General features: G+C 41.9%; 1 protein-coding gene and 1 non-coding gene across 2 annotated transcripts; one reads left to right on the top strand and one right to left on the bottom strand.

The window, feature by feature from the left end:
• The first annotated feature begins 70,120 nt into the window (after window positions 1-70,120).
• On the top strand, window positions 70,121-143,535 carry LOC126100589 (farnesol dehydrogenase-like). Its single transcript, XM_049911215.1, has 6 exons — window positions 70,121-70,308; window positions 89,847-90,009; window positions 110,260-110,389; window positions 113,495-113,624; window positions 129,917-130,075; window positions 143,396-143,535. The coding sequence occupies exons 1-6, from the start codon at window positions 70,171-70,173 to the stop codon at window positions 143,435-143,437; spliced, it is 762 nt and encodes a 253-aa protein (XP_049767172.1). The 5' UTR covers window positions 70,121-70,170; the 3' UTR covers window positions 143,438-143,535.
• Trnat-agu (transfer RNA threonine (anticodon AGU)) lies at window positions 126,652-126,723 on the bottom strand. Its single transcript has one exon. It is a non-coding gene; the product is annotated as a tRNA-Thr (tRNA).
• Window positions 143,536-144,179: the final 644 nt, after the last annotated feature.

The raw sequence follows: 144,179 nt of genomic DNA, 5'->3' as shown, positions 1-144,179 counted from the left end.
ATCAAATTAATAAATGTGTCGTCCCTCTGAATCTGAAGTTGAGCCCACCGGCAGAATTCAAAGCGACGCATACAATCCGTTCCAGTTAATTCTTGGTGGAGACAGATATCGTAAGGATGATATTTGTGGCGATACAGAACGCGAGTAACACTACTCTGATTCATGCCAGATTCCCTTGCGATTTGACGCGAACTAACACAAGGATCTCAAACAGCGGTGCCAAGAGAACCAATTTCCGTTTCCTCGTTAGTAACTTTCCTATGCCGGATACGTTTCCGACGCGTTACAGATCCAGTTGTTCTCAATTTATCATACACATATTTAAATGTACGACGTGTAGTGTGAGTACGTTGAGGATGTTTTTCAGCGTATAAGTGTTAAGCTCTCACTGAGTTTCGTTTGCGTTCTCCGAAAATGAGAAGCAAATCGACTCGTTCTTGGAAGGAATACATCATTCACATTCGCTTGATTCGACGATAATAGTCTTACCGTTCCTATTAGTGTTATATTGCGAAACCGTCGAATGGTGTTTACATGTCAATGGCACGTTAGATGGATATGCCGTATTCGGCGAATATTTACTATTTGCACGATATACTCCTCGGGAATATGAGATGAAGGGCTCTTTGTTTCCGTAGCGCTTTTCTAACACGGCTGTTAAACCATGGTGGATCTTTCCCATCCCTTAAAAGCTTACTCGGAACATACTTGTCTATGGCGTATTGAACGATGTCTTTGAATTTTTTTTTCCATTTGTTCTCCACATCTTCGTCGTCGTCACCGAATATTTGATACTGACTGTTGAGATATTCTGAAATTTGTATCCTATCAGCCTTGTTGGGCAAATATATCTTCCTACCTTTTTTAACATTCCTTGTAGGACCTGTCGTCTTAGATGCTGTCACAGCCTTATGATCACTGATACCTTCCACTACGCTAACTGATTCGATAAGTTCAGTCTGTTTGTTACCAGGAGGTCTAAGACGTTACCCTCACGAGTTGGTTCTCTAACTATCTGCTCAAGATAATTTTCGGACAAGACATCCAAAACAATGCCACACGAATCCCTTCTCCGGCACCAGTTTTGATGGCATAATACTCCCAATCTATACCTGGCGAGTTGAAGTCACTCATTATTACAACGGCATCATCAGGAAAATTAACTAATGATGACGCATAAGGCAAGACAGTACGTTACGGCATCGAGAGTTTTGCACAAAAGCAAGCAGTAAGTATATGCTGTGTTCACCTGCAGTCACATTTTGGGCACCTCTTCAAGAACTTAAGCATTTTAGCTCCACATTCACAAAAACATACATTCGCTAATGAAATTCGTCATAAATGATCATCCATTACAATTTAAAAGAATAGTGATATCTATACCTACAACAATAGAAGAAAATATGTTCATTATTGAGGAGCCACTGATGGTAGCCTCTTGGTTCATCTGGGTGGACAGTTGCTCAACAGTCGCACGTCTGTTAGTACATACACCTCTTCGCAGCCATCGTTCACTCTTGCCATCTATGGCCCATGGAGCACCGCAATTGCCTCGGCTCCAGTTTTGGATAGTGGCATTTTGCCATGTACGATATACGGTAGCACGCAAGCAATTTACAAACGCAGCCATTTCGGAAATGCTTCTACTCTTGGCCGGAAAGCGAATGATCATGCCCATTTGGACGTCAGATCAATGGCTCCGTTTCTACATTGCGACAACGACAGCACTGTTCTCTGCGTCCACCGACCAGCTTTATATACTCTCCACTGCCAGTGCTGTCGCCTGCCGTCTGTGAGTGGTTACTGCTCGTTGACGCCGAACACATGCGGTGGTCACATTAATGTGACTGGATCGTGTATTAAGATAATTGCGTAACTGTACTGTGACACAACCGTTCCACTTGTAACACGAAATATGTGAGATAGGAAGTGAAACTTCGACGATAAATAGTTCAGACAAAAAGATAATAGAAGCTTTTGAAATGTGGTGCAACAGAAGAATGCTGAAGACTGGGTAGGGAAAGCAGATAACTAATGAAGAGATTCTGAATCGCTTTGGGGAGAAAATAAATTTATAGCACAACTAGAGTAAAAGAAGAGGTCCCTCTCCACTGGATTTTACCCCGACCTGTGGAAGACTTCCCGTGTCCTGCTGTTACCTAAACTCAACAACCCCCTCCCCCCCCCCCCTCTGATACCTCTTCCTATCGTCCCATCTGCTTCACCTCCGTGTTCAGTAAGGTCTTCAAGACCATCCTCTCTCACCATATTCACCGCCACCTTAACCAGCACCACCTCCTTCCCCTTACCCAATGTGGCTTCCGGCCTTCCTTCTCCGCCAACGACCAGCTCCTTAACCTTACCAATCTTCTTTCCCTCCAACTTAACTCCCGTCGCTCCGCTATCTTTGTTTCCCTTAGCCTCCAGAACGCCTATGACCATGTCTGGCATCCCAGGCTCCTCTTCAAACTCCAGACTACGCTCTCCCCATCAACTTCGTCCTTTTGGTTGCTTCCTTCCTCTCCCATCGTCCCTCCTATGTGACTATCCACAATTCCAACTCCCATACTTTCTATCCCTCTGCCACTGTGCCCTAAGGCTCTGTCCTTTCCCCTCTCCTCTATCTCCTGTACACTGCTGATATGCCCAAACCTCCCCTGCCTGTTGATCTCCTCCAGTTTGCAGATGACACCGCCTTCCTAACCCTTTATCCTACCCTTCAACGGTCCAAACGTACCCTCCAAACCCACCATGACCAATTCACCGCTTGGTGCAGCCAGTGGTTCCTCTGTATCAACCCCTCAAACGCCCAGGCGATCATTCTAGGCCGCACCACTTGCTCCTTCCATCTCCATGATTTCTACCTCACCATTTATGGCCATCCTATCCACCTCACTCCTAGCCTCAAATACCTTGCCTCATCCTCGACCACCACCTAACCTGGACTCCCCATCTCCTTACCATCCAACACAAAGCTCACAACAGACTCCACCTCCTGAAGCTCCTGTCCGGCCAGACATGGGGTCTGCATCCTTCCAACATCCTTCACACCTACAAATCCTTGATCTGCCCCATCCTCTGTTATGCCAACGTGGCTTGGATTTCCACCACTCCCAGGTTCTATAAATCCCTCCATATCGTCGAATGCCATGCGCTCTGCCTCGCCTTCCGCATCCACCTTGTGTCTCCCACGCGCATCCTCTATGACCTCATCCCCTTCCCCCACCTTCTCCTTTTCCTTTAACACCTCTGCACACTATATATTGTCCATCGCATTGATCCCCCTCACCCCCTGGTATCTCCCTTCCTCTCTACCCCCAGCCAGTTGTCGCGCCTTTACCATTGTGTTCCACCTTCTCTCCATCTCCACACCCTCCGCCTCCTTTCCCAATGCAACTTCCATCATCTACCCCTCCTGGATGATGAGCTTCGCGCTGATATCTACCCCTCCTACCAACTCTAACCCCATCTTCCTCCTGCCTCCTCCTCAGGGCTCCCTCTCCTCCTCCTCCACTCTCTCGAGTGTCTTTCTCCTCCTACTCCTCCTCCCTCTCTTGTGCTCCCCTTCAAGTGTCTCTGCACTCCCTCCTGCCTTGTCTTCCCTCTTCATCTCCTGCCCCACCAGTCTCCTGCCTCTTGGTGTACCCACTGACGCCCCTACTCTTTTCATCCTGGTCCCTCCCCTGCTGCACCTTGCTCTCCCCTCCTTTTCCATCCTCTCCGGCCTCTCCTTTGGCAGGTCCCACCTGGCAGTTTTATTCTTCATCGTGTGTGCTCCAAGTGGGTTTAAAGTGTGTTGTTCTGGAGTGTTTTTAATACTGTGGCCGACTTTTAACCTGTGTGTGTGCCTTCAGTGCTTCCTTTGTGTTTTAAGAATCGCCAACTGTGTTTTTTAATTTTATCTCGACTTTTTTAATTCCATTATCTCCCCTTACTCTGTTTTATGCCCCCCTTTTTTATAGCCTTATATGTAACATTTTATTCTCGTATTAGTTGTCATGTCACTCGGCTGAAGAGCGGCGGATTGTGCTGCTGACAGCTCTCCCCTGCCCTTATGGGACAGGGGAATGAAATTACAATAAAGAGAAAAATAAATAAAAGAAGAAGCCGGTTGATAAGACACTTCCTGAGACATGAGAAAGTCGTCAGTTTGGTAATGGAGGGTAAAAACTGCAGAGAGGGACAAAAAGCTTGACTGCAGGAAGTAGGTTCAAATGGATGTAGATGGCAGAAGTTATGCAGAGGGTCGACTAGCGGCGAAACCAGTACGAAACCAGTCTTCTGACTGAAGGCTACAACAGCTTCAACACAGGAATACTTTTTGTTTCGGTAACGTGTCTCATGCAGCTGTCTTTGACTTAATAGGAGTCCAAAAAAGTCCATCGGAGAATTACACAGGCGTCCTACAAAATGCCATCCTGAAGACTTACCCGTATGCATGCTTAGCATTTATCTTCTAGATGTTAAATCAGTAAAAGCGTTGTGTTGCTTCATTTGAGAGAGAGTATGTATTTGACACTTTTAGCAGCAGCTTTTGCTCATGGCCAAATACATGTTGGCATCCAAAAGATTCCACAATTTTTTAAAACCGTTACATCTGTAAGCTTTCTTTCTAATTCACCTATGTGTGTAATACTGAATATTATTTTTTTCAAAAACTTTCTCCTTGTATAACTTGAGCTTTAGATATCTTATTCAACTGCTGAGCAAAACTGACAGTTGGTTGGCCCTGTGATGAAGAAACAAAACTTAAATCTTAACGAAATTCTGATTTAAAATTAGGAAACTTAATCTAATTAAATTCCACAAAACTAATTATATCCTCAGTGAAAACTATTTAACTGACACACAATACCGAAGTACATTATGAAAGTTATGTAACATAAAGTGCAAGGTCTGACTTAAATAGCCATGAAATGAAATTCTGGGCAGTATGCAAGAAAATAACTGTAGTGGATGAGACAGGAGGTAGAATTTGCCGTATTTAAACTCGGCGAGAACTTTGCTTTTTAGCTACAGTGTCCTCATTGCTCTTGGTATGCATCACAGGGCCCCATAATGCTGAGGAAGCACCTCAGCGGCCTGTGTGATGCAACACTGTGTCGAGCCCGCTTTGTACATCCTGCTAAGTTCCAATGATGTCAAGATGGCTGCGCCAGCAGCTGACTCAGAGGCCACCATTCTCGTTGTCTATGTGCTGCTCCAATGGGAGCCATAGGTCATAGGTCAGCCCCGCTGCTGCTTCTTCCTTGCTGGCATAGCTGAGATCACGGCGACAACAAGCGCCAGCGATCCGGCGTCCGAATCTGCGGCCCTCGCATTGGGATGTCTCCGGCGTTTGTCGGAACTCGAGACGACTGCCAGCAGTAGTGAGCCAAAGAGTGGCCTGCCACTGCCTGGCTGCGGATCCCGCGTCGGCCTCAGAGTGTCGAACCAACGACCCGCCGTGGACTGGGACGCTGGCGCCCCATCTGTTGCTGTGTGTAGCCTGGTGGTGTGATACGCCCCACCGTCCAGGAGAGCTGCCACACTTGAACGAATCTCGTTAGAAAACGGCACCTATTTATACTCGGCTGTGTGCCTCTGATTTGCCAACGCACCACTCTACGTCACATATGCACAACATGCTAAGTTTGCCAGTGGCCCCCTTCTGCCTGTGACTTGCGCCATGAAAACTGCTGTATGTACCCTCTCCAGCAGTTCTACGGTCCTGTGGCCTCTATTTGCCTTCTCAACTGCAGAACCCACTGCAATCCAGCTCGCACCTGGCTGTAACTTGTGCTCAGAATATAGCAGAAAACTGACTTTCCCTATCCCAAATGGTGGTGATGCTCCATTGTCTTCAATGTTCGCTGTAAATAAATCTGCTTACTTAGTACTAAATCTGAAAACGCTGACAACGTACTGTTTGCACATAAGAATGCAAAGTGACCCTCTTGGAAAAATTTAACTTTCCTCCTTCTCAGCATGCTGTTCTGTGTTTGGGGTACTGACATTCTCGAAAGCAAACTGAAATCATGAAATGCAGCAGCTAAATAAATGAAATCTACTCTAAATTTTTCTTTGCTTGTCAGAAACAATCTGTGGCTGCTGTGATGTAAGTAAGATGCAATGCGCACATAAAATATTTTGAACTTTCCTAAGAATAATGGAGGAGGGTTTTACTTTAAAGAAAATTAAAGATTCTAACATTACTAAACTCTCTCATTATAAAAATTACAGACATTTCAAACAATTGCGCAATTTGTGGCATTATGAAAACAAAGTGATATATTGACACAGACCATGAATATTATTTATCCACGGGACAGTTTCCTTCAATCGATAGTTCTGAGGAACAAACATTCCATTCTTGCTCGTGCATTGGTTACCTTTAAATATTCCCCCAAAAATCATCTCCATCAATACAATCAATAAAATAGCTGTGTAAACAAGTTTTCATCTCCAAAATAAAGTATTCCAAATAATTTCTCCCAGATTCACTAATATCAGACCTCCTTCTCTAAAACTCAACTGCTCGCTACAATGCTCCAGTGGTGCACAGCTGACTGGCTACCAGGCGCACCATGGATTACATTAAACACAGAGTCAGGGATCTTATCCACTACTCATGCAGCGCACTCATACATCTTTGTCCCACTACAGTAAAGGTGAATTATTTACAGCGGCAAAAACATGTGAAAACCTTACACGTCTTAACTACATCATATTCTCCACCGACAGCTTCAAAGTAGTTCCTCCGGGAACGAATTCAGCCCATCCCAATATTTCTACCAGTTTTGAAATACATCCCAGAAGTCTTTCTTTGTTATGGTGTTACCATCCCCTGGGATTGTGTTTGAATCTCCTTCTGTGTATTAAATCTCCGTCCCCTTCGACTTGATTTTCATCTTGGGGAAGGGGAAGAAGTCACCATCCCCTGCGATTGTGTTTGAATCTCCTTCTGTGTATTAAATCTCCGTCCCCTTCGACTTGATTTTCATCTTGGGGAAGGGGAAGAAGGCATGGGGAGCTGTGTGGTGAGTGTTGCAGGTGAAGAAAAGCTGTCATATTGGGTTGTATGAATTCGTTGATTGTCATGATGAAGTTCTCGCCTGTACGTAACACTACTTCTCTGGACGTTTTCTCATCATGTCCTCCCTCACACGTCTTACATTAAATAATGGTCCATTAAGGACTCAAACTTGCTCTTGGCTTGTAGAGCTTCTCTGGCCAAGGTGATGAAGGACTCTTCCATTGCGACGATTCCTGCTTTGCTTCAGGACCATAGCCATAAACCCATCTTTGGTCATCAACGAGAGCCATTGAAAGAAAGTGAGAATCTCTTGAAAAAATTGTTTCAGTTTCCTTTAGACTTCAACGCGATGTTGCTACCGGTGGTATTCAAGTAGCTGTAGCACAAATTTCGCCACAATCTTTCTCATGTTATATTCGTCTGACAAAATACCTTCGTACGTACCGGAACCCATTCCCGAGTTGTTGCAGAGGTCTCGGATGATCTGTCACATTCTGAACATTTTTTGGTGCGATGGCAGTTGACATGCGAACGGAACGGACCTCGTCATCAGTCAGTGTTAGCCAGCTTTTGAGATGTTTACACCAGTCGTAAATTTGTGTCTGACATAAAGCGAACTCTCAAAAAGCTTGCTTCATCACTTGTGCTCCTCTGCAGCTGCTTTTCATAGTTTCAAACAGAACTTTTTACAGACACGCTCAGTTCTGGTGCCAGTGTTAGCTTCTGGAGAGGACTGCAGTTTGTTACTTCCCTCCGTTCCTCCCAAATTTAACTTGCGTCATCCTCACTTTTAACGTCCTACAGATGCCTCTCATTTTAACAATAATAGGAATGAAATGCTGAGTGAGCACAAAAGATTCTTAAACATTCAAAAGTTCATACAAAGGAAGTGACATGACTTATTTGCTTCAAACCTTAAACTAAAAATAGAGTACCTCTGAAAGATTTTTTCTGCATACTGCCGAAATATTTTTATTATTCTTTTATTGCAGGCTGCTAGAAAATGCTAGTGTAATAAATGTCAGCTGGTGTGTCTTCAGTTAGCAAAACGGGAGTCGATAACTGCTGTTCAAGGAGCATTGTGTATTCAGTTTTGCTTGGTACAAACTGTTCGTCTACATCCGCTTCTACATCTACATCACACTCCGCAAGCCACCTAATGGTGTGTGGCGGAGGGTACTTTCGGTACCACTATCAGATCCATCCAACCCTGTTCCACTCGTGAATAGTGCGTGGGAAGATGATTGTCAGTAAGCCTCTGTATTGGCTCTAATTTCTCGAATTTTCTCCTCGTGACCAATACTCGAGACATATATGGGAGGAAGTAATGTGCTGTCTGACTCCTCTTCAGAAGTGCTGTCCCAAAGTTTCAACAGTAACTCTCACTGTGATGCACAATGCCTCTCTTGTAACGTCTGCCAGTGGAGTTTGTTTAGCTCCTCTGTAATGCATTCTCACCAGCTAAATGATCCCATGACGAAACGCGCTACTCTTCATTGGATCTTCTCTATCTCCTCTTTCAGTCTGAAACGTCCCCTTAGAAAAATTAGTGAATTACTGTGCTGGTAAATGTCTTACGTTATTTGATTTTCAAACAGCTGAGCAGAACTGAACGCACTCAGACTTTTCGCTCTTTTCCCATTCTGGTCAACACTAAACTGACAGCCAATATTTTTTAGCGCAACGCAATCTGACTTTTAATAATCCCTACAAAAGAATGGTCCTGACTAACATTAACCTATACTTTTCACAGATCACTTACCTCACAAAAATCTTGGTTACTCGAACTACTGCAATACGGCGAGCGCCACTACTGCCAGCTAGATAAAAGATTCAAACTACTGAAGGTACTAACTATTGATAAGCATAGTTAGCAAATGAAAGATTTTGATAGAGAACAAACAATGTATTTACCTTAATAGTGTTCAAAAGTCATAATATATATAGCAGTTCATGACATCCAGTCTTACAAATTTCAAAACTCCGCCATTTCTCTCCCCACATCCACCACTGCTGGCGGCTCACCTCCAACTGCGCAACGCTACGCGCTATTATCATCCAGCTGCCCAACACTACAATGGCCAACAACCATGCAAACCAGCCACAGACTGCACACAGCACAGCCAGTGATTTTCATACAGCGCGCTACGTGGCGTTACCAATAAGAAAACCTAAACAGCCTACTTACATAGCCCCCATGCACCCCACAAAAAAATTTACTAATTGTTTTTGGCACTGGCCAATACATATTTGTTAAAATTTTTTCACAATTACAATAACAAAGAAATCAAATGTACACACCTATCGATACAATGTTGGTCAAAAGCTAAAATTTTCTCACAGTCCATAAAGACAATCCTGATCATTAATCACAGTAAAATTGCAGTGTTTTTTTTTCTCAAAGTCTGTGCAGTAAAAGAAAATGCACACGGAAGTAGTGGATTTCCATGCAGTCTTGAAGAAGTAGTGTTGTCCTTCCAACGGAAAGACAATACTGACTCTTGACATGCAGACAGGTAATGGTCCACAACAGAGCAAACCCACAGCAGAGTCAGTCGAAGTTTTGAAGAATATTGGTATGTAGGTCATCACAGAGTAGACCCACCGTAGTCCTAGTAAAGAGTATGGTATTGGTGGGCCATCAGAGGTGCAGACCTACTGCAGTCCTTGTAGAAATAATGGTATTGGTGGGTCATCAAAGGTGCAGACCCACTGCAATCCTTGTACAGACCGCCAGCAGCCATCTGTTGCGACTGTGCAGGTGCACAATCACCGTCGAAGAGTCTTGCAGAGAATATAGGAAGTCCATAAACCACCACTTGTGCACTCACAAAGTTTTTGGAATTGTCCTTAGAACCAGCAATGCTGTTAACCAGTCCCTTGCTGAATTATCAACACACGTCCAAACACTAACAGTCCTCTTTTTTTCACATATTGTGTATATACTATGACCAACAGAAATATGTGCAGTGAAATGAATGCTTACAAGTTACTTAATTTGATGAACTGGTGTCAATTACAATTTTATAACATGAGAATACAATAACAAAGGTACAAAATACATCATTAAAGAACATAACAATACAGATAACATTTGTAGTAATACAGGCTTTACAAAAGAATAGAAATAAACAGATACATCAGTGTTACAGGAATTATGACATAAGTAAATACGTAAAAGATCAGAATAACTTTTGAAACATCAACTTCACACATGAGCATTAAAACAAAACAGAATAAATAATGTCTAAGCATCTTTACAAGGTAAATAACATATTATCAGAAAAATTCTACAACATAAATCTTATTAGCTAAACACATACAGACAGAAAAACACAAACTCACATAGTGTAATAACACAAAAATACAGGACAGGGTTTGTTTTCAGTGTGACATTTGGTACTGCAGTCCAACCCAAAACTTCATTCCATAGATCTTTCGTCTTATTTCAACATTTGTTTCCACCAAAAAAACCCTATCCAAGCATGCTTTCTGTATTTATATGTTCACACATTTCTTACCTCATTATTTATTTTCCATTATCTTACCTCATCATTTATTTCCAAGAAAATCCTACGCAAAACTGTTGTCCCTAAACCCTACTTTTTTGTTCATATCCTCTTTCAAAATACTTTTCTGGCCAAACCATTTTCTTATAGCTTCTCAATGCATTTCTTTCCACTCATCACAACTTGTTCTCTTATATAGCCTACCCCATCTTAAGCTAACTTAAATCTACCGAGTTCAGATGCTAAACTAAGGGATGAGGTAATGCAGCAGCGCAAAACAATTAACACAAACAGCAATGATAAAAAATGCAAATTGGCAAAGCAAGCAGCATAAATTAGCAAAGCAAATGCAATATTACAACTAATATAAGGCAATGCGCAGCAAACAAGAAAAATAAATCCGTAGTAAAACTGGCTTAACAGAGTAATACAAAGTCAAATTCAGTAACATTATGCCTGGCAAACAGCAGCAGCAAATGCAATAACTTATACCTAAACATGACAAAGCTCAAGCAGAAAAAATATTACAGTAAAAATGGCCATGTTTAATACCTATGTCACATCTTAACACTAGAGTGATGCATCACTGTAACTTACTCTAGCAGACAAGTTACTAAGTCACTGACAAAAATTGTGTATGCAATTCCTGTGAAGTGGAAATGTCGTTTTGCGCTCCCTCGTTTTTTTTTTTTTTTTTTTTTTTGGAAGTAGATCATAAAATTATTCTTTACTGGGTCTGTAGACACAAAATAGTGATATTAGCACATCTATTAAATTTTATTTTAACCAATGCTGCAGTGCAGCTAGAAACTAGATATTAAACAAAATGAGCAATCTCTCAACTAGAACGACAATAGATGTAAAATGTTTCTCATCATTTCATTAGGCATTTTAGTAAATATCATAAATTAAGAGCTCCACAGTATGATCATATGTTTTCAAGTTTGAGCGTATCATATTTGTGATGCTTTCTACAAAGAAATGTCAATAGTGAGGACAATAGCCTCCTTTTTTCTCCACCTGTGCCTCTGAAAGGCACACACTAATGGCTTTTTTTTTCCAGGCAACTGTCGCGCAGCTGGGTGCCCACGACGCATTACGTGAAGAACACTTAACTTTCTTACCGAAATATTTACGACACCAGTTTGCACTACAGTGACAGTCTCATATAAAAAATTTCACAGATCGAGAATTTGCATTGCAAATGTGTAGAAACAAAATTCTATGAATATAACAGTGTGCAAAAAATTTTCGCCTGCACTGTGATACATTCACGCATTTACACACATTTCATAACTCTTAAAGTACGATTCTCAGCTTATTGATCACAAACATACCTTAACAGCATAATACACATCGTCATTGTAATAATAACATCATAACAGATCAATAATATCTCAGAATCGTCGCAGCTTCTTTCAGTAATTTCAAGACCTTCAATAAAGTCATCTACCTCAAACGTACTTCAAAAATCATGATCCCTTACCAAATACATCATTCAAAGCTCTCATAGTATCACAATGGTTCCGAAAAAATATGAACAGTTCACAAAGTACAGACAAAATACAATTTCGTAAATGTGAAGTTATCCAACCATGTAATTGCGTAAACATCTGTCACTGATGTAGTAAAAAAAAAAGTTTGTCTCTCTCAGTTAAATGATCAGATAGCTGTGTAATTTATGTGTTAGAGAAATATGGTGCCGATGTGTAAAATTGTAAAAGCAAATACCATATTAGCTAGGGCTCTTTGTGTTTGCCACACACATAGTACACAATGTAGGCATGTACCCCCCGAGGATTAATGTAATTATACCCTCAGGTGTTACAGATTACAGCAAAGGAATGAAATGTATCACGGAAAACCTTTGTATCCTTGTACTTCAAATATCTTTAAAAAGAAATGTTTTAAGTACAAAATTAATCACTCAAATACGTGTACTGTAGTGCTAAACTGTGCGTCTTGTTGTAAGATAATCTCTGTGGAAGTGTCGTAGTTATCATCCTCCAAAAGCTAAGTTCTGCAGAAGTCAATGTACTTACCTCATGATAAACAAAAGTGAAATGCTTTGCATATAGATATCTTAGTTATTACGCTTATTGCCGTGATGAAGAAAGTACTGTGCTGTAACGTATTGTTGTGCTATGAAAAAGGCTGTCTCATTGTAGCTATACCACAAAAGTTACTACTAAAACATGTTTTACTTTCCAGAATAATACAGAAAAACTGTGCAGATACAAAACAGAACCACCGCACAAGCAACATTGTAAATTGTCACTCATTAGTAGCGTCGTGATAAAATCATGTAGCTGTCACATAAACTAACCACTGTGTCATCTGGTATCTCTCAGAAAGTACTTTAAATCCAGAATGTATTTTCAAGTAAACCAGAATGTTGCATTAAAATCTCATTAGGAGTACCAGTACATGTTCTAAGTATGTGAGCCTTATATTCGTTACGTAATTGTGCAACTAACAAGCAGGAATGTACACACACAATAACACTGTATCATCTGTTCACTATAACAATGCACTGGTAAATACTGTCCAAATATGTTCCCTAGGTTCTGGACTGGATAGTTAACTTCAAATCATTGTCGCATGTTAACAGATTCTCAGTGTGACAAATTATACTAGTAGCGTGAAGTGAAAAAATTTTATGGCAAAGACTAAGTTAAAAAGCAGATTATCTCTCAATAAACGGTTTTACATGTGAAATGTGGTGCAAGCCATTACTCTTCCTACTATGCAGAGCTCCAGCTTCAACGGAATTATCATGTGGTATATGGTATATCGGTAAAGAATGCTCAAATTTTTCTCGAGGTTAGCGTCTATGTTATTTTTCTTTGAGTCAGCCGGCACACGTGGCTGCCTACGGCCTGAGTCATTGTCTGCTATCTCTTTGTTGGCGTGCGTCGTTATTGGGATTAGGAGAACTAACTTCTACAAATTCACATTGCCGAGAGGGCCCAGCCCTGTTTAAATCCCGCCAGTTCTGATGAAATTCAGGTCTGTCGTCACGATCATGTCGTCTGTCGTCATGTCGGTAGATTCCATAGTTTCTTTCTTGTCGGTCACATGGTGGAGAATTTCTCCCTGAATCGTAACTGCGCGCTGGACCGTTGAGTCTAAAGTTATTCTGTCTCCCTTGATAATAATTATTTTGGTTCCCATATTGTCTGTTTCTCTGATTGTCTCTGTGATAGTCACTACTGCAGAGAGGTGATCTTTCCCAGTAATTATTACTACTCTGCCAACAGTTGTCATACAGGTGGTGTCTGTTTTGGTCACGATTTGTGTTGTGAGAATAGCCTTGTCGTGTCCAGTTACTATTTCTTTCATCGCGGAATTGTGACAGATGTGACCTGTAATTGTTGTGTTCCTGTTTTCGCGTTCCGCTATTGTCAGTGTCAATTTCTAATTCTTGTAAGAGTCCCTGAAAAGCTTCAATGTCGTCTTTGCAACGTCCTGCCAAAATAATATGTTGTAAATGTTCAGATAGTTTGATTAAGCAAATGCAGATGAGTTCTAAGGGGCTGTATGGGTTTGACAGGTACCGATTCTTGTGCAACATGTCTTCAAAATATTTCACAAGACTGGAAAATTCAGATTGTTCGAAATGTTTCATCATTATGATGCTATGTTTTACTCGGTCTTGTGTAGCTTGAGACCAATATGCTGAGAGGAAGGCATGATAAAATTCTCCTTCACTGTGGCAAGCGTGAATGACTGATCGCATTCTTACAGCTGGTTCATTCTTTAAATAGTCACACATAAATTCTAATCTGTGCTCTAAAGACCAGTTGGGAGGAAAACAATGATAAAATTGATGAAGCCACGCTTGTGGATGAATGTCGTTGCCGAAATTCTTAAATGTTTTGAATTTACGTGTAGTAATAAACAGCTTATAGTCAAAATCATCATGTCGGCGAGTCGCATATCGGTCATTGTTACTTCGTGTCGGCGGTTCCATCTCAAAATTCAGTGCACCTTGCCAATTTCTTTCATAATTTCCGAAATGCCCTGTGTTATTATTTTGCGGCTTTTCCGTATTTCTAAGTTCCTCTTCCCGTGTTGGAGCGCGAGTGTCCTCTGAAATATGTAATTTTGGTATTACTTGTGCCAACTGATCTTGTACTTCCCCGATTTTTCTTTTGTGTTGGGTATTAACTTGATTCTGATTTTGTTTGAATTTCTTAATTTGTTCATACTCTTTTGTGTCAGTGATGGCTACAGGTCTTGTGTCATTCAGATCATCATCTACCTTTGTAGATAAGTTAGTGAACTGAACCGATAGTTTGGCTACATTCTCCGATAGTGTACTTATTTCCTCAGGGTGTTTTTCTGAACCAAGTTTCAGAGTGTCCATTTGTGTTGAAATCGTATCTACTGTGTCCTTTAAGTTTTCCTGAGTTTTTGCAAGTTGTGTAACCGAATCGGTAGATGCAACTGAGTCAATTTTAGCTTGCAAGGTCTCATGATTTTCATGAACAATGGTTTGCAGTTCTTTTATGGCTGCTTCATGATTCTGTAATGCATTTTCATGCCGTGAAAAAATAGGTTGAAAATGCTCACAAATTTCTGTTTATACGTTATTACAGACTTTTGACATTTCGATTCAATGTTATGTAACTCAGTAGTTAAATCTTCACGTGTTTGTTCAAGTGTGGTGTCTAACTTTTGAAGCTTTTGCTCTGTTTGTCTCTGATTTTGTTCCATTGTGTCTAACTGTTGCTGTGTTTGTCACTGATTTTGTTTCATTTGTTGCATTAATTGCAATAATTATGTATTAGTGTCTGGAATCTGTTCCTCTATGCTTTTCGGCAGTGCATTTGCACCAGAAACATTCACATTTTGACAAGCAGAAAATGTGTCTTGACTTATTTGAGAAAACGGTGAGGACGCAAAACCTGAATCTACAGTATTTGCAAGATTGTGTCCTGTCATTTCGGATTCCTGAGGCGAGCTGTTGCCGACCGACCGATCGATAATGCTTCCCTGTTTACTAATTGTTTCACTGCCTACACCATTTCCCCATGCACAGTTACCGAATTGCTACTTTGAACATTAGTTAATTCATTATTCGGCGGCGCTAACACACTGATTTCGTCTTCCCTGTCATTTCTCAGTTTACTTTGGAGCCTAGTATTACGTTTTTCACACGCCATAATTGTCACAATATTTCACACGACAACACAGAAAAGCACAATTTGAAGAGAAAAATAAGAAAACACGTTAACATAGCATTGAAAATAATATCTCGTTAATTGTAGGCGCAGCTGCGAAATACTTGGTGCAAATCTACATGCATGCCACAACTGTTTTACTGTACAACAATGAAAAACTACAACTACAAAGGAAATTCTTTCTACAATTACGCGCTAGCAATAAACAAAGGCTGCACTAATTACAGAAACTACAAGAAAAAACCAGAAGATTCCAGTGAGGTATACTCGGCTAAGGGTCGACATATGTAACGTCCCCTTAGAAAAATTATTGAATTACTGCCCTGGTAAATGCCTTACGTTATTTGATTTTCAAACAGCTGAGCAGAACTGAACGTACTCAGACATTTCGCTCTTTACCTATTATTATCAACACTAAACTGACAACCAATATTTTTTAGCGCAACGCAATCTGACTTTTAATAATCCCTACAAAAGAATGGCCCTGACTAACATTAACCTATACTTTTCACAAATCACTTACCTCACAAAAATCTTCGTTACTCGAACTACTGCAATACGGCGAGCGCCACTACTGCCAGCTAAATAAAAGACTCAAACTACTGAATGCACTAACTACTGATAGGAATAGTTAGCAAATGAAAGATTTTGATAGAGAACAAACAATGTACTTGCCTTAATAGTGTTCAAAAGTCATAATATATATAGCAGTTCATGACATCCAGTCTTACAAATTTCAAAACTCCGCCATTTCTCTCCCCACATCCACCATTGCTGGCGGCTCACCTCCAACTGCGCAACGCTACGCGCTATTAACATCCAGCTGCCCAACACTACAATGGCCAACAACAATGCAAACCAGCCACAGACTGCACACAGCACAGCCAGTGATTTTCATACAGCGCGCTACGTGGCGTTACCAATAACAAAATCTAAATAGCCTACTTACAAGTCCTACCCGATAGGGATATCCAGATAGATGAACAATACTAAAAATCGGCGAACGAGTGCCTTGTAAGCCACTGCTTTCATGGCTGAGTTACATTTCCTTACGATTCTTCCAATGAATCCGAGTCTGGTGTCTGCTTTTCCGACTGTCTGTTTCTGTCTTAGTTGAAGATCAGGATTCGGAAAAAATTCCCAAATCTGTGATCAGTACCTTAGAAATCCGGTTTCAGCCAAACGGGTTGAACTAAACATATCCAGGACCCACATGATGCACTTCAAAACCAAGCAGTCAAAATGTGAGCAGATTAAGATTGTACACAACAACCAAGATATAGAAGACGTTGACTCAGTCAAACTCCCAGGTTCAAATGTAGACAAAAATTTGAGCCGGCAGGTACACACTGAATACCCAGCAAACAAACTGAGCAGCTCCGCATTCGCAGTGCAAATATTATCAACTGCAACCGACATGGACTCATGAAAAGTAGCATATACAAGCTACTCCGGATCCATCACTGGGTATGGTATTGTTTTTTGGGGTAACTCGACAAACATAGTGCGAATACTAAAAATACAGAAAAAAAATCACTGGAAACATATGCACCGCAAATCACAAAGAAACATGACGACCATTATTTAGAAAACTTAAAATATTAACTCTGCCATTCTTATACATATATGAGATTATTATATTTATGTACTCCAGATATGAAGTATTTGAGGGAAACCATTTTGTCCATTCACATGATACCAGAAACAAAGAAAATCTGAAGCTCCTCACCCACCGTCTCAGTGTTTGCGGGGAAGCGCTGCGCTTGCAATGACAAAATGTTGATCGCCTTCGAGCAGTATCCCAGCGAAGCCCACAGAAATCATCACGTCGAGCAAGTCCTAGCTGCACATCCCACAAACAACCGTTTCCAACGCTAGAGCATGAAATGGTACAGACTGCAATTGGTCCAGGCACTCACTCAATGAGATTATGCTGCATGATCACATTTCTCACTTCTGCACCGAGATGTTGGCAGGGATGGACAATGACAATAACACGGCAAATAGGTTAATTTGTCGTGTCCTGACACAGGATAGAGGGAAGTAAGGGGATTCGAGGTCAATCTGCAGTTTCCGAGCTTTGAGGAGCAAATGCAGAAAGACAAATTCCAGTGAAAACAGGAAGAAGACTTGGACCAGCGCCCAAACACTGTCTCAGGACATCTAAGAGAGACGCGGATTTTGGGTCTCGACAGGATGCTTGCTGCAGGGGATATAGCGTCCCCAGTGAAATAATAAGAGAAGACTTAAAAAACAGTATTTATAAAGAAGAGACATTTAAAAATTGAATAATAAGTGGACACCAGCCGCTCAGGGGAACACACGTTTTTCTTATGTATCTGTATTATAATAATTTCTCTGTGCAAGTTTCGAGGGCAAATAAATATAACGAAATGATCTAAAGAGACGAAAAGATACGCTCTTTTGTTACCTTTTTTGTCGTCCTCACTTCTTCTCTTGTCTTCGTTGCGTGTAGACGGACATCTTGCGAGTGCTGGCAAATGTAAGCATATTTGTACTAATTAAGCAGATAATATATTGATTTAATATTATTGTTCACTTGTAATTTGTAAGAGATGATCCCGGTTTCATGTCCGCCTTCCTTGAATTAACCTGCATTCGAGTAATTTACAGTGTAACAATCGCAGCGGGCGATGCAGTCAACGACGCCGTTACGTGGCGATATTAACTTATAAAACTTAGCGGAAGCGAAAACTCGCCCGCTATTAACATAACATAAATTTTTCTCCACAGCCGCCCGACGTTGCAGAAAATACGTAGCTTTAAGACTTTTATTTTCAGTACAACAGCCGAGAGCCAGAGCCAAGACTCCGACTACAATGCAATGATTAACGGAGGTAAGAAAAAATACTCTCGCGCGTGTGTGGGCCGCAATTGTAATTAATAACTACAGATTTTTTGCTTTAAAGTGAACTGACTATCCGAGGAAATTAATATGAAAAGCTTATTCCATTGTTCAACTTATATCCTCAAGTTTTAAGATTCGGCGAGTCTAACGTTCATTAACGTAACAAATAATTTCCACTGAAGATTAATATTGTTAAAAAATAGAACTTCACAAAAGCATTTAATTGTAAATCAAAATTGAATGAAATATCATTTTGATTAAGGCCCACCACGTAAGTCGACAACAATCACGATTAACAATCAATTTCTGTAGTAAATAACAAATTAAATTACGACGGCCGACTGACGCGAGAGGGACTCATGGAATTGGGTCTGATATACTTATTTGTGATCAGACTAACTACTATACTGAAGGCTAATTCTAAACATTAGTAAAAGCAAAGGAGGCAATTGGTTGCACAACAGAAGTCGGTGTCTGAAGCCACGGTGGCAGGTGTTAACAGAAGTAGCGAACACTAGCAGCACCGTACCTACAAACTTGAGAGGAGCACTCCAAGTGAGAAAAACAGGCATGTCGGAGCTAACCGAGGCTGGCCACGAGCAACACGGAGTCGGCGCCCAGCAACGTGACTGAGAACCCCCTCTGAATACAAAGACATGGGGCTTTAAAGAATCGTGGCGGTGCAACATTTCTCCCTTCCTATAGTCGATTCACCAATCCACCGACACTTAAAAAGCTTTGGCCAATATGGCGAGTCGTTTTGCATCTCCAGGCCGCCTCTGGCCAACCACATTTAGATTCCTCCCCTGCTCCTACTCGGGAGGTAAGGATGTTTCTGGGTCTTACATTAACAAACTCCAAGTTTGGCATCAACAGCGTTCAGCTGAAAGCTAAACGTCATTTCCACTCCTATTATGGCCAGAAACAACAGTGTTTCACATCACTTGGCTCCACCCTCCTATGGGCGAGGACTGCTGCCGTATCACTCTAACCTGTGTAAACCCTCTGACGTTGCAGTTCTTAGGAGCAAGTATCAAGCTTGCTGCCTGTGCGAAGACATGACTTTTAGTGGCCATCTTCCTACAGTGACGCTTTACGACAGCCTCTAGGCGGTGGATGCAGTTACCAGTTAATTCTCTGAAGTGTAACTTCTCCCCTGGGACCTTTGCACATCGCGTCTGCAATTTGCACGGCTCCAGTGTTACTGTTCATCTCCGGTAACTTCAATGCTACCACTTTTGCCTGCTCTCTGGATTATGTCTCTTATTTCCTACCTTGGAGTGTCCTTGATGGCTCCAAATAGCCTTAAGTGTAACAACGAGTAAGTCATTATGTCGTCAATTTATGACAAATTGTTATTGATGTTTCACACTAACAGTAAAGTTAATCGACACAATGTTCGATTTTGGAGAACAGAAAACCACTTCTCCAACGAAAATGAACAAGATTCGCTGAAGTCCAATGTTTCCTGTGCAGTGTCGAGAGAGAAGATTTGCAGCCCCTTCTTTTTCATGGAGAAAATCGTGACAGGCATTTGCTACATCGATATGCTTTCTTGTCGCTTCTGCCTCGATTGTAAAAAGACTCCAACAGCATCATCCTGCAACAAGGCGGAGCATTTTCTACTCCCACTTAGCTGTGCTGGAACACCTAAACACATGTCCGCCTGGACGAAGGCTGAGCCGCGTAGATGATGTGATGACGTGTGGTACAGATGGCCACACTGTCTCCAGACTCACCCCTTGTGATTTTTTACGGGGCTACGTGAAAGAATGTGTCCCACCCCTGCCGCAATCTTTGCCGCACCCACGGCAGCAATCTCAGCTGCAGTAGAACCTCCCTGACATGTGACGTAAGGTTTGGGAAGAATAGGCCTATTTACATCATCTCGACGTTTGGCGTGTGACTCGAAGTGGACATATCGGGTCCCTGTAACCCGTGAAAAAGCTTACACAGGTACGAAAAGGAAAAAGTATAAAAAAGAATAGGTCTGAAGCGAACAAGTTGTACCATAACGTACGGCTGAATTTTTGAAAATTTATAGCTCATTTGTGCTCACCCTGGACATTTATAGTACAATAAAACCCAGTTTTTACGTTCCCACATATTACTCTTTCCCGCTTTTTACACTCATTTTTGTCGGTCCAAAATATGTCCTATTCTCTTAATCTAATGAACTCCTGCCATTAATGATTCCGTGTTACAGCATTTCCCGCATTTTATGTTTTCTTTGACGTTGTCACGACCATTACCATTGATTTTCATACAGATTTCTGCAGACGTGCATCGTATTTCTGCTCAGCGTCAGCCTTGGATAAAAGCAGAAAACGCAAACTACACGCAAATCATGTAACGTGGCGTTAGCGCGGTAAGAAAGATTTTCGTCATTGGCGTCTTGGGTGAAGGCCGCTTGTGTTACACGCTCGCAGTGTCTGAAACAGTAGGAAAGTATGCTGAGCCACTGCCTTAATGATAATCACACTCTGACGATAGTGACTGTAGTAGAAACGTCCCTTCTGCTTATTTACACAAATAAACACAGCTTTCCAAGACGACCTTCTCTATAATGGGCTTTGACGAATCGTTGTTACTTCCGCGTGAAATAGGCTAATGCGTACTAGGCGCACAGTTTTAAGTTTCACGACTTAATGTCAAACGTAAACATTCCTTCTCAAGATGTACCGTAACTTAACGATAATTTCCGCTTTCTGTCTCACCCAGGACGTTCCTAAACCGACGGAGCTCCTTGTCGGTAGCAATCTGTAAAAAAATGGCTCTGAACACTATGGGACTTAAAATCTGAGGTCATCAGTCACCTAGAACGTAGAACTACGTAAACCTAACTAACCTAAGGACATCACACGCATTCATGCCCGAGGTAGGATTCGAACCTGCGACCGTATCGGTCGCGCGGTTCCAGACTGAAGTGCCTAGAACCGCTCGGTCACATCAGCCGACAGCAATCTATAGATTTCGTGCATGTTATTCTCTTTTTACGAAGACTGCCAAGAGTTTTTACGTAATTTTATAATAATTGTCAGTAAGTCTCACGTTAGAACACGAATATCTGTTTAATGTGGTTTCATGGAGGACTTTTGCTTCCGTGTTTTATTTACACCATTGGACATGATCGGAACGAAGAAGGAAATCCGCGCCTACGTTTGTGTGTGTCACCATTCATTTGCTGCCTTTGTAACTGATTGTATGCTGTGGGAAGACACGCAGAGGTAACTCCTGTTAGAAAGAATTTCGTATTTTGGACTACATAAATAGAATGACACTAAGAGTAAATAATTCATTTTCATCTGTTGTGTTTCCTATGCTTTCCAGTATTTTACAATTTCCTGCATTTTACACTCCTTTGTGTCAGTCCACTGAAAACTATAAAAAGGAGGTTTTCTGTCTGTTACTACAGTAATAATAACTTCAGTACTAATGAGTTGCAATTGTAACCAGTCCAATGTGTGTGAATCCTTAAGGGACCAAACTGCTGAGGTCAACGGTCCCTTGACTTACACACTACTTAAACTAACTTACGCTAAGAAGAACACACGTACCCATTCCCGAGGGAGGATCGAACCTCCGGCGGGAGAAGCCGCGGAATCCGTCACATGGCGCCTCAAATCGCGCGGCCACGCCGGGCGGCTGTAACCAGTCTGCTTAGACAGCTATCCGGGAGTAATAGTTTGCAGGGATGTGAAATGGGATGATCACATAGACTCGGTCTCAGGTGTTGCAGGTGACAGACTCCGGACTCATTAGTAAGATACTGGGGAAGTGCAATTAGTCTGCAAAGCAGACTGTTTACAAGACACTCACGCAACCCACCCTAGTTTAAATAATTTCTTTATTTATAAAACGGTTTCGGCTACTACTATCATCAGGTATGTGATTAAAATCAAAGGAACGAAAGAATAACAGACACCTATCGTCTTATATTCTTTTAATCTTAAATACAGATCTGTTGAGGGTAGTGCCCACAACGACATTATAAATAAGGAAATATTTTAAGCGATCTTGACTGATTTAACGAATAAGTATAGTGAAACTTTCTGGTACGTTGAAACCGTACGCCGGATCGGGGCTCAAACCCGGGACCTTTTGACTTTCACAGGCAATTGATCTACCAGCTGAGCTACCTGAGCGCAATCCTTCCTCACAACTTTACTGCCATCAGAACCTCATCTCCCACTTCCCAAACTTCACAAAAAGTTTTACTACATATCGGCACTCATCGAAGAAAGGATATTGCAGAGACATATCGCAACCAGAGCGTGGGGGATTGTTTCCGGAATGAATTGTCACTCCGAAGCAGTGTGAGGGCCGGCATGAAACTTTCTTGACGATGAAAACCATGTGCCGGCCCGCGACTCAAACCCGGACCTTTGCTTTCGTGGGCAAGTGCTCTATCAGCTGAGCTAATTGAGCACGACTCAGAATCCATCCTCACAGCTTTATCTCCTCCAGTGCGTCTTCTCCTACCTTACAAACTTAACAGAAGTGCTACTGCGTAGCTCGCAGCCGGCACGCTAGCCCAGCCTGATCGGCCAGATGACTGGCCACCCTCTGCAGCAATAAAACTGAATCAAGTTTCTCATCGATAGAATTTTAAATGTGTCATGTGACGTCCGCAAGGAACCGCTGATGAAGTAGCGACAAAGGAACAGATACAAAGAAGACAAGAAAAGAAGCTGGTAGAGCACTGCGTGCGAAATGCGAAGGTCTGGGCTCTGATCCCATTCCAGCACATAGTTTCAGTCTCGAAAGAATTTTCATATCCGCGCACACTCCGCTGCAGAGTGACTATTCATTCCAATAAAGCCTAGTATTTTCTTCCCCGAAACGTTTGATAACCATACGTTGCAACACTATGAATGACAATAAACAATGAAATTTTACTTACTGTACGTATACAGTATACAGTACCGTAGGAAGACAACACAATTAAAATTTTTGTGCTTGGAGGTATATATGGTGCGAAATTTAGTGCACAGAGGTGCCACGTATGGCAGCAGCATTGGCTCTAACGCGGCTGGGTATCGAGTCGAACTGAGCTTCGATGACGGATGCGGCTACGTCATCTTAGTGGCTGACGTGTGGTGGTGTACCAGTCTCTCAGCTACCCACGATCAGATGTTTTCAGTGGGTGAAGGATTAGGTGAATGTGCTGGCCAAGGCAACTGCCAGACATCATCTGTATCGAGTTAGGTCAGGATAGCACAACTAACATGCGGTCTTGCATTATCTTCTTGATAGGTAATGCCATGGAGACTCGAGGACAGAGCACGGCCATCGTTGTTCAAATGTCAACAGTGTAACGCCTTTTATACAAATTTCAGTATATGCAAACCAAAGGTGATGTGTTGCATACCCAGTGACTCCCTATGTCATCATGCTAGATGCAGGGCCCAGCAGATGATGACGAACGGAATCTGACACCATTCGTTCTCCTCTGAGCCTTCATTGTCGAATGTGTCTATCATGATGCAGTACGCAGAAATGGGAGACACCTGCAAAGACGACATGGTGTCACTCCCGTGTCCACCGCTGCAGTTGGGTGCATCAGTGTCGTGGCCTCTCTCGGCTGCCACGTCAAGGGTAGCCGTATGGTATTATTGGCCAGAAGACACAGTCTGGAGCCGGGAAAGACAAAGTCGAATTTGATCTGATGACGGCATATGCCACCTGGGGGATAGAGGATGTACTGATAATGGTTTCAACGTCGTCCACAAACAGATAGCGCAGTGGCATAGCTACTAGAGCACCATCTGTGTCTACCCTTCAATAGAGATTGCTCACAGCCACGTGAAGAAAGCAGGCAACCATGTCACGGACATGCACTCATACTTTCTACAGCCAACTGAGCGAGTTTGAAAGGGGTCAAATTGTGGCCTTCCGATCAGGGGGATGGCCCTTTCGGAGGATTGCCACACAAGTTGCTGATATCGGTGGTCATGTCGACATTCACACACTTGTACATCTACATCTACATTTATACTCCGCAAGCCACCCAACGGTGTGTGGCGGAGGGAACTTAACGTGCCACTGTCATTACCTCCCTTTCCTGTTCCAGTCGCGTATGGTTCGCGGGAAGAACGACTGCCAGAAAGCCTCCGTGCGCCCTCAAATCTCCCTAATTTTATATTCGTGATCTCCTCGGGAGGTATAAGTAGGGGGAAGCAATATATTCGATACCTCATCCAGAAACGCACCCTCTCGAAACCTGGCGAGCAAGCTACACCGGATTGCAGAGCGCCTCTCTTGCAGAGTCTGCCACTTGAATTTGCTAAACATCTCCGTAACGCTATCACGCTTAACAAATAACCCTGTGACGAAACGCGCCGCTCTTCTTTGGATCTTCTCTACCTCCTCCGTCAACCTAACCTGGTACGGATCCCACACTGATGAGCAATACTCAAGTATAGGTCGAACGAGTGTTTTGTAAGCCACCTCCTTTGTTGATGGACTACATTTTCTAAGGACTCTCCCAATGAATCTCAACCTGGCACCCGCATTACCAACAATTAATTTTATATGATCATTCCACTTCAAATCGTTCCGTACGCATACTCCCAGATATTTTACAGAAGTAACTGCCACCAGTGTTTGTTCCGCTATCATATAATCATACAATAAAGGATCCTTCTTTCTATGTATTCGCAATACATCACATTTGTCTATGTTAAGGGTAAGTTGCCACTCCCTACACCAAGTGCCTATCCGCTGCTGATCTTCCTGCATTTTGCTGAAATTTTCTAATGCTGCAACTTCTCTGTATATTACAGCATCATCCGTGGAAAGCAGTGAGATTCTAGACATCCGCCAGCACAGACGCCCGCCAGGATAGTCGTATAGTAAAGGCAGCAGTGGCAGATCGTGTAGCTACCACAGCACCGATAAGAGGAATTGTGAACCCAGACGTGTCAACGCGAACTGTTGGGAACTGGCTATTAGCAGTGGGACTATGGGCACACACACCTCTAGCCACAGCATCGACGTACACGGCTCGACTGGTGCCATCAAAGGATCATTTGGAAGATAGAATGGCACACGGTGGTCTTCAGCAACGAAAGCAGATTCTGCCTACAGGCTAGTGATGTATGTTTCCAGTACAACATAGACCTGGTGAACACTACCTCGTAGAGAGCATTTTTGCAAGACACACTGGCCCAACCCCACGCCTTGTGGTGAACAGCTGGAGCAAGTGTGTCATAACGTATACCAGAAAAGTAATTGCCGTTTGTACGATCGGCTGGATGCCAGAATTAGAGCCTGCATTGCCGTCTGTGGAGACTACACCACGTATTAATAAGAGTGTTTCACCATGGCTCGATACCTGGTACTTCAAAGCCGCTTGTGCTATTGATCTGTAAATATAATCATTTCATATACACCACATGCTCTATTGCAACAACAAATCTTGAGTAAATTCGAAACCTCTAAAAGAGTGTACTAATTTTTTTCTGGCAGTATATTTGATGTCACTTTGTCCATTTGTGTGCCCATGAAGATGAGATAACATGATTTCAACAACACTAACACCCAGTCTCTAAGCCAGAACCCTGTCATCTGGACGCAGCGAGACTGACCACTAGACCACGTGCTACAGACTTCGCAATGACGACAATTCGTGGTGCTCCAGACGACGTCACACTGTCCATCTGGATGCTTGTCTCACAGCAAGGAAGCCCATTTCCCGAATCAATGTATGTGACCTAATTGCCCGATCCTGGTGAGCTATCAATATGTCTCTCCTCTTGGGGCCGTTGAGATCCTGTGTGGTACTGAGTATGGCTCTCCTTATTTCATCTGTTTCACACATGCAAGACAGTCGTGCGATCCCGACCAACGCAAGCAGCGACATCACGGCTTAAATTGTGGTGTCACCGCAAGGCACCACACTTGCTAGGTTGTTGGCTTCAAATCGGCCGCGGCCTGTCAGTACACATCTGACCCGCGAGTCGCCACTGTCGACCCTAGCAGACCGAGCGCCGCCATTCGCCTGGTCTTACGAGACAAGCTAGCACACTGGCCAGTTCTACAGCCGACATTAATAGGAATGATTCACTTGTTATAGCTTCAGAGATTTCATTTGCAGAGACGGTAATTAGCATAGCCTTCAGCTAAGTCAGTAGCCACGACCTAGCCAGGCGCCACATACAGTTTATGCATTGACACTTGATTTATATGTGTGAAGCAATCAGAATTGTAAAGAAGTATTCGCAGTTCATTCTATAACTGCACTTGTAAATATTATTGTACAAAGTCAAGATCGACGTTCACCGCTGATGCTGAGTTAAGGCTAATTATTTCATTGTTTTCCTGTCTACTAACTTTCTTATCACCTAAGATGTTCCAGATACGTCCCGCCAAATATAGTTCATTGATTCTCATATCAGCCTCCGTGATCAACGCGTGCAATTAATGGTCACCTCGTGATCAGACTAAAGGTCAAATTGCGTGACTCAGCCGGGTCACCCTTTTTCCGTGAGGCCCATAGTTCCGCCTCATACATAACATAAATAATCACAGTCAACGGACGACAAAGCTGCTACTGTCGAATTCCGACGCGAGATGATGGTGTTATCGTTCTTACACGAGGCATAACACGATATTCTCACAAACAAACAAAATTAATATTTAATTTCTGAATGAGGTGCCCACTGTGTAATCCTTCTTTATATAGAGATTGTAGATGGCGTTACTCGTAACTACAATACCTTACCAAAAGAAAAAAAGAAATACCTAAGCACACGAAGGCATGGAAGACTTCAATGTAACTTTGTAGAGACATACATCATTAGCAAGTATGTATATGATTATAGACGCAACTGTCTGTGACAGGTTGAACCGCCACCAGAGTGCATTCGTGTTGTTCGAGTTTGGTGTTGTCATCAGGCGTGTTAGGGTATATAAGGTGTGTGAACAGAGTCGGATGTTGAGTGATCACTGTGAAGAAGATGGAGATGTCGCTTACTCGTGTGAGCAATAGCAGTAGATGATGGAGTTAGAATGGGATTTCATTATGGGTCTCCTATTGGCAGGCTGGCCGAATCGTACAATATCCAGATTTGTAGGGCATGCGGATGGGACAGTGACCCAATGTTGGATTGCAAGGAAACGTGACGTCAGGCATCATTAATGTTCTGATCAACGACGTCTCTACACCACAAGGGAAGAAGGACACAGTATTGAGCACCAAACACATATAACCTCTTCAGATCTTCACCAGCCGCCCGAAAGCAAAAAATGGACTGTCTCCAACATTGTCTCATCCCACACCACTGCTCGGAGGCTAGCAGCAACCAAGCTAGAAAATTACCGTCACAAGCGCAGGCTGGCGTTTACATTAGAACTGTGGATATTTTTAAAAATCTCGAAAATCCTATACAACACTATCTTAAAAAAGTATAATTACCGGCTCTCGATATATCGAGGAAATTATGACAATTTAAATTGGAAGGAACACAGAAAATACTGTGCGGAAGGCTAACGAAAGACTGCGTTTTATTGGCAGGACACTTAGAAAATGTAACAGATCTACTAAGGAGACTGCCTACACTATGCTTGTCCGTCATCTTTTAGAATACTTTTGCGCGGTGTGGGATCCTTACTAGAAAGGGTTCATCGAAAAAGTTCAAAGAAGGGCAGCACGTTTTGTATCATCGCGAAATAGGGGAGAGAGTGTCACTGAAATGATATAGGGTTTGGGATGGACATCATTAAAATAAAGGCGTTTTGCGTTGCGGAGGAATCTTCTCACAAAATTCCAATCACCAACTTTCTCCTCCGAGTGCGAAAACATTTTGTTGGCGCCGACCTACATAGAAGAAACGATAACCATGATAAAATAACTTAAATCAAAGCTCGTACGGAAAGATATAGGTGTTCGTTCTTTCCGCGTGCTATACGACATTGGAATAATAGAGAACTGTGAAGGTGTTTCGATGAACCCTCCGTAAGGTAGTTAAGTGTGGTTTGCAGAGTATCCATGTGGATGTAGATGTAGAAAAGTGTCAATATATCGATATATCGACGAAAAAATATCGACGCACAGGCGCATAAAAATATCGGCTTCACACTGTAAATACACCGCCAATTTTAGAAGAAAAAAATGGTTCAAATGGCTCTGAGCAGACTTAACATCTGTGGTCATCAGTCCCCTAGAACTTAGAACTACTTAAACCTAACTAACCTAAGGACACCACACACATCCATGCCCGAAGCAGGATTCGAACCTGCGACCGCAGCAGTCGCGCGGTTCCGGACTGAGCGCCTGGAACCGCTAGACCACTGCGGCCGGCGCCAATTTTGGAGCTGTGTATTTAAGTATTGATTTATTATATTATGTACGTCAACAAACTAGCAGCCTACCTATCGCCTTTAGAGCAAGAATTGGAGGAAAACTATGCGCGGTCACGCCTAACGACAACCACTTTCCTAACAATGGTATGGTAATGAGCGTTTGGCGTCATTGGCCGGGAGGCCCCTTACAGGGCAGGTCCGCCCGCCTTGGTGCAGGACTTATTACATTCGACGCCACATTGGGCGACCTGCGCGCCGGATGAGGATGAAATGATGATGAAGACAACACAACACCCAGTCCCTGAGCGGAGAAAATTCCCGACTCAGCTGGAAATCGAACCCTGGCCTCCTAGGACGGCAGTCCGTCACGCTGAACATTCAGCTATCAGGGTGGATGCCAACAATGGTAACTGCATGTAAGTGGCACAATAAAAGGTGTCCGATAGGTCCTTCGCCCAGTTTCGTAACATATCGGATTAATCCGGAACACTTCATGTCGACTTCCTGTATTTTTAATTTTTTTTTTATTTCTGCCAACGACAGAGGCCTAGCAATTGTAGTGTCAAAAGCTGCGTGGTGAAACTAAACGTTACAGTTTCTATTGGTAGCGCCAAGCGCAGATTACGTCAGCATTTCGGCTCACACGTCTCCGCCCACTACAGAGACCAATCATGTCACTCAGATATTTGTTCATCACTGTCAACAAGTGTTTCTAAAGAAGGCCAATGTGAAGAAATAGCACACTAGTTGCGTCAAAATGTTGTTCTTTTATGCAACTGGTGGCTGTTTCTTCAAATCGGAAAACTTGTCATCTATTCACCCCCCCGCCCGGCACACACAAACACACACACACACACACACACACACCAGTGCATTCGGACTTCTTTTTTGCCACATATACTTGCTTCACACAGTCAAAGAGAATTCAACTTGACGAAAGCTCAAAAAGTAGTAAGGCTCCTTCACACAGTGAAAGTAAAATTATGTTCTACTACAAACTCAAAAGAACAACTTCAAATATGTACCGAAAATTGTGAAAAAATCTAATGTAAAATACAAATATCAGCACTCGATATTGCAATTTTGATATCGATATATTGCGGGCAACACCACATTTATACATCGATATCTACTGGAGAAGAATCGTTATTTTACCAGCAGCCCTAGTTTACATCACAAAGGCTATGTTTGGATTACTGTTGTGACTGAGAAGTGCGGACTGCTGACGAATGGCGTCACATTGTGTTCAACAGTGAATCGCGTTTCTGTGCCAACCCGAGTGACCATCGTTGGCGAGTATGGCGGCGACCTGAGGAGCTGTCTCATTCATCCAATGTCTTAGAGAGGTACAACTGTGCTACCGCTGGAAGGAAGGTGGTGCTAAGTTCCTATGGGACCAAACTGCTGAGGATCGGCCTCTAATACCCTCGATATCGATCAGACGCTAAACCCAAATCTTCCGTTTTTTTTTTTTCCTTCAAGCGTCTGCCATTTCAGGTTTCTCACGTTTGGGTGATGCTCTTCTATGAGCCATACAGATCTGTGACAATTTGTGCTGTCCGGTAAGTGCCTGTAAATCCTATTTGACGTGTATGCCACACACTACAGCAAATTTTCTAAGGAAGGGCGCAAGTATTCTATTAATAGTCTGCTTTGTACACACATTACACTTACCAGTAGCCTGCGAATGAACCAAATATTATCGCCTGTTTTACCTATTACTGATCCTATGTGATAATGCCACGTCATATCCATACATATTTTTACACCCAGCCATACGTATGAGTTGACTGATTCCGAATGTGACTCACTGAAACGGTATCATGGGATACGACGTTTCTGTGTTTTGTAAAATGCAAAATTTTAAATTTCTGTTCATCTAAAGCAAACTCACAATCATTACACCACTTTAAAATCTTATGAAGATGTTCATTGAAACGCCGGCCGTTGTGGCCGAGCGGTTCTAGGCGCTTCAGTCTGGAACCGCGCTGCTGCTACGGTCTCAGGTTCGAATCCTGCCTAGGGCTTGGATGTGTGTGATGTCCTTATGTTAGTTAGGTTTAAGTAGTTCTAAGTCTAGGGGACTGATGAACACAGATGTTAAGTCCCATAGTGGACAGAGCCATTTGAACCATTTTTGTTCATTGAAACCTAAAATAACTCAAAAATCTTTTAATGCTTAGACCACATTTACATAAGATAATTAAAATGACTAGCTAGTTTCAGTAGTAAGTAACACGATTTTCCGACCTATGAACAAGCTAAAAATGAGAAAATGCAGAAAGTCACCTTAGAAAAACCGCTTAACAAAGTGAATGTACAAGACAACACTGTTTGAGGAAGGCACAAAACACAAAGGCGTGCCCTACAACTCTGGTAAAAAATGACAATATAAAACGTCGTAAGTAAAGACCTTCATGCATATAAATAAACCTACGTCACAGTCGACTTTACAGTGTCACATTGATGTTTTCGGTGTTACGGTATATTGTGAAAAGATACAGTAGTTTCCGCTCTATAAGCAGCAGGTTTCGCTGCTCGCTCGCACCGGGAAATAGAGGCGGCTCCGCAGCCAATTTTATTACACGTCGCGGCCGGCCGCGGATGCAACAGAACCCATGTGGACGGGTGGAAAGAAATGTGTCAGGCTTCATAATACGTATTTATATGTGTCGTGTATTATGCATTTCTTGTACGTGGAAGTGAATCTGCACATGACCTTTCCCAATCCTCCTTACACCTTTCCGTAAAGCGTGGCCAAATCTTTGTTGGGAAGTAGTTCTGTAGTATAGTAGTGCCAACCTTACTCCTGGCTAGGGGATGAGAGAGACAGCACAGGCAAGGTAAAAGTCAAAGACTTTCCAGTGTCACAAGATTTTGAGTGGAGAGGTTGGTCACGACCAAGTGGTTCGACCACCCCCTCCACCGGGGCCCAGGAAGACCTCCGGGTGCCCGCCATATTCTAGGGGTGTTACAGAAGACGGGTAAGTGAGCAGACGTACCCTCAGTGCCTCTGTCTCAATGTTCACGCATTGAAGAGAGGTATTTGAATATTTGTACTAATTCTTTTATGTCCAGTTTCGGATTGTGTAAGGTAATGAATGTCTCGTTTAATTCCGGAAATTTGACCCCCTGTGTTAAAGTATCTGGTCCCCAGTTTGCACGTTATCTTCCACACATAGTGAATGTCCTATGTAAAATATTGGGAGACTTTGGTGGTATACATTTGGCCAACGCAATTCCGTCTTACCCGTAGAAATGTGCGTGCAGATTAGTATATAATATACCCGAGCTATAAGTTGTAACATTGTAATATCTGTAAACTGAAACAATTGCTGCTATCGCTGTAAAGTCGAGTGATAATATTTAAAATAAATAGGAAATCAACTGTCATCAATCTTTAACATTCCTTAAAAATCATTAAGAAGTCATGTTAAAGGAATTTATTTAAAATAAAAGCTATAGAATGCAGGGACCCACACATCAGCGTGTGAGCCCTCCAGCCCCTTGCCTAGTATCGTACAGAAAGGACACGCTCTCTAGGTAGCTCTCTCAAGCTCCTATCCCCAGTTATCCGATGCGCAATTTTGATTCAGGGCTTGACCGCATCAACTTTCATCTGGCGTCCCTAGGCAAGACGGTAAACTTTCAATTGTTGTGTTCATTTTCAAATGACTGTTACATAGGATATTTATTCCATACGTGACATGTTGACGTTTTACTGTGATTGATACGTTCTTAACTTTGTAACGCTGTCACCTTCAGTTATTTTAAAATGTCTAAGACTATTTGGTCTGGCGTAAAAGTTTTGTTGCTAAGATATTTGTTTTTGTGGATTTCTGCAGATGTACAGCCCGGGTCAGTCTTGTTGTCTTACTACTGCTTTAAATAAAGCTTATTCAGCTTTGGCACCATCTACGACACTTTTCCCGCATATAAAACATCACGTAGATGAATTTATTGCATTACTCTTATGATTTATATTGTTTAGTGTCAGCTGACGTAACTGAAATGTACGAAATACAATGAAACGTATTCAAAATTACGAATATGGATAGCTGTCATGTGATGTCTACATAGACAATGAAAATTTGTGCAGGACCGGGTCTCGAACCCGGATTTTCCGCTTGTCGCGGGCGGTCCCCTTACCATTAGGCTATCCGAGCATGCTCCAAGTCCAGACCCAAACATCCATCTAAGTCGTCAACCACGTGTCTACAGCCTGCACTTGTACATTCATAATGTATATTCCCGTATGGGAGAGACATTTTAAATGAAAATCGCTTGCCTTATGTCGGCGCATAAATACCTTAATGCAGTGCCTGTGTTGTTGAAGTACGATGCAATTCTCCTACGGACCTGCGTTTATTTGCCAACACCGGGCAAGAAACTTTCAGGTGAATTGTCTCTCTTGCATGAGAATACACATAACGAATGCACAAGTGCAGGTTTCAGACAGATGGTTTTAGACACATGGGTCTGGCAGTGAAGCGTCTCGGATAGCTTAATGATTGCCGGCACGGTAGCTCAGAGTGTTTGTTCAGAGGACTGGTTGCCGTCTGTAATAAAAAGAAACCGAGTGAAGGGATCAGCGATGAAACTGAACGGGGGTCATGTGGCAATTGCAACAAACAATAACGAACAATTAAAAAAATTGGTATGGCGACCGCTCGCGATAAGAGGGAAGTCAGGGTCTACCGCCCAAATTTTCTTTGTCTTCATCCCATTATACAGCGGATGGTTGTCCATATTCGCAACTGCGAACACGTTTCATGTACACTCCTGGAAATTGAACTAAGAACACCGTGAATTCATTGTCCCAGGAAGGGGAAACTTTATTGACACATTCCTGGGGTCAGATACATCACATGATCACACTGACAGAACCACAGGCACATAGACACAGGCAACAGAGCATGCACAATGTCGGCACTAGTACAGTGTATATCCACCTTTCGCAGCAATGCAGGCTGCTATTCTCCCATGGAGACGATCGTAGAGATGCTGGATGTAGTCCTGTGGAACGGCTTGCCATGCCATTTCCACCTGGCGCCTCAGTTGGACCAGCGTTCGTGCTGGACGTACAGACCGCGTGAGACGACGCTTCATCCAGTCCCAAACATGCTAAATGGGGGACAGATCCGGAGATCTTGCTGGCCAGGGTAGTTGACTTACACCTTCTAGAGCACGTTGGGTGGCACGGGATACATGCGGACGTGCATTGTCCTGTTGGAACAGCAAGTTCCCTTGCCGGTCTAGGAATGGTAGAACGATGGGTTCGATGACGGTTTGGATGTACCGTGCACTATTCAGTGTCCCCTCGACGATCACCAGTGGTGTACGGCCAGTGTAGGAGACCGCTCCCCACACCATGATGCCGGGTGTTGGCCCTGTGTGCCTCGGTCGTATGCAGTCCTGATTGTGGCGCTCACCTGCACGGCGCCAAACACGCATACGACCATCATTGGCACCAAGGCAGAAGCGACTCTCATCGCTGAAGACGACACGTCTCCATTCGTCCCTCCATTCACGCCTGTCGCGACACCACTGGAGGCGGGCTGCACGATGTTGGGGCGTGAGCGGAAGACGGCCTAACGGTGTGCGGGACCGTAGCCCAGCTTCATGGAGACGGTTGCGAATGGTCCTCGCCGATACCCCAGGAGCAACAGTGTCCGTAATTTGCTGGGAAGTGGCGGTGCGGTCCCCTACGGCACTGCGTAGGATCCTACGGTCTTGACGTGCATCCGTGCCTCGCTGCGATCCGGTCCCAGGTCGACGGGCACGTGCACCTTCCGCCGACCACTGGCGACAACATCGATGTACTGTGGAGACCTCATGCCCCACGTGTTGAGCAATTCAGCGGTACGTCCACCCGGCCTCCCGCATGCCCACTATACGCCCTCGCTCAAAGTCCGTCAACTGCACATACGGTTCACGTCCACGCTGTCGCGGCATGCTACCAATGTTAAAGACTGCGATGGAGCTCCGTATGCCACGGCAAACTGGCTGACACTGACGGCGGCGGTGCACAAATGCTGCGCAGCTAGTGCTATTCGACGGCCAACACCGCGGTTCCTGGTGTGTCCGCTGTGCCGTGCGTGTGATCATTGCTTGTACAGCCCTCTCGCAGTGTCCGGAGCAAGTATGGTGGGTCTGACACACCGGTGTCAATGTGTTCTTTTTTTCCATTTCCAGGAGTGTATTTCATACGGGCTGTAGTCACCGCAGTGCTGGTTCCTCCAGTCGTGCATGCATGTCTGAAGCAACACTGCATCATATTTCTCGACAACAAAGGGACTGCGATATCGTGTATCTGAAACATGTTTTGAAAATAACGTTTTCAGATTGGATAGGTAAAGTATAGCCTAGGGCCAACATACGATTAGATGAAACCTCCCGAAATCATCCTCAAATTGGTCGGTGCAAACCTTTTTTAGCAGCCTACGACTGAACCAAGGCAGTCGTCGTCTCTCCAGTTTTTGTTGTGCCGCATGTCAAATGAAATGTAGAATTCGTAGATCTGTGACTGCACGTGATGCTATGTTGCACTCCTAGACATTGTGAAGGTCCCAATCCTGGTGACCACATGTTTAAGATTCTGAAATTTCACGCTTTTTCCACTTTACGCTAGTGCACAAAATGGAATTTTCTTTCTTTGTCTGATGTGTCTGGGATTGAAGATAGATGTACATACCCGCATTATAGCATGGCTGTATTATTTAGTGTACTACATAACAGAGCTGTCATGTAAAGCTGAACGCAGAATCAGCAAGCCATCATAAATTTTCTTTTTCCACAGGCAAGTGTAAACTAAAGTTCTGATTCCGTTGCGCATTAAGGAGAGGGAGCCTCCGTATGAGAAATGGGGACAAGTGGTAGGTACGTACATTGCTACCATGTTTATTGCATTGGGGATCGGCGACGGAATCCGTGCGCAAGGGTGATAGCCCGGCTCCTTTCTGTTCTTCGGCTAGGACTGAACGAGAAAGGAACAGAATGAGACTGACGCCATTCTTTAGGCCCCGCTCTGTAAAGGTTCCTGTCCGTCCTAACTACAGATAAGCCCCGAAATCGCAGTCGCGTCAAGGAATCGTCATAATTTTCAGTGAACAGAGTAACAACCAAGAAAACCCGAGATATTGCATGGGGGGCTTATTTCAAATGCAATAATTTTAGTAGCTGTGTGTCCGGTTACGAAGTCTCGTAACCGGTTGGCCCTGAGTAGTATTAGTACGCAATCACTGCATAAAATAACAATAAAGAATGACAAGAAATTTCCGTTAAGACAATTGATTAATTAAGTCCCCTGCAACTATAAAAGCTACGAAACAACAAAGCACAAGTGTAACTGTTCTGTGTGTGGTAGTGTGATTCAACGTACATGTATCTGGCACCGTTCTTCCTCAATACGATAAGATATTTTAAACACTATTTACAACGAACTACTTGAAAAACCAGAAATACTATAATTGCACATAGAAACCAGAATTACAAGTCTAATACATGAACACGAGCCAGATGCTTTGTTGACTGAACCGGTGACCAAGAGGCATTGTCATTAAAGAAATGTGAAATAATTTTTTTTACCTCCATATATATTGACGAAAAATACACTGTCTCATTGCAACAGCTTCCATCTATACATTACAGCAACCTAACAGCACCTACTCTCTCGCCCAACAGAACAACAACTGCACTCGACATCCTCTGAACTAGTACTGCTCTCGACATCCTCTCAACAAGTACTGCCCACGGTAACCTCTGAACTACTACTGCACCAGTGGAGGCGGCGGAATAATAATCTTTGCCGCAATCTCTGGCGCTGTGGCTCAGTGTAGCCACCTTTCAATATATACGAGGTTGGTTTGACAAATCTGGCAAAAAAGGAAGAAAATAATGTTCATTTCGTAAACAACTCACCTGACTTTTCGACAGAGTCTCTTCTGAGGACTACAGACGTGTTCCAGAGATCCTTTGGCTTTCTAATCCCATAGGAAAAATAGATTCTGCCAAACTTTGCAAAATACTCGTTGACTGTAACTATCACTTCCACATTTCATGAAAATTTCTTCCCAGCAAGCAAAAGTTTCAAATTAAGGAATGGGAAAAAGTCACTTGAGGCTAGTCTAGTGAAAGCTTCAAATGATCCAACAACGAAGCATAATAGGTCCCGGATATGGTTCTACCTTATTCCAAGCAATCTGACGTTTATTCCTTGGGAAAACCAAAAAATAGTGGCCATCACCTTACCAACAGACAAAATGGTATCTGCCTTCTTCAGTACACTTTCACCATACTTTGTCCATTGTTTTGAATGCCGTTTTGACTGTGGCGTGTAATGATGGATCCAGGTTACATCAGCGGTCACAAATCGGCGCAAAAAGTACTGCACTTTGCGATTAAATATCGCCACGCATTGTCCTGAAATGCTGCTCCGGATGCGATTTTTGTCAGTTAAGAGGAATTGCAGTGCCCACCTCACACACAGCTTCCTCATAGCCAGTTCTCCACGTTAAAAAAAGTGTCTAATACTTTAAGAGGTGGTAGTACCCATCGAAACAGGAAAACTAAGTACCCTAAACGTGGGTCTGGAAATACATACTTTGTGAGGCGAGTCCAATAAACATGGGTCCGGAAATGTATACTTTCTACGAGAATCACATATTTACAGGAGGTGTTCAACGTGGTGTCTATTCATGACAATGCATCCCTTTGTCCTCTATCAAAGGAATGACACACCCTTTGAAGTATACCCGGTTGTTGTTGTACCTGCTGGTGAGGCGTAGCGCCGTATAACGATCCTGCCTTGGAGGCGGTTAAGTGGGAGATGTGTCTCAGAGCTGGAGAGTGACAGATGGTGACGCGAGACTGGACGCGCACGTAGTTTATGTATCAGCCGATAGAGGACAATATTGGATAGGGAGACTGTGATTTTAGTTTCGATTGTGCCCACTATAGTGTACTAAAGTAATAGAATGTTTTTCATAAACTGTTCTAGTATTTTCATAAAGTGTTATTATGTCTTCTTGTGTATGTAAAACGTTATAAATGTGTTTTTGCAGTATGAATGATGCGTGAGTGTGGTTTAAGGTTAATATGAAGATAATTGTTTAACGAGTTGTGTGGTAGGATTTAGTGTGGGAACATTTCGAAGAAGTATGGATATGGACAAAGGGGATTTTTTTAGAATAGATTTGTAAAGTAAGTTTTGGTAAAGGGAAAGTTAATTCAGGTATAAATAACAATAGTAAATAACTTTATGCATAAGCAAAACTTCAGCATATTAGATAATTACGTAGGTGCAGTCGTTAGGTTTCCTATTTTGCCATTGGTTATTGGTGAAAAGCGCGGACTGGCGCGGGAGAATGTTGTTTTGCTATTGGCTGTTGAGTAAACTGACCAATGGTAAAGCAATATTCTTCGCGCGCTTTTCTCGGCTGGTAGAGAAGACTTAGAGTGTTCTAGAGAAGAGTGGGAGCCTAGCCATGAAACAGTTCGGACGTGTTGTAGTAGTTCCGATGGAAATGATGAGTGGCCGGATCTACCAGTGTTTCATACATCAAAAGTGTGGTAAAGTGACGGCATAATTACTCCGATGGGCGTGTAGAAATTCCGGAATTTTTAAGTGAATTTTGTGACGAGAAAATACATATATTCCATGTGGCTAAAAACTGTGACTGCATTTGGTACCGACAGACTTAATATTTGGCGAGCATTATCGATCCAAAACAATCACTATTTTTGTAGCTATTACGTTTTCGGGAAATGCAACACCATAAACTTGCTAACGTGAGTGAAAGGGATTGTAAGTGACTGTGTTAAGACTAGCACGGGCTTGGCAGTGACACTTGTTCACCTAAGTTTCAGAATATATTGATTGAGGACAAAAATTTCCAACCTTTCATTTCATATGAAAACTTTCTCCCGAAACGTAGATTAGTGACTTTCATTGCAGCCTGGTTCACGCCGAAGTACAGTAGGTTTGACTCGGCTTCCCTACTGATGATCTGCTGAGATAATGTTCACAGGTAGGTGCAGGTCCGTCGTAAAGGGATGGAAAGAACCGCGCCGCTGCTCTGGTACGCATTAAAGACGCGAGCCTTTACTGTCTACACATCGTTGACTGGCATGGTGTAGACCAATTCCTTCAAGTGTCCACATAGCCAAAACTCTAAGGGAATGAGCAGGCCAAGATGTGCCCCTGTCCCTCCACCCAGACCAATCCAGCAATCCTTAAGTGCCTGAGTCAGATGTTGGCGCACATTGTGATGAAAGTGTACTGGTACACCACCATGCATGAACCACATTTGTATTCGTTGCTGTAATTGCACAGCCTCCAGCAAGGTAGGTGATACATTAATGAGAAGGGCTAAATAATGCGCCCCAGTTAACCTTTGTGGTAACACATATGGCCCTATTAATCTATCGCCAAGTACACCTGCCCATGGGTTGATTGAGAATCGATGTTGATGCCCTCTTCCCTGAATTGCTTGCGCATTACATTTGCCCATACATGCTGGTTATGGAAATTCACAACACCATCTCTTATTAATCCTGCCTCACCAGTAAATAAAATTTTAGATACAAACGGTGGATCTGCGGCGCACTCTGCAACAGCCATTGACAGAAATGTCATCTGCCATGATGATCTTGTGCCCTTATGGCATGAAAGTGCCGTAGATGATATGGGTAGAGCTATTGTTTACGAGGTAACCCCCCAGATAAGAAAGTGAGACACGCCTTCTGCTGTGGCCGAGCGGTTAAAGGCGCTAGAGTCTGGAACCGCACGATCGCTCCGGTCGCAGGTTCGAATCCTGCCTCGGGCATGGATGTGTGTGATGTTCTTAGGTTAGTTAGGTTTAAGTAGTTCTAAGTTCTAGGGGACTTATGACCACAGCAGTTGAGTCCCATAGTGCTCAGAGCCATTTGAACCATTTGAACCTTCTGCTGTTGCAAATCGTCGCATACTAGTCCTATCAGTTTCTTCCGCAAAACGTAGCACACGCCCCTCCCAGTAAGGAGTATGGACTGTCCGGAGCCCTCTGCTGTCAGTCTTCCAAAGAGCAAAGGTACCTGTGTCCCTCAGACGCGAAAAAAGTCTGCCGAACAGCTTATCACAGGGCACTCTCCGCTGTGGGTATTTTTCAGCGTAGAGGGCATGGGCTTCCAGGCTACGTCTATTTGCTGAACCATAGCAGGATATCATATTCGCCATTTCACTTGTCGAGTAGGAGATGCTGGATTTCAACTGAGCACAGCCTGTAACCCTGCATTAGCTGCTATTAAATCACGACGCCTAAATCAAGATTCTTCGATAACAAGCCCGTCATAACATTGGTCTAGTACGGCCGTTGGTGAGTAACGTCTGGCCACAATGTTGGCAAACACAGTGTACAGCGCACGCGCAGGAGAGCCGCTCTGCGATTTTCTCTAGAGGGCGCGTGTTCTAGAAACGGGGTCTCGACTTGCGGAAATCGTCAGTCGTACCTAGGCACCAGAAAGGTTGAACCACCTGAAGATGTCGGAGAGTTGCTCCGAGAAAATATTGTGGAATTTCCACAACGTGATCCGCCGGGAAAGACTGAAGAGTTACACATCTGTGCATATTTGTGGCAAGTAATATGAACTAAAATTAAGGCTACCATAATACAATGCAATGTGCAGAGGAAAAACGACATTCAAAATATTTAGTAAATATTTTTGATCCTGTCTGATACTGCAGTTACTCTTATTAAGTAATATCTAAACTATACTCCATCTGAGCAGGCGTCGGAAGACCCAACGGTGCTGACCGACCACCATGTCACACCCTGCAGATAGGCGTCACGGGATGCAGATATGGAGGGGCATGTGGTCAGCACACGGCTCTCCTGGCCGTTGTCAGTTTTTGTGACCGGAGCCGCTGCTTCTCGATCAAGTAGCTCCTCAATTTGCCTCAACAAGGGCTGAGTGCACTCCGCTTGCCAACAGCGCTCGGCAGACCGGACGCTCATCCATCCACGTGCTAGAGAAGCCGACAGCGCTTAACTTCCGCGATCTGACGGGAATCGGTGTTACCATTGCGGGAACGCCGTTGACAACCAAGGATTACAACATGCTAGTTAGTAGCAAGGGCAATGTTTGGTAAAGTCGCCAGGACGGGAAAAATGTCACAGCATATTTTTTGCCCTGAACAGAAATGCTGCCAGCCGAGAAGTAGTCAGACTAGTTCTAATACTTATGGCCATTGTTTCCAGTGAGTCTGACAGAGGAAGCTTATTCCGTCATTTGTTATTAAAAATTTTTTTATTTTGTGTCGTTTGATGTAAGGTAAGTTATTTATTTTTTTTTTATCATTATTGCCTTGCTTGTATATCAAATGTTAAACAACGTTTTTTGGCCTACAAATGTAGTTCCTTCTTATATGCATTAGTTTGTTAGCATCTTCTCGGGATCACTAATGCCAACATGGCGTCCTATTAAGAATCTGCACACTACTCGTCGGGAAATGTGACCAAGTTGGTTATCAAACTAAGAGTCAGTTACTTCCAAACACAGGCGTCGTACAACAGATGAAACTGACTTCTAAGCCCTTTTATACACAAAGCTATCACCCACCATCCTATCCCTTTGTGACAGTTTTGAAATAATTATCTTATATTATTTAAAACCGTTTCTGTTGTGTTATTTTTGGCCTAATAGAAAAGTTCGATTGAAAACGATCTTCTGCAACCGCTTGGTATCCTTTCAGATACTAGACCTGAAGATGCCTGGAAAATGTACCTGCAAGTCAACAAACATGGGATTTTGTTACAATAGCAGCGGCCATATTGTTCACTTAGGTACGGACAGTAGTTCACTACGTTAAGTACGTAAGCCTTCAAAATTGTGTCTAGTTCCTATATGTTATTTTCTTTTTCACTTAAAGATATTTAGTGTGGTATCTTATAATACATTTAATACTTAGAGGCGCCATGTCACTGATTGCGCGGCCCCTCCCGCCGAGGTTCGAGTCCTCCCTCGGGCATTGACGTGTTTGTTGTTCTTAGCGTAAGTCAGTAGCGTAGCGTGAGGGGAGACTTTGAGACTTACTCTCCCCTGTATTCGTGCTTAAAAAAGATGTAACAATAATTCATAACAAAAATATAAACAACTTTCTACTGAGAGCACTAATGAGTATTGGTGTATCTACTTGATTGAGACTCGACTGCTCTCAGTCTCTGCCTCCCTCCCCTTACCTGGCTGTGTGCGCCTGAGCATTCTCGGCTCCCCTCCACTTCACCCCTTCAACGACGGCCGGTGCGCTGCACTTGCTAACATGTATCGAAACTAGTCTCTGCACACGGAAGTGAAGTCGCGCAGTGTGTTCATACTCACTCTTGTGTGATTTTAGTGCATATTTTCGTTGTGTCGCCAACATGAGTGAGCCAGCAACTGAACACCTTACAGAATTTTTATTAAAAACGCCTTTTCTACATTAACGCACGAAAAAAAGTGAGAATGGAAGGACAAACGATCTACTCCTATACTCAGCGTAGTTTTAAGTGAAACCAAACAAAAACGCGCTTTTCAGACAGCCTGATACGAAAAGTGTGCTTGGCTGACTGCGAATGTAGCCAATAATATAATATATTGTTAAATATGTCCTCTGGTGGTGAAGAGGAATGATGCAATGAGGGCATTTGTACAATAAAGAAATTTGACAGGAAAGCACAAATTCATCAGATATCAAAACGTCACCTGCAGAACAAAGAATCATTTCAGTTATTAGACAAAGTAGAATTGAGCACGCCCTTTCTGAAGCCGCTCGTCTGACAGCAATAAAATACAACAAACAAGTTGCATCCAGCAGGAGAGTATTGGCTCGTCTTATTCAGGCAATTGTATTTCTTTGTAAACAAAGACTAGCCTTTCACGGCCATCAAGAAGACGAATCCTCCAGCATCAAAGGTAACTATCTGGAATTGTTGGATTTACTAGCTCAAGGAGAGCATTTAATCCGAGACTATCTGTCATCATCTTCAACCTTTAAAGGAACTTCTCCAGATATACAGAATGATGTAATAGAAACGATAACTCTGGCACTTAATGAGAAAATAAAATCTGAAATTCAGAACTGCAATTTCATTTCGATTCAGGCTGATGAAACATTAGACATGTCATGCAAGAGTCAAATGAGTACAATAACCAGGTACTGTATTGCAGACAAAATTGAGGAAAGAGTCGTTGGATTTTACGATGTTTCTGGAGATAAAACTGCTAAAGGTTTGTCAAATATTATTCATGCAGTATTGAAAGAATGGAATGTGGAAGGAAAAGTGGTTAGTCAAACATGTGATGGCGCTTCAGTAACGGCGGGCAGAGAAAGAGGACTACAACAATTGGTAAAGCAGTTCTGTGCCTATGCGCTGTTTATTCATTGTTACGCACACCAACCGAATTTGGTACTGTTACATTCCTCCAAAATCATACGACAAGTACGCATGTTTGTAAGTGATCTTACTGCATTCGATTCGGTTTTCAGCAAATCATCAAAACGAACTGTATTGTTATCTGAGAAAGGATTTAAACTGCCACATGCAAGCAACACTCGCCGGAACTTTCGTTCCAGGGCAGTTTCAACAACATGTAGTCATTTCTCAGGGCTGTATAGAGTTTTTAATTATATATTTGATGATACAGACTCTCAGTGGGACCCGGAATCTGTGAGCTGTGCTGTGGTAATGAAACGAAGGATGGATGATCCTACGTTTGTCTACTTGCTTTGCTTCTACTGAGGGTTCTTTGTTTATGTTGATCATCTCTTTAATGTTCTTCAGTCAACTGCTTGTCACGGCGAAATAAGAATTGTTTTGAGAATCTTACGACAATTAAGAGCGGAAACATTTGTTGATGAATGCATTAAATGCAGCTTGTGTTTGAATGGAAACTTATCATTCTGTGACAGTCAAAAGACATCTATCAGAACACTAACTTACGAGATACTGGATTTGCAAATTGTTCAGATGGAAAGAAGGTTTGAAGACTTTCCCTAACTTCAGTTTGTTGAACTTCTGAACGAAAAGTGTTTCCCGAACTATCAAAAAGAATTCCCAAAGTTGAAACTGCTTCAATTATTAGAACAGTACCCTTTTTTCAAACAAGAACAACTTGAAAATGAACTGTGGAACATACACGCTGATGAGAAAAAACACTATCTCCAAGAATCCTCTTAAAGTACATTGTCAACAATGATCTAAACTCCGTTTATGAAGAAATAACACAGTTCCTGCGTTTGGTTTTGACCCTACCCGCAACTACAGCAAGCAGTTAACGAAGCATGAGTACTCTTAAACGAGTGAAGAATTATTTAAGGAATTCAATGTCCAACATCCGTCTGTCGTGTTTGAGCACGTTATTAATAGAAAAGGCACTACTTGGAGAGCTATCCAGTGATCAGATCTTTGTCGACCGAGTTATTCGTGGAAAGAACAGACAGGCACATTGCACTTGTGTACAAGAAAATATAAGTGCTTCTTCTCTTGCTGCTGGAGCTCTACAAATTTGCCATCGTTTCTTGAACAAGTTATTATTATTATTAGTGGCGGTGGTAGTGGTGGTGGTGGTGGTGGTAGTAGTAGTAGTAGTAGTAGTAGTAGTTGTTGTTGTTGTTTTATTTGATACATTTTATTTCATTTGTTTAAATTATTGTTTATTGTACCACTTTATCTCCCTATAATACCTGCAGAGTCTCCCCAACTTTTTCAACTACGCTACGCCACTGGCATAAGTTAGTGTGAGTTAGTTTACGCTGTGTGTAAAGTCTACGGAATGGTGACCGCAGCAGTTTGGTCCCTTAGGAATTCACACACATTAGATTCAAAGCTTGTAAGTGGTAAGCTTCTGTTGATACCCATGGTTTGGTAAAAATGCAATTTTTCTTTGATGGGCCTCTTTACCCTCATCTCTCTTCCGCACTCTTCCCCCGCCCCCCAATGCTTACGCGGCCGGAGATGTCGCCCAACAATATTAGTATTGGCTCTTGAGCGAAAAAGTTTGCGACCACTGGTCTACTGTGTACAGAATGTGGACTGAGAGTAAACCGAAGACAGACAAAAATGATGAGGTTAATGATGAATTTGACATCAAAGTTGGAGACCTGAAGGAACGAATGAATTATGGTATCAAGGAATCAAAATAACCCATGACGAACAAAGCAAGGATGGTATATGAACAAAAAAAAAAAAGAAAAAAAAGCAGATTGGCACAGCCAAAGAGGGCATTCATGGCAAAATTAAGTCTATCAGCATTAAATATTGGTCTTGATCTCAGGAAGAAATTTCTGAGAACGTACGTCTGGAGTATAGCGCTGCATGGAAGCAAAATATGGGGGAAGTGAAGAAGAAGAGACTCGTAATGTTTGAGCGGTGGTACCATAGAAGGAGACTGAAATTTAGGTGGTCTGTTAAGATAAGTAATGAGGAGATTCTCTGCACAATCGACAAAAATAGAAATTTGTGGAAAACTTTAACAAGAATTAGGGACAGGATGATAGGACTGGTTAAGACATCAGTAAATAACTGGTTTGGTACTAAATAGAGTATGGCCAAGATTAGAATATATCACACACATAATCGAAGACGTTGCGTGTAACCAATACTCTGAGATGGAGAGATTGGTGCAGGATAAGAACTCGTGGCAGACGCATCAGTCAGACAACTGAAGATTAAAAAAATAATAGCAATTATACTAATACTACTAAAAATAATAATTGTGGTTGTTGTTGTTGTTGTTGTCGTCTTCAGTCCTGAGACTTGTTTGATGCAGCTCTCCATGCTAATCTATCCTGTGCAAGCTTCTTCATCTCCCAGTACCTACTGCAACCTACATCCTTCTGAATCTGTTTAGTGTATTCATCTCTCGGTCTCCCTCTACGATTTTTACCCTCCACGCTGCCCTCCAATTCTAAATTGGTGATCCCTTGATGCCTCAGGACTTGTCCTACCAACCGATCCCTTCTTCTAGTCAAGTTATGCCACAAACTTCTCCCCAATCCTATTCAATACCTCGTCATTAGTTACGTGATCTACCCACCTAATCTTCAACATTCATCTGTAGCACCACATTTCGAAAGCTTCTACTCTCTTCTTGTCCAAACTATTTATCGTCCATGTTTCACTTCCATACGTGGCTACACTCCATACAAATACTTTCAGAAACGACTTCGTGACACTTAAATCTATACTCGATGTTAACAATTTTCTCTTCTTCAGAAACGCTTTCCTTGCCATTGCCAGTCTACATTTTATATCCTCTCTACTTCGACCATCATCAGTTATTTTGCTCCCCAAATAGCAAAACTCCTTTACTACTTTAAGTGTCTCATTTCCTAATCTAATTCCCTCAGCATCACCCGACTTAATTCGACTACATTCCATTATCCTCGTTTTCCTTTTGTTGATGTTCATCTTATATCATCCTTTCAAGACACTGTCCATTCCGTTCAACTGCTCTTCCAAGTCCTTTGCTGTCTCTGACAGAATTACAATTCAAACTTTTTATTTCTTCTCCATGGATTTTAATACCTACTCTGAAATTTTCTTTTGTTTCCTTCACTGCTTGCTCAATATACAGATTGAATAACATCGGGGATAGGCTACAACCCCGTCTCACTCCCTTCCCAACCACTGCTTCCCTTTCATGCCCCTCGACTCTTATAACTGCCATCTGGTTTCTGTACAAATTGTAAATAGCCTTTCGCTCCCTGTATTTTACCCCTGCCAACTTTAGAATTTGAAAGAGAGTATTCCAGTCAACATTGTCAAAAGCTTTCTCTAAGTCTACAAATGTTAGAAACGTAGGTTTCCCTTTCCTTAATCTTTCTTCTAAGATAAGTCGTAAGGTCAGTATTGCCTCACGTGTTCCAACATTTCTACGGAATCCAAACTGATCTTCCCCGAGGTCAGCTTCTACCAGTTTTTCCATTGGTCTGTAAAGAATTCGCGTTAGTATTTTGCAGCCGTTACTTATTAAACTGATTGTTCGGTAATTTTCACATCTGTCAACACCTACTTTCTTTGGGATTGGAATTATTATATTCTTCTTGAAGTCTGAGGGTATTTCACCTGTCTCGTACATCTTGCTCACCAGATGGTAGTGTTTTGTCAGGACTGGCTCTCCCAAGGCCGTCAGTAGTTCAAATGGAATGTTGTCTACTCGCGGGGCCTTGTTTCGACTCAGGTCTTCCAGTGCTCTGTCAAACTCTTCACGCAGTATCGTATCTCCCATTTCATCTTCATCTACATCCTCTTCCATTTCCATAATATTGTCCTCAAGTACATTGCCCTTGTATAGACCTTCTATATACTCCTCCCACCTTTCTGCTTTCCCCTCTTTGCTTAGAACTGGGTTTCCATCTGAGCTCTTGATATTCATGCAAGTGGTTCTCTTTTCTCCAAAGGTCTCTTTAATTTTCCTGTAGGCTGTATCTATCTTACCCCTAGTGAGATAAGCCTCTACATCCTTACATTTGTCCTCTAGCCAGGCCTGCTTAGCCATTTTGCATTCCTGTCGATCCCATTTTTGAGACGTTTGTATTCCTTTTTGCCTGCTTCATTTACTGCATTTCTATATTTTCTCCTTTCATCAATTAAATTCAATATTTCTTCTGTTACCCAAGGATTTCTACTAGTCCTCGTCTTTTTACCTACTTCCTCTGCTGCATTCACTACTTCATCCCTCAGAGCTACCCATTCCTCTTCTACTGTATTTCTTTCCCCCATTCCTGTCAATTGTTGCCTTATGCTCTCCCTGAAACTCTGTAAAACCTCTGGTTTAGTCAGTTTATCCAGGTCCCATCTTCTTAAATTCCCACCTTTTTGCAGTTTCTTCAGTTTTAATCTACAGTTCATAACCAATAGATTGTGGTCAAAGTCCACATCTGCCCCTGGAAGTGTCTTACAATTTAAAATCTGGTTCCTAAATCTCTGTCGTACCATTATATAATCTATCTGATGCCTTCTAGTATCTCCAGGATTCCTCCATGTATACAACCTTCTTTTATGTTTCTTGAACCAAGTGTTTGCTATATTTAAGTTATGCTCTGTGCAAAATTCTACCAGACGGCTTCCTCTTTCATTTCTCTCCCCCAATCCATATTCACCCACTACGTTTCCTTCTCTCCCTTTTCCTACTCTCGAATTCCAGTCACCCATGACTATTAAATTTTCGTCTCCCTTCACTACCTGAATAATTTCTTTTATCTCATCATACATTTCATCAATTTCTTCATCATCTGCAGAGCTAGTTGGCATGTAAACTTGTACTGCTGTAGTAGGCATGGGCTTCGTGTCTATCTTGGCCACAATAATGCGTTCACCATGCTGTTGGTAGTGGCTTACCCGCACTCCTATTTTTTTATTCATTATTAAACCTATTCCTGAATTACCCCTATTTGATTTTGTATTTATAACCTTGTATTCACCTGACCAAAAGTCTTGTTCCTCCTGCCACCGAACTTCACTTATTCCCACTATATCTAACTTTAACCTATCCATTTCCCTTTTTAAATTTTCTAACCTACTGCCTGATTAAGGGATCTGACATTCCACGCTCCGATCCGTAGAACGCCAGTTTTTTTTCTCCTGATAACGACGTCCTCTTGAGTAGTCCCCGCCCGAAGATCCGAATGGGGGACTATTTTACCTCCGGAATATTTTACCCAAGAGGACGCCATCACCCTTTAACCATACAGTAAAGCCGCATGCCCTCGAGAAAAATTACGGCTGTAGTTTCCCCTTGCTTTCAGCCGTTCGCAGTACCACAATAGCAAGGCCGTTTTGGTTAATGTTTCAAGGGCACATCAGTCAATCATCCAGACTGTTGCCCCTGCAACTACTGAAAAGGCTGCTGCCCCTGTTCAGGAACCACAAGTTTGTCTGGCCTCTCAACAGATACCCCTCCGTTGTCGTTGCACCTACGGTACGGCTATCTGTATCGTTGAGGCACGCAAGCCTCCCCACCAACGGCAAGGTCCATGGTTCATGGGGGTAGGAATATAATAATAATATATAGGAATAATAATAATAAAATATATAGGAATAATATATAGGAATATAATAATAATAAGGAGCGAAAATTGTTAGTGTCCTTTTCGTAGGAATCATCCCAGCAATTGCCTTAAGCGATTAAGAGAAAACGCGAAAAACTTTAATGTGGATGACCAGACGGGGAATTGAATTACTATCATTTCGACTGGGATTTCAGTGTCATAAGTTCAAAACTACCCTGTTAGGTGTTATTTTCAGAGGGACTTAATAGAGGCTAATCGTTACCAAAGAGAACAATGGAATAGGTGAAGAGATGGATTTAGGATATTCTGGGAGAGACAGGAAAGTAATAACAGTCATAGGCAACAGTTTGGAGGGAAGATGTAGTCATGAGTGCAAATAAAAATTAAAGGATTTTTTCTGTACTCATAACACTTTAAGTATCATCTGGAAAAAATATACTTCCTTAGATTTTTTTTTGTTTTTTTTTATTTTTTTATTTGCAGCAATCGCCAATGCACAATACACCAGTATCTAACGGTGCACTGCATAGTGTGTGTTATGATTACAAATGCGAAACAAGGAGCTACCATTATTGAATAACTGATTGCTGCGGCCTTTAAAATGCAGCCGACAAATAGTTGTACTCTTCAGGATATAGATGTATTAGGAATATTGAACATGGCTGAATTCACGCAATGTGTCCTGTCATAAATAGTCACACTGAAAAAAGGAGCTAGTCATGGAATTTGTTCAAGTAATATGATTGAAATCCACGGACCTGAGCCACCACTTGCACGAATTACTTCAAGGGCAGAGTGCTGTCTGTTAGACTGTCACACATTGATGTAGCCACGCGTACCTTCAGGCACTAAGGACTTCCATTTCGTGATCATCACAGCTGTTTTATTATCTGTTGTTGATAATGAGCCCTCGTAGTCACCAAGTAATCATGCTGCCAGAGTTGAATGTGTAACAATCCTACCTGAAGTGATTGATTGTTGAATGTGTGGAGTTAGAGGAAGTCTGCGAAATTTCGTGAACAGCGCCATTGAAGAAATCTGAGAGACAGACTTGAACAAGAAAATGCCGCAGGACTATTTGTATTGGAGTTGGTTAGAAATAAAGGGCTATAAAATTCGTGTCACAGCAGAAGTTGTGTGTATCTCTGTCCAGGATTAAATTACTGTTGATAAACCAAATTTGTAAGTTAACACTTCCGTTCCGTACCCGAAGAGATCACGCGCTGATAAAGAGAGCGCGATAGGCAAGACCATGTCGCCGCTACGCCCTTCGTCTTAGTCACACATCCTGACCCGGTCTGCGGCTAAAAAGACGTAGTCATCCAACCTTGCAACAAAAGTCAGCCTTCGCAGCAACTGGCCTCGCATATGAGTATGGCGCATCCCACAAGTGCCAGCGTTGTAGGAAGTACAATCATTCAAAGACTATACCTGAGATCGGGTGCTTCCCTTACAGTAATAATCACTGGAGATCCAAGTAACACTTGTTGTACATGTGTAACAGTACCTTATTGCTCAGGTGTGCATTATATAATGGACAATTACGCTTTCCTTCATTTTAGGTATTACGATGGCGTCTTAACAAACTTAAAACTCAAGTGGCAGACTCTGCAAGAGAGGCGCTCTGCATCGCGGTGTAGCTTGCTGTCCAGGGTTCGTGAGAGTGCGTTTCTGGATGAGGTATCGAATATATTGCTTCCCCCTACTTATACCTCCCGAGAAGATCACGAATGTAAAATTAAAGAGATTCGAGCGCGCACAGAGGCTTTCCGGCAGTCGTTCTTCCCGCGAACCGTCCGCAACTGAAACAGGAAAGGGAGGTAATGACAGTGGCACGTAAAGCGCCCTCCGCCACACACCGTTGGGTGGCTTGCGGAGTATAAATGTAGATGTAAACGAATAAACAGAAACTATCTCCATTCTCCAACTTCCATTTATCAAATCGTAACCCGCTTCGCCTCCATCTTAGATGTGTACATCCGGCACACGATATTTAAAATCTTCGAAACAGCTATTCCGCAGCTTGATACTGAAAGTATGCGTAACTATAGATTTACTGTCCCATTTAACTAGTCACTTTTATGGCAGTTAAATATCACATACTGAAATACAGACATTATTTAATGTCAAAAATAAGTGTAATTTCCTACAGGCACTCATTTTAAGGACGATATGGCATACGTGAAAGGCACATTACGTCGTTAAATCAGTGATGTGTAAGGAACAGAAAAAATTAAATGTTATTTTATTTTAAAAACACATGAAATTTAGACTGTTAGTAGAGCAAGAATAATTTTCAGTGGCGTTTGGATTAGGTACAAGGTTATGTATAATGTAATACTGCTGCTGGCGAGTTAACGCTGAAATGTCTTTGAATGAGATAGAGTGCATAGTTGATGAACAGTCAATACGTTTGCTTACAGCTTTCCTGGAGATTTTAATGTATATCCAGAACACCACAGTATACCAGTTGGAAACGTACAATACATCATGACGCAGTAAATAGCCTTACACAGATTCAAAGAAACAGAAAATCTAAGAACACCTGCCCGACTGTGAACCATTGGTGACGGAATTTAATTCGTGGCGCTTGCAACGATTTGTTTGGATATATCAATATCTCGAACGATACAAATACTTTAGAAATAAGGCTAAAGAATATACACACTTTCAACATATCATACAATACTCATTTCTTCAGTTATGATTAGTTTATAATCGACGCGATCTAAGTTTGCAACGTGATATGTAACTGCATGCGATTAATGTAAGACGGAAGGACACGTGCTCTGACATCGACAGCTAGTCCTTAAACTCTCAACACACTGAAATATCGTAATTGAATCTTCGTGCCCAATGCAAAAGAGTCTGTAAAACGAAAATCCTGTAGTTCTTGCTCATTTGAACATATCCATATTTTAGTGAACAGCAAAAGCTTTCTCAGGTCTCAAAATGGGAATATGAAGTTCAAAAGTTTCGAGAATATTCAGTGTCGACCAAATTTGTATTGACAGATCTTGAGAAATTACTCGCTGGTTCAACCAATGTCATTGTCAGTGTAGTGAAAGAATACACACGTCGATACACAGCTTTCGTCAGAATGCATCATGACAGAGGGAATTTTAGAACTGAAACACGTATATGACAAGGAGTTTCTGTACTACCGAAACTAACTTGAGCAGCGCTAGAGGAAGTTACCAAATACTGTAACTGCGGGAACGAAGAAGAAATGCGTGATAACGGAGTATATCTGAAACACATGCTTCGCATTGTACACTGAATTAATTTTCACTCTGCCTTTGATTGAGTGCTTACCTGATAAGTCCTGCCAGTTTAAAAGTGTCGGACTGGAACTCGAACCGGGGCAAATACCATTGCCGATTGATGTCTGCAGACACGACTCACAACCCGCCTCGCAGCTGTGGAAGGTAGGAAAAGACGTAAACTGGCAGAAGTAAAAACTGTTAATCTGCTCGTGAGTCGCACCTGGATAGCTCACTCGGTAAGAGCATTTTCTCGAAAAAGCCTAAGGTTCGTGTTCAAGTCTCGATGTATCACACAGTTTTAATTTTATGCGGAGCTTAGACATTGTATTTTTTGCCTCTCAGTGACGGAAGAAATTACTGTAGCGGGTTTTTAAATACTCCTGGAAAATAACATAATGTGATGATAAGAGTAGAAATCAACAGTGAAACCACAGAACCAGTTGATAGGTTTTGTGTTTGGGGTATTTGATTACAGGGAATGGAAGACTGAGAAAAGAAATACAAAGAGAAATTGAAACGGCACACAACGATTTTTTGGTTACAGTTTACATAACAGAGCTTCCGGTATGTCTTTAAAGGAGACTACAAAACCTGTGTGCATTACTACTTTCGATTTGTGCCCAAAATTATTTAGAAACTTATGTGACTCAGTGAGCAATGAAGAGATACTTGTCGAGAACTTGTAAAAGATACAGGAAACAGAGTAATGGGTCGCAGAAGTGACTGGGATGAGAGGTGAAATTGTTACTGTAATTAGAATGGAAAGGATGTTTGGCAGAATATGTAGCTTCGCGAATGGATGGTAATTGGGACAAGCAAGTTCTCTGCTGGATTTCAAGAGGAAAGACTAGAGTGAGGTGACTTTACTTTCTGGCAGAATGGGGGTTGACAACATATGACATGAAGAAGCAATTTGGATGCGTGTATCTGACAACCATATTCCACGGAGAAGTCCGGAAGGAGGAGTCACAAAGGGTGGGGCGGATTACAACCTCGCATTGCAAGAAGAGTAGGGATGGAAAAATCAGTCCTCTTGCAAGCAGCCATCCCAAATTTGCTTAAATGATAAAGAGAAATCACAAAAAAACTAAATGATAATGACCATACGGGGAATTGAATTTCCGGTCCTCCTACTATCGGTCCAGTGTTCCACCACTGAGTTACCTCAATCGGTAATTTCGGAACTGTCCTTTATCCGGCAGTTTTTGTGAAATGGCTGTTTTTAATAATTCTGCTGCTACTGAAGATGGTGTAATAAAGATTTTTGCTCCGTTATCAGTGCTACTCAGTATTCTTATTACATTGAGATAAGACCTTTTTTCGTGTAAACGATTACGTTATTACTTTCTTGATACTACATAATTTATTAATTTCGAAAGAGACGAAATTAAGATATTTAAATGTCCCACTGACATCCAATTCAGAGGTAGAGTAAAAAAGTATGGAGAGAAATCGGCTGCGACCTTTCTGAAGAAAACGATACACACAATGAATGCTTTACAGCTGCATGTAACTTACTAAACACGATTTGCATATACAGTGCAACATTTATCACTCACTGTGCAATCCGAGAAAATCGTAATACTTCACAGTTCCTGGAAGCGATATCGACCATCTGAAATGAGCAAGGTGGAGCTACAAATTTAAAACAGATTATCCAGCATTCGAGAAGGCGTCTTTATCTAAGAGGTCAGTTTAACATTTGTAACGCAGCGTCTTGAACAAAACATGGCAAAGGAACGCACAGCCATATCCTATATAGCCATCTCAGTGCACTGTTTAGTCTTTTTTTTTTTTGGACTGTTAACGTTATCTGTCGAGGCATTTAATCATAACGACATTAATTTCCTATTAAAGAAGAGGTTTCTTTACCCAGTACTGCAACGCGCACTGGGAAAAATGAGGCTGAAGGAAAATAACTAGGTGCCATGATTAGAAACGAAATAAGATTAGGATGTACACTTCAGTCTCTACTGTTGAACCTATAAATTAAACGAGGAATGACTGAAAAATTTGACCAGGTGCTAGTACTAAGGGTTCCGTAGAAACATAATTATATACAGTGGTCGAAAAATCCCCATTACAGACTTCTAGGGCTTGTAGAGGGAGTGAGTACATCGTATTTTGAATAGGAACCCAGGTCCGGAAACGACATCCAACGAGACTACAGAGCGCCAAAGTTATAGGCGGGGGCGTCCGAAAATGTACGTATACACGGGGTGATTCCGTGATGATGTTACACACTTTCTAGGATGATGAAGAACGATAAATGTATTAATTTGAAGTAAGGATCCCTGTACCGGAAACGAACGAGTCGAATGTTATAAACAAAAAGCGTTCTGATACCTCTGACAGTTGAATACAGGTACCGGTTCTTGTGTTGCGAAGAGTGTAGGGTTGGTAACTTTCAGTGGTGATAGTGTGGAAAAAAACGAGAAAAAATGTCCAATAAACGTGGGCTCTAAAATGCATACCTGAAGAGCTGAGGCCATTCGTTCATCTTCGCTAATGTGAAACACATTTCCTCTACTGAGCAAGTGTTCATAGCTGTTAAGGTACGCACTTTAGAGCCCACGTTTATTTGACATTTTTTTTCGTTTTTTTCCACACTACCACCACTGAAAGTTACCAACCCTAACTCTTCGCAACACAAGAACCGGTACATGTGTTCAACTGTCAGAGGTATCAGAACGGTTTTCGTTTATAACTTTCGACCCGTAACTTTCCGGTACAGGGATCCTTACTTCAAATTAATACATTTATCGTTCTTCATCATCCTAGAAAGTCTGTAACATTGAAAGGGTACAGTACCGCCCGACATTGAAAATAGGTACAACATACTTCATTATTTTTGTCAGAACAACACATTTTGTTTGTAAAATAACTCAATTTCAATTAATACAGCGAAGCCGGATACCAGTGTAGAAATGAATGACAAATTATTTATTTAATTTATCATATGTGCACTCCCACAAAATAAATCCCTACATCCAGTTTGGTGAGATCTTTTGAAATGAATGAATGTATGGTCGTCTGCTAACCACAGATAGTGAATGTGAATATGTGATCATCTTTGAGTCGATCCTTTGGCCACCTTTGGTGGGACCAAAGACATGAAATTTACCAGAGCTTTGAGCGCCTGAAATGTGGCTGACCAATAAGGTAGCAAGGTGCTTCTCCCACTTCGACAGAGGTGCGAGAGAACCTGAGAACGGCCATGTTTCAGCACTCTGCCGCTGGATCCTGTGCTGTTAACACCTGTTTTAGTCGTGCTCCGTAATGACGAAAGAGTGGAGTCATGGTATGCATGTGGAATATTTAAGAGTAGTTTGAAATAATAATTTCTCTATTTCAGGAACTTTTGTGGGGAGAATTAAATGTCAGGCAGGTAATATTAATGGGATTGTAGTAATCTTCGGAAGTGACCAACGGTCACAAAGAAACCACGTGTAGCAATAAGTTGAAATACTTCCGTGTGCTTAAGCTAAGCTGAATTACTAGCGTGTGTACAATAAGTTGAAATATTTAAGAAATGCGTGTGTACCATAAGTTGAAATATTTAAGAAATGGCGTGTGCAGGACTTGAAATTAGAGACGAGTACTTCCACGTGGTGAGTACTGTGTGAGTCTCAATCTGTGTATGAGACAAAGGATAAAGAGAAGTACTCGTCCATGGTATCAGTTGAGGACTCGCGTGTGTGATGAATACATTAATATTACTTTGCGTGTGACGCTAGATTCAAACTCTGAGAGAGGAGCAAGGTGAGTCGGCCGTCTATCCAGCAACGCCACATGGCTTGCATTGCACAGGAAGACGTGCATTTACCTCCAGAGTTCACAGTAGGAAAGTAGAATTACAAAGTGGGGCAGTGTTGTGTGAAACTGGGATCAATATTAATTGAAGTGGGAAAGCTGAAAGTGATAATGTTGTAACCATTCTCTGTGTAGTATTTCATATTGTTGTGTGGTGTATGTCATGTAATTTGGGTATGTGTGGTTTCCATGGGTGTGTAGCGAAGTAGTTTCAAAAGATTAGTGGGTTATGCTTGTTCCTTCTGTACCGCTCGGTCTGGAGGAAAGTTTCGTGATGATGATTGTGAGAGTCGAAGTGTGAGAGATAATAAAAGATCCACCATCCTATCCAGAAAGTGCACTGTAGCGTTAAATAAATTACGAGACCATAATATAGAGATTCACAAATGTAAAGCCATGCCCACTGGGCGGAATTTCTCATATGTTATTGTTGTAGGTTATAGAATTTGTGTGTTTAGGTTAGAGAATTTATCGGAATAAATCAGATAGTGAAAAGAAAGAGATTGGTAGACTATTCCTTCAAACTGTATGTTGTCATAATGTCCCGAATTTATAATGTGTGCGCCATTCATATTCAGTGGGATGGCCACGTGTTAATAAAAGCCGTCAAATAAAAGACAAAAAGAAAATGTGGTACTGCCAGTGCGTAGTGTACAGTCAGAGTTCTGTAAATCACTGATAGTCAGATATGCGTTTCCGTTGCGTAGTAATCATATAGGAGGATAACTTGTAACTTAAGTGAGAGTACTAGAGCTAATATTACTCGATAACTAAGAATGAATCCACTCGCTTGGCAGACCACTCATCTTGCAGGCCTGACTGCTTGATGCCACAGTATGAGCAAGGCATGTGGGTGCCTCTCATAATTTCGACCCTGCCAGGATTCCGTTTTTGCCAGGATAATTTTGTTGCCGGGATAATTTGGCCAGGATATATTTTGCCAGGATATTTTGCTGCCAGGATGATTTGGCCAGGATATATTTTGCCAGGATATTTTGTTGTCAGGATGATTTGCCAGGATATATTTTGCCAGGATATTTTGTCAGGATTCTGCTGTTAGGGTTTGCTGTTAAGATTTTTTTTATGGAATGTATTGTGATAGCGCTAAGAAGTAAAAATTTTTTTTGTTTGCAATTTCTTTCTGGATTGGTGAGGATCTTTTATTTTTCTTATGTAATGCTTGCTACGTCATCTAAGGTTGGAAGGTCATTGTATAATTTTTTTTGCGTAATGTCCGTAGTAACTAGGTCGCAGTCGAAAAGTGTAGCCACCATGGAGAATAGCGATTCTGGGGTGAACGTAGCAGTGCAGCAGGAAGTAGCTGTTGACCATCTGTTAATGAGCGGGGACGGCAAACACGCGGAAGGAGCTGAATTGTTCAGTGGACCGCTGCAAGGTGATCCTTTGAGCGGCGGGCATTGTTCACTATCGGGGGCTTTTCCCGACGACGCGGGCGAGCCGGGACTAGGTCAGGTATGCAGTGAAAGTGCAGCTACCCTTAGCGAAGCTACGGTTTCACAGGCGAACGAGATGAGCGTACCGAAAGTAGCAAATGACAGTGTGCTACTGCAGTTATTACAGAGGATGAATGAAGATAATAAGGAAAGATTCGAAGCGATGAATAGAGATAATAAGGAGAGAGATAGAGATAATAAGGAAAGATTGGAAGTGATGAATAAAGATAATAAGGAAAGATTTGAAGCAACTAAGGAAAGGTTGGAAGCAATGGATAAGGGAAATAAAGAGGCAATGAGGAAGCTACACACAGTTATCGATGAGCGTCTGTCCGCAGTTAATAATCGGTTAGATGAGGGGGAGAAGAATCTGGGTGCGATGAAGCAAGTATGTGATGCCGTGAAAGAAAAAACCAATAATTTGGAGGTACGAATAAGTGCAATAGAGAGCGATATTACAGAACGTAGGGACGTGTTGCCGGATGAGCGAATCAAAGAGATAGTTGAGGACTTACTTGCAGATAAACAAGGGGCATTAGACAGCGTGGAAGCTCAAGTCACCCAGCAGGAAGCGGCGCTAAATAAATACAGGGATGAAGTTGCGGAGGTAGTGGTCAGAATGAATACAATTAGTGCAGATGTGGAGAAGGTCAGTGTAAGAGGCGAGACAGGCTCTGACAGTATGCAGCGAGAGGTTTATGCCGAGCAGGAAGAGATACAATCACTATTACAGTTTAAAGAGGCGCAATTAGAAATAAATAGGAAACATAGGGAAGAACTAGCACAGTTGCAATTAGCATGCAGTAGCGAAGGTGACACACCACCAGGTAGATTGCAGAGGGAGAGTGAGATAAATTCAAAAAAAGAAAATAGGCAGAAAGAGGAAGACTAACTTAGAGAGTTAGAAGAACGGTTGTGTCGGATAAAACAGGTGGCAAATCCAACTGGGTATAGCCCAAGGTTGGAAAACATAAATGCGGAAGAAGAATGTAGGAGGCACTTCGTGTCGGTACAAAAGTTCACTTGTTTTCCGGATCCTGATAACTACCAACATCCATGTCTGTGGCTGTCTCAATTTCAAGATTCATTACCTGCATCGTGGGGACCGCTCCTCAAAATGAAGTTTGTGTGCAACCATTTGAGGGACGAGGCTAGAGCGAAAATGCAGGAAGTTATTAAAGACTGTAGTAGCTACAAGATATTTTGTGACAAGTTTTTAAATGACTTCTGGCCGAAAAGTAAGCAGGACCAGGTTAAGCAAAGCATATTGATGATGCCAAATTGTAACGAAGGTAGTATAAGAGATCCAGTGGCGTGCTATCAGGAAATGCTGAGACGAAATAGATATTTGGATGTGCCATACGAACCTGGGGAGCTCATTAGGATCTGTATAACGAAGTTGCCAGTGAGATTGCGCAGAGATATAGCGATAGCAGGCAGAGGCTTAGACGATTCTGCGTCATTTAAGCACTTGTTACAGGAACTGGGTAATGAGAGCAACATTGTGAACGGCGACACGACTCATAGGTCAGACAGAGTCGAGGATAGGAACGGCAGAAACTATCAGAATGGCAGGAGAGCATGGAATCAGAGGAATGACGGGAATGGAAGATGGCGAGGAAATAGGGGGCAGAATTCATGGGAATATCGACCGTCAAACCGGGAAAATAGAACATGGGACAGAGATGGAAGAAGAAGGGAAAATCAAAATGATGGGCGAAGAGAGGATAGGCAGTCATTGCGTTAACGACAGGACAATCATTGTCACAATTCAGACGATCAAAGGAAAACAATCGTGTGGGCTTCGTCACATTTCTAACATCAAATTATGGAAAAGTTAAGGATAGATCTAAAGTAGGCAATTTATGGTAGATAGTCAGTGTATTTATTTGTGGTGTGTAACGTTGTGCAGGGTCAAATCGAACATAAGAATTTTCAGGTGGGAGGTCAGGAAGTATGACGGAATAGACTGGTCGAATGAGTCATGAACAGGAGTCGACAGAGTGGTGTGTGTACGTATTTTTTGTCATATGAATAAGGATCAAGCAGAAACGACGTGGTGATTAATGAGTGGATAAAGATGGTAGATAGAGAAGCGACGTGATAAATATTAGTGGATAAAGGTGATATTTAAGGAGAGTAGCGACGTGAAGCAGTGTGATTAATAAAGAGAGATTCGACGTGATGAAACAGTGGTAAATAAAGGTGAGTAGAATTGAATAATGTGGAGATGTCTTAGATGTATGTTACAGAGAGGCCTGTGTATGCTGCAATAGAGATTGATGCGAATGGCGAAGGAAGACCAGGAAATGATGGAGTAATGGACGGACGGGGAGCCGAAATACGAATGAAGAGATGAGGACAACTGCACAACGTGAAGGGACATAAAGGGAGTATGAGATCCAGATGGTGAACGTTGTGGAATACTGACGTAAGATGTAATATAAGTGTAAATCTAATTCTTACCATAACAGTTGCTTTGTGAAAAAAATAATTTTTGTTGTTGTTGTTGTTGAAGCCTGGTACCTGCATAACTAATCAAAATGGTACCAAGAATGTGTGCAGTTATTTTGCAGGATGAATAATTTGTGTATTTTTTGTTCTTAGATGAAATGTCGCAATTATAAGTGATATTTAGCAGGAGGAATGCAGAGGTAAGCCGATGGAGAGAGGTGCCAGAGTGAAAGGACGAATTTGGAGACTGGAAAGCTATCTCCGAAACAGCTTCATGTGTTATGTAGTTGAGTATAAGGGAGCAAAGGTATGGTATGTTGTCGTGAGTGTGGTGGTGTTAAGGTTAGCTGACTTCTAGACCTATTCTGTTAGTGTGTTAATGGATTGAATGAGAAGGAAAATGTGATGTCTGGTGAGTGAGAGTCGTAGAGTAGTGTGATCAATGCTCACATTCCTGTAAAGGGGATGCTACCGATCCATAACTAAAACATTATTGTGTTTTATTGTTTGATTGGGATGAACCTCGATGGCAGGTCAGGATCTGACAGGTGGATGGTACATACGTGTCCTAGAAATGTTGTTATATATAATAAAATGTAAAATATATGAAGAGATACTAATTTCAGTCTGTCACATGCACAAAGGTGCATTGTATGTTGTAGATTTAGTCATCAGTTTCTAAAATGTTTATTGTGTTAGGATGTTAAAGTAGTTTACTACTTAATAACATGTGATAGGTAATTGTGAGCCGTGTAGATTATTTCTTATTTTTTTGTTGGAACACTTTCAAGGGGTATTAATTTCAGTCTGTCACAAGCACAAAGGAGCGTTGTATATTGTAGTATTAGGATCAACAGTTTCTAATATTTTCACTGTGATAGGATGTTAAAGTAGTCTACTATTTGATATTGTAATTATGAACTGTATAGATTGTTTCTTATTCCTTTTTTTTAACACTTTCATGTTTTGTATGAAGGACGACAGGTACAATCAGTAGCACAAGTATGGGCTGTATATAGAAAAGAGATAAATGTTGATGTTGTATGTGTAGAAAACTAGGGTGTATAATTTTATGTTTTTTAGAACAAAGATTCTTTTATTACCAATGCATCTAATAGATCATACATGTAATCAATGAGTATTTAAATAATGTAACAATATCCTTTTGTCTGTAATGTTGCGAGATGCACGGAAGGGTCTGACTGATTGGGTGTTGTAGCGCTGAGGGCTACACCGAACACGCCCGTACCACATAAGCCAAGCAGACGTCGGCAACAGAACCGCGGCACTCCCCACTCCATTGCCGGTCGGGGTACGCTCCACGCGATCGCTACAGCAGGACAACGGCCTGGGGCGACACGCACGTACCACTGGCCATTCATAAGTTCCGCCACCCTTACGACTGGGGAAAGTATCCCGCGGAGGCAACAGCGGGTGGTTTCTTCTGCTCAACGGGGCGCGCAGCGGCGCCACGGCAGAATGGACGACGCGCGGCAGAGCCCGGCGGGCATTTTTTTACCAGTAACTATTAACTAGTACTGGACTGTGGAGCCGTGAAACAAGATGACTGCTCGTATGTCTCCATAAGGTGGAAAGTGAAGGACTGGTGTTTCCACGTTGTGAGTGGTGGAAAAGATTTTGTCTTTAGCAGACAGGACGATCGTTTTGTTTTGTCTTGACCACTGAACGGTGGGATCCATAAACTTTTGGCAGTGACTTGTTAAGTGTGCTTTGTGAATTGCATGTGGGACGCTTGGTATTCTTGAAGAGGACAGTTGTCGTTTGGTGACTAATTATTGTATGAACGCAAGAAACTAGAGTGGGACATTGACATTTGCGTCTGTAGTAGGAGACACTTCTTGAATTGGTGCAGGAATAAGTGCTGTTTGTTGGAACTTACGACTTTTAATTACACCATGAACTGAAAGGACAGAACCGTGGGTAATAGTAGTTGTAGGGCCATTTCTGGACGACCAGATTCGTGTGGATGGTACGCTGAGTGTGACTAAGACATTTGTGTTTAATGTGAGATACAGTTTACTGTTCAGTGCGTGTTCAAAATGCCGATTTGAGTGACTTAAAGACTTTCGTCCGGGTAACCATGGGAGAGCTTTGACACCGAGACAGTGTTTCTAGGGAACCTGTCAGCAACCTTTTTGACCCCAAGAAAATCACATATTGAAATATTTCCGTGTGACTCGCAAGATAGGGAATAATGTATTTGTACTTGTAAATGTGTAAATTTTTTTATATGTTTCATTCCTGAAGGGACAGCAAGTGTAATTGTATTTCATTAACATTTGTGTTTAGAATAGTTAGCGTTTTTTTTGTTTGTTTGTTCTGGGCTACCAGTTCACGTAGCATGTTCATTAGAATATTTGGTACAATGATGCTTTAATTATTAGCCAGTGGCGTAATACTAACGTAGCGGCTCTTGTTGCATTGGTCAGTAAGATTGTCACAGGGGACAAGAATTTGCATTGCACAACAAATATAGGAATTAATTGATGCATTTTGATGTCGTGGACAGTATTGATCTTGTTGGTGTGTTGACTGAAGCCACTTATTTTCATTATCACAGTGGTGATATTTCACATTAAAGTGTAACGAGGGCTAGTCGAAATGAAAGTTCTTGTCGTCTAAATGTGTGACAGCAGAGAAATGAGCAGTAGAGTAAGATACAAGAGCTACTGGTGGATTCAAGCACTTATTGCTAAACTATTTACTGCGTGTATTGATCAAAGTTGGACTGACTGGCTCAGCAGCAGGTATTAGTACTGGTGGACAAGGATAAGTTGTGGCAATTGCTTAAGTGATGATAGTTAACGAGGTATGACATGATGTCTTAGGTTGACTATATTACGTAACCAGTATGTAACTTGTGGTATATTTCATTGTTTTTCTTCTCAGTTTTATTTCTCTGTAGGTTTGATGTATATTTTAGAGTAATGGTATGGAGCCTGACATTCTACATGTAACTAGTGTACGAAATTTTTTCTTCTGTTGATTTTGTTTTGTATTTAGACTTTGCTGTGTAAAGGTTTTTACAACGAAATTTATGAATGTCAGATTACTTGTTCTGTGTTTGGACGGTGAGCTATTAAAAAATTTCATGAGTACAATTAGTATTTTTTTTATTTGGCATAGAATTAGTAAAGTTTGGATTACTCATAAAAATAACGAAGATCCCAGGAACTAAGCCAATTTTTATCTCACCATTATTTTTTTTATTTGTATGATGTGATGTTTTATTTGTCATTTGGATTGTTGTAAATATGTATGTGTACATTACTCCGGATTGTGGAGAGTACAATAATGCAACAACTGTGTCAAAAATTTGGTAAAGTAACAGCATTTGGTCGTCTATTTGAGGTCACCAGGGGCTAAGGTCTCCTCCTGGTTATTTTGATGACTTGCTACGTTTCTTCTAATACAGTTTTCTTAAAAAAATGTTCGGAACTACCCTCGCATTGCAAGGATAGTACCGTGCCATTTTTTTCTGCATGGGTAGCCGGTGGTGAAAGAGTACAGTACCGCCCGACATTGAAAATAGGTACAACATACTTCATTATTTTTGTCAGAACAACACATTTTGTTTGTAAAATAACTCAATTTCAATTAATACAGCGAAGCCGGATACCAGTGTAGAAATGAATGACAAATTATTTATTTAATTTATCATATGTGCACTCCCACAAAATAAATCCCTACATCCAGTTTGGTGAGATCTTTTAAAATGAATGAATGTATGGTCGTCTGCTAACCACAGATAGTGAATGTGAATATGTGATCATCTTTGAGTCGATCCTTTGGCCACCTTTGGTGGGACCAAAGACATGAAATTTACCAGAGCTTTGAGCGCCTGAAATGTGGCTGACCAATAAGGTAGCAAGGTGCTTCTCCCACTTCGACAGAGGTGCGAGAGAACCTGAGAACGGCCATGTTTCAGCACTCTGCCGCTGGATCCTGTGCTGTTAACACCTGTTTTAGTCGTGCTCCGTAATGACGAAAGAGTGGAGTCGTGGTATGCATGTGGAATATTTAAGAGTAGTTTGAAATAATAATTTCTCTATTTCAGGAACTTTTGTGGGGAGAATTAAATGTCAGGCAGGTAATATTAATGGGATTGTAGTAATCTTCGGAAGTGACCAACGGTCACAAAGAAACCACGTGTAGCAATAAGTTGAAATACTTCTGTGTGCTTAAGCTAAGCTGAATTACTAGCGTGTGTACAATAAGTTGAAATATTTAAGAAATGCGTGTGTACCATAAGTTGAAATATTTAAGAAATGGCGTGTGCAGGACTTGAAATTAGAGACGAGTACTTCCACGTGGTGAGTACTGTGTGAGTCTCAATCTGTGTATGAGACAAAGGATAAAGAGAAGTACTCGTCCATGGTATCAGTTGAGGACTCGCGTGTGTGATGAATACATTAATATTACTTTGCGTGTGACGCTAGATTCAAACTCTGAGAGAGGAGCAAGGTGAGTCGGCCGTCTATCCAGCAACGCCACATGGCTTGCATTGCACAGGAAGACGTGCATTTACCTCCAGAGTTCACAGTAGGAAAGTAGAATTACAAAGTGGGGCAGTGTTGTGTGAAACTGGGATCAATATTAATTGAAGTGGGAAAGCTGAAAGTGATAATGTTGTAACCATTCTCTGTGTAGTATTTCATATTGTTGTGTGGTGTATGTCATGTAATTTGGGTATGTGTGGTTTCCATGGGTGTGTAGCGAAGTAGTTTCAAAAGATTAGTGGGTTATGCTTGTTCCTTCTGTACCGCTCGGTCTGGAGGAAAGTTTCGTGATGATGATTGTGAGAGTCGAAGTGTGAGAGATAATAAAAGATCCACCATCCTATCCAGAAAGTGCACTGTAGCGTTAAATAAATTACGAGACCATAATATAGAGATTCACAAATGTAAAGCCATGCCCACTGGGCGGAATTTCTCATATGTTATTGTTGTAGGTTATAGAATTTGTGTGTTTAGGTTAGAGAATTTATCGGAATAAATCAGATAGTGAAAAGAAAGAGATTGGTAGACTATTCCTTCAAACTGTATGTTGTCATAATGTCCCGAATTTATAATGTGTGCGCCATTCATATTCAGTGGGATGGCCACGTGTTAATAAAAGCCGTCAAATAAAAGACAAAAAGAAAATGTGGTACTGCCAGTGCGTAGTGTACAGTCAGAGTTCTGTAAATCACTGATAGTCAGATATGCGTTTCCGTTGCGTAGTAATCATATAGGAGGATAACTTGTAACTTAAGTGAGAGTACTAGAGCTAATATTACTCGATAACTAAGAATGAATCCACTCGCTTGGCAGACCACTCATCTTGCAGGCCTGACTGCTTGATGCCACAGTATGAGCAAGGCATGTGGGTGCCTCTCAACATTATCACGGATTCACCCCGTGTATACGTATATTTACAGACGCCCGCGCCTATAACTTTGACGCTCTGTAGTCTCGTTGGATGACGTTTCCGGACATGGTTTCCTATTCAAAATACGATGTACTATGTACTCACTCCCCTCTACAAGTCTTCGAAGTCTGTAACGGGAATTTCCAACCACCCCGTATATAGACAGATCATCCATTCCTGGAATCGAGGATACTGACGATTTTTGCCTGTTATCGACACTGATACTGTCAAGATATCGATCCCAAGGATTCGAAGACATTCAAGAATGTTTTATTTTCGGGTTTGAAGTAGGATAAGAAATGATAAAAAATATCTTTGTTATTGTGATATAATTACAGACTAATAACCCTCTGATTTTTTTCCTTTACTGGTGCTGAGACACCTTTCTTCTTGTCAAATTTCATGATTAAGTCATTAGGAAGTACTCTGTAGGTTTCGTTGAGTGACTTTGCGAGTACCAAGACGTATGACATAAATTGCCATATCATTTGATTGTACTGACTTAGAAGCTTCACTTTTTTACATCGCCAAGGGACCATAGACCTCAACATACGACATAAATTTCAACTTGATACGTCTAACCGTTCCTGGAAAAAGTATTTTGAACAGCTGGGGTGACAGACGGCCAACAAAGTGATCAAATGGTTCAAATGGCTCTGAGCACTATGGGACTTAACATCGATGGTCATCAGTCCCCTAGAACTTAGAACTACTTAAACCTAACTAACCTAAGGACATCACACAACACCCAGTCAACCACGAGGCAGAGAAAATCCCTGACCCCGCCGGGAATTGAACCCGTGAACCCGGGCATGGGAAGCGAGAACGCTACCGCACGACCTCGAGCTGCGGACAACAAAGTGATCCTACGAGGTTTCCGTTTTTACTGACTGAGATACGGGAACCTAAAAATCGCAGTTGGCAGGCTATGCCCGTTCTCTCGTGTTCTATCCGTTGTAGCCGCTTGTTCATGGATGCGGACCTCTAATAAGAACGTTCAGGAGGACGAATACAGTTTTGGATTAAAGAATATAGGTGGTAAGGTTCGCTGATGACTCTGTTGTCCTCACTGAAAGTCAGGAATTGCAGAACTTCTTGAACGTCGCAAGTAGTCTAATGAGCGCACGCAACGGATTGAGAGTAAACCGAAGAAAAACTTAAGTAATGAAGAGTAGCAGAAATGAGATTAAAGATCAAGTTATCATGAAAATTGGAGACCACGAAATGGAAGACGTTAAATGATTGTGCTACGTTGGAAGTAATATTATTCATGACGGACGAAGCAAGGAGGAAATGAGAAGTAGATAAGTACAGGCAAAAGAATTCTACTGGTGTCAGACATAGGCCTTAGAAGACGAAATCTGGAGCATAGGGTAGTAGGAAAGTGAATCAGGCACTCTGGAAAAACCGAAAAGGATGAGACTCGAAGAATTTAGATTTATGCTGGACAAGCATGTAAAAAACTGTGTGGTTGGGCTGTTTGGGGAAGGAGACCAGACAGCGAGGTCATCGGTCTCATCGGATTAGGGATGGATTGGGAAGGAAGTCGGCCGTGCCCTTTCAGAGGAACCATCCCGGCATTTGCCTGGAGTGATTTAGGGAAATCACGGAAAACCTCAATCAGGATAGCCGGACGCGGGATTGAACCGTCGTCCTCCCGAATGCTAGTCCAGTGTCTAACCACTGCGCCACCTCGCTCGGTCAAAACTGAGTGGACTAGTAGGGTAAGAAAGTAGGAAAATCCCAACAGAATAGTCGGCGAAAGATACCTATGCAAAACATTGACAAGAAGAGGGGGCAGGATGATGGACATGTGTCACAACATGGAATAATTTTCAAGGAACTTGAAGGAGCTGTAGACGGCGAGACCTCTAGAAGAAGGCAGATTGGAATGCATCCAACAAATAATTGAGGACGTAGGTTGCAACTGGTACTCTGAGATGAAGAAGTTGGAACAGGAGAGGAATTATTGCAGGATGCATCAAATATAATGTCTCTAAAAGTTATAGTTAATGGGAAAATGTTTTAATGACTATTTATTAATACTTTTGGTTGTTATTTAACTTTTTAAGTTTGCCGTAGTTGAAGTTCATTACTAGAAATTGCGGCTGATGTAATTTCATTGGGTTCGAGCCCATATACCTAACGTGTCGTTTACTAATTTGCCCCGGGGTATTTCATTGAGTCGTGTAATGAATTATTGCAGTTAACAATTCTTTCCGTCTTAGCTAACATAAGAGCTTAATTTTAAAATCAGGGGGTAACAAACATATGTGACTAGTCCTAACAACTACGTCGTATACAGACATTATAACACAAAATTCCCTGTGAAATCTCTCACCGAAATTAAATAGCAAACAGTGATTGTTTGGATTAACTTCAGTTCTCATTTAGTTGGTCTCGTACTATTTAACTGAGGAAATAGTAGTAATGGCTCTTCGTTACGCACAGCCCAGAAAGCAACACAAAAAATTATTTAAAATCCACCTACTTGGATAAAAAAAAAACCATAAAATTTTGTGCTGCGCCAGATCCGCCCAGTCCTATGAGGGAAAGTACTAGTATTAGTTGCGGTGATATGAGCGTTGCTAGAAAGAAAATGGTTAATTCAATTTTTCCGCTTAATAGCGGCGATCTGCTCGATCAGGCGCTGCTAGATTGTTTTGCCGACGCCCTGCTATTAATGCTGAAATAATGCTGGTGAGTCCGCAGCTCGTGGTCTTGCGGTAGCGTTCTCGCTTCACGCGCACGGGGTCCCGGGTTCGATTCACGGCGGGGTCAGGGATTTTCTCTATCTCGTGATGACTGGGTGTTGTGTGTCATTCATTATCATTTCATCAACATTGACTCGCAAGTGGTCGTACACGTCAACTAAAAAGGACTTGCAATAATACGGCAGCCGAACTTCCCCGCATGGGGCCTACCGGCCAACAATGCCAAACGATCCTTTCAATGCTGCTGAAGTTGTGTATTGTCACAGGGCACACAAAACTGCGGAATAAAGGCATGGAATAATGAGTTTTAAACAATTGTCTACTTTAACAGTTAACTGATTGCACATACGATTACAGACCCGATAACGCTGTTGTCACATTTACGAGAACAAAGGAACTAGCAAGACGACGAACAAGAGAAGCGGAAAATACATTGTTTAACAAGAGAACGAGAGCATACATTGCCTCCTCTTTGTATAGAAAAATCTTAGACAATAATCCTCACTAATACAATTACTGTAATATATCTATACGATACATATCGTCTGTGATTCAGTACAAAGATTTACAAAATTAAGTATTATTTTGGTACTAGGTATGTCCTTACATCTACATAACGTGTTCTGCTAATTTCGTACAATCTCACATAAATTTCGTCGAACTGCATTTTATGACAACAGATGGGGATGCCATATATAGTTAAACACAGGAGCAACAAGTCCCCAATAAGACCTCATGTATCTTGCAATGTATTACAGAAACTTGTCCTTCTCTATCAAAAATTTTAATTATTGCATTTCCAGATAATTTCTAAAGTTTCGTGAATTAAAATTAATTCCAGTAGTCAGATCATTCCCTACCACTGTTCTCTAGCAAATTTAATTCCCTACCACTGTTCTCTGGCAAATTCGGGGCAAAGAAACAAATAAAATAAAAAGTTTTATGGAAAATATGTAGTTCTTCCTTACTACTCTTCTGAGGCCTGTTACCTGTGTTCTATACCGAATCGCGTCAGAAGATTGTAACGACAGAATCATCAGAACGGAAAATGTTACAAATGGCGCTACTACACTATCAGATTTTCTTTGGCAAAGAAATTTGATCACATATTCTCCATAATTCTTTGACAAAGATCTTTGATGTGGCGCAAATGGTTAAAATGGCTCTGAGCACTATGGGACTTAACATCTGAGGTCATCAGTCCCCTAGAAATTAGAACTACTTAAACCTAACTAACCTAAAGACATCACACACATCCATGCCCGAGGCAGGATTCGAACCTGCGACCTTAGCAGTCGCGCGGTTCCGGAATGAAGCGCCTAGAACCGCTCGGTAACCACGTCCAGCTCTTTGACGTGGCGCAAAACGGAGTTTTACACTCTGATCAAATATTACGTCATAGTTTCTACACTGCGCATGCGCCAACATCAGGTGTGTTCACAGAATTTGCGGCTATGGTTATATTTATAAACACTACGTTAAACGGCAAACAGTTAGAGCGATGCTAACGCTACAAACGGTTACATTTCTCCATTCAGTTAACAGAAGACGAACGCTTTCCTTCATCAAATCGAAGGCGAGACGCTAGATTTCATCAAAGAAAATTTGACGATAGGCTAACTTCGATAAAGTTGCTTATTACACTACCAAATTTTATTTGACAAAGGAACTTTTTCAAAGAAAGCTTGACAGTATAATCTCGGCCTAGAAACCAGCTGAAAATGAAGTGTGTACAGAGATCAAAACCCTTAAGCACCATTGGTATACTTTGTTGCCTATCAAAAAGGTTTGTACAACTTTTTACGACACAAGTAAGCCGATGGTATGTCACATAAATCAGTTATTAGGTCCTGATTGAAGCTGTTGCGGAACGTCATAGAAAAAGAACTTCGTTTGACATGGTAATAATTTCAGCGCAAAATCTATTTGAGCTTTTACCCAGTGCAAGGTCATTCTGCCGGCTACACAGATTTCCAGAGATAAAACGGATGAGTGACTTTGACGCACGACGTAATACGCTTATCGTTACGTGCTTAAATCGCCGGGACCGGCACGAATGTTCGCAGTCTCCGCAGACCCGTGTAGCTAGTTGCACAGCGGCGCCAGTTAAGTCAGTCCACATAGCAATGGGCACCGAGAAATACAAGGGACGCGTAGCCCTGGTTACTGGCGCCAGTGCAGGCATCGGTGCTGCCATAGTTCAGGCGCTGCTGAAGCATGGACTCACCGTCGTGGGAATGGCCAGGAGGGTCGAAAAAGTTAAGGTAAGGGCTCTCCGGCACTGTCAAATATTCGAGTTAACACTGATGTTACCAGGAAAGCGATTAGATCGCAATGTAGCTCAAGGCGCCATGCTGCGGCCACCGCTAATTCATAACATGTAACGGGCATCCGGGAAGAGAGGACGAATCTGAATTTTGCGTCATTTTGTCGTATGACGGTTAGCAACCGTGGTTTTTTCTCGTTTTTGTTATCTGTGATCCTACCCATTAGTATCCTGATAGCTTTTGCGTTATGAGCATTGTTGTTAGATGTTTATTTTCATCATGGAGCAAGTGACAACTGAGCAAAGCATCCAAGTGATAAAAAGTTGTTTCACAAAACAATGAAAGTCCCACAGCAACCGTCCGCGAATTGCTTGTGACACTCGGACGTAAGGCTGATCCAGCCGTATCATCAGTTCGGAAATTGAACAAGAAGTTTGAGACCACAGGTTCTGTTTCAAATGTTGAGAAAAGAAGACGATCGCGTTCTCTTCGAAAACAAGAAAATAGTGATGTCGTGCCTGAGAGTGTGACCGTAAGCCCCAGAAAACCTGTTCGCCGACGAGCTCAACAATTGGATTTATCACCAAGTTCACTGCCTGACATCTTTTCAGAAAATCTTAAAATGCATGCGTACAAGATTCAACTTACACAAGAGTTGAAGCCTACAGATCATGGAAAGAGACATCGATTTGCTCAATGGTTCTTGGCTCGACAAACGGTGAACGAGAAAGTCACAAAAGGAATAATTTTTTCAGATGAAGCGCGCTTCCACCTCAGTGGGTACGTCAATAAGCGGAACTGCAGAATTTGGGTTAACGAAAATCCGCGAGTGACTTTGGGAGATGAGACGCATCCACAACGCAGGAAAAGTGATCGACCCATAGTTTTTTTGAAAATGAGGGAGCTGCTGTCGCTGTGAACGGTGACCGTTAACGAAACATGTTTTCTTATTGATGAAAATTACGAGTTTTGGTTTCAACAAGATGGTGCGACGTGTCACACATCCCGTGAAACGATTGCTCTGCTGAATGAAAAGTTCCCTCAAAAAATTATCTGTTTGTGTGGCAACCAGGAATGGCCTGCCAGATCACTCTATCTTACAACTTGTGACTTTTGTGGGGCTTTGTGAAATCAAAAGTGTATGTGAACAAACCACAAAAAATACACCAATTGAAGGATGAAATTAAAAGCGCTGTTAAAGGCACCCCACCAGATATTTGTGAGAGCATCATCGAGAACTTCAATGAATGTACTGCTCGTTGCCGCGCGGCATTGGATTATCATATGGAGGAAATAATTTTTCATACATAAATCGGAGAAGGTACTTAATGTGTTTGTAAAGATACATTACAGTTTCCATAAATTTTGTATGTTCTATAGCACTTTAATATCCATCCCTACTTCCCGGACACCCTCTAGTAACACAATACTTTGCTTCTTTAGTAGCAATATTAGCTTCAAGAACTAGTAATTTCAGAACAGAAATGAGACAAACCGTGCTATGATTGTAGGCTGAAGTTTAATAAAAACACATAGCGAGTATGTAAAGTGCAAGTATATGGTCAGTAAGGGTACTAACTACCTTTCATAATATTTGGTGCAGAGTACAACTATCGATATTTTAAGCTCGGCATACTTTGCACGCGCCAGTTAGCGACGTTCGGACCTGACAGAATCGAAGTGCGCGCGCACCCTGTAATCTTTGCCAAACGATTTTACATAAACTATTCAGCAATAATGTTTGATTTTTGCCTTGCTTGTAGCGTTAAATGTCAGCTTCGTAGCGAAGTGCCCATCGCCTCACTAATGCTCATACTTTTTGTGACATACACATTTTAGTGAAACACTATGCAAAATTCGAAAAGTTTGCCGTGAAAAATAGGTGTCGCTATAATATATAAACACAAGGAGAAGAATATTTTGGCAATTCATAAACACACGGAACATTCTTATCAATGGCGATGTACCAGAAGCTACACCTCCTATTTGATTTTTTGCACTCCAGTGACTGTAATTTTTTAAGAGTTATCGTCAGTTGGCGAAACAAGAGTTTCCTAGTATGAAAATAAACATGAAATTTCTTCCCTTATGTCGCCGCAAACCGACACACTGAGGTTTCTCGTGCTCTCTGGGCGTCCGTTACTTGTTTAATGTGACACACTCAGAATACTATTGCAATTGCTGCTGCAAAAATGAATTTGTGCAAATTATACTGTGTTTTGGCAAAGGAAGTACAATTAAACTTGTCAACAAGAGAAATGTGGCCGTTACTCATAAATGGTGATGCTGCTTCGAATGACAAAAGGTTAACAATTCACACAAAGATAAATCGCCAGTTCTGTTCGAATTTTGGTTGAAACCCATAACCCATCGTATTTTTAACACTGAGCGACTATAATCCAAACTTACGAAAGGATTTTATTCCTCTTCTGCATCTGAGTAGAGCCCTCATTTGAGTAGAGCTATCATTTTAATACTACTCAGATGCAGAAAAGGAATAAAATCCTTTCGTAAGTTTCTATTACAGTCGCTCAGCGTTAAAAATACAATGGGTTATGGGTTTCAACCAAAATTCGAACAGAACTGACGGTTTATCTTAGTGTGAATTGTTAACCTTTTGTCATTCGAGGCAGCATTACCATTTATGAGTAACGGCCACATTTCTCTAGTTGACAGGTTTAATTGTACTTCCTTTGCCAAAACACAGTATAATTTGCACAAATTCATTTTTGCAACAGCTGTGTCAACAGTATTCTGAAAGAGTGTGTCACATTAAACAAGTAACTGACGGCCAGAGAGCTCAAAAGCATACGAAAAACCTCAGTGTGTCGATTTGCGGTGACAGAAAAGAATAAATTTCATGCTTACGGTCATACTAGGGAACTCTTTATTTCACTAGCTGTCGATAACTCTTATAAAACTACAGTCACTGGAATGAAAAAGAAAATAGAAAGTACAACTTCTCATGTCACGTCATAGATAAGGTAGTTCAGTGTGTTTATCAACTGGAAAATACTTCCCTCCTTGTGTGCCATCATTCGCCAAAATCTCGCTTCCATATCTCGAGCAGCTTAGGAGATATGAGGGATGCGAATATTTCATTCTCGCGGGCGTGAGGTCGGGAATGAATGCGCTACAAAGGATCGATTTTATCGAGATTGGAGACAGAGACCTCCTTCCAAGTCTAAGCAAAAATTCAACATTTTAGCTAAATTTCATACGCAGCAACATATGGTGTAATACGCACCAAAAGCAAATTCATAGCGACATCTATTTTTATTGCAAACTTTTCGAATTTTGCGTAGTATCTTACCAAAATGTGTGTATCACAATAAGTATGAGCGTAGCGAGAGGATGGGCACTTCGCCACGAAGCTGACATATAACGCTACAAGTACGGCAAAAATCAAATATTTTCACCGAATGGTTTTTGTAAAATCGTTTGAGAAAGATTACAGCGTGCGCGCGCTGCGGTTCTGTCAATCGGCGCGTGGGAAGTGGAAATAAAAATTTAAATGTCGTGTGACTAGGGCCTCTCGTCAGGCAGACCGTTCGCCGGGTGCAAGTCTTTGGGTTTGACGCCACTTCGGCGACTTGCGTGTCGATGAGGATGAAATGATGATGATTAGGACAACACAACACCCAGTCCTTGAGCGGAGAAAACATCCGACCCAGCCGGGAATCGAACCCGGGCCCTCGTTTTTTTTTTTTTTTTTTTTTTTTTTAATCTCATTACGTTCGTTTTAGTTCGTTGTAACTGCTCGTGGCGGACGTCGCAAGACACCCGTTTCAGTTCGTCGTTGATACATTAACCCAGTTTTTTTTTATTACAGAAGGCAGCTAACCCTCTGACCGAACACGCTGAGCTACCGTGCTGGCTGGCGGTCAGAACTGACATTCTGTCGCGCTGACCACTCAGCTACCGGGGGCGGACGGAAGTGGAAATGAGTGTATAGCATTGTTGGCGGGAGACCCCATCTCGGGAAGTTCGCCGGCCGAGGTGGCCGAGCGGTTCTAGGCGCTACAGTCTGGAACCGCGCGACCGCTACGGTCGCAGGTACGAATCCTGCCTCGGGCATGGATGTGTGTGATGTCCTTAGGTTAGTTAGGTATAAGTAGTTCTAAGTTCTAGGGGACTGATGACCTCAGAAGTTAAGTCCCTTAGTGCTCAGAGCCATTTGAATCATTTTGAACCAGAAAGTTCGACCGCCCAAGTCTTATTTCAGTCGACGCCACTTTGGACGACTTGCGTGCCGGTGATAAGAATGAAATGATGATGAGGACAATACAACACTCAGTCCACAAGCAATCTCCAACCTAGCCGGGAATAGAACTCGGGCCCGCTGCATGGGAAACAAGCACGTTAACAGCAAGCACGTTAACACCCAGCTAAGCAAGCGGACGCGTGCGAAGTGTGTGTGTGCGTCGCAATATCTGCAGGACCAGCGCGACTTATGCGGAACGTGCGCGTCGCGCTGTGTCATGCGTCTCAATTGGCGCTTAGCCTTAGAGGGAGTTTTGGGAACAGCAACGTCGATTTTATGTCTTCAGGCATTGTCGTGTGTCGAGAATGTGGAGTGGGAATACCTATGGTGCGAGATTAGTGTAGTGCGCATGTTGCCAACATCAAACTGGGATTGCTATGTGAGTTTTGTATATAACGCTGTTTGTTCATATTTTGCACTAAGGCGGATACTTTAATATTACATGCATTTGCTCGGCTTTTACAGACTTATTTACTGGTAACAGAAAAGGTAATTGTTGCTGCTACTGGTGCAAATCGAAAATTGCTTTTCATAGAGGTCAAATCACGGTTATCTCACTCGTAGAGCGAGCTACTTCAATCAATGTTCATCTAGAGATAAGCTATATTTATAACAGTCTGAGTCATTTCCCTTGGATTACGCACATCTCGAAGCCATTATGCGTTTTTACAGCTGTTACAACGTGAAACCGTACAGTTTGACGGAGAGAGTGGTGATGTAAGATTAGTATTTATGACTCGATAAGAACGCCAAAGGTTATAAAAATGATACAGGAAATTAAAAGTGGGAGTTTTTCGTCCTTAAGCGTATAAGATTCATACATTGCTAATTTCGAAGTTTTTTTGGACACTTCCCCTTTGTAGTTTTAGAAAGTTATTGCAAAACGGTCGCTGCAGCATAATTTGTGGAAGAAGAGATTCAGAAAAAAGGTAAAGTGGAGTACAAAGTCTAAAAAGTAGTGGTATCCATCCATTACTTTCTAAAACAAATAATTAATTAACTGTTCTCAATTTTTTTTCAGTTCGTATTATTTCGGGTATTTCAAAGACGTTCATTCTATGTCACACGGTTTTAAGTAGCGAGGATATGAAATGCAGATTGGTAATTGCAAGTGGATGAATCTTTTATTAAATAGAAATATAAGGACCGATCAAAAAGTTTCCGTTTGAAGGACGTCCAGTCCAGAATTGGTAACCTAACCAGGGAAAATAGCCGTAAGCATTGAGGCAATAATCTCACCGACGCACCAGGTTTAAGATACCCGCTCCTCCAACAAGAATCGTCGAACCTTCAAGGCCATTTTTAAGAGACCAAAGGCGTCCTAATCGCATGGGGAGATTTCAGGACTATAGGGCCTGTGCTGGAGTGTCTTCCACTTGAGTTAGCATAACATAAGATATGGGTATGGGTACGTGCATTATTACGAACCAGAACCACCTTTTGTCCCGCACCATTCCAGAACGGTGTTTTTCGAGAGACTTGCTGCCCCATACACATCCTTCATTCTCCAATGGATGTCTACCAGTGTTGCTCTTCGGCAGTCAAGGAAAGAATAACAGCACGTTGGTCTTGTTTGGATGCATTTGGTAATAACGTCGCCATAGTTCACGTTTCTGCATTTACCTCACGAACATCAGAAAAGCATGAATGCCACACTAGTCCCTTGCCTACATATAGGTGCTTATATATCCGCATCGGACTCGCCCTACCATACGCACAGGCTGCAGCAACGCGCTCAAACGAAGCTTTTCTATCGCACCTTGTACGATGATCAGCCAGAACAGTGACCACTTTCCACTGCGATGCTCGATACAGCCTAGTGGCGTTGCGGGCACGTGACGTGTAACAAAAGTATGTAAGCGGAGCAGACACGGACGGGGGATCACTCTGGAGAAGATGTGGGCTTCAAATGGGAAAATTCATTGAGATACGCGACTTTGACAAAGGGCAGATTATTATTACGCACAAGTTGTGAACGAGTGTCTTGTAAACGGCGAAGGTGGTCTAAAGTGCTACTGTCGTGAGCAATTACGGAAAGAGGTAGAATCACAGTGAAACTACCAATAGCCGCTAAATGGTTGGACTTCCACGACTCTTCACAGAACGTGGTGTCCAGACGCTTGTCTACCCTGTGAAGTAGGATAGACGATCTGTAGCTTCTCTGCTTATGCACGCACAAGTGTTTCGGAGCGCTCCGTTCATCGTACCTAGATCATGGAGCTCCGCAGCTGACCACCCGTGGTTACACATGAAACGTCCCCTTTGAACAATTTATACACGACTGTGCTTAACCTGACACACAATATTATTTAGCGCAACGCAATCTGACTATCAAAGATCCCTGCAAAAGAATGGCCCTGAGTAACATTAAACTATACCTTTCAGAAATCACTTACCTCACAAAAATCTTCATTACTCGAACTACTGCAATACAGCGAGCGCCACTACTGCCAGCTAAATAAAAGATTCAAACTACTGAAGGCACTAACTACTGATAGGGATAGTTAGCAAATGAAAGATTTTAATAGAGAACAAACACTGTATTTACCTTAATATCATCAAAAGTCATAATATATGTCATTTCAAAACTCCGCCATCTCTCTCTCCTCACATCCACCACTGCTGGCGGCTCACCTCTAACTGTGCAACGCTACGCGCTGTTCACATCCAGCTGCCGCTGCCCAACACTACAATGGCAGACAACAATGCAAACTAGCCACAGACTGCACACAGCACAGCCAGTGATTTTCATAGAGAGCGCTACGTAACTTTGCCAATAAGAAAACATAAACAGCCTACTTACATAGCCCCATGCTCCCCACAAAAAATTTTACAAATTGTTTTGGCCAGTGGCCAATAATGATTTGATAAAATTTTTCATAATTACACTAACAAAGGTATCCAATGCACGCACTTATTGAAACAATGTTGGTCAAAAGCTAAAATTTTCTCACAGTCCATAAAGACAGTCCTGATCATTCATAACAGTGAAACTGCCGTTTCTTTTCTCAAAGTCTGAGCAGTAAAAGACAATGCACACGGAAGTAGTGGATTTCCATGCAGTCTTGAAGAAGTAGTGTTGTCCTTCCAGCGGAAAGACAGTGCTGACTCTTGACATGCTGACAGGTAATGGGCCACAACAGAGCAAACCCACAGCAGAGAGAGTCGAAGTTATGAAGAATATTGGTAGGTAGGTCATCACAGAGTAGACCCACTGTAGTCCTGGTAGAGATTATGGTATTGATGGGCCACCAGAGGTGCAGACCCACTGTAGTCCTTGTAGAAATAATTGTATTGGTGAGTCAGCAAAGGTGTAGACCCACTGTAGTCCTTGTAGAGATGGCCAGCAGCCATCTGTTGCGACTGTGCAGGTGCACAATCACCATTGAAGAGTCTTGCGGATAATATAGCAAGTCCATAAACCACCACTCGTGCACTCACAAAGTTTTTTTTTTTCTAATTGTCCTTAGAACCAGCAATGCTGTTAACCAGTCCCTTGCTGAATTATTTGTGCAGTGAAATGGAACGTACAATTTACTTAATTTGATGAACTGCTGTCAATTACAATTTTATAACATAAGAATACAATGACAAAGGTACAAAATACATAATTAAAAACATAACAATACAGATAACATTTGTAGTAATACAGGCTTTACAAAAGAATAGAAATAGACATGTACATCAGTGTTACAGGAATTATGACATGAGTACATACATAAAAGATCATAATAACTTTTGAAACATCAACTTTACACATGAGCATTAAAACAAAACAGAATAAATAATGTCTAACATCTTTACAAAGTAAATAACATATTATTAATGCCAATTATATTTGAGGAGAACAGTATTCCTCATCATAGTGAATGTAGCTTAATATTAAAAGAAGAAAAAATTCTATGAAACTACACAGAGACAGGAAGAAAACAAATACACAAGGGTACACAAACACATAGTGGGATAACACAAAAGGAAAGGACAGGGTTTGTTTTACTGCAGTATTTTGCATGGAGATCTCCCTTCGTTCATCATTATTCCCAAAAGTCCTATCTAAGCCTGCTTTCTGTATTCTGTTCACATCATTTCTTCCAAGTCATCATAGTTAGTTTCTTATATGGTCTACCCCTCTTAAGCTAACTTAAATCTACTGAGTTCAGATGCTAAACTAAGGGACGAGGCAATGCAGCATCACATAAAACAATTAATATAAACAGAAGTAAAAAAATACGCAGATTTGCGAAGCAAGCAGCATTAAGAAATTAGCAAAGCAATAATAATATTACAACTAATATAAGGCAATGAGCAGCAAACAATAAAAATAAATTATTAGTAAAACTGGCTTAACAGAATAACACTATGCCTGGCAAACAGCAGCAACTTATACCTAAACATGACATAGCTCAAGCAGAAAAAATATTACAGTAAAAACAACAATGCAGATAAGGGAAATGTATAGTCACATCTTAATGTCTATGTAATTAAAGTGGTGCACCACAACAACTTATTGTAAAAAAAATATTACCATGTACTTGAAAAGAAAATTATGTGTTACTGTTACTAGTTCCTTCTTATTGTTCTTTCGTTTCCAAGTGCTCCTTTTTTAAAGAATGTGGATTACAAAATTATCATTTAATAGATCTGTTGACAGAAAGTGTTCACATTAGCAAATGCATCTAAGTTTATTTTATAAAACTAATGCTGCAACACAGCTGGAAACCAGATATCAAATGAAATAAGCGACTACGAAAAGCAAAGCATAAAAATATCATTCAATAGTCATGTGACATTTCATAAGTCAGTAGCTCTCAACTCTCGTAGAAAGACACTTGTCGTAATCAGCTGTGCAGATGTACGAATATTTCCCATCAATTCATAAGCATTTCAGTAATTAGCACAAAGTACGAGTAATCATATGTTTTCAAGTAATGTGCGTGTAATATTTGCGATTATTTCTACAAAGGAATGTCAAATGCGAGGATAAGGGCCTCCCCTTTTTTTTCTACCTGTGCCTCTGGAAACCCCTCACTAATGGTTTTTTTTTTCAGGCGTCTGACGCAGCTGTGCCCACGACGCATTACGTGCAGGTGGTCACTTAACTTTCTTATGGAAATATTTACGACATTTTTCCGCTACAGAGACAGTCTCATATACAAAATTTCACGGGTCGAGAATTTGCGTTGCAAATGTGTAGAAACAAAATCTTATGAATATAACAGTGTACAAAAAATTTTCGCCGGCATTGTGATACATTCACGCATTTACACACATTTCGTAACTCTTAAAGTACGATTCTTGGTTTCCAACATCCTTTTTCACAAGTCAAGAGTCCCTAACTTCTATTCATTATTCATATACATATAAACACGTAATCACATTCCTCATATATGGTAGCATCATCTTATTGACATAAACATACCTCAACAGCATAATACACATCGTCGTCGTAAAAATAACATCATAACACCTCAGTCAAATCTCAAAAAAGTCGTAGCTTTCTGCAATAATTTCAAACCATAAAAAAATTCTCTGCTCATTTCAATAGTGTCATCTACCTCAAACGTACTTTAAAAATCATGATCTCATACCAAATACATCATTCAGAGCTCTCATAGTATCACAATGGGTCCAAAAAAATATGAACAGTTCACACAGTACAGACAAAATACAATTTCGTAAGTGTGAAATAATCCAACTCTGTAATTGCGTAAACATGTGTCACTGACGTAATAAAAAAGTTTGTCTCTCTCAGTTAAATGATCAGATAGCTGTGTAATTTATGTGTTAGAGGAATATGGTACCGATGTGTAAAGTTGTATAAGCAAATACCATATTAGCTAGGGCTCCTTGTGCTTGCCAAACACATGGTACACAAAGTAGGCGTGTACCCCCTTGAGGATTATTGTAATTATACCCTCAGGTGTTACAGATTACAGCAATGGAATGAAATGTATCATGGAAAACTTTCTTTGTAATTCAAAAATCTTTAAAAATAAATGTTTTAAGTACAAAATTAATCACTCAAATACGTGTCCTGTAGCGCTAAATATGCGTCTTGCTGTAAGATAATCTCTGTGGAAGTGTCGTAGTTATCGACCTCCGAAAGCTAAGTTCTGCAGAAGACAATGTACTTACCTCATGATAAACAAAAGTGAAATGCTTTGCGTATAGATATCTTAGTTATTGCACTTATTGTTGTGGTGAAGAATGTACTGTGCTGTAACGTATTGTTGTGCTACGAAAGAGGCTGTCTCATTGTAGCTATACCACAAAAGTTACTATTAAACATGTTTTACTTTCCAGAAGAATTCAGAAAAACCGTGCAGATATGAAACACAAACACCGCAAAAGCAATAATATAAATTGTGTCACTCATTAGTAGCATCGTGGTATAATCGTGTAGCTGTCAAAGAAACCAAATACTAAGTCATCTTTAATCTCACAGAAAGTACTTTACATCCAGAACGTATTTTCAAGTAAACCAAAATATTGCATTAGAATCTCGTTAGTAGTACTGGTAAACGTTCTAATCGTGCAACTAACAAGCAAGAATGTACATACACAATAACACTGTGTCGTCTGTTCGCAATAACAATGCATTCGTAATTTCTGTTTGAATAAGTTCTCTTGGTTCTTGACTGGATATTTAACTTTAAACATTGTTGCATCGTAACAGTTTCTAAAGCATACTAGTAACGTGAAGTGAAACGTTTTATGTCAAAGACAAAGTTAAAAAGCAGATTATCTTTCAATAAACGGTTTTACATGTGAAATGTGGTGTAAACCTTTACTCTTCCTAGTACGCAGAGTTTCAACTTCAACGCAATTATCATGTGGTATACGTCGGTAAAGAATACTGGAATTTTTCTCAAGGTTAGCGTCTATGTTATTTTCCCTGAGCCAGCCGGCGCAGGTGGCTGCCTGCGGTGCGAGTTATTGTCTGTTTCTTTGTTGGCGCGCATCGTTACTGGGATTAGGAGGCCTAACTTCCATAAATTCGCCTTGCCGAGAGGGCCCAGCTCTGTTTAAAGCTCGCCAGTTCTGATGGAATTCAGGTCTGTCGTTACGATCATATCGTCTGTCGTCATGTCGGTAGATTCCATAGTTTCTTTCCCGTCGGTCACGTGGTGGAGAATTTCTCCCTGAATCGTAACTGCGCGCTGAACTGTTGCGTCTGAAGTTATTCTGTCTCCCATGATAATAATAGTTCTGGTTGCCATATTGTCTGTTTCTATGATTGTCTCTGTCATATTCATTACTACGGAAATGCGATCTTTCTCTGTAACTATTACTCTGCCAGTGGTTGTCATACGGGTGGTGTCTGTTTTGGTCACGATTTACGTTGTAAGAATAGGTTTGTCGTGGCCATTTATTGTTTCTGTCATCACGGAATTGTGACGGATGTGACCTGTATTGTTTTCCTGTTTTCGCATCCCGCGACTGTCTGTGTCAATTTCTAATTCTTGTAAGAGTCCCTGAAAAGCTTCAATGTCGTCTTTGCAACGTCCTGCCAAAATAATATGCCGTAAATGTTCAGGTAATTTGATTAAACAAATGCGGATGAGTTCTGAGGGGCTGTATGGGTTTGACAGGTACTGATTCTTGTGCAACATGTCTTCAAAATATTTGACAAGACTGGAAAATTCAGATTGTTCAAAGTGTTTCATCATCATGATGCTATGTTTTACTCGGTCTTGTGTAGCTTGTGACCAATATGCTGAGAGGAACGCATGGTAAAATTCTCCTTCACTATGACAATCGTGAATGACCGATCGCATTCTTACAGCTGGTTCATTCTCCAAGTAGCCACACATAAATTCTAATCTGTGTTCTAATGACCAGTTGGGAGGAAAACAATGAGAGAATTGATGGAGCCACGCTTGTGGATGAATGTCGTTGGCAGAATTCTTAAATGTTTTGAATTTACGTGTAGTAATGAACAGCTTATAGTCAAAGTCATCGTGTCGGCGAGTAGCATATCGGTCATTGTTACGTCGTGTCGGCGGTTCCATCTCAAAATTCGGTCCACCTTCCCAATTCCTTTCATAACTTCCGAAATGCCCTGTGTTATTATTTTGTGGCTTTTCCGTATTTCTAAGTTCCTCTTCCCGTGTTGGATCGCGAGTGTCCTCTGAAATATGTAATTCTTGTATCACCTGCGTCAACTGATCTTGTACTTCCCGGATTTCTCTTTTGTACTGTGTATTGATTTGATTTTGATTTTGTTTGAATTTTCTTATTTGTTCATACTCTTCTGTGTCAGTAAAGGCTACAGGTCTTGTGTCATTCAGATCATCATCTACCTTTGTAGATAAGTTAGTGACCTGATCCGAAAGTTCGGCTACTTTCTCAGATAGTGAACACATTTCCTCAGTGTGTTTTTCTGAACCAAGTTTCATAGTGTCCATTTGTGTTGAAATCGAATCTACTGTGTCCTTTAAGTTTTCCTGAGTTTTTGCAAGTTGCGTAACCGAATCGGTAGATGCAACTGAGTCAGTTTTAACTTGCAATGTCTCATGATTTTCATGAACAATAGTTTGCAGTTCTTTTATGGCTGCTTCGTGATTCTGTAATGCATTTTCATGCCGCGAAAAAACAGGTTGAAAATGCTCACAAATTTGTGTTTTTACGTCATTACAGATTTTTTGACATTTCGATTCAATGTTATGTAACTCAGTAGTTAAATCTTCACGTGTTTGTTCAAGTGTGGTGTCTAACTTCCGAAGATTTTGTTCCATTGTGTCTAACTGTTGCTGTGTTTGTCTCTGGTGTTGTTCCATTGTGTCTAACTTTTGAAGATTTTTGTTCCATTGTGTCTAACTTTTGAAGATTTTGTCCCATATGTTTCTGATTTTGTTCAAGCGTTGTGTCTAACTTTTGTAGCCTTTGTCCCATTTGTTGCATTAACTGTAATAACAGTGCACTGGTGTCTGAAACATGTTCCTCAGTGCTATTCGGCAGTGCATTTGAACCGGCAATATTCGCATTTTGATAAGCAGAAAATGTGTCTTGATTTATTTCAGAAAACGGTGAGGACGCAAAACCTGAATCTACAGTATTTGCAAGATTGTGTCCTGTCATTTCGGAATCCTGAGGCGAGCTGTTGTCGACCGATCGATCGATAATGCTTCCCTGTTCACTAATTGTTTCACTGCCTACACCATTATTTGACGCCCGCTCCATTTCCCTATGCACAGTTACCAAATTACTATTTTGAATATTTGTTAATTTATTACATGGTGGCGTTAACACACTGCTTTCGTCTTCACTGTTATTTCTCAGTTTACTTTGGAGCCTAGTGTTACGTTTTTCACACGCCATTATTGTCACAATATTTCACACGACAACACAGAAAAACACAATTTGAAGAGCAAAAATAAGAGAACACATTAACATAGCACTGAAAATAATATCTAGTTAATTGCAAGCGCAGCTGCGAAATAATTGGTGCAAATTTACATGCGTGCCACACCTGTTTTACTGTACAACAATGAAAGACTGCAACTACAAAGGAGATTCTCTCTACATTTAGCTCTACGCGGCACAGGACAGAGTGCCGTGTAGAGCTACATCAAACCCACAGGGCGGACGAGAAGACTCCACACCTCTGTAACCTCTATCTAGTATCAGATGTTATTATGCTGGTTGGCAGCTATGTTACTTCTTATCACTTGTTGGAATCAGCTGTTGGAATAACTGTTTACGTATTTCCGCAGTTACAGTCGCAGTCGTGTTTCAATTTGTAGCCGTGATAGATGAGAGCGGTCATAGTTACATTATCGAGGAATGTTTAGTGACAAGCGAGGGCGTGCACGAACGACAGCACACAGGGTTGACAATAAGACATATTATGGGGCATACCAGGAAGGATTTAATAAGGCTGCACCACGAATGCCAACATTTTTGGATCGGGAAAGACGTGCTATTGCTGTTTTCAGTGTTAAAGACAGGCCGCGGAGTCTGCACTAAGACCGAACAATCTCCTAAGAAGTGGACACACAAACGTGCTTCAGAATATACCGAGGACAACGATGCGAGATCATGTGAATAAAGACGTAAAGGTCAGACCTTTTCGACCGACGTTCGTGAACGTGTTATCGGATACAGATCGAAATAAGAGAGTTTTAGCATGCTGTGCGTTTTTAACTCAATTTACAAATTCATTGAACCGTGCCAATGCCATGTTTTCAGATGAATGTGCCACTTATCGCAGCTCAGCACTAGAAATATCGTCATTTGGGCCAAAGAGAATCCTCATTACACAGTCGAGTAAGAAGGGAAACAGCCTCACGTAATGGTATTGGCAGCGATGACATCAAAACATCTGCTTGTACCGTATTATTTTGAATTATAGTTCCCGATATCGCACTCTGAGATTTTAAACAGATATCGTTTGGCAGATTGATTGTATAGTAGCAAGACAGAGATTTCGGAACCAGATTTTCAAAATGTGAGACATTTCCAGAGGAAGACGTGGACTCAGATCATAATTTTCATGTTGTAAATGTAAGTGTCGTGTGACTTGGGCCTTCCGTCGGGTATACCGTTCGCCGGGTGCAAGTCTTTCGATTTGACGCAACTTCGCGACTTGTGCGTTGATGGGGATGAAATGATAATGATTAGGACAACACAACACCCACTCCCTTCGCGGAGAAAATCTCCGACCCAGCCGGGAATCGAACCCGGGCCCTGAGGATTGACATTCTGTCACGCTGACCACTCAGCTACCGGGGGCGGACATTTTCATTTTGTGGCGTGTAGATTAAAACTGAAGAATCCGAAGAAAAAGTTAGTAAAGTAAGGAGATGAGACCTACATAAGTTGAAAGAACCAGAACTAGACGTTGAGAGTTTCAAAGATAGTATTAAAAACGATTTCCTGAAACAGGAGAGAGAAATACAGTGGAAGACGAATGGGAGCTTTTACAGATGAAACAGTGAAGGTAGCAGCGGTTCGAATAGGTAAAACGACAGCGAGTAGTAGAAAAAACCAGAATCACAGAAGATATTGAATTTAATTTGTTAAAGGAGAAGTATACAAAAATGCAGCAAATGAAACAGGTAAAAGAGAACACAAACCTCTAAAAGATGAGATTGACAGAAAGTGCAAAATGGCTAAACAGGAATGGCTAAAGGACAAATGTGAGAGTATAGAAGCATGTATGACCAAGGGAAAGATAGATACCACCTATAGGAAAACTAAATAGCCCTTAGATTACAGGGAAGAAGCTGTATGAAAACCAAGAGCTCAGTACTAAGAAAAGAAAGGAAAAGCGAAAGACGGAAGGAACATGTAGAGGGGCTGTACAAGGGAAATGAACTTGGAGGCAATATTATAGGAAGCGAAGAGAAAACAAATGAAGACGAGAAGGAACATTTGATACTGCGAGAAGAATTTGACAGAGCTCTGTAAGACCTAAGTCGAAACAAAGCCCCGGAAGTAGACGACATTCCATCAGAACTACTAATAGCCTTGGAGAGCCAGTTGTCGTCGAACTATTACACCTGACGCCCAAGATATGTGAGACACAGCAAGTACCCCAAGACTTGAAGAAGGACGCAGTAATTCCAATTTCAAAGAAAGAAGGTGTTGACACGTGTGAAAAATTACCGAACTATTAGTTTAATAAGTGATGGTTGCAAAATACTGACACGAATTATTTACAGAAGAATGGTAAAACTGGTAGAAGCTCAGCTTGGGGAAGATGAGTTTGGATTCTGGAGAAATATTGGAACACACGAAGCAATACCGACCGTACGACATTGTTTAGAAGATAGGTTAAAGACAACCAACCTACGTTTATAGGTTTTGTAGACTTAAGAGAAACCTTTTGACAATGTTGACTGGAATACACTCTTTGAAATTTTGAAGGTATCAAGGGTAAAATACAGCGAGCGAGGTAAAAATTCATTAAGAAGCGAGGAGCTGGAGTGACAAGATGTGAGGCTACCAAAAACATAACACTTCATTCAGAAAAGACAAATTTACTTAAAGCTCTCCTATCCGTTATTATGAATTTGCTTTTAACACGTAAAACTTGACGACCTCGAATTGATGCAAGAGAGGCTCCCATAAACATCACTATTTGAACTTTGAACACTTTTCAGCTGCGGTTTGACATTGTTCTGTCTCAGAACAAATCCGGTAAAGCACAATATAAATTCAGGCACTATAGGAGCAGATATAAAAGATTTCAGTTAACACGTGTTCCCAAAAAAATACTTTAAGCTTTACGATACATTTAGTTACCACACAGCTGTAAGCACAGCGGATTAGAACTACCATCGAGCAGCTATAAAGGAGTTTAAAATATAAGCTTTATGTATATCAAGGAAATATTACTGGAACTCTTTAAATAAAAATGAAAAAACTCAAGCTATTTCTATAGAAGACTTCATAAATAAAATTAAAACAAGAACACCCACATGATTGATCGACTGATTAATTGAGAACGTTATTGGACCAAACGGCGAAGTCATCAATCCCAATGCCCACAAGACTTCAACTAAAACAACAAGTAGTAAAACTAACTTACATTAATGCTGAATACCAAATAAATTACACAAAACCAGCATCAATAATGTTCATAAATTAACAAGCGGGCTCACACCCAATAGATAGGAATAACAGCCGGATAAACAGGCAGAAAACATTTAGCAATGCAATGTAGCCAAGTTGGATGTTAAAATGTAGGCTCAACCATCTGTTCACAGTGGAAAAAAACACTAGAACTGACGCGTTTCAAAGATCGACACTTCGTCCTCAGAGTTACTGTGCAAGAGACCTCTAAGAGGTCTCTAAGATAATAAAAAACTTGACCACTTCCTTTGCTGCCGTGTCATTTAAGATGTACAGCCACATCACTGTCAACTGAAAAAATAGATTGAAATGGAGTGGCTTATGTTGCCCACAGGTATGCCACACAATAACATATGCCGTAATATATGCCATGCCATGTTAATCTGTTTTATTAGTTGACGATGATGTGGATATACATCTTAGGAAGCCACTGCTGCGAGGAAAATAGGCACTTTTTGTCATTTTTATTGGTTTTGTTTATTTTTTATAGTGGACGCTCTTAGAGGTTTATTTACAGTAATTCTGGAGATAAAGCCTTGACCTTCGAAATTCATAACTTCTAATGTTTTTACGGTGTAGATAGGTGGCTGACCTGACATTTTAAAATTGATTTTTACAGCCAAGACCTCATATCCGTTATGGATAAAATCATACCCACGTTGGAGCCGACAGACAATTAAATGAAGTCAGTGTCAACTCACAGCTAAAGCAAATAATATGAAGAGCTATGCGGCACAGCGGATAGCTACACATAACTATTCGTGCGGTCCACTCACTAAAGTGCTCACAAAAGAAGTCCAACAGGCAACGATGATTACGGCTCAGTAATAACACTCTCACATTTCTTGTGAATTCTGTAAAGACCATACAGCAGACAAAGTTTCAAAACCGTCTTGCACCAAATTCGAGCGACGTTCTTCTCGAGCATGTAAAAGTGATATTCAGCTTCGGTAACGGCTTATTGTATCCACGTCCCACATGACTGATAGTTCGTTTTCTTTTTTGGCCATCGCCCAGTTAGCTGTGGAAAACTGGCTGAAACTCAGCTCATGCGCATAGCGGTGAAGGAAGCACGGTAAAGAGCGTGCTTGACCCCCGTTGGGACGCGAAAAAGATGGTTGCTTAGGTACATAGGCAGAGAGATTGCATCGCGCTTTAGATTTCATATTGAAGCTCCGTACGGGTCAGAAAGGGTATATACATCTTGTACAGAAACCATACGGCAGTTATAAAAGTCGAAGGGCTTGAAAGGGAAGCAGTGGTTGAGAAGGAGCAGGACAGGGTTGTAGTCTGTCCCTGATGTTATTCAATCTCTACAATGAGTAAATAGTAAAGGTACAATTTGAAAAGGATTTAAGGTACAGGAAGAAGAAATAATGCATCTGAGGTTTGCCTATGACGTAATTATGTCAGAGACAGCAGAGGACATGTAAATGAAGTTGAATGAAACAGTTAGTTTCTTCAAAGGAGGATATAAAATAACATTAACAAAAGCAAAACAAGAGTAATTGAACGTAATCGAATTACATCGTGCGATGTTGAGAGAATTAGATAAGAAAATGGGGCACTAAAGATAGTAGGTGATTTTAGTAATTTGGGCAATAAAATAGGGGACGATGGCCAAAGTAGAGGAGATGAAAAAAATTTAATGGCAATGGCAAGAAAAGCGTTTCTGGAGAAAAGATCGCGTAACCTATGAAGAGGTCGTGAACAGAATAGGGGAGAAAGAAAATTTCTGGCGTAACTACAAGAAAAGAAGGGATCGGTTGATAGGACGTATTCTGAGACGTCAAGGAGACGTCAGTGTAGTATTGGAGGGAAGTGTGGGGGGATAAAAGATGCAGAGGGAGACCAAGATACGAGTTGGTTCACAATCGCCGATTGAAGTGGATGGAGGCTGGAGTAGTTATTCGGAAATGAAGAGACTTGCACAGCATAGGGTAGGTGGAGAGGTGCCTCAAACTAGTCTTCGGACTGAAGACCGCAACAACAACATGAACAACTTTAGAATGAATCGCAGTGTCACAGACAGTCTTTCTCAACAGTTACTTCTTCTCTCAATTTCGTATTCTTGTTTTTTTTCGATATTCCGACCCATAAATGATACAAACCATTCAGAATCTTCTGCAACGACGCAGATGAGTTTACTGATGGTAATTACAGGAATTTCCTCTGACGTTTCCCCCACAAACTGGTTTCCAGGCTGGCATCGGCGATGGAGTAAATCCTTGTTCCTTCAGTGGCGGCCTTATTTTGTTTCCATGCTCTTCCTGAAATATGTGTACAGCATCATCATGACTGCGATCGTGGATGTAATATCCGGAAGTACGACAGAGTACGTCGAATTGGTTGTCAAGCCCTAACTGTTGGCTTTATCCTTCCCCTGCTGGTTCCGTGAAATGTTTCGGTCCGTGTCAATGAAGGGACGAAAGAGGCGTCTCACGAAATATCCTGTTTCGCGAAACAATTATTGTAAACGCACATCTGGACAAGACGTGGTCAGTTGCAGGGAATGCATACCTTGTTGCTTTTTATCTGCACGACCTATAAGGATCACGGAAAAAGCGCTTCTAAAAAATCTTACATAATCATGAGTACGTTCGCAATCTCATACAGAGCAAAACTTGAGTAACTAGACTGCTTTTATTTTCTCTTTTCTCGTATACAGTAATGTATTTGTGGCTCGCAATAGGAGCTGGCACTCAAGGACGCGCCAGGTAAGCTGCACGCGATCGCGGGGGATGTGAGCGACGAGTCCAGCATCCTGGCAGCCTTCAAGTGGGTCAAGGACAACCTGGGTGGCGTCGACATCCTCATCAACAACGCTGGTGTATTCCCGAATACTAGTCTTACAGGTATGAGCAGCATTTTTGGAGTATCGTGTGTCATTTATTTAAAGGTAAATGCAAAATCAACCAATTTGAAACTAATGATGTACTCATCATCTACAAACTTTACAATCCACCTTACGGTGCATTGTGGAGGGTACCTTGAACCACTGCTAGTCATTCGCTTTCCTGTTCCATTCAGAAGTGGATCAAGGGAGAAACAACTGTCTATATGCTTCCCTACAAGCCATGATATCACTTATTTTGTCGTCGACATCCTTCCGCGAGATATATGCTGGTAGCCATAGGATCGGTCTGCAGCCTGTCGCAAATGTTAGTTCTGTCAACTTTCCTAGTAATACGGTGCCAGTTTAGGGCCCAAATGACATAAGCTCTCCTTGGGGCGCCACGTTGATAGAGGTGTCAGAGGGGTCCAAGTGCAAGATCTGTATGTGAGGTATATCATAGTTAATAGCGAAAACTGACACGGTGAAAGTATATTATAAGAGAAGCAGGAATTTTCCAGTAAACACTGGTCTGAAAATGAGCCATTCAAGAGATAATGTGGTTCCGAGGTGCCGCTTACTTCAGTATCAAATAGTGTCCCACTTAGTATAAATGCATTTGAAATGTAAACTTCCAGATTACGTTCCCAGCAAACTGGGCTCAAATTTGCCCTACGTAGGTGACTTTAAAACTTGGAGTCTCTCGAATGTTGATCTTTAGCCTATGAACTACCTCTTTGGAGAATTTTGTGACGTACAAGATTCTGCAGAGGCCACTGCTTGTCAAAAGAATGTAGATCTCCAATGAAATGGTCAACTAGCTTCCACGAATTGTCATTAATGTCGCCATCACTCAGTGACAATGGAAGAGAGTGTTTCTCGGTTCCTCTGTCTCGGTCGAGGAGTGTGACGAATTACCTCAAGCCACACTTTCATTGGACACGAACTCTATGTACAAACCAGCGCTCCTGCCTTATGGGGAACTGGTTGGAGTAGCCTGCAATACGTTTCCTGTAAACCATTATTCGTGTCTGTCAGTATAGCTGTTACCTGTTGAGAGGTTTGACAAACAACACGTTAATTTACAATTCACTTCACTTAATTAACTGTTCTCTTCTTTTTGTGTCATTGCTTAATCCTGTCCTAGCATATTTTGTTGTTTTGACAAGTGAAAATGTCTATTAATACATGCAGTACATTACATACATTGATTATAGCATTGTGTACTAACAATAATATGAAATACGTTGGTCCAGGCGCAGTCATTGATTAAAGTTAAGAGATCAGTATAACTGTGAAAATCTGATGAAAGAAATATAACGCCGAACCCTATGGTTACTGCCTTGTTAATATTTGGTGAATAGACAAACTAACTTTTAACGACTTGTTGGAATTATTTCACTCTTTGATTATGTCAAAAGACACAGTTCTACCAAAATCTATTCCTGTTCCGTGACATACCTTAGGACAGGCAACTGTAGAAGGATAGGAAAGTACTTCCTTGGTTTCCATTGTGCATAAACATACTTTTTTCGCCTCTTTGACGGGTGTATGAACTGCTTATCAGTTTACTTAACATATTAAAAATTGTATTTTATAATGCATTCAAATCTACTGCACACATTTTAACCTATCGGCTGACTGTAATCAATAGTCAGATGAAATAACTGATGACTGACGACAGGCTCATGTAGAACGAGGTCTTTTTCAAGTAACTGATGTTTAACTTTCCTGCAGGGTAAGTTACGTAGGAGATTTACTGTGCCAACCAGCTCCGAAGACATCTTCAAAGAATGATTCATTTATTTTGTTTTACAAAATTGGATTTTTTGTTTTTGTTACAAGTTTTCCAGAGCTGGAACTGCTCATATGTCACTTGCAGGCATGTCAGGGCTTTGAGCCTGGAGCTATAAGTCGGGATATCAACGCTGACACGAAAAATCCTAAACCATATGAATGCGTACCAGTCATAGCTACTATTACAATTGGATTTGCGTCTTAGTAAAAAGCTGTATGAAGAAAATCAGAAACTTATTCCGGCCTATGAACTACCTCTTTGGAGAATTTTGTGACGTACAAGATTCTGCAGAGGCCACTGCTTGTCAAAAGAATATAGATCTCCAATGAAATGGTCAACTAGCTTCCACGAATTGTCATTAATGTCGCCATCACTCAGTGACAATGGAAGAGAGTGTTTCTCGGTTCCTCTGTCTCGGTCGAGGAGTGTGACGAATTACCTCAAGCCACACTTTCATTGGACACGAACTCTATGTACAAACCAGCGCTCCTGCCTTATGGGGAACTGGTTGGAGTAGCCTGCAATACGTTTCCTGTAAACCATTATTCGTGTCTGTCAGTATAGCTGTTACCTGTTGAGAGGTTTGACAAACAACACGCTAATTTACAATTGACTTCACTTAATTAACTGTTCTCTTCTTTTTGTGTCATTGCTTAATCCTGTCCTAGCATATTTTGTTGTTTTGACAAGTGAAAATGTCTATTAATACATGCAGTACATTACATACATTGATTATAGCATTGTGTACTAACAATAATATAAAATACGTTGGTCCAGGCGCAGTCATTGATTAAAGTTAAGAGATCAGTATAACTGTGAAAATCTGATGAAAGAAATATAACGCCGAACCCTATGGTTACTGCCTTGTTAATATTTGGTGAATAGACAAACTAACTTTTAACGACTTGTTGGAATTATTTCACTCTTTGATTATGTCAAAAGACACAGTTCTACCAAAATCTATTCCTGTTCCGTGACATACCTTAGGACAGGCAACTGTAGAAGGATAGGAAAGTACTTCCTTGGTTTCCATTGTGCATAAACATACTTTTTTCGCCTCTTTGACGGGTGTATGAACTGCTTATCAGTTTACTTAACATATTAAAAATTGTATTTTATAATGCATTCAAATCTACTGCACACATTTTAACCTATCGGCTGACTGTAATCAATAGTCAGATGAAATAACTGATGACTGACGACAGGCTCATGTAGAACGAGGTCTTTTTCAAGTAACTGATGTTTAACTTTCCTGCAGGGTAAGTTACGTAGGAGATTTACTGTGCCAACCAGCTCCGAAGACATCTTCAAAGAATGATTCATTTATTTTGTTTTACAAAATTGGATTTTTTGTTTTTGTTACAAGTTTTCCAGAGCTGGAACTGCTCATATGTCACTTGCAGGCATGTCAGGGCTTTGAGCCTGGAGCTATAAGTCGGGATATCAACGCTGACACGAAAAATCCTAAACCATATGAATGCGTACCAGTCATAGCTACTATTACAATTGGATTTGCGTCTTAGTAAAAAGCTGTATGAAGAAAATCAGAAACTTATTCCGGCCTATGAACTACCTCTTTGGAGAATTTTGTGACGTACAAGATTCTGCAGAGGCCACTGCTTGTCAAAAGAATATAGATCTCCAATGAAATGGTCAACTAGCTTCCACGAATTGTCATTAATGTCGCCATCACTCAGTGACAATGGAAGAGAGTGTTTCTCGGTTCCTCTGTCTCGGTCGAGGAGTGTGACGAATTACCTCAAGCCACACTTTCATTGGACACGAACTCTATGTACAAACCAGCGCTCCTGCCTTATGGGGAACTGGTTGGAGTAGCCTGCAATACGTTTCCTGTAAACCATTATTCGTGTCTGTCAGTATAGCTGTTACCTGTTGAGAGGTTTGACAAACAACACGCTAATTTACAATTGACTTCACTTAATTAACTGTTCTCTTCTTTTTGTGTCATTGCTTAATCCTGTCCTAGCATATTTTGTTGTTTTGACAAGTGAAAATGTCTATTAATACATGCAGTACATTACATACATTGATTATAGCATTGTGTACTAACAATAATATGAAATACGTTGGTCCAGGCGCAGTCATTGATTAAAGTTAAGAGATCAGTATAACTGTGAAAATCTGATGAAAGAAATATAACGCCGAACCCTATGGTTACTGCCTTGTTAATATTTGGTGAATAGACAAACTAACTTTTAACGACTTGTTGGAATTATTTCACTCTTTGATTATGTCAAAAGACACAGTTCTACCAAAATCTATTCCTGTTCCGTGACATACCTTAGGACAGGCAACTGTAGAAGGATAGGAAAGTACTTCCTTGGTTTCCATTGTGCATAAACATACTTTTTTCGCCTCTTTGACGGGTGTATGAACTGCTTATCAGTTTACTTAACATATTAAAAATTGTATTTTATAATGCATTCAAATCTACTGCACACATTTTAACCTATCGGCTGACTGTAATCAATAGTCAGATGAAATAACTGATGACTGACGACAGGCTCATGTAGAACGAGGTCTTTTTCAAGTAACTGATGTTTAACTTTCCTGCAGGGTAAGTTACGTAGGAGATTTACTGTGCCAACCAGCTCCGAAGACATCTTCAAAGAATGATTCATTTATTTTGTTTTACAAAATTGGATTTTTTGTTTTTGTTACAAGTTTTCCAGAGCTGGAACTGCTCATATGTCACTTGCAGGCATGTCAGGGCTTTGAGCCTGGAGCTATAAGTCGGGATATCAACGCTGACACGAAAAATCCTAAACCATATGAATGCGTACCAGGCATAGCTACTATTACAATTGGATTTGCGTCTTAGTAAAAAGCTGTATGAAGAAAATCAGAAACTTATTCCGGCCAAAAGTTAGCATTGCTATGAAGTTTTAAAAAGTTTGCTGTGGGGGTAATACGTTTAATCTTGTCGTGAATGATCCCTTCAACATTTTGAGAACAGTTCAAGAAGTTTCAAATTTCTTTTCTGCATCTACGGGGAATTTTGAAGACGCACACATGACCGTAAAACCTCTTAGCGATACCTATTGAGAAAGCTGAATAAATGCCTTGGAGCAGTGATGAATACAGTCGCTTTCTTCCAGGGGAAAGGGGGGAGGGGGAGGACCAGGTGGCAGATTTCGCGAATGGTGTTGCAAATGTTTGTCAATTTCTTGCAGGATATACGCAGTAAAGATAAGCACACGAAACATTTCTTGTTTATAATTCAAAATTATTCATTTAATGGCAATTAAAATCTCGAGGTCTCCGTTATTGCATAAAAACGTGTCTTGAAAATACACTGCGACCCACACTTCTCTTGTTAACTGAAAATTTTATTTACAACCAGAAACACTATCTCTGCTGAAGACAATCCGCGTTCTCGCTTATTTGAATATGATGCGCTCGAATGTGGTTCTTTTACCAACCTGCTTTAAGTGAGCACATCTCAGAATTTCTGTACAATGACAGAGGAGTGACAACTAATACCTTAACAGAACCAAAATATATGAAAATTAAACATGAATTGTTATATTGTTACGAGGGTGGCTACAAAGTCACATTAATTATACGTACAAATATCTTTTGGTAGACCATGTTTCTTTCCAGAAACATCATTTACAAGAGACTGTGTAGGTGTCTGTAAGTTTTCTCTGCATAGAAAAATGAGATATATTAAATCATACAGACGCCGATTAATTGCACGAAAGATATATAAATTCGTATTACGCCGTATTAATGCAATCTAAAGAGCGACTGAAAAATTAAAAACGACGTACAGTACCTTCATATATTTTTACAGCGCCTCTGTTGTTTTAATGCAAGCAACAACGCTCTTCTGTTCTCGTCCATCGTGGTGTACGGAGTAATATTTTTCGCTATGTGTCTATCAGTTAAAAAGTGGACAGCTCGTGAAAGAAAAGTATTTTTATTTCTGCGACCTTCAAGTACACTTGTTCCCCTCTGTACACACCATGAACCGTTGCAGCAAATCTTCGGATGCGCTGGAATAATCCTCAAGAAGACGACAGCCGCATCGTCATCGGCACTATCGTACTACGAGAGAGAAAATGTATTATAATTAATAGGAAGAGAACTGTGAAGACTAATCATTTCTAATTCATGTTGCAGAAGATTGAAAGCAGTATCTGTCGTCAAGTCCTGCATGGTGTTGGGTAAAAGAAAAAACTTTGCCTATTAATAGGCGCTGCTGAGTACTGTATTACCATCATACCTTTCTCTCTCGCCAAAATTAATGGTATTTTTATACAAGACAGAAAAATAACCTCATATCCATACAAATGCCTAAAAAATTATTTAATGAGTGGGGAGATAACGGAATAAGCGACTTGCATCGTCAAATATCGGAAAGGAGATTAGATGATGATCCCCAAGTGTACTAATCAAGGAGTAAATTAGAACAAACAGCTAGCATTGCTCTCAGGCAGTACAACTGCAGAGTACCTCACATACATAAACCTGAAGAAGAAATCCATAATACATATTTACCCAAATGGAATGTGAACAAGTGAACACAAGTGAACACAAAAAATCCAGGACGATGTAGCTTCAGTGTGCCTACGTCACTATCAAAAGACAATGTGTTTGTTGTTAACAAGTCAGCACGTTAACGGCAGGAAGCGGAGAAAGTTTTTCACGGCGGCAGTCGGAAGACAAGAGAGTGTCTGTACACTCAAACATGCCACCTAGCTAACGAAATTCGGCGCGTTAAACAATGCGGATCTCCGGGAGGGGATTGCCAAGGGGAAAGTGACCATGAGAGAAAGACGCAGTACTGAACGAAAGGGTAACATTCTACGAGCCGCGGTGTGGAATATCGGAAGCTTCAACCTGGTAGGGAATCTAGACAATCTGAAAAGGGAAATACTAAGGCTATAACTGGATAAAGTGAGTGTCAGTGAAGTGAAATCGAAAGAAGATAGAGATATCTGACATGACGAATAGAGGTAATATCAACAGCAGCATAAAATGTGTCAATGGAAGTAGGATTCGTTTATGAATAAGAAGGCAGAGGAGAGAATGAATTATAGTGAACAGTTCAGTGATAGAACTATTCTCATCAGAATCGACAGCAAACCAACACCGACAACAACAGTTCAGTTACACATGCGGGTGTCGCAACCAGAAGACGAAAAGTTAAAGAAAGTATCCGAGGATATTGGACGAGTATTTCAGAACGTGAAGGGAGATGAATTCCTAATAATCATGGTGGATTCGAGTGTAGTTGTGGGATAAGGGGTAGACGAAAGGATCATGGCAGAATATGGGCTTGGCAGTAGGAATGAGAGAGCAGAAAGATTAAGTTCTGCAATAAATTTCAGCTAGTAATGGAGAATACTCTGTTCAAGAATCACAAGAGGAGGAGGTACACCTGGACAAAATCCGAAGATACGGAAAGATTCCAGCTCGATTACATCATGGTCGAACAGAGATTCTGAAAAGATATATACAAGCACAATTTCTGATATCACTGGGGGAAGTGGCAACCAAACGACTATTCAGATTGGTGTACATCATCTATGAGACTGGCGACATACCACAAGACTTTCGAAAAAACATCATGCACACAATTCCGAAGACAACAAGTGCTGATGCGTAGGACTATCACCCAATGAGCTTTTCAGCTCATGAAAACAAGTTGCTGACGAGAATAATATACAGAAGAACGAAACGAAAATTGAGGATCTGTTAGACAATAACCAGTTTGGCTTTAGGAAAGGTAAAGGCATCTTGAATGCAGTTCTGACGTTGCACTTGACAATGGAAGCAAGACTAAAGAAAAATCGAGACACGGTCATAGGATTTGTCGACCAGGACAGAGCGTACGGTAATTTAAAATGGTGCAAGCTGACCGAAAGTCTGGGAAAAATTGGAGTAAGCTATAGGGACAGACAGGTAATATACAATATGTACAAGAACCAAGAGGGATCAGTGAGATTGGAAGACGAAGAAAGGGGATCTTGTATTAAAAAGAATCTATATACAGAAGAAGCAATGACGGAAATAAAAGTAACGATCAAGAGTGAAACTGGAATTCATGGTGAAAGAATATCAATGATAAGATTCGCGAATGACATTGCTATCCTCAGTGAAAGTGAAGAAGGGATTGGATATGTTGAATGGAATGAACAGTCTAATGAGTACATAATGTGGATTGAAAGTAAACCGAAGAAAGACGAAAGTAATGAGAAGTATCAGCAATGAGAATAGCGAGAAACTGAACATAAAAAATGTTGGTCACGAATTAGAGAAAGTTAAGGAATTCTGATATGCAGCAAAATAACCCGTAACGGACGAAGTAAGGGCGTAAAATCAATAATAGCACAGGCAAAAAGGGCATTCCTGGCCTAAAAAGTCTGCTAGTATTAGTCATAGGCCTTAATTCGAAGTAGAAATCTCTGGGAAGTTACGTTTGGGACACAAGGCTATATGTAGTGAATCATGGACTATAGACAGTGGGAAAATTGGAAAAGAAGAGAATCGGAGTATTTGATATGTGGTGCTACAGAAGAACGTTGAAAATTATGTTGACTGATGAAGTATCGAATGAGGAGGTCTCTGCAAACTCGGCGATGAAAGGGACACATGGAAAACAGTGACAAGAAGAAGAGGAAAATAGAGACTGGACTACATATAACATGTAATTGAGGATGTACTTTGCAAGCGCATTCTGAGATGAAGAGGTTGGAACAAGAAAGGAATTCGTGGTAGGCTGAATGAAACCCGTCAGAAAACTGACGGGAGAAAAAGACGAGAAAAAATACGATTGGTAGGTTAGAGATACGCAATGCAATTCCCAAGCACAGATAAAACTACTCTAGCAGACGGAACCGTTCTTTATAGGATCTTTGAGACGTACATGTGTTTATCGACTCGCAAATGAATACATGACGTGAAAGTTGTCGGCAGCAGAAGATTTTCAGCGTCAATGGGGAAAAAACCTGTTGGACTTGTGTCGGAGCTGTTATGTCGCAGATCTACTATAATTTCACTTGCAGTGAGCTCAGTTACCATAACTAACGTGTGAGCGACTAGTTATACTGCAATGAGGCATGAAGCCTCCTTTCATTACAGTTGCCTGTACTGTGATCAGTAAAACACTATTATAGAAAAACAGCTGTCCCTGTAGGACAAATATGAAAAAAGAAATTATCATCGTGCAACTATAAGACCACACAAATAACGTCTTTTTTACATTGTGTCGATGTTGTAGATTCAACTATTTGCAATGAGAGAGCTATGCACGCATAGTTGCATTTTATTGGACAACAATTTCACACTGCATTGGACAGCATTTTCACTACCTTGTATAGTATGATGCATTTACAACTGCACTAATCGTTAGTAGAGATTATCTTAGAGGCATCTTGAGTAATAACCGCAGCTATTGTAATTAATTTATTTACTCACTGGTTTTATAGCGTACAAACCACATCATCAGGTTAGATACATTAAACCATGAAATCAAAGATGCAACATGGATGGGACCCAACATACAAGGTAGTGTGTTTCTTAGAGGCACCGGATGCCACCTTAGGAGACAGTGTTCCTCGCTACTTCCATCTGTTGTCGCAGCCATCTGTGGGACGTACTGTGAGGTGAAAAAAGCCATGGTATGTATTCAAATATCGTGTCAGACATCCTTTTGCCTGATGTAGTCCAGCAGCTCGACGTGGCATGGACACATTGTAAATCACGTATTGGAGAAGTATGTGCCAAAAAAGCGGCTTACGGACGGAAAAGACCCACCGTGGTTTAACAGCGCAATTCGGAGAATGCTCAGGAAGCAAAGACAGTTGCACTCGCGGTACAAGAAAGATCGTGAGAATGAGGACAGGCAAAAGTTAGTAGAGACTCGTGCCGCTGTAAAAAGAGCGATGCGAGGAGCATACAACCACTACCACCGTCATACCTTAGCAAAAGATCTTGCTGAAAACCCAAGGAAATTCTGGTCTTACGTAAAATCGGTAAGCGGGTCGAAGGCTTCCATCCAGTCACTCACTGATCAGTCTGGCCTGGCAACGGAAGACAGCAAAACGAGAGCTCAAATTTTAAATTTAGCATTTGAGAAATGTTTCACGCAGGAGGATCGTACAAACATACCGCCGTTTGAGTCTCGTACAGATTCCCGTATGGAGGACATAGTGATAGACATCCCTGGGGTTGTGAAGCAGCTGAATGGGTTGAAAATAAATAAATCGCCAGGTCCTGATGGGATTCCAATTCGGTTTTACAGAGAGTACTCTACTGCATTGGCTCCTTACTTAGCTTGCATTTATCGCGAATCTCTTGCCCAACGTAAAGTCCCGAGCGACTGGAAAAAAGCGCAAGTGACGCCTGTATATAAGAAGGGCAGAAGCATGGTTCCTCAAAATTACAAACCAATATCCTTAACATCGGTTTGTTGCTGGATTCTCGAACATATTCTCAGTTCGAATATAATGAATTTCCTTGAGACAGAGAAGTTCCTGTCCATGCATCAGCACGGCTTTAGAAAGCATCGTTCCTGCGAAACGCAACTCGCCCTTTTTTCACATGATATCTTGCGAACCATGGATGAAGGGTATTAGACGGATGCCATATTTCTTGACTTCCGGAAAGCGTTTGACTCGGTGCCCCACTGCAGACTCCTAACTAAGGTACGAGCATATGGGATTGGTTCCCATATATGTGAGTGGCTCGAAGACTTCTTAAGTAATAGAACCCAGTACGTTGTCCTTGATAGTGAGTGTTCATCGGAGGTGAGGGTATCATCTGGAGTGCCCCAGGGAAGTGTGGTAGGTCCGCTGTTGTTTTCTATCTACATAAATGATATGAAGTGGGACAAGCACGTAATGTCAGTTGTGGGGAAGGCGGATAGTCGTCTTCGGTTCATTGGTAGAATTTTGGGAAGAAGTTTTTCATCTGTAAAGGAGACAGCTTATAAAACACTAATACGATCTATTCTTGAGTACTTCTCGATCGTTTGGGATCCCTATCGGGTCGGATTGAGGGAGGAAATAGAAGCAATTCCGATGTGGGCTGCTAGATTTTTTACTGGTCGGTTTGATCATCACGCGAGTGTTGCGGAAATGCTTCAGGAACTCGGGTGGGAGTCTCTGGAGGAAAGGAGGCGTTCTCTTCGTGAATCGCTACTGAGGAAATTTAGAGAACCAGCATTTGAGGCTGACTGCAGTACAATTTTCCTGACGCCAACTTACATTTCGCGGAAAGACCACAAAGATAAGAGAGATTAGGGCTCGTACAGAGGCATATAGGCAGTCATTTTTCCCTCGTTCTGTTTGGGAGTGGAACAGGGAGATAAGATGCTAGTTGTGGTATGAGGTACCCTCCGCCACGCACCGTATGGTGTATTGCGGAGTATGTATGTAGATGTAGACCCAGCAAGTCGCTGGAAGCCCCCTGCAGGAATATTGAACTATGCTGTGTCTATAGCCGATCACAAATGCGAACGTTTTGCCGATGCAGGATTTTGTGCAGGAACTGTCCTCTCGTTTATGCCCCATAAATGTTCGATGGGATTCATGTCGAGCCACCTGAATAGCTAAATAATTCGCTAGAATTGTCCAGAATACACTTCAAACCAAATGCGAACAGTTGTGGCGCATTGTCATCCATAAAAATTCCGTGGTTCGGGAACATGAAGTACATGAACGGCTGCAAATGATCTCAGCTGTCTCAATGGAGCCAGAGGACGCTTTCTACGAGGTGCGACAATAAAGTAATGAAACTGATGTAAAAAAAAAGTTGGTTACCGTTTCAGCCAAGGTTAGTGTTGTCTCCTTCAGAGTAGTTCCCTTCTGATTGCACACACTTTTTCCAGCGCTTCTGCCATTGATGATAACATTTCTGGAACTTATCTTCTGTAATATCCTCCAAGACCCTCCTCACAGCTTTTTGGACATCGTGTGTTGTTTGAAAATGGTGTCCCTTGACTCTTGGAAACAGAAAAAAGTCGCACGGAGTGATATCTGGTGAATAAGGTGCTGTGGTAATACTGAAATTTATTTTGAGGTTAAAAATTGCTGTACTGACAGAGCAGTATGGGATGGCGCATTATCGTGATGCAGAATCCAATTATCAGCATTGTTGGCACGGACGCGAAGAATTCTTTTACGAAGTCTTTCTAAGATTTCTTTGTAGTAATATTGCTTAACTGTTTGTACAGGAGGAACCCACTCTTTATGAACAATTCCCTTGGAATCAAAGAAGCACACAAGCATGCATTTCACTTTAGACTTAGACATGCGAGCTTTTTTTGGTCTGGGTGATCCCTTTGAGCACCATTGCGAAATTTGGCGTTTTGTCTCTAGTTCGTACTGAAAACACAAACTTTCATCACCAGTGATAACACGGCTCAACAATTCTGGATTGATTTCCGTTTGCTCTAACAGATCGGCTGCCACATTTTTTCGTGTTCCTCGCTGTTGTGGTGTGAGATTTTTGGGGAGCATTTCTGCACAAATCTTTCTCATACCAAGATCTTCAGTTATTATTAGACGAACCGTTTCTCGATTGATGTTCAGTTCTTCTGCAATCATTTTCACGCATAATCTTCGATCAGATCGTACGAGTTCACGCACTCTGGCCAAGTTGACAACCGACCGTGAGGTTGATGGTTGTCCACTGCGGTCTTCATCTTCAATATTCATTCTGCGTTCACTAAACATTTTATGCCAACGAAAAACTTGAGCTCTTGACATAACCTCCTCTCCAAAAGCCTTCTGAAGCTTACTATAAGTTGTCGTCGCGTTTTCACCCAATTTAACGCAAAAAGAAACGGCACACCGTTGCGCAATATTATGCGGTTCCATTTCCATGACGAGAGACACAATCACGTGTTAACTTATTACAGCACAACTCAGACTGAGCAGTTGCATCGATGTGCCACTTGGACTATAAGCAGCTTATAGACCAAGGTCAAAGATATTGTGCCTAAGCAAGCCTGCAGGGTTGCCACATCTTGCAAAGAAAATCAGTCTCATTACTTTATTGGCGCACCTCGTATTCCATGTAAACAGTGCTCACATCAACATGGAGCCACTGCCAGCTTGCACAGACCCTAATTGACAACTTGGGTCCATGGCTTCGTGGAGTCTGCGCCACACTCGAACCCTATCATCAGCTCTTACCAAATGAAATCGGAATTCACCTAATCAGGCCGCAGTTTTCCAGTCTTCTACAGTGCAATCTATATGATCACGAGCCCAGGAGAGGTGCTGCAGGCAACGTGCTGCTGGCAAAGGCAGTCGCATCGGCCGTCTACTGCCTTAGCCCATTAACACGAAATTTCGCCATACTGTTCTAAAGCCTACTGTACACAGGAATAACACTGGCGACCAGAACTGGCTGGGACAGTGGGCTTACACAAGAAGACAGAAATGGGTTGCAGTGAAACTTTTCTAGTGACAGACAGTACTACGGTCGCAGGTTCGAATCCTGCCTCAGGCATGGATGTGTGTGATGTCCTTAGGTTAGTTAGGTTTAATTAGTTTTAAGTTCTAGGCGACTTATGACCTCAGAAGTTAAGTCGCATAGTGCTCAGAGCCATTTGAACCATTTGATAGACAGTAGCTGGTTTGTATACGGATGTAATAAGTGCGAGTCTGTCCGAGGATGTGTGAGAACATTCAGGAGACTGATGAAGAGTACGAGGAAGCTGTTGATGAGGCTGTGAGTGAGAGGGTGAAACTGTACATTGTGCTAGTGAAGAACTTCAAGGAACATAAACCAATAATAGGTCGTGCTGGATTAAAGACTCGGTGCATCATAGAGATCAGCTGAGAACTTCGTCTACAGTATTTAGGGAAGTTTCCGAGCAGGATTCTCTAGAATACAAGAGAATTATGAGAATGAGTGTGGGGCAATTTAAGAAACTGTGTAATTTAATTGAATATACACTCCTGGAAATTGAAATAAGAACACCGTGAATTCATTGTCCCAGGAAGGGGAAACTTTATTGACACATTCCTGGGGTCAGATACATCACATGATCACACTGACAGAACCACAGGCACATAGACACAGGCAACAGAGCATGCACAATGTCGGCACTAGTACAGTGTATATCCACCTTTCGCAGCAATGCAGGCTGCTATTCTCCCATGGAGACGATCGTAGAGATGCTGGATGTAGTCCTGTGGAACGGCTTGCCATGCCATTTCCACCTGGCGCCTCAGTTGGACCAGCGTTCGTGCTGGACGTGCAGACCGCGTGAGACGACGCTTCATCCAGTCCCAAACATGCTAAATGGGGGACAGATCCGGAGATCTTGCTGGCCAGGGTAGTTGACTTACACCTTCTAGAGCACGTTGGGTGGCACGGGATACATGCGGACGTGCATTGTCCTGTTGGAACAGCAAGTTCCCTTGCCGGTCTAGGAATGGTAGAACGATGGGTTCGATGACGGTTTGGATGTACAGTGCACTATTCAGTGTCCCCTCGACGATCACCAGTGGTGTACGGCCAGTGTAGGAGATCGCTCCCCACACCATGATGCCGGGTGTTGGCCCTGTGTGCCTCGGTCGTATGCAGTCCTGATTGTGGCGCTCACCTGCACGGCGCCAAACACGCATACGACCATCATTGGCACCAAGGCAGAAGCGACTCTCATCGCTGAAGACGACACGTCTCCATTCGTCCCTCCATTCACGCCTGTCGCGACACCACTGGAGGCGGGCTGCACGATGTTGGGGCGTGAGCGGAAGACGGCCTAACGGTGTGCGGGACCGTAGCCCAGCTTCATGGAGACGGTTGCGAATGGTCCTCGCCGATACCCCAGGAGCAACAGTGTCCCTATTTTGCTGGGAAGTGGCGGTGCGGTCCCCTACGGCACTGCGTAGGATCCTACGGTCTTGGCGTGCATCCGTGCGTCGCTGCGGTCCGGTCCCAGGTCGACGGGCACGTGCACCTTCCGCCGACCACTGGCGACAACATCGATGTACTGTGGAGACCTCACGCCCCACGTGTTGAGCAATTCGGCGGTACGTCCACCCGGCCTCCCGCATGCCCACTATACGCCCTCGCTCAAAGTCCGTCAACTGCACATACGGTTCACGTCCACGCTGTCGCGGCATGCTACCAGTGTTAAAGACTGCGATTGAGCTCCGTATGCCACGGCAAACTGGCTGACACTGACGGCGGCGGTGCACAAATGCTGCGCAGCTAGCGCCATTCGACGGCTAACACCGCGGTTCCTGTTGTGTCCGCTGTGCCGTGCGTGTGATCATTGCTTGTACAGCCCTCTCGCAGTGTCCGGAGCAAGTATGGTGAGTCTGACACACCGGTGTCAATGTGTTCTTTTTTCCATTTCCAGGAGTGTAGAATATCGAAATCAGGTACGGGAATGAGAAATGCCATTCCTGCCCGTCCAAAACTAGAGGCCTGACGACTTATCGTTAGTGGGCACAGCAACCAATGGAAGAACGAATGACGCGAATGTATTCCGACTGTTCTCGCTTTAGTCAGCATAAGACAATACTACATAAAATTTTTCTAATAAACACTTTACAGAAGTCATCGGATACCTCCTAATATCATGTCAGACTTACGTTAACCCGGCTTAGTGCATTAACTCGACGAGGCATGGAGTCAACAAGCCGTTCGAAGTCCGCTGCAGGAAAACTGAGCCATGCTGCCTCTATAGCCGTGCATAATTGCGAAAGCGTTGCCTGTGTATGACTTTGTGCACAAAATTAGTGCTCCATTATGTCCCATAAATGTCTGATGTGTTTCTTGTCGGACAATCAGGGTGGCCAAATGATTCTCTCGAATTGTCCAGAATGTTCTTCAGACTAATCACGAAGAATTGTGGGTCGGTGACATGGAGCATTATCATCCACAAAAAATTCCACCGTTGTATCGGAATGTGAAGTCCATCAATGGCTCGAAATGGCCTCCTTGTAGCCGAACATATCCATTTCCAGTGAATGATTGGTTCAGTTGGACCAGAGGACTCAGCCTATTCCACATAAACGCAGCCCAAACCATTACAGAGCCACAACCAGCGTGCACGTTGCCTGGTTGACAACTTGGCTTCGTGGAGTCTTCGCCACATTCTAACCCTACCATCAGCTCTTATTAACTGAAATCGGGACTGATCTGACCAAGCCACAGTTCTCCAGTCGTCTGGAGTCTAACCCATATGGTCACGAGTCCAGGTGAGGCGCTGCAGGCGATGTTGTGGTGTTAGCAAAGAAACTAGTGTCGGTCGTTTGCTGCCTTCACTCCTTTAAGCGTTCAGAGTCTGTTAATTTCCGTTGTGCGATCATAATAAGGTCGTTCACTTTTCAGATGAATCACATGGGTACAAATGGCAGCTCCGTCAATGCACTGCCCTTGTATGCCTTGTGTACGCGGTACTACCGCAATTCGTGTGTGCGTATATCCCTATTCCATGATATTAGTCACCTCAGTCTCTTTTGAGTGATGACGCTTTCCCTTTGTCACCGAACTTAATGAAACGATATTTGATATTTCGCGAACGTAAATTCATATGTCGCTTTTCCATTCTCACAGAATGGTGGAAAACGAATTTGGTATAGCTGCAGCAAGATTTATTGTCTTTGGAAAAGAAATCAAAGTTGAGTTAGAAACAATAAATTTGACTGTACAATATACTCCCCAAACTGGTTGCGAACAACGTCACCAGCAACCTATGTTGAAAGAGAATTGGTTGAAAATGATGACACTGACACCAGTTTGTTTCAACCCAACAAGCGGCGTTCCACTGGAACAGAACTTCCGTCACTGATAGCGGCTGGCTCTATAAACACACAGTGCAAAATTGCTTGGGGAACGAGGAAGGAACTGGCTAAGTACTTCAGTGGTGAACGACGAATGTCTTGGTAGATGAATGCTGCTGGCATGTAATAAGTGGCACAGCAGTTGTACTTAGGCCCTAAGTAGTTATCGACAAACTCTGTAAAATAAACTGTTCTGAACATCTTAATAGTGTTATTGTGCAGTGAATAACAAAGTTTGTTTAGACTGTAAGAGGTCCATGACTAAGGAATTTATTGCTAGCGCACTCGAGCAGATGTAACTTCGATGGATTGCTCCCTGCGATATGTAAGCTACAATAGAATCGCAGACCAGAGAGCAGCGTCGGCAGTAGTAGTAGTAGTAGTAGTAGTAATAGTAGTAGCTCGCAGTCGGGCGATTGGGCCAGGTCGCTTATAGAGAGCAGTTGTCGAGTTGTATAGCTCACAGAGAGCACTTGCGTCCTGGAGTTCGGACAATGCAGTCCAGTATTGTAGCTCGAGAAGAAAGTAGAGTTATGGAATTACCAAGGCCGGTCGTGGAGAACGATGGCGGTGCCTGAGCGATGTAGTATAAGGTAAAAGCCAAAATTATTGTTCTTTATTGCCTCGCGCATATGTTAATTGCTACAACTGATTTTTGTACTATTGTTGTATCAAAGTCTCATGTAAATATTTTCAAAAAATCTTTCAATGACAATCTTTCTTATAAAGATAACTTTTGACAGTCATTCATCTGAATTTAAAGTGTTTACTAATTTCTCCTATCCGTAGTCATGCCAATTATCGTAAAGAATATCAGTTGTTTTTCATACGTAACAAATTGAAGTGGCCAGCATTGCACTGGGCTCTGCCAGAAAAATTTCTTATAGAAGCAGATATATACGCGTTATCCGGCGACATCATTGAGGTAAGAATTTTCAGTTTATTCAGAATAATTTTTCAGGGCCATGACGCAGCACTGCTGACGTGCAGTTTAGTTTCACAGTCAATTAATTATTGAAACGTTACATTACGAGATTTCTTTGGAAAAGTTATATATGAGTCTCATTTTTTTGAGAGGTTAGTCACTTTTTTTATTGGGAGGTTACGGAATTATATCTGTTGAGAGGTTATAAGATGTTAACAGTTGATTACACTGAAAACGCTGCAAAATGCTTTAAGACGCAATGGCTTCGTAGTCATAGTCGTTTGATGTAGCCTAGTATCTTATTAAAACAAATACTCTGAAGAGTGTTCTCTTTTGAAGTAATTGTTATTATACTTTTCTCCTTGTGTTTACAAATACATTTGTTGCTTTCGTTTCCATTTTAATACATAATAGAAATTATATGGCCTTAGGACTAGAAGGTGACAATTAATTGAATATCTATTTACTGATTTACCTGGGCTCACGATTGTCATTTGACACACACAAGGATTAAAAACCAAATTCGATGCTGATCTCATCGTGATGACTACATCTCTCATTGAGATGGCCAGCTGCAGTGAACCATGGTAGCTTCGGTACGCAGATGTCAGTTCCCGCTCCGCTTGTCTTGAGGAGCCTCGTGATGACTGGGTGTTGTGTGTTGTCCTTAGGTTAGTTAGGTTTAAGTAGTTCTAAGTGCTAGGGGACTGATGACCATAGCTGTTAAGTCCCATAGTGCTCAGAGCCATTTGAACCATTTTGTCTTGAGGAACTCACTTTCAAGAGTTCAGCTCTATACGTGGCCTTTGTAGCCTTTATCGGGCTCTCAAAAAACCCACGTCGGGAACTGAGACCGCTAGTTCCACTAAGTCACTCTTTAACTTCACCACAGAACTCTCCGTCTTTGCCTTGTTGGCATAATCACAATGACAAATGTTCCATAGTTTACATAAATTTCTAAAAATATACTTATATTGTTCACACTCCATTTTACACAAGCAGTCTGTTTTGACTGCGCTTCTTCATATACTGAAGACATTTTGCAACGAAAGTATAACACGCACAACGGTAGTACCTAGTGTTCTACTGACAGTCAGAACCTTTTAAGACACGTCCAGTAATGGCTGCCATCAGATAATGTGACCGTGTTACTGGACATTTGACGTCTACTAATCTCAAAACTGCTTGAGTTTGCTGGTCGCGAGCAGACTACTCCACGGCGATGCCGAAATACCTCTACACATGGAAACAGTGGAGGGATAATTACTTGCTCCCAGTGTGGCTAGTACTACTGGCTGCCATTACTGTCCCTGTGTGCAGGGGGCTTAACGTCTCGTACGTTCGTCGTACGTGCCACATTGATTTTTGCAGTTGTTTCACGCAGTGTTGCTTTTCTGTTAGCACCGACAATCCTATGGAAACGCCGGTGCTCTCGGCCGTTAAGTGAAGATTGTCGTCCAGTGAGTTGTCGGTGATGAGAAGTAATGCTTGAAGTTTTGTCTTCTCGGCACATTCTTGGCCCTGTAGATCTCGGAATATTGAACTCACTCCATTCCGCGTTCAAAGTCTGTTAATTCACGTAGTGTGGCCATAATCACGTCGGAAAAATTTTCACTTGAATCACCTGAGTACAAGTGACGACTCCGCCAATGTATCTCGTATACATGATACTACCGCCATTGACAGTGACCGGGCCAAATATCTCACGAAGTAAGCATCATTTCTTTCTGTGAGGAAAGCTGAAGGATATTTGCTATCGTGATCCACCGACAACGCCTGATAACATGCGTCAGCGAATTGTCAATGCATGTGCGAACATTACGGAAGGCGAACTACTCTCTGTTGAGAGGAATGTAGTTACACGTATTGCCAAATGCATTGAAGTTGACGGGCATCATTTTGAGCATTTATTGCAATAATGTGGTATTTACAGGTAGCCAGGCTGTAACAGCATGAAGTCTCGGAAATGATAAGTTCACAAAGGTATATGTATCACATTGGAACAAACGAAATAAAATGTTCAAACGTACCTACGTTCTGTATTTTAATTTAAAAAACCTACCTGTCACCAACTGTTCGTCTAAAATTGTGAGCCATATGTTTGTGACTATTACAGCGCCAACTATCACAAAGCGATAAAAGTGGTCCAACTAAAGCATTCATATTTCTTTACGTACTACACGAATATGTAATAAAAATGGGGGTTCGTATATAAAAAAAACGCAGTTGATATCCGTTTGACCTATGGCAGCGCCATCCAGCGGGCCAACCATAGCGCCATTTGGTTTCCTCCTTCAAGCTAGACAAGGTTCGTTCTTTGTAGTTTTTTCGTTTGACGCTTATTTCGTGAGATATTTGGCCAGGTCACGATCAATGGACGACCCTGTATGTGTAAATATCCTGCGGTGCTCAATCACACTGGTCGATGGCCATCTCGATCCTGGCTTCTTAATTGTGCTGCACTCTGCAAGCCATCCTACGAAGTGAGGTGAAGAGTACGTTGGGCATCACTACCATGTTGCATTCTCAGATGGTGCACAGAAAGAACAAACGTCTGTGAGCCTCTATATCACTGAAATTTCTCCCCATAGACGGTTCACAGAGTTTATGTGGCAGGAAGTAATACGTTGTTTGACCCTTCTTTGAACCTATACTCTCTGAATATTAATAGTAAGATTGTCTTTTAGCGTCCGCCACAGCAGTTGTATGAGTTAGTTGACATCGCATTTCATCTAGTACAGTAAAATTTCTTTTTATTCTTGTGACCAGGTGGCAAAACGGAAGACTGGAAGAGTATCCTGGACGTGAACGTGCTGGGTCTGAGCATCTGCACCAGAGAGGCCGTGCAGGACATGCTGAACAGGGGCGTCGAGGACGGCTTCATCATCCATATCAACAGGTGAGCTTGTGGCAGGCCCTATGCCAGGAATGTATTCTTAATTTTATTCAGTTACGTATTTATGTCGTTTCTGTAGCTTTCAGTCTAACATACATAGTTTTGGCACAGATTTTCGATCGTGAGAAAAACGTCTGAAGGAGTTTCTCACGCTTAGTGAGCACCAGTTGCATTGGGTGCAAAAAAGCAGAAGAGATCATTGTCGATGCTAAAATGTTTTCTCACGGATAAGCGTTACGTAAAGCCCTAACATAGAATCTCGTAAACATTCAGCACACTTTTTACAGGTAAAAATGCCTTCAGACATGAGCAAAAAACTGAGAAAGCTCATCTACACAAAACTATTTAGCTTTTTAAGCCGACAAATTTTAATGAAGTTTAAAATACACTGAAGTGACAAATATCATAAGATTCTTCCTAATATCCTGTCGTACCTCCTTTTCTCCAGTATAGTTTAGCAACTCGATGTGGCATGGACTCAACAAGCCATTGGAAGTCCCTGTACAAATATTACCTCTACAGCCGGCCAGTAGTGAAGAACTGTTGTCAGTGCAGGATTTTGTACACGAACTGACCTCTCGATTAAGTCCCATAAATATTCGATGCAGTTCATGTCGGGCGATCTGTCTGGCCAAATCTTTAGTTCGAATTGTCCAGAATGTTCTTCAAACCAATCACGAACAATTGTGCATGGTGCATTGCCATCCATAAAAATTCCATCGTTGTTTGGGAACATGAAGTCTGTGAATGGGTGCAGATGGTCTCCAAGTAGTTCAACATAAACATTTCCAATCAATGACACAGTACATTCCATATAAACACAGCCCACACCATTATGGAGCCACCACCACACCACCGACTTGCGCAGAGGCTTGTTGACAAACTGGGTCCATGACGTCGCCGGGTCTGCGCCGCACTCGAAACCTACCATCAGCTGTTATCAATTTAAATTGGGACTCAACTGACCAGGTTACGGTTTTTCAGTAGTCTAGGGCCCGACCGATATGCTCAAGAGCCCAGGAGAGGCGCTCCACGCAATGTGCTGTTAGTGTTGCTTGTCTGTTAGCGCTGACAACTCCATGCAAACGCCACTGCTAAGGTTGTCAGCCACTGCGTTGTCCGTAGTGAGAAGTAATGCCTGAAATTTGGTATTCTCGGCACACTCTTGTCATTATGCGAATTGCTATCTCATGACTGTTCTCACCTGAGTGTATAATACGGCCGACGACGTGTACGCTAAGTAAAAAAAGCCAAAGCTACCCAATACCAGCCGAGATCAGCTATATAAATCTTGCTCAGATATTGTAACTCAGTCTTTTATCGCGCAATTTAAGGTAGATGTGTGCTATTATACTTAGAATGATAGCGATTAACGATACATTGAATCTCAATGTAGACAAGTGTAATGTGCTGCGAATACATAGAAAGAAAGATGCCTTATCATTTAGCTATAATATAGCAGGTCAGCAACTGGAAGCAGTTAATTCCATAAATTATCTGGGAGTACGCATTAGGAGTGATTTAAAATGGAATGATCATATAAAGTTGATCGTCGGTAAAGCAGATGCCAGACTGAGATTCATTGGAAGAATCCTAAGGAAATGCAATCCAAAAACAAAGGAAGTAGGTTACAGTACGCTTGTTCGCCCACTGCTTGAATACTGCTCAGCAGTGTGGGATCCGTACCAGATAGGGTTGATAGAAGAGATAGAGAAGATCCAACGGAGAGCAGCGCGCTTCGTTACAGGATCATTTAGTAATCACGAAAGCGTTACGGAGATGGTAGATAAACTCGAGCGGAAGACTCTGCAGGAGAGACGCTCAGTAGCTCGGTACGGGCTTTTGTTGAAGTTTCGGGAACATACTTTCACCGAGGAGTCACGCAGTATATTGCTCCCTCCTACGTCTATCTCGCGAAAAGACCATGAGGATAAAATGAGAGAGATTGGAGCCCACACACAGGCATACGACAATCCTTCTTTCCACGAACAATACGAGACTGGAATAGAAGGGAGAACCGATAGAGGTACTCAGGGTACCCTCCGCTACACACCGTCAGGTGGCTTGCGGAGTATGGATGTAGATGTAGATGTAACAGACAAGTAAAGAACTTAATTCCGGACTAAGGTGATTATTTCGGTGCAAATTGCTTTCACTCGAGCTACTAAGTTTTTCAAACAACTTCTGTGACTTTGTGTAACTGCCAGAGAGCCGGGTGGTGCCTCAGTTGTAAGTGCTAATGTACTAGAGTATAAAAATGTCGGGTCAGTTTTGTGTGAATCCTTGCTCAGGACGATATCGCAAAATCTAGCAGGTCATAGTAAAGACACCTCTCACAGGTTCTCCTATCACTGGACCAAATCAAAGACCACTCTCTCACGTTCTCCGATCACTGGACCAAATCAAAGTTTACAACAATAATTATAACAATGCTGTGTATAAACTATTCACAGCCTTCTTGGCGCGTTAACAGCCAGTTACTTCTGATGAAGGTGATGGAGGTAATGATCGATAGCTTACCTTTCCACTCTAATTTGATGCAGCAAGAAAACAGAAAATATCTTAAACATGATGTCGTCACAAGAAACTTTGTTTCTATAATAAAGCTGTGTCGGAATTATTCCCATGGACACAATAAACCATCAGTAAGCGAAGCTGATAAGTTATCGGTACATGAGCATCCAAAGAATGTTGCCAGGTGGAGTGCAAAAGCATCTCTCAGAAAGTGTAGCCAACATTGATTATTAAGTTCAAGTAATTAGTTCCTGCCAGTGGTATGAATTAATATGACCATAGCTTATTAGCATTGCCTAGAACTGGCTAAAAGTAATTCAGTAAATCATCACCACTGATTTATGCACTGGCTCTAGATAACGAAAAGTTAAAAATTTTAGTGAGAGAGGAATAACAAAAAATAGGGAAAAAGATTGGGAAGATGATTGATAAAGTAGCACCTTACGGAATACGCAGCAAAATAGCATTGTGCATTTGACGGGTATATTATTATTTGAGATTAATAATCCAGGACTGGGCTCAGGTACTGATTTCACACGCACCTATGATGTTGCAGACTATTTCTAATGTTGCAACCTGTTTCCTAATTTTCAGTGTTGTGGGACACGCACCACCGTCTTTAGATGTTATGGCGATGTATTCCGCCAGCAAGCACGCTGTCAAAGTGCTACTCGAAGGGCTGAGGAAAGACCTGGTCGCCAAGGGCAGCAAGATACGAGTTGGGGTAAGTTATCCATCGTATGGCATTCATGCCTAGCAGACCAGAAGTTTTATGTTTTTACGTAAGTGACAGATGATTATCAGTACTGTTGTAAATCTGTGTTTTGTGTGTGTGTGTGTGTTCCCGACACAGCTGTTCTTGCAAATTATTTGAGAACTTGCATTCCAGCAGCTCTTTGTAGTGTATCTAGCAGCGTACCCTACTTCTCATAAATGAAGGAAAAAAGACGAATTCAACAATTAAAAAACCTATACGTCAAATAGAGTGTACATAATTGAAGTATAATACACATCACGCATGATCAATAAAAAAAAGGAATACCAGTTGAATAATCAGTGTTTGAACATAGACTATCTCGTACACGTACAAATTAGTACAAATCAATTAACATCAAATCGGATTTACGTAACCCCCAGCATAGAGCGTTACTTGTGATTTCCGTAGGCTCCATGCGTTGTGAAAGCCATTTGTCTTACAAAGCTGGTCTTTGGATGGCTTTGGGTCTGAATTAAAACTCTGCGAGCAACAACACTGATATAGTGAGCATTCCAAACATGTTATATGAGATCAAGTCATAAAATTAAGGTTCATATATTTTGTAATGAATTAATAGCTACATTCTTCCAGAAGGCAGAATGTTTTTATAAGTGTCGAAAAACATGTAAGGGGAGCAGTGCTTGCGAAGCGAGTCAGGCTAGTTTGTCGCCCATCCATATTGTTATTCTCTCTGTACATTGAGCATGCGGTAAAAGAAACCCAGGAGAGATTTGGAACGGGAATTGCAACTCAGCAAAAATAAATCATAACTTGAAGGTTTGCTGATTGGATTTTGATTTTGAAAGAAAAGGCAGTTTAACAGATTGGGAAGTGTCTTGAAAAGAGAGTTGTAGGATGCACATCAACAAAACTAAAACAAGGTTAATGGAATATAGCGGAACTAAATCAGGCGATGCTGAGGGAATTAGACTACGAAACGAAGATTAGGTATGCTACTTAGCGATCAAATTAACGGATGATGGTCGAAACAGGGAGCATATAAAATGCAGACTGGCAATACCAGGAAACGTGTTGCTCAAGAGAACTTTGTAAGACACTGCGTAAATTTAAGGGTTAGGAAGTCTTTTCTGAAGGTATACTGACAGAAAAAATGGCTACACCAAGAAGGAGTTGTGCGACATACACGGAAGTTGGTAGGTGCGTTTCTAAGTCTGAAAGATGACGTCACTTCACATGTCACACCAGTCACGTAAGAGTGGTGCTAGTAAAGAACCCTGTAAAGGTCTCGAGCGTTAATTACCTTTGAGGATGGACGTGGTGAGTCGAAGTTAGTCAAGAATGCCTTTAAGACGACAAAGACACCGTTATGAACGTGTAACCTCCCAACAGATAAATTCCGTAACCTCGCAATAAAAAGGTGACTAAACTGTCAATAAAAATGTGACTCATATATAACCTTTCAAAAGAAATCTCGTAATGTAACCTTTCAATAATTAACTGACTGTGAATATAAACTGGTAAATCTGGACGTCAGCAGTGCTGCGTCATGGCCCTGAAAAATCATTCTGAATAAACTGAAAATTCTTACCTCAATGATGTCGCCGGAAATCGTGTATATATCTATCTGCTCCTGTAAGAAATTTTTCTGACACAGCCCAGTGCAATGCTGGCCACTAGATTTTGTTATATATGAAACACAACTGATTTTCTATCCGATAATCGGCATGACTATGGATAGGAGACATTAGTGTTTTTGTTGTTGTTGTTGTGGTCTTCAGTCCTGAGACTGGTTTGATGCAGCTCTCCATGTTACTCTATCCTGTGCAAGCTTCTTCATCTCCCAGTACCTACTGCAACCTACATCCTTCTGAATCTGCTTAGTGTAATCATCTCTTAGTCTCCCCTCACGATTTTTACTCACCACGCTGCCCTCCAATACTAAACTGGTGATCCCTTGATACCTCAGAACTTGTCCTACCAACCGATCCCTTCTTCTAGTCAAGTTGTGCCACAAACTCCTCTTCTCCCCAATTCTATCATAAAAGAAGGTTTATACATGGAAGAATCCTGGAGATACTAAAAGGTGTCAGATAGATTATATAATGGTAAGACAGAGATTTAGGAACCAGGTCTTAAATTGTAAGACATTTCCAGGGGCAGATGTGGACTCTGACCACAATCTATTGGTTATGAACTGTAGATTAAAACTGAAGAAACTGCAAAAAGGTGGGAATTTAAGGAGATGGGACCTGGATAACCTGATTAAACTGGAGGTTGTACAGAGTTTCAGGGAGAGCATAAGGGAACAATTGACAGGAATGGGGGAAAGAAATACAGTAGAAGGAGAATGGGTAGCTCTGAGGGATGAAGTAGTGAAGTAGTGATGATCAAGTAGGTAAAAAGACGAGGGCTAATAGAAATCCTTGGGTAACAGAAGAAATATTGAATTTAATTGATGAAAGGAGAAAATATAAAAATCCAGTAAATGATGCAGGCAAAAAGGAATACAAACGTCTCAAAAACAAGATCGACAGGAAGTGCAAAATGGCTAAGCAGGGATGGCTAGAGGACAATTGTAAGGATGTAGAGGCTTATCTCACTAGGGGTAAGATAGGTACTGCCTACAGGCAAATTAAAGAGACCTTTGGAGGAAAGAGAACCACTTGTATGAATATCAAGAGCTCAGATGGAAACCCAATTCTAAGCAAAGAAGGGAAGGCAGAAAGGTGGAAGGAGTATATAGAGCGTTTATACAAGGGCGATGTACTTGAGGACAATATTATGGAAATGGAAGAGGATGTAGAGGAAGACGAAATGGGAGATAAGATACTGCGTGAAGAGTTTGACAGAGCACTGAAAGACCTGAGTCGAAACAAGGCCCCGGGAGTAGACAACATTCCATTAGAACTACTGACAGCCTTGGGAGAGCCAGTCATGACAAAACTCTACCATCTGGTGAGCAAGATATATGAGACAGGCGAAATACCCTCAGACTTCAAGAAGAATATAACAATTCCAATCCCAAAGAAAGCAGGTGTTGACAGATGTGAAAATTATCGAACTATCAGTTTAATAAGTCACAGCTGCAAAATACTAACGCGAATTCTTTACAGACGAATGGAAAAACTGGTAGAAGCGGACCTCGGGGAAGATCAGTTTGGATTCCGTAGAAATGTTGGAACACGTGAGGCAATACTGACCTTACGACTTATCTTAGAAGAAAGATTAAGGAAAGGCAAACCTACATTTCTAGCATTTGTAGACTTAGAGAAAGCTTTTGACAATGTTGACTGGACTACTCTCTTTCGAATTCTGAAGGTGGCAGGGGTAAAATACAGGGAGCGAAAGGCTATTTACAATTTGTACAGAAACCAGATGGCAGTTATAAGAGTCGAAGGACATGAAAGGGAAGCAGTGGTGGGGAAGGGAGTGAGACAGCGTTGTAGCCCCTCCCCGATGTTATTCAATCTGTATATTGAGCAAGCAGTAAAGGAAACAGAAGAAAAATTCGGAGTAGGTATTAAAATCCATGGAGAAGAAATAAAAACTTTGAGGTTCGCCGATGACATTGTAATTCTGTCAGAGACAGCAAAGGACTTGGAAGAGCAGTTGAACGGAATGGACAGTGTCTTGAAAGGAGGATATAAGATGAACATCAACAAAAGCAAAACGAGGATAATGGAATGTAGTCAAATTATATCGGGTGATGCTGTGGGAATTAGATTAGGAAATGAGACACTTAAAGTAGTAAAGGAGTTTTGCTATTTAGGGAGTAAAATAACTGATAATGGTCGAAGTAGAGAGGATATAAAATGTAGACTGGCAATGGCAAGGAAAGCGTTTCTGAAGAAGAGAAATTTGTTAACATCGAGTATAGATTTAAGTGTCAGGAAGTCGTTTCTGAAAGTATTTGTATGGAGTGTAGCCATGTATGGAAGTGAAACATGGACGATAAATAGTTTGGACAGGAAGAGAATAGAAGCTTTCGAAATGTGGTGCTACAGAAGAATGCTGAAGATTAGGTGGGTAGATCGCGTAACTAATGAGGAGGTATTGAATAGAATAGGGGAGAAGAGAAGTTTGTGGCACAACTTGACAAGAAGAAGGGACCGGATGGTAGGGCATGTTTTGAGGCATCAAGGGATCACAAATTTAGCATTGGAGGGCAGCGTGAAGGGTAAAAATCGTAGAGGGAGACCAAGAGATGAATACACTAAGCAGATTCAGAGGGATGCAGGTTGCAGTAGGTACTCGGAGAGAAAAAGCTTGCACAGGATAGAGTAGCATGGAGAGCTGCATCAAACCAGTCTCAGGACTGAAGACCACAACAACAACAACGTCCTCATTATTTATGTGATCTACCCATCTAATCTTCAGCATTCTTCTGTAGCATCACATTTCGAAAGCTTCTATTCTCTTCTTGTCCAAACTATTTATCGCTCATGTTTCACTTCCATACATGGCTACACTCTATATAAACACTTTCAGAAACGACTTCCCGACACATACTCGATGTTAACAAATTTCTCTTCTTCAGAAACGCTTTCCTTGCCATTGCCAGTCTACATTTTATATCCTCTCTGCTTCGACCATCATCAGTTATTTTCCTCCCCAAATAGCAAAACTCCTTTACTACTTTGAGTGTCACACTTCCGAATCTAATTCCCTCAGCATCACCGAGAAATTAGTTAAAACTTTAAATTCTGATGAATTACTGTCAAAAGTTATCTTTATAAGAAAAATTATCATTGAAAGATTTTTTGAAAATATTTACATGGGACTTTGATATAACAATAGTACATAAATCAGTTGTAGCAATTAACACATGCGCGCGGCAATAAAGAAAAATAATATTTTGCTTTTACCTTTTAGTACATTGCTCAAGCACCGCCATCGTTCTCCACGACCGGCCTTGGTAACTCCGTAACTCTACTGCTCTTCTTGAGCTACAAAACACCACTACTGGACTGCATTGTCCGAACTCCAGGACCCAAGTGCTCTCTGTGAGCTATACAATTCGACAACTGCTCTCTAAGAGCGACCTGACCCAACCGCCCGACTGCGAGCTACTACTACTACTGCTACGGACACTGCTCTCTGGTCTGCGATTCTGTTGTAGCTTACATATCGCAGGCAGCGCGTGAGTGCGCTAGCAATAAATTCCTTACTCATGGACCTCTTACAAACGCCGCATTGAATTTGAAAGAGGCCGTGTAACGAGAAGCTGCGATATTGCAGTAAGACTTCGTAGGAATGTAGCCGCTGTAAACGACTGCTGACAGCGGTGATCACGAGAAGGTACGATCGCAAGAAGAACGGGCTCCAGACAGTCAGTCACCTGATGGCTTACTCCAAGGACAGCTCCGAGCCAGGCGCCCTGCGGCGTGCATTCCACTGCGCCCAAATCACGGTCATTTGCGACTTCAGTGGTGCCGAGCGAAAGCTCACTGGAGGGAAGGGTGAAGATCTGTTGTGTTTCCTGGTGAATGTTGGTTCTGCCTCGGTGGCAGTTCCGTGCAACCAAACTGTCTGCGTGTGAGGCCCATTGGACCAATACCAGGTGTTATTATCTGGGGTGCGTTTGGGCATGACAGCATGCCACGCATCGTAAGTGCAAAATTGTGCGTCAGTATGGTGATTCGATCTGTTGTGCTGTCATTCATAAACAGCATTCCTCAGGATGGTTTCTAGCAAGGCAGCGCTCGACCACGTACCGCTCTTGTAACCCAACACGCTCTACAGAGTTTCGACATGTTGCCTTGACCTGCTCGATCACCTGATCCATCTCCAGTCAAGCGCATAGGGGATATCATTGGTCGACAACTCCAGCGTCATCCAGAAACAGCATTAACCGTCCCTGTATTGACCGACCAATAGCAACAGGCATCTGACACCTGTACAGTACAATGTGTGCGCTTTTGCATGGTTACATTCGATATTATGAAGATTACATGGGTTACTAATGTACCAGCAATTCACATTCGCAATGGCTTTTCTCATACACTACTGGCCATTAAAATTGCTACACCAAGAAGAAATGCAAATGATAAATGGGTATTCATTGGACATATATATTATACTAGAACTGACATGTGTTTACATTTTCACGCAATTTGGGAGCATAGATGCTGAGAAATCAGTACCCAGAACAACCACCTCTGGCCGTAATAACGGCCGTGATACACCTGGACATTGAGTCAACCCAAACAGAGCTTGGATGGCGTGTACAGGTACAGCTGCCCATGCAGCTGCAACACAATACCACAGTTCATCAAGACTAGTGACTAGCGTATTGCGACGAGCTAGTTGCTCGCCACCATTGACCAGATGTTTTCAGTTGGTGAGAGATCTGGAAAATGTGCTGGCCAGGGCAGCAGTTGAACATTTTCTGTATCCAGAAAGGCCCGTACAGGACCTGCAACATGCCGTCGTGCATTATCCTGCTGAAATGTAGTGTTTCTCAGGGATCGAATGAAGGGTAGAGCCACGGGTCGTAACACATCTGAAATGTAACGTGCACTGTCCAAAGTGCCGTCAATGCGAACAAGAGGTGACCGAGACGTGTAACCAATGGTAACCCATACCATCATGCTGGATGATACGCCAGTATGGCGATGACGAATACACGCTTCCAATGTGCGTTCACCGCGATGTCACCAAACACCGATGCTACCATCATGATGCTGTAAACAGAACCTGGATTCATCCGAAAAAAATGTCGCTTTGCCATTCGTGCACCCAGGTTCGTCTTTGAGTGCACCATCGCAGGCTCTCCTGTCTGTGATGCAGCGTCAAGGGTAACTGCAGCCATGGTCTCCGAGCTGATAGTCCATGCTGCTGCAAACGTCGTCGAACTGTTCGTGCAGATGGTTGTTGTCTTGCAAACGTCCCCATCTGCTGACTCAGGGATCGAGACGTGGCTGCACAATCCATTACAGCCATGCGGATAAGATGCCTGTCATCTCGACTGCTAGTGATACGAGGTCGTTGGGATCCAGCACGGCGTTCCGTATTACCTTCCTGAACCCACCGATTCCATATTCTGCTAACAGTCATTGGATCTCGACCAACGCGATACGATAAACTGCAATCGCGATAGGCTACCTTTATCAAAGTCGGAAACATGATGGTACGCATTTCTCCTCCTTGCACGAGGCATCACAACAACATTTCACCAGGCAACGCCGGTCAACTACTGTTTGTATATGAGGAATCGGTTGGAAACGTTCCTCATGTCAGCGCTGATGACCGTGCTGTTTAGCGCCCGAAAACCTCCAACCACACACACACACACACACACACACACACACACACACAGCACGTTGTAGGTGTCGCCACCGGCGCCAACCTTGTGTGAATGCTCTGAAAAGCTAATCATTTGCATATCACAGCATCTTTTTCCTGTCGGTTAAAATTCGCGTCTGTAGCACTTCATCTTCGTGGTGTAGCAATTTTAATGGCCAGTAGTGTACTTACATTAATCTGTGATCTTGGCATGTTAATCATTTAAATATATTACTAGGTAAATGTATTCCCAAAATTTCATTACTCCGCATTAACTATTTTATACTGTTGCCATATTTTTTCCCATCAGCGAATTTCTTTGGAGCGTAGCCTTTAACGGATGTGACACGTGGTTGATAGTCAGTTCAAACCAGAGGAAAACAGAAGCTTTTGAAATTTGGTACTGGATGCGTGAATCGAAAATATAATGGAGAAGTACGGAATCGACCTGGGGAACAAAAAAATTTATGGGACAACTTGATTAAAAGAAAGGAAAGGTTGTTAGGGCGCATCCTGAGGCATGAAAGTGTCGACACTTTCGTAATGGGAGGGAGCGAGCGGAGTAACAACTGTTAAGGAAGACCAAGGCCTGAATACAATATGCACATTCAAATGGCTGTCGATTGCAGTAATTATATAGAGAAGAAGAAACTTTCCCAGGGCCTGCCAGATAGCTGCTAATCCTGGGAAGGGGAGTTGCGTTGGTCCCGAATCGAAAACGACTGGTGGAAGAACGACTAGTGTTGGTGCGCCAGAGAACCTTTATGTAGTTTTTAGGTGGTTTCCCACATGCTACAAGGTGAATACTGGACCTATGCACAAGCCCCACTTCCGTTAGACAATTTACAAATACTTAGAAAACTTAAGTTCACTTTCACAAGAATAACACAGCCCACAGAAATTTGAAGTACATGTATTCCCTCTTAGAGTAATGGGGTGTTTACAGGAATGGCATCCAACCACCCCATGAATTTAACCATGCGACATCCGTTCATAACATTGCAGTTCCTCTGCCGATGTGCAACGATAGATCAATAAAAGATATAATCTTTCACAGAACAGATTTAGAAAATTTTAGTTCTCCGTCACTAGAGTAATAAAGCTGTGGTGTCACCGCCAGACACCGCACTTGCTAGGGGGTAGCTTTTAAATCGGCCGCGGTCCGTTAGTATACGTCGGACCCGCGTGTCGCCACTATCAGTGATTGCAGACCGAGCGCCGCCACGCGGCAGGTCTAGAGAGACTTCCTAGCACTCGCCCCAGTTATACAACCGACTTTGCTAGCGATGGCTCACTGACAAAATACGCTCTCATTTGCCGAGACGATAGTTAGCATAGCCTTTTGCTACGTCATTTGCTACGACCTAGCAAGGCGCCATTACCAGTTACTATTGATACTGAATCATGTACCGTCAAGAGCGACGTTCACCATTAATGGATTAAAGTTAAGTATTCCACCAGCTACGTCCGTTTTTTCTAAAGTCTAATTTCCTTGTCCTGTTCCAGACCTCGCGTCAGCCTGCGTGAGCTAAAACGAGTGCCTTTCGGCTTCCTCTAGTAACCCGGTGTTGGCTCTCCTGCCAACCCACAACAACAGCCGACAGTTGGAGTAAATTTATTCCCTCGGAGGGGTAGTGGCGTGGTGACAGGAAGGGCCCCGTGCTTCCCATTAAAAAGAACTGTGCTGAATTCGTTCATAACCATTCAGACCATGTGCCGATGCTGGACAAAGCTTAGTAAAAAGTATAATCGTTCACAGGACAGCTTTAGAAAACTTTTGCTCAGTTTCACATGGGTAACACAGCCTGCAGACAGTCGAAGAAAATGTACTCCCTCTGAGGAGTAATGAGGTGGTGACAGGTAGGACATCTGGCCACCCATTAAAATTAACTATGCCAGATCTGTACATAATCACGCCGACCTAGGACAGGGGCTTAGTAAAAGGAATAACCTTTCACATGATGGAAATAGAAAACTTTTGCTCACTTCGATATGAGTATTATAGCCCACAGACAATTGGAGTACGTACATTCCCTCCATGGGTAATGGTTTGTTGACAGGAAGGGGATCAAGCCACTCCTTAAATTCAACCATGCCAAATCCGTTTATAACCATGCAGACCTTGTGCTGATGTGGAACCATGGCTCAGTAAACAGGATAATCTTTCACAGGACAGAGTTGGAAAACTTTGCTCACTCTCACACGGGTAAAACAATCCACGAACAGTTGGAGTACATGTTTTACCTCGACTGGTAATGGGATGGTGTCAGGAAGAGAATTCAGTCACCCGTGGGATGGTGTCAGGAAGGGAATTCAGTCACCTATTAAAATTAACCATGCCACATCTGTTCATAATCATGTTGACTTTGTGCCGATGTGGGACGAAGGATCAATAAAAAGTATAATCTTCCTCAGAACATATTTAGAAAACATTTGTTCTCTTTCGCAAGAGTAATACAGCCTGCCGACAATTGGAGTAAATGTATTCCCTCTGATGCGTAATGGTGTTGGGGCAGGAAAGGCATTGGACCACCTATTAAAATTAACCGTGCTGAATCCGTTCATAGCCATGCCGGCTTTGCGGCGGTATTGGACAACGGCTCAGTAAAAAGGATAATCTTTCACGGGACAGATTCAGAAAACTTTTGCTCACTTTCACATGAGTAAAACAGCCCACAGACAGTGTTTTGGACTGACAAGACAGCCAGTCCACAGTGACGGGTAACCGAAATGCACGCGTACACACACGCCGGCTGGCGTGAGGTCTGAAACAGGATACTTTGTGAATGCTATAGAGAAAAGTACGTAGCTCCTCGAATACTTCACTTTATTCCATCATTGTGGTACATCGCTCTTGACGATACAATTGAGAGTCTTTAAATACAAGTACTGAAAGGCTAATGGCGCCTTGCTAGGTCGTAGCCATGGACTTAGCTGAAGGCTATTCTAACTGTCTCTCGGCAAATGAGAGAAAGGCTTCGTCAGTGTAGTCGCTAGCAAAGTCGTCGTACAACTGGGGCGAGTGCTAGTACGTCTCTCTAGACCTGCCGTGTGGTGGCGCTCGGTCTGCAGTTACTGACAGTGGCGACACGCGGGTCCGACATGTACTAATGGACCGCGGCCGATTTAAAGCTACCACCTAGCAAGTGTGGTGTCTGGCGGTGACACCACAGACAGAGTACAAGTATTCCCTTTGATGGGTAATGGTGTGGTGACAGGAAGGACATTGCCCCACCCCTTAAAATTAACCATGCAAATCCGTTGGTAACCATGCTGACGTGACAAAGCAGTAGTGTCTCAATTTAAAAAAAAATCAAATGGCTCTGAGCACTATGGGACTTAACATCTGAGGTCATCAGTCCCATAGAACTTAGAACTACTTAAACCTAACTAACCTAAGGACATCACACGCATCCCTGCCCGAGGCAGGATTCGAACCTGCGATCGTAGCAGTCTCGCGGTTCCGGAGTGAAGTGCCTAGAACCTCACGGCCACCGCGGCCAGCTAGTGTCTCAATAAGAGTAAAATCTTTCACAGGACACACTTGTCATGAAGAACTACAACAAACCAGTCTACAGGCTAAAGGCCGCAACAACAACAACAACAACAACAATAATAATAATAAGAACAGCAACAGCAACGACAGCAACATTCTTTGCTCTGTGTGTTCGAGCATTGTTCCCCTGTTGAATTAGACTGTTACATGTTAAACAAACACGAGTACTTCGAAAAGTGCTAAGGAATTCTTGTCAGCAGAGTAACACATTGAAATTCCATCATGAAGCTGAGTAAATGTGTACGTGGAATGAAAATTCACCATTGCACTGGGAATCAATGTTTCGTTTGACGGTATTAATTTCACCCATTTCTGACGAATGATCAGAAATTACACTCCGATTAAAGTTCGAGTCAGGCTACTTTGCAACAAATCTATGACTCAGTCCTGAAGAACGAGGCAGATTAGGGCAGAATTCACTGTGTACGATGAGATTACAGTTGGAGTCAAGAATATGGCGGTACGAGTTTAGGATTGTTCGTGCACCTACGTCACGCATTCTCCGACAGACAATGAGCGTTCAGTGGTGTTCTGAGCCCCCTTCTCTGAATATCGTATCCAATGCGAGCTTTAAAGTGATCGTGGCGTTATTTAGTGAATTTTTATTCCATTTGTTGCAAGCGTTATTTAGTGAATTTTTATTCCATTTGTTGCAAGTTGTCATCGCTGATGATGGTGGTAGGCGACAAATTGTACACAAGCAAACAAGAGACATAATTTGAGGCATATACACTTTCTTCAAGACCAAAGCACGTGGATGGGCGTTCCAGAAATGTCGCTTGGAACAGGCGACACGGCAATCCTTGTCCATGCCACGAACAGCGTAAACCGCCGTTGTTGTTGAATCGGACAACAATTGGAACAGAGTTCTGTCTTGAATTGGGAAAGAATGAGGAAGGAGCCATTCCATTATTTGCCTAATTGTGATGTAGTGAATCCACAGAAACCTAAATCTGTGTCGCCAACTAGGTTTTTAAACTGACATGCTCCAGAATATGAAATGCTCCCGAGTGTCACCTCGCTTGTTGGATCATCCGTGATGAGACTGGCGCTCTGTTGACTTGCAGTCCACTCGGCACATTGTAGGGAGTCTACTGCTTTCTTCTATGATTCGTCCCACATCACCTCGCATACATCTCATCTTCGTGCACTATAGTCGATGAGGTTTCCAATTCAATTGCTCCAGTGATGAGTAACTATTGCCACTATCCACAAAGTGACTATATCCGACAGCTTTTCCAATTCCACATGTTACGTGTCTCCAGTATACCAATTGCTTTATCTGCAGATTAGGCAGCTACTGAGACATTGACACCTTCTCATCAGTTGGTTTCACATACGTCTTCCCACACTTTCAGAACACCAAGTGCCATCCTTGTTTCAAACATACGATTTCACTTTACAAATGACACAAACATGTTGTAGAGTTGCTGGCTTGCATATGATAGTTTTACGCAGAACTGACATAGTGATCACATAATTCACGTCGTTGTTAATGTCTGTACGTATACGTGAGTTAACGTTTTTGACATTTTTTTTTCAAAATAAATATCCACGTGAGTGTAGTCCAGTTTTTATTCGTAAAAATAGAGTTGTGTAAAAATGATTTTACACATGTAATACTGTATTTATTATCAGAAGAAAACCCGTCGTAAATATCTGTGAAGAAACTGCGGCAGAACTGTCGCAGCACAGACAGTTCTGAATGCGGAGGTAGCCAAGGCCGTAGCAGTTGTTCACAGGGCGTATTGCAATTATGGCTGTCATAACTTTTGTCACAGTCGTATCCTATGAGATACAGAGCCAGTGACAACTGGCAGCTACACTCGTGACTTCCCGAAGTCGGTGCCTAGCCCCAGTAAGACCTATGTGGAATCCTGTAAGCTACGGCCGCAGGCTAGCCCCGTAGGTGCACAATGGCTCTGAGCACTATGGGACTTAACTGCTGAGGTCATCAGTCCCCTAGAACTTAGAACTACTTAAACCTAACTAACCTAAGGACATCACACACATCCATGCCCGAGGGAGGATTCGAACCTGCGACCGTAGCGGTCGCGCGGTTCCAGACTGTAGCGCCTAGAACCGATGGGCCACTTCGGCCGGCTAACCCCGAAGGATACGGACACAAAAGAATTAATGACATTTAGTTGCTAGTAGGCATTGATTTACATCAATGCGGAAGTTGAAAATTTGTGTTCGGACTGGGATGTGAACCCGGGTCTTCTGCTCACTAAGCAGATGCTCTGACCACTAAGCCATCCGGACACAGTGGTCTTCGCAACTGCATGGACTACCCTACACGCCTCCCGCCAGGCCAAAATTCTCAACTTATCCAGACACTACTGACGTAGTGTCCATCCCCATTACACTCATTAACCACTGCGTTTCACCGATTCCTGCAAGAGTTCGAGGGTGGTGTGCATCTGCACCTGAAGGTAACATTGGCCAGCCTCGCCTTAATTACATATATGTTGTCTGCTCTTTCAGACATGTCCGAAAGGATACGGTTGAGCGCTTCATACTCTCAGTCAGTATTAAACGTTTGTGCAAGAACCATAGAGTGCGTCTGAGCTCTGTCAGAGATATATCTTTTTTAGATTTGTGTATGGTACACACAATCCGTTACTTTTTTCTTAATATAAGTAATCCTTGTTTAACTGTGTGCAGCTTGTTTTTTCTTGCTTTCGAAGACCATAAATCTGTCTGTTACTTGATCTAGGTAAATGAAATGGGGCGTACCTGTTATGTACCAAGTTGTAAGGTAAATTACAAGACGAACACGGAAAACGGAAATAAAACAGATTCATTTAAGAATGACACAAGTGTGTTGTTCTACATTATTTTTTAAAACTCAAAAACGGCTGCTATACATGTAAAGTACTTGTAGCCAGTGGTGATGAATTCAATGCAAGTGGAGTAAACAGCAGCGTTAATTCATATTTGTTCCATCTGTGTTGTTGACAGGTAACATCTGTTTCAAACACTAGTATTTGATGACATTGAAAATTTGTTCCTAAGCAGCGCAAGTCACGGAGAAATGTTGAAACAGCTTTTGGAATGACTGTTCTCGCTTTTCTGAGATACGTGCTTGTGGTAAAGATGTGAACGAAATCGCTTTAAAAAAATGTCACATTCTGCGAAATTTTTCATATACAGTAATATAATAAGGATCAACCGACATGTAAACAATAGCGGACGGGAATTACTAAAATTTTCCAAATAAAATCAGATTCTTGTTTACTGATTAGTCCTTTCCTTAATAGTTTTCCCTCGTGAATGTATGTTCTTCTGTACAACGAGAATCAAAAGCTGTATTTTTTTTTTTACATTAGATCAAGATCTAAGGCTGCAAAGATCGAAAATAAAGCGAGAAATCGCCTTGAAGGTAATTTTCATTTAAAGCAATATTTCCGAAGAGTTTTTATTTCCCCTTTTCAGTTCTTTTACGGTGTAATGTAATATACGTGAAGTGCACCGTGTATGACGGTTTAAACGTCTGCAGCATAGTTTCATACTGGAAGTCGCACCGTGAACTGTAATTGCTATACCGCTTGTGCCTGTCAACAGAACTCAGGCCCTGACGTCACTAGAAGAGTCGTACACCTCCTTCCACGTAAGTTGCAGCACAGTCCATGAGCACAACACAGGCGAGTCTGAAGTTACGGCGCTGTCGTCGCAGTAAACTTGGCCCTCGTAGCACTGAATATCAAATCAAGTACCTTTCAGCCATCTAATTTCCAGACTGTTATTTTATTGGGCCATCAATTTCGGTGATTAACTAGCTATCTTAAGGCCTCTTACCGACGTATTAGAAGATTCCAACCTCGGTTCCGGTCAAAATAGGGGCCAGCATTCAAAGATCGGCGCCGCGCGGGATTAGCCGAGCGGTAGCCGGCACGGTAGCTCAGCGTGTTCGGTCAGAGAGCCGGTTGGCCTCTGTAATAAAAAACTGAGTGGAAGCATCAGCCACCGAACTTGAACAGGGTGTCTTGCGACGTCCGCAACGTCCAAACACAACGATCAATAACGAACAAAATGCAAAAAAAAAAAGGAAAAAAAAAGCGGTCTAAGGCGCTGCAGTCATGGACTGTGCGGCTGGGCTCGGCGGAGGTTCGAGTCCTCCCTCGGGCATCCTTAGGATAATTATCCTTAGGATAATTTAGGTTAAGTAGTGTGTAAGCTTAGGGACTGATGACCTCAGCAGTTAAGTCCCATAAGATATCACACACATTTGAACATTTCTTTCAAAGATCGGCATCTGTAGATTTCTGCTTGATACAGCGACCACTTCAAACATCATCAGGAGTCAGCAGATGATGACTGAAATCATCGCTATATCGAGCAGAAGTCTATATAGATACGGATCTTTGAATGCTGGCCCGTATTCTGGCCGTAATCGAGGTGGGTATCTCCCTACACGTCGGTAAGGGGCCTGAAAAAAAAATTGAAATGGCGTCGTTGGAAGGGAGGCCCTATTCGAGGAAGTTCGGCCGCCGAGGGCAAGTATAATTTGCGCGCTGATGATGAGGCTGAAATGATGATGAGGACAACACAACATGCAGTCCACGAGCGGAGAAAATCTCCAACCCGGCCGGGACTCGAACCCGGGGCCGTTTGCATGGGAGGCGAGCACGTTACCACCTAGCTAAGTAGGCGAACAAGGGGCCTGAAGATAGCTAGTAAATCACCGATATTGATAGCCCAATAAAATAACAGTTCGGAAATTATCCAGCCGAAAGGTGTTTGATTTGACATTCTGTACTGAACAGCCGAGTCCTCCAGCCCTCTCTGAAAAGATGGACGTACAGAGTCCCGTAGCACTGGTTACAAGTCCCGGGAAAAAACCAGACAAATCCATATCCGCGTTCAGAACCACGTGCCCTATGTGTCCCATGTGTGCTATCCATGTTACTCTCTGTGACTGATTGGTTTTGAGAAATGGCGGAAGGGGCATGCTGTTGCAATCAGCGCCTCTCTGTCAGGTATGTGATGGCTACCATAAAAAACCTATGACAGAAAAAGTGAATGTAAATCAAAAACATCTTCGAATAGTTCACAGAGAGTAGTTCCCAAAACACGATTGAATACTAAATTAGTCATAAATTAACATTTTTTTTGCACCCTGAAATTATACCCACTAACAGTGGCGTAGTGAGACAATATATTGATTAGTTTATCTGTGTTCTGTATATAAGCTTGGGCATATGTGTGTATATGTGTGTGTGTGTGTAGCGCGTGTGTGCGTGCGTGCGTGGCTTTCTCTCTCTCTCTCTCTCTCTCTCTCCCCCCCCCCCCCCTCTCTCTCTCTCTCTGTGTGTGTGTATGTGTGTGTGTGTTTGTGTGTGAAAGAGAGAGACAGAGAGAGAGAGAGAGAGAGAGAGAGAGAGACGAAATTTGAATTTTCAGAATTTGAATTCTGTGACTGTACTTACTTTTTGTGTAACACGTCTTCTTACAGGAAGTTTCTCCAGGATTAGTTCAAACTGAAGGTGTGTCAAACGCAATGGCTGTTATTCCAAAAGATTTGGCTGACAAATTCAAGGATATGCCAGCCCTGGAATCAGGAGACATAGCGGAAGCCGTTGTTTACATGTTGTCCCAGCATCCTCGCGTTCAGGTGCGTTACATGCAATATAGAATCAGTAAGCTGAAAATTTGTATTCATACTACGTGTAGATTGATAACTTTACCTAATGTTAAGAATTTCTTATATAAAATACTTTAACAGTTCAGATGGCAATATTTTAACAATTATTGGTGACTGGTTTTAGATGAACAATCAGTCATCTTCCGATCAATTAATAAATTAGTGCAGTGTCTATCACAAAACAGGATGAATAATACATGGTCATCAACAGATCTTTACTAAAATAATTTCAGATTTCGTCCATCTTTTTCTAATAATCTCGGGTAGTGAGATGTTTATAGGATAACTATGTAGTGTTAAGGAATCCAGGAGCACAAATCCAGGCACTTCTGTGAATTTCCATAAAGATTACCATGGATTTATGACGCGTAGTTAGGAGGCGTTGTAGGAAAAGCTGAGGTATGATCGGGTAGCTTAGGAGAAAGGTAGATAACAATGACTGTTTTTATTGTTGGGGCTTCAAATTTATTTCAGTGATAGATAAACAAGGCATGAACAACACATATGAATTACGAGGACATATTTTGATGGTCTAAATTACATCTAACATAACTCAGCGCTGTGCAATGTACGGTTATACAACATACACAGGTACTCTGAGGAGCACGAACAAGCGATGTTCCATTTTCTGTCTGAGGCATGGGACCACCGATACTTACACAAGTCATCTTCGATCCAACCTGTGCGAGCCTCATGGCCACACTTTATAAACGTTTTACCCAACATCTGATTTTCTTGTTGACTAGAAGGTCTCTTTGCTAAGAAGACAAGGTGTTTCATTCCCGTCTTCAGAACAGCTGCTTGCCTTACTCTTCTGATCCTTTTTTACGGTATAGACCTGGAGTCCAGAATTTCTTTTAACCCGGCGGGAAGACGCTTTTCTTGCACTGAGTTCAGTTTTGCTGGGAGGCTGTGACCACGGCGCATTTTCCTCTTCACCCGGTTGGTCATGGTCCGTCGTAATGAGGAACTGGCCTTACACTCTGCGGTGAAACACTGAATTAGGACTGTGTTTGTACATCAGTCGACGGACCAGGATGTGGAGAAGAAGCAGTAACTGATCTATCGTATTCTGCGAATCTACCATTATTCATTCTGTTGTATCTGATGGTGCATATTCCTCCTTGCCAAATGCATTTGCATTACGCAGGAAAACCTTTAAATCCAAATAGGCCGTTTTGCATTGTTGCAGTTCTACTATACGCAAGTCCGAACAACTGAGCTATTTGATACTGGGTTACCATCGTTCCCATGTGACTAATAAGCCATGTCTCAATTTCCTGACCGTATAAAGCGCTTATTGGTCCCAGCTCAAATGAAAATATACCTCTTCAGTAATGGGTAGTTAATCAAATTATTAGTGACAAAATTAATCTCCAAACTGGCGCAAAATAATGTTAACTCGAGATATAATTATTAAACTGTCGGGTATAATTATTAAATTGTCGTTATTAAGACGTGTACACACAACTACCACGCCGTTAAAAGCATGTACTTCATATATTACAAATATGAGCTATATGTAACGAAGTCAAGGGGTAATGTATCAGGTAGTTCCAGTTTTACGCCATTGCTACTACCCGTTGTACCCCAGCTCTACCTTATCTGCAAAATTCCTTCTGCATAAGAAAGAAGGTGAAGAATCGTTTAACATGGCATACGTTCATAAAGCCTGTTAAAAAGTATTACTCATTATATTACTTGTAATACGATGGTATAAGTCCATTTCTGAGTAAAAAACATCACAAAATAAGGTAAACAACCACAAAAATCTAACAAATTATTTTGCTCAACAACAATGCGTCTGACGCTACCAAGCCTCATGGCGGTAATGAAACTGCTGGCTGTCTTCATGGTCTAAGGCCAAATAAGAATGTTATCAAGTACGTGGGTTCCTAGTTTTACCATCATGCCCGACTATACCCGAACTTCCCCTAGCTGCTTATAGCGGCACCAGGTATTCCGCATCACGTGCTTACTGGTAGATCTGTCACTTTCCTTCGCCCTGTGTTACGCAACAGATTGAACCGGCAGCAAACTCCAGGAAACTAAAACCATTCAGCAACTTTCAAGGTTGTTTACCAGACGCTGTCGTAATGTAATATTAACTGATATCAACTACAGACAGGGATCATCAAATAAGTAGGCGGCACATATGTGACTGTCACTGCGGGAACTGTGGGTTTATTCCGTTGGCCTAAGGGACTGACTTTCCTCGTTCAAGCATGGAAAACACTTAGCTATAAACCAAGCAATAGTGTTCCTAGTTGAAGGTGTGTGAAGAAGAATTACAGTATCTGCTGGATGGAATGAACATGCTAATGAGTACAGAATATGGATTGAGAGCAAATCGAAGAAAGACGAGAGTAATGAGAAGTTGCAGAAACGAGAACAGCGAGAAACTTAACATCAGGATTGGTGATCACGAAGTAAACAGAATTAATTAAATCTACTACTTAGGCAGTAAGATAACCCATGATGAGCGGAACAAGGAGGATATAAAAAGCAGACAGGCACTGGCAAAGAGGACATTCCTGGCCAAGAGAAGTCTACCAGTGTCAGACATAGGACTTAATTTGAGGAAGAAATTTCTGAAAATATACATTTGGAGCACAGAATTCTGTAGTAGCTAAAGATGGACTGTAGGAAAACGAGAACAGAAGAGAATCGTAGCATTTGAAATGTGGTACTACGGAAGAATGTTGAAAATTAGGTGGACTGGTAAGGTAAGAAATGAGGAGGTTCTCTACAGAATTGGAGAGGAAAGGAATATATGGAAAACACCGACAAGAAGAAGGGACAGGATAATAGGACATCTGTTAAGACATCAGGGAATAACTTCCATGGTACTAGAGGGAGTCGTAGAGAGTGAAACCTGTAGAGGATGACTGGGATACATCATTCAACAAATAATTGAAATAATTGAGGACGTATGTTGCAAGGGCTAGTCAAGAAGAGGTTGGCACAGGAGAGGAATTCGTCACAGGGGGCACCGATCCAGATCCAGTCAGAAGACTAAAAAAAAAAAAAAAAAAAAAAAAAAAAAAAAAAAAAAAAAAAAAAAGTTTGTGGTAGTAGACTAGTAGAACACTGGCGCGTTTCCCGACCCACCATCGTCACACCGCTTCACCGTCTGCTCACGCAACGACACTTCGATTAACTGACTTGATAGACGTTCCCTCTCAATGGCAGCCAGAGAAAGTTGGTAATAGGAAAACCACCATTGATGTTGGAACCGACAAAGACTACCACACATAATACACACACTGTGCATCCAAAAGGAGTATGCTTTCCTAGAAGCTGTATCGTGGTAATCTCTAACTTATTTAGAAAGGTACCGTTTTCCCCCATTCAGTTTTTCCGGGGCGTAACTAAAAGAACGACAGTTTGGTAACGTTGTATGAATCTGTGAGTGTAGTGTATGAATCTATGAGTGCAATTATGAAATCTGAATATTTTTCAGAGCCTGCAAAACGTGAAGTTTTATTGCCAAACTGAAATTAAGACACAGTAGGAATTAATGAAGTCAAATGACTGGGGAATACAGAATTTGGATTAGAGCATTGTACGACAACATCAACGGCTGGTGTAATAGAGAGTTAGATAACAGAGTAGGACATTTCGACTAGGTGACACCACTACTCTTCTGAAGTTCGAAAGAAAGGTAATGCACACCTCTATTGTCCAAGTTTGCATGTTCACGCTACCAGCTGATGATGACGAAACAGAGGGGAAGTTTTAGGAAATGGAGAAATTAATAAATTGTGTGAAGATCAATAAGAATCTAATAATGTGGAGAGGCAGCAATAATACAATAGATAAGGGAATAGAAGACAGAAATACCAACGAAGCTAGAGTGAATGGATCACAGAACAAACTTGGTCATTGCGCTCTCCTCCCCCTCCCTCGTTTCAGTAGTATAGTTATGGAGCTTCTGGTCCACGGTATATGTACTTACAAAGGCACATGCCCCAGTTGTGCAAATGGAGGGGCGGGTTGGTTGCCACGACTCTTTCTTATAAGGACGACAGTCAGTGATTCTACACTAAAACACACCCATATTTTGCCCTCACAATCGTATTTTCCAACTTCTTCTTAAGCCGCACTTATTTTCTTGGAAACAGGCCAGTCAGAGAGCTCCTTAGAGAACACATATAGACACATGTTTTGCTCTCCCAACTACAGTCCAATATTGTCCCACCCATTAAAAACTGAACAGTATTATTGTTCTATGAGGGCATGCTGATGTAACTCCTCCGAATCTTTTATGTGAGAGCTGTTAAGACTTTCCAAATAAAGCAAACTTTATTAATATTCTACACCTTTGTGCTTCATGTCTACGTATTTATTTCTCAACAGTCACCATGGCGATGCACACATTTCTGCAAACGAGAGACCAGTTTGTTGGCACCATCACTGTAGAATGTTAGACTTCGTTGACAGAGCCACAATCTCACCCCTGCTCGCAGCGCTTAATCGCTATAAAAGTTAAGCCCTCGAAGGAGTTCTTTAAGTTTTGGAAATAGATAAAAATAGGATGAGACCAAGTCAGGACCTTATGGAGGATGATTGATGACAGTGAAACGAAGGTTTTGTATTGCTGCAGATGTCACAGCACTCGTGTGTGGTCTGGCGTTGTCATGATGAAGGAGGGGGTGCTCCATTGCTCCATGTGTGCACGAGCTCTTCGAATTCGAAACTCGATTGTAGTATGCTGTTTTTCACGCGCCAATGTAGTTACGTTACCCAGCGCCATGTTGCACGCTAAATCTCGAAGCCCTCTAGCGGCAGGGGGCTAAAAATACAGGGCTATTACAAATGATTGAAGCGATTTCATAAATTCACTGTAGCTCCATTCATTGACATATGGTCACGACACACTACAAATACGTAGAAAAACTCATAAAGTTGTGTTCCGCTGAAGCCGCACTTCAGGTTTCTGCCGCCAGAGCGCTCGAGAGCGCAGTGAGATAAACTGGCGTCAGGAGCCGAGAAAGCGTATGTCGTGCTAGAAATGCACTCACATCAGTCAGTCATAACAGTGCAACGACACTTCAGGACGAAGTTCAACAAAGATCCACCAACTGCTAACTCAATTCGGCGATGGTATGCGCAGTTTAAAGCTTCTGGATGCCTCTGTAAGGGGAAATCAACGGGTCGGCCTGCAGTGAGCGAAGAAACGGTTGAACGCGTGCGGGTAAGTTTCACGTGTAACGCGCGGAAGTCGACGAATAAAGCAAGCAGGGAGCTAAACGTACCACAGCCGAGGGTTTGGAAAATCTTACGGAAAAGGCTAAAGCAGAAGCCTTACCGTTTACAATTGCTACAAGCCCTGACACCCGATGACAAAGTCAAACGCTTTGAATTTTCGGCGCGGTTGCAACAGCTCGTGGAAGAGGATGCGTTCAGTGCGAAACTTGTTTTCAGTGATGAAGCAACATTTTTTCTTAATGGTGAAGTGAACAGACACAATGTGCGAATCTGGGCGGTAGAGAATCCTCATGCATTCGTGCAGCAAATTCGCAATTCACCAAAAGTTAGCGTGTTTTGTGCAATCTCACGGTTTAAAGTTTACGGCCCCTTTTTCTTCTGCGAAAAAAACGTTTCAGGACAAGTGTATCTGGACATGCTGGAAAATTGGCTCATGCCACAACTGGAGACCGACAGCGCCGACTTCATCTTTCAACAGGATGGTGCTCCACCGCACTTCCATCATGATGTTCGGCATTTCTTAAACAGGAGATTGGAAAACCGATGGATCGGTCGTGGTGGAGATCACGATCAGCAATTCATGTCATGGCCTCCACGCTCTGCCGACTTAACCCCGTGCGATTTCTTATTGTGGGGTTATGTGAAAGATTCAGTGTTTAAACCTCCTCTACCAAGAAACGAGCCAGAACTGCGAGCTCGCATCAACGATGCTTTCGAACTCATTGATGGGTGGTGGTGGTGGTGGTGGTTAGTGTTTAACGTCCCGTCGACAACGAGGTCATTAGAGACGGAGCGCAAACTCGGGTTAGGGAAGGATTGGGAAGGAAATCGGCCGTGCCCTTTCAAAGGAACCATCCCGGCATTTGCCTGAAACGATTTAGGGAAATCACGGAAAACCTAAATCAGGATGGCCGGAGACGGGATTGAACCGTCGTCCTCCCGAATGCGAGTCCAGTGTGTCATTGATGGGGACATGCTGCGCCTAGTGTGGGAGGAACTTGATTATCGGCTTGATGTCTGCCGAATCACTAAAGGGGCACATATCGAACATTTGTGAATGCCTAAAAAAAACTTTTTGAATTTTTGTATGTGTGTGCAAAGCATTGTGAAAATATCTCAAATAATAAAGTTATTGTAGAGCTGTGAAATCGCTTCAATCATTTATAATAACCTTGTACATGCACATGAAGAATAAAGAAGCAGGATGTTAATAACTCTGGCTTTATTCAAAAATCTTTAAGAGTTTTCACACAAAAAATTAGGACATATTACTTCTCAGCACGCCCTCATTTAATAGTATTTAGTCCATTTGGCTCACTTCATTGATTCTACTGGTGTACGTTACAGGTTAAGGTATACGCTTGGCAATGTCTGTCATTTGATCTTTGCAGTACAGTAAGATAGCACTTCAAAAAAGTATGTATTATTTGTCAAAATACGTCATGATTTGTTCTTATTGATCCAGCTTACAGGTTAAGGTACACTATGCAACAACTTTTGTTCGATCTTTCTGCACACTTGATGCAAGGCACAAGTGAGCGTCAGGTTAGGTGCCACAATATTTTCGCAAATAAATTGTATTGTTTGTCACAAACTCACCTTAGTTTGGTTACAACTGATACGCTACATGCAAGAGTCCAGTGATCAGAGAACAGATTATGCGGTGATCAAAGCCTCCCTCCTCACTACTGGAGCCCACACAAAGCTGGTGTACGTCCTGTGTACAACACTTCTTATAGTCAAAAGTGTTCAGGAATATTAATTTTGCTTTTTATTTCCTGTATATGAATATTAGTAAGACATTCCACGCGCTCTTGGTTGTACGTTGCCAATTCTTCGCTATATACCAGCGGAATCTGTGTATAGAACATTAAATTTACCACTTTAATAAAAGAGTGGTCATTAAATTAAGTTATTCCATTAGTTTTCAGCTTTGTTGCTAGATAAAGAATATCGAGATTTTTTAAAACAAATAGAGGTGGAGCCCCTCCACGCCAACACGGGCATGATGGCCAACTCAAAAGGTCTACTGCCATCTATGCAAAAGAGTTAGTTTTCTCTAAAGTGAGGTGTCGCAGGATGTGGGTATTGCGATGTTTTCGTACGTCTGGTTAAGGTTAACCATTAATACACGCTAATCGGGAGATCGATTGGGTCGAAAGTCGAACGTCGACTAACGTCTTGAAGGGCAGAGGGAAAAAAAGTGCTAAGGCAAGAGCCAAGGGAATAAAACCTCTGCGATAGATAGGTCGGGCAGTAAGAGCAGTAGCGGATGTCTTGTTGCCTGCGACAGGTCATGCAAGGGTAGGCTTTGTTAGTTGAGGGTATCATGCATGTCCATGCCTTTGTCGTTGTGCGGTGCTGCTACTCGGCGGCTGCCGCTGGGTGCCGGTGTTGATCTCTCGGCCAGCGTCAGCAAACCTGTAACAGTTTCATCATCGTTTTGTGTCCGATATGTCAAACGTCAGATGAACAGTTTAGTGTGATGTTGGCGATCTGTTTGTGCGTTAGTGGGCGAGCTCGTCGGTTTCCCTGCTTTAGCCTTTTGGTCGGCTTTAATAGCAGCTGACTTATCCAGTCAACGTTGCTGATATGCAGGGGCTTGCCGACGTTTCTCGCTTGTTGGTATATGTTAGCTTGCCATAGCTTGCCATTCGTTGTGAAGACCCACGGTGCGTGTGTAGCGTGGAGCGTTGCTAATGATGCGTAGCACTTTGTTCTGTGTGATCTGCAGGCGGCACAGGCATGTAGGAGCTGCATATCCCCAGGCGCGAGCTGCGTACGTCATCAGAGGTCTAATCAGTGTCATGTATATGGACCTCGACACCCTCCTATTCAGTGTACTTTCCGTGATGAGCATTGGGTAGATTTGTTTGAGCCTCGCGTGCGCTCTGTTGGCAACGTATTCCATGTGGTCCCCCCATGTAAGTTTCCGGTCCAGCCAGACACCGAGATATCTGACTTTCTCTCGGAAACGTATTGGGCGTGTATGTAGGGTTTCTGTCTACAGTGTTCATGTTTGTGCAGTAGTTTCGGTCTACGTGTGAACAGAACTGCTTCGCACTTGTCAACGTTTACTTAAATGCGCCATCGTTTCAACCAAGGATCGGCAGTTCTGAGAGTCGTCTGTATTCGTGAATTAATGTTCCACTGTTTCCAATCTTGCGCATGGATGAATGTGTCATCCGCGTCGCTAAAGTCGGATGGCTAACGTCGTGTTTTGTGTTGCTGGGAAGTCGTTAATGAACAAGTTGAAGAAGATGGGCTCTAGGATGCTTTCCTGGGGAATTCCATCTTGGATACCGCGTTGTGTCGATTGTTTGCCATGCACGTCAGTGTTGAAACATATGTTCGTGAGATATGAGTTGTATGAGACGTACAAGACCGTCCGGAAGACCAGCTTCGCTTAGTTTGCGTATAAGGCCGTTGTCCCAAAGACGGCCGAAAGATTTTTCGATGTCCAGGAACACGGCCCCTGTGGCTTTATTCATGTTGTAGCCGAGTGTTATTATGTTCGACTACGCGGAGAAGTTGTGTTGTTGAGTGGTGATTCCTAAAAACGAACTGCTCCGGTCTTAGGGTGTCATTGGCGACGCAGTGCCTAGTGATGCGTTTTAATATTACCTTCTCAACAATCTTGCTGAGCGAGCACGAAAGACTGATGGGTCGGTAATTTTGTTGGAGGGAGTGGTCTTTCCCTGGCTTCCTGAACATCAGGACCTTGACAGCCTTCCAAAAGTCAGGGAAGTGTTGGTGTTATGTGTGGCCGGCCGCTGTGGCCGAGCGGTTCTAGGTGCTTCAGTCCGGAGCCCGCGCTGCTACTACGGTCGCAGATTTGAATCCTGTCTCGGGCATGGATGTGTGTGCTGTCCTTAGGCTAGTTAGATATAAGCAGTTCTAAGGCTAGGGGACTGATGACCTCAGATCTTAAGTCCCATAGTGCTTAGAGCCGTTTGAGCCGTTATGTGTGCAAGGTACTCTACGGCTCTATCCGTGAACTCCTGGAGGATATGGTTTTGAATGCCATCGGGCGCAGGGGCTTTCCTGGCATTGTAATTCTTGATAACCCACGTAATTTCATTTGTAATAGTGCATCTAATCTCGTCGCGCGTGGGCTGGGCTACAAGTCGTGTAACCTGGTCCGTTTCAAGTGTGAATACTCGATATGAAGTAGCCAAATTCGGCATGAAAGACGCTGCAAGTGTTGTGGTCATAAGCTCCGCCTTCTCCGTCGCGAAGCAAGCTGAGCTGTCTCGTTCTTGTAGAGTGGCAATGTAATGTTTCTCCCTGGTGAAGTGTCTGGCTAGCCTCCACACGTCAGGGCGTGTGAGCCCTGCGAGTTCCTGTCCCCATTGTTCGTTTCGAAATGTCTGTACTTTTTTCCGTATTATACCGTGGAGTCTGTTGACGTGCAGTTTATAGAACGGGCGCCTGGTACGCTGCCAGTATCTCCTGAGGCGGTTCCTCATTGAGATAAGGCCCGGGATCTCCTGGGGCAGGGCCGTCTAGTGTTATGTTTAAGTTTACCTAGCAAACATACGATTCAAGTACGTTTACTATATTAGAGGAAATAAAACATATCTGATAATAAACCTATATTTCAAATTCAGAGGAGGATGTAGGTTTATTATCAAATTTGTTGTATTTCCTCTAATATAGTAAACGTCCTTGAATCCTATGTTTGCTAGGAAAACTTTAACATACCATCACTTTCCATGGCATTTTTACAGTAAGTGCTAATATTTTGTATTTCACAAGTGTATCCAGATTTTTCCGTATACTGTGTTTGAACTACATGAAATTTATAGGCCTTGCTCGCATAACTGCAATAGCGTGTTCTTTTTCCTTGCTGACTTGCATGCATACATTTCTTAGCTCAATTCCCTTCGTGCTACAAGCATGTGGCAAAGAGGGATGAGAGGGGAAGCTATAATTTATAACTTCGGAATGGATGATGTGTTCGACACTGTGAAAGCCTGTAAAGGTATTAAAAGTCAACAATCCGTATTTACAATGTGCTCTATTGTACTCCATGCAAATCACTTCTCTGTGTTGTAAACCGTCAAATAGCTTACAGAACATTTACAGCATTGTGGTTAACAGAGTTCTGCAATATGCAGAGTGATAATAAGAGTACACGAAAGTTGATTGACGTTCAAGTGAACTTTCCAGAGAGTCCAGATTAAGAAAAGATTATAAACTATGTTCTGTTCCCCTATGGTTTTAATTATTTACTTTTAAATTATATGGTAATTGTTAAATAAGACTCCAACGAGTACAAAATAAGTGTTGTATTAAATGTGGAGAAACCTAACTTTCTCCAACCAGGAGCTCCATCAGATACAGATAATGCTAAATCAAGATTAACTGCAACAATTAATGTTATTCTGCAGGTCCTAAGAAAAAGAAGCAATGAATTAGAAATACATAAACTGTTCCATAGTACAGAAATTACCCCTTTAAGTGCAGTTACTTTTTATGTGTGTACAAAAGAAAAGTAAGTATGGAACAGGTCAAAAAATACAGAGTGTTGTCGGAAAAAGAACAAGCCATTGTAGTTGCGCAAGCAAAGCTTATAAATTATTTTAAACAAGGTATACGGAAAACTCTGAACATATCTCGGGAATGTAGGATATAAGCACTTACAGTAAGAATACTGTGGAAAGTGGCCATATTTTGAAATACTCACAGAAAGCACTGGATCCAAGACATATACATTAGAGGATATATGACATGTGTTTATGAACATTCGTACGTTTCTGATTTGCTTAAAAAAGATGGTCACATGGTATCTTAATGTAGTGGTCTGAACACAGCGTATCCAACAACAGAAAAGTCATTTGCAGTGTTCAGATGTGATAGAATAACCAGATTTAATGGTTATTATTTGACGACAGTATAGGGAAGAGTTGACAACAAACACCATAGAGAATGTGGACTGGCTTAATAATATTACTATGGATGAGATACAAAGCAAAATTAAAAGTCCTAAATTCTCTTAGCTACAAGAAGTGTTGCACAGTGGTATATGTGGCTTCCAGTATTGGGCGGGCGGAACCTCCCATCAACATACATGCTGCATGCACTTTGATCATCAGACTCTTGTAAGTGATGTTTCAGTTTTATCCAGACTAGGGCGACTTTATAACAAATAATACAGATACTTTAGATCTGAAAATAGCATTTTAGCACTGTATTTGCGGGTTATGTGCACCGTACCTAGTGGGGTGCAAAGCTTGAACTACTGTAGTCGGCAAGTATAACTGAACGCATAAGTTACAGCCATAAAGAGAGGCACATGTGTTTTTCATGTTATAGAACAATAATAGAGCAATTTAGACTTTGAAACAACATTGTGAAACTTAACTTGAGGGTCTCTCTTCCCTTGCAGCAAAGTGGGTACAAAGATAGAAGTATGAAAATGAGAACATCCAGAATGGATTGCAGACCTCACATTGTAGATGGGACAAATTCTGACAAACACACACCAGATCGCTAAGCTCACTGAGGTCAAAACTCGAGGTCTGAAGTATCCATTGTCGCCTTGAAAGAATTGCAAGGATATTTTTCTAAACTTTTTGACGGCACTGCCAATCCCACATCTGTTTTCAAGCTGTTTCCGAGACCGCTTGCCTTTTCAGTTGAAAGCACCCCTGTGTGTTTGTAGATGTAACTGGCTGGTCTGCAGCGTAATTCTCATTTCATAGACAAATCCGTTTATGCTAAAATTCTGCAGGACGTCTACTTGTTTTCCTCAAGTACAGTTTCCACGTCTCCGTAATTAGATTGCAAAAGGGATACAATACTTCGATCACCATATGCGTGTGAGAGGCCTTTTCTCGATTATGAATCTAAATAAGTCAGATTTACATCGCAACTTGAGTGCAAATCGCCTGCGTCTGCCTACAAGCCGACAGTTTGTACCAGATAAAAATTATATTAAGTATTCAGCATGCCAAAAATAATTAAATAGCACTGAAAATTTGTTCTGTGTTTGAGAAATGTGAAATTCAAAACCAAGTCATTTGCAGTGTGACTGCTTTGCCATTGAAATACAGTGTGCTCACAGTTTTCCCCCTCCTAATGCCTAGACAGCGTGATGTGCTGGTGGGGGAAGTGTGCATCAAGGCTGAGCGCCATGGCACACACACCAGGACACAACTAGTGAACCGAATTTTGACCACACCTGCTTCAGACGACGAAACCACTCTTCGTTGCAGTGGTGTTCGTAGGTTGTCACAATTCTAGTAGCAAAGAGGAAGGTGCATTGGAAGGAAAATTTCGGCGCACTAAAAAGAGATCGTCAAGACTCACAGCAGGTACTCATAGCCATCTAGTAAACATAAAGACCTGACAGCTGGTTCCTTAGCCACAATAATATTCGGCGCTACCAATCAAGTATTTACTTTTATATTTAGTTGTAACAGGCTCCAAAAATTCTAGGTCACACGTCTTGTGTCTTCAGGCATTGCTGCTTGTGACTATGCATCGCTTATACAGTGACTCGTCTGGAAGGTGAGTAATTTTCAGTGGACAAAGGGCTACTATGGTCGTGCAATTGTTAATATGCTCAGTTATCAGAAAACATCTGGAGAGAAAAATGGTATAGTGAGTGGATTCCACTGATAAAAACATGAAACAAATGTAATGGAAGTTATTTTAAAAAATTGGGACTGTCTTCTAAAAACTAGGGCTGTCTTTTAGTATTAGGCTAATTGTGGTCTGTTACGGGTTCAAACTCCTTCTTGGGCTGCCAGGATCTCGTTTTCCTTTTGATTTAAGGTTCTTATGCTATTGCACTCCAGATTTTCAACTGCCTACAAATATCTTCATTTCGTGTATTATCTATTCTTTTTCATTCCTTCGCCGCTCTAATAAATCTCATTTTTATTTCTTGTATTTGTTTTCCTTCCTATTTATTCAATACCGATGATTCACTTCCGATTCACTTCCATAAAATAGAGAGGGCAATTTTTTTTAATAAAATTGCAGTCCTTTTTCTTCAGTTGTTTGAGCGTATAAAGGTATAAAACTTAATCATTTGCAAGACCTTAACACCATTCTCACTTCTTGTTGCAGGTGCACGATGTAATTGTAATGCCAACTGGCCAACCGATCTAAGATAAAGATACATCCTGTATTCATCTGTTAAAGATTGCATAGCACCAAATATTTCTTAGTGCTGATGTGAGAACAATAATGCTATATTGCTATTTATAATTGGAAATGTTTTATACAATAAATAGTTCCTTGTTAAATAGTGTGTCTCTGTGTGTTATTTTTTATACCCAGCCAGACTTCCCACAAATAGGTACAAGTATACTACATTTCAGAATGTTCGTCTACATTATGCGAGTTTGTACATTGTATTTGATAACTTATGTCATTCAAAGTTGTTTCAAGAGGACGTAGGTAATCGATGAGTTTCATGCATAGATCATGACATATTGGACTTCCATTCCCTCTGTGGCAAATTTTATAAGGTGAGTGAAAGCTGTTTCATCAGTAGACCCAAAAAATGTTTATAGGACGACAGCCGAAATTTCTAAAACTGTCGGTTCAAGTTTTTAGTGATCTTTTAGGTCCACATTGATAAGCGCAGGCTAACACTTTGCAAGTGTTATTTAGTATAATGTGCCAAATATAGCTACTAATTTAGCTATAACTTCTGCACAAGTAGGTACAAGGCAGGAACTGAACAAACAGTCGATTTTTCTCTTTTCACACATAAACACGTTATCAGACACTGAGTAGGCACTTCATATTTTTGTGTTCCGTATGTTGTTGTTATCTTTGTGGTCTGAAGACTGGCTTGATGTAGCTTTTCGCGTTAGACTAACGGAACAAGGTTGTTCATCTCTGT

This window comes from Schistocerca cancellata, chromosome 9 (genome assembly GCF_023864275.1).
Source record: "Schistocerca cancellata isolate TAMUIC-IGC-003103 chromosome 9, iqSchCanc2.1, whole genome shotgun sequence".
Classification (NCBI taxonomy): domain Eukaryota; kingdom Metazoa; phylum Arthropoda; class Insecta; order Orthoptera; family Acrididae; genus Schistocerca; species Schistocerca cancellata.
The sequence above is the reverse complement of the archived record's forward strand: the minus strand, read 5'-3'. Positions and strand labels throughout refer to the sequence as shown.

What these genes read in the sequence shown, in the direction of transcription:
- LOC126100589 (XM_049911215.1), top strand. Translation starts at nt 70,171, where the DNA reads ATGGGCACCGAGAAATACAAGGGACGCGTAGCCCTGGTTACTGGCGCC. An exon ending in TTCATCATCCATATCAACAG is followed by an intron (nt 110,390 to 113,494) that starts GTGAGCTTGTGG and finishes CCTAATTTTCAG; the next exon opens with TGTTGTGGGACACGCACCAC. An exon ending in GCAGCAAGATACGAGTTGGG is followed by an intron (nt 113,625 to 129,916) that starts GTAAGTTATCCA and finishes GTCTTCTTACAG; the next exon opens with GAAGTTTCTCCAGGATTAGT.